This window comes from Macrotis lagotis, chromosome 2, assembly GCF_037893015.1.
Source record: "Macrotis lagotis isolate mMagLag1 chromosome 2, bilby.v1.9.chrom.fasta, whole genome shotgun sequence".
Lineage (NCBI taxonomy): Eukaryota > Metazoa > Chordata > Mammalia > Peramelemorphia > Peramelidae > Macrotis > Macrotis lagotis.
In genome coordinates, this window is record NC_133659.1 from 331000600 (window position 1) to 331141365 (window position 140766).

Sequence of the window (140766 nt, forward strand, 5' to 3'; positions counted from 1 at the left end):
AAATTTAACTGGTTTTCAACATTATTTTATTTGAGAAAAAGTAAATGTGAATTTAGTAAGCTGATGTTCCATAGACACAAGCATGAGGGGTGCTAATAATTCTTGTGTATCTTGATTTCCCCCAACCCCCCAAAATAACAAGTCTCCCACACTTAGCTGCTCTTTGGGTAGTAACTATTCAATTCACAGCCCATAGCCCCGAACCAATATGTCACTCTCTTACTGGACAGACCATGCAAGAGCCAAAGGCATATTTATTTAAGACACAAAACAGTGACAAAGATACAGTCAAACATTCTCAGTACCCCTATACAAAAGGGTCCAAGTGTCCATGTCCTCAAGGTTTTGATAATGTAATAATTGTGTGGCTCGGACTCCCAGATTTTCAGACGTCCAGCTCTCTGGACACCATGGTGGCTTGATTGCTTGGCCTTTTGAAATTCACAATTCCTCCACCTAAAATGAAAACATAACAAGGCAAAGAATTGCAGTCTCTTTTCACAGAGGCAACTGCAGACCTCAGAGGGAGAAGACCCAAGTTCGCTCTGCTTATAATATCATTCCTTACTAGACTCCATCAGTGAAGAGGTCAAGCCAAGGGACGAAAATCTCCTAAAATAGAATGGGCTGCCAGCTAATGCTATTTTGAATGACTATAGTCCACCAAGGAACCTCCTATATACTACATGGTTGGCTGTCCAGGACCACTTCCATGGAACTGGTCTCTTCAGTGTCTCTTCCAAGGTCCTTCCATTCCATGTCATTGTGTTTCTCCCAGAAGCTCTCCATTTTTCTTCATGGAGGGAATTGCACCCATATACCCATGTGCCTTTCCCTATTAAATCTGGGAAAAGTGTAGATTCACCTTTGTGAGTTACTCAGTCTTTACTATGGTCTCTATATAGGTAGACGTTATTTTGAGAAGACAATGGAAATCAGTCGCTAGACAGATTTTTGGGGAGTGCAGCCAAGATGGTGGCATGAGGACAGCATTTCTCAGGAGCTCTCTTCCAAAATATTCCAAGACAGATTTTCATAATATCAACATGTGAATTCTTGTATTCATTTACTTGTGTGAATAAACTGGGGAAGTAGATGTCAATAAGGTGAACAAGCTTAAGGGAAACTACGTAAATGTTGTTTAAACTAGCCTGCTCTGGAATTTCTAACTAAGTAATGTTTTTGAAAGTATACGACCAAGGGCGGCTAGATGGTGCAATGGATAGAGCACCAGCCCTGGAGTCAGGAGTCCCTGAGTTCAAATCTGGCCTCAGACGCTTAATAATGACCTAGCTGTGTGGCCTTGGGCAAGCCACTTAACCCCATTGCCTTGCAAAAGACCTGAAAGAAAAAAGTATCCGACCAGAAAAGGATTGGAGGAAAAGGAGTAGTTTGGTGGTGGTGGTGTGGTTCTACTTGGCGTTATTCTTTACGACACTCATGGAGAGAGGAGGGAGCGAGCCTGGAGGGGAAGTCCTTCCCAACATGTCTTCAGTCTACATATGAAAACTAATTACATGCCACCCCAGGCTCCAGTCAAATTGACCTAATTACTGTCTCTCACCCAGGGTGTTCCATTGTTCATCTTCCATCTCCATTACTTTGCACTAAATGTTCCCTCCTCACATCAACCCCTTATAATCTCTAGCTTTTTTCAAAGTTCTGATTAATCAGGGTACCTACAAGAGGTCTTTCCTAACCAACCCCCTCACGCCCACCCCAGTTGCTAGTACCTTCTCCCCCAAATTCCCTTGTTAAGAATTTTAGCTATTATTTCTCCTGATAGAATGTGAGCTCCTTCTGAGGAGTTGGGGCTGTTTTCATTTTTGCCTTTTTCAATCTCAGGGCCTGATAGAATTTTAGGTGCTCAAAAAATGCTTATTGAGATCTGGAAAGCCTGTATTCTCCAAGTGTCCTTATATAGATTGGCTAGCATTTTCCACCCCAGGAAAGGTAAATCTGAGCAATGGAGAATGTTTGGATTCTTCAGGTCTTTATGTCAACTCCCATAAGCACTAATAAGACTGATTTTATCTCCTTTCAGGATTCTAGATCTTGTTGCTGTCGTTTTTTAAAACTCTAACTTACGAGCCCCCACCAGTGTGTTTCCCTTAAGATTATCAGTTGAGATCAATTAGCAAGCCAGACTTAATTAGTTTTTAGCCACTCCAGTATTTTTGTAGTTGTTTTTTCTTTTTTTTTCAAGGCAATGGGGTTAAGTGGCTTACCCAAGGTCACACGGCTAGGTCATTATGAAGCGTCTGAGGGCAGATTTGAACTGAGGTCCTCCTGACTCCAGGGCTGTACCAGCTAGTGCCCCCTTAATTAGTTTTTAGAAACGGATATTTCTAAAGAATGATAAGAAGGTTAGTTAAAAAAAAAGAAACTTTCCTTGAAATCTATGAGATACTTTTCCATGAGTGGAAGAGCTCAATCCTTTAACCTAAAGAACAGGGAATTGAGGGGCAGCATGATATTATCATGGAAGGAGGTCTGGCCCTGGGGTCAGACACTGACTACTGATATGATCACAGCTAAGTCACTGTACCTGTCTCAGCCCCAGTTTCCTTATTTGTAAAATGGAGATCTTAGCGACATTATGAGGAAAGTATTCGCAAACTTTAAAAAAATCTACAGAAATACAAGTTGTTATTACCCTTAGAGATTATATTATCATTAGAGATGAGGGATGGCCAGAAGCAGGCGCTAGGCCGGGACTAGAGAATCGGTGTGGCCCAGTAGAGCTTTGGGTTTGGACCTTACCTCAAATACTTACTAGCTACCTGGCCAAACTGTTTGCTTTCCTTCACCCTCAGTTTCCTCATTTGCAAAATGGGGTTGATGATGGGACAGAGATTGTGAAGTTCAAATAAGAAAATATCACTAAAGTGCTTTGCAAGCCCTAAAGATAAATGTGTTATTTTTATTACTATTACTATTATTATTATTATTAAACACATGGCTGCTTAAATGAATTCCAAATCACTAATAGAAAATTGCTAAGGTAAAAGTCGTGAGAAGAAAAAAAATTGATTTTAAAATTAGGGAACATTGAGTAGCAAAGCATCAAGAAGAGAAAAGAACATAATGGCTGGCCAGGGTCATGGAATGTTGTATTTAACTGTGGGATTTGGGGGGTTGCAAGAGTAATAACCACTGGTTCAGCTAGGTGACACAATAGGTAAAATGCTGAGCCTGGAGTCAGGAAGACCTAAGTTCAAATCCAGTCTCTGGCACCTGTATTTGCCTCCATTTCTTCATCTGTAAAATGAGGTGGAGAAGGAAATGGCAAACCACTCCAGTATTTCTGCCAAGAAACCTGCAAATGACACCACACCGCATCAAACACATCGGAAATAACTGAATATCAACAAGAAAAATTGTGGAAGGTGCCTGGAATGTCTAGAATAAAAACAAAACAAAACAATCTCTGCTCCCAAGAAGCTTATAGTTTAGATTCTAGAATTCCAAACTTGCTCTCGGGACACAGGATGGCTATTCTGACTTCAGGCCCAATGCTCTAGTCATTGAGCCACCTAGCTCTCTCCATCTTCACCCTACCAGCGTGTGGTATTATGGAACATGGTGGGGAACTAAGTTAAAGAGACCATTTTCAGTCTCATTTTCTTCTGACCACTAAATGGGCAAACTTAGAACTGTTCAAGACCCCAGCCTAAAAAGACCCAGGTCTCCCACTGCATCCAGAGCCAACTCCAGCCCCCCCCCCCAATCCACTTCTGGCCACTGGACCCAGATTACTCCAGAGGACAGAGTAAGGCCCTTGCACTGCACCCCCCCCCATTCAAATTCAATTCATTTGCTCGTCATGTTATCACCTCCCTGGTATCATGGTCCTCTTGGACAATGAAGGCCAAGCATCAGCATGGGGGGGTGAGGGAGACTGACCTATAAGGACCAGTCCTTCACACAGGAGCAGATATCTTCTTTCTGCTTCCCATCTAACAACATAGCAGATGTGGGGAGCAGTTTTCTGGTCACCACTAACTCAGTATTGTTTTGGTAATGTATATTGTCTTGGGCTGAGGTTGGCTCCCATCAGTCCTCTGGAAGTTGAGGTTCAATCCAGTCCTGGAACAGAATATGAAGGCTCATAGGTCATTCAACAGTAAACACAAGAAAAGGCAGTCAATGCAGGTGAAAGAGAGGCTTCCTTTCCCAAACTGCTCATGGGACCAACTAGCCAAGCACCAGAGAAGGCATCTGGAGCTCCTCGGGGCTATTGTGTACTCAGGCAACCAGGAGATGATGTCAACACCCCCCTGAGGTAACCAAGTCTTTTTTTTTTTTTTTAGATTTTGCAAGGCAATAGGGTTAGGTGGCTTGCCCAAGGCCATACGGCTAGATAATTATTAAGTGCCTGAGGCTGGATTTGAATTCAGGTACTCCTGACTCCAAAGTCAGTACTCTATCCACTGCACCACCTAGCCACTCTGGTAACCTAGTCTTAAAGATGCTCTCAGTACTTTAAAAAAATATATTTTTTTTAAGGCAATGGGTTAAATGCCTTGCCCAAGGTCACACAACTAAGTGATTATTAAGTCTCTGAGGCTAGATTTGAACTCAGATCCTCCCAACTCCAGGGCAGTGCTCTATCCACTGAGCCATTATACTATGGCCTCTCAGTACTTTTTTTTTTAGGTTTTTGCAAGGCAATGGGGTTAAGTGGCTTGCCCAAGGCCACACAGCTAGGTCATTATTAAGTGTCTGAGACCGGATTTGAACCCAGGTACTCCTGACTCCAGGGCAGTGCTCTATCCACTGAGCCATCACAGTACTTTTTAAGGGAAAAACCAACTTAACTTGCACAGGGCTAAGGGTTAGAATATTTCCTATTGCAAAGATGGTGAAGAATGAAGTCTTCTGATGGGTTGTAAAGGTAGAAGGCCTGATGACTCAGGAGTAGCTGAGCAAACAAAAGGAGTAAGCCATCCAGCTTTCAGCCTCTTTCCCTTTGGTGCTATAAAAGGTAGGATTGCTATTAACTGAATCATTGAATGGCAGAGGGTCTTCAGGGCGAATTCCCCCACCCATCCAGGGGCAAATGGCCCTTTTGTTTCTTTTGTATTTATTCTTTCTTGATGTTGAGTGAACCAAGTGTTCAGAGATGAGAGTTCCTAGCCAATCTGTGTTCAGAGATGAGAGTTCCTAGCCAATCTGTGTTCAGAGATGAGAATTCCTAGCCAATCTGTGTTCAGAGATGAGAGTTCCTAGCCAATCTGGCGAATGAGGGAGATTATGAGAGTCCTAGGCCTTACTAGGCTAAGGTCAAAACAAGTGCCTTCAGATGAATATGGGACGAGGAGAAAAGAAGGTTCAGGGCCTTGGGAGATACCCCTTTGCCACACGGGTTCTTTACACATGTGTTTCATTATCTCTGTACTTTAAATTTAAGCCATCCTTCCCCCAAATCATGTCTCTACAGTGGGGAGCACTCCCCCTCTTTGGGGGGGGGCTGTTTTGTGCCAGCTGTTCATATAATACCTTCTTGGTAAATTCTTTTTCTAAAACAGCTAAAAAAAAAACAAAAAATAAAACAAAACAGAGCACGCAAGCAGGGGCTTGTTGGGGAGAGTACTAGAAATCTAGCCCCTCGGGGTATCTGAAGGGTAGTCGCAGCTATACATTGGGGACCAGTTCAAGTGGAAATTGGAGGAGTATCCCTTTGGGGATTCTACAAAAATGATAGAGGCAAGAGAGCTCATTTTGGAGTGTTCGGGGCAGGCTTCTTGGAGGAGGAGGGATCGGAGCTATCCTTGACATCTGAAGAGGATTTGGACAGGAAAGGGGGAGGCAAGAAGGACCCTAGTGGAGCTAGATAAGGGAGCAGGGGGAGCAAAATGTCGGAACGTGAGGCCGGCAAGCCAACAAGGGTGCAGCACAACAAGGGCACTTTTGATAAATAGGTATCTTGTTTCATGATAGAAAACTCGGTTTCCCAAGAGGTCAGGGTTTCTTTTGTCATCAATCAAGCATTCCCGAGAAGGTTGGTTTGGAGATCCCTGCCTCCACCATAAGCAGGAAGCAATGAAGGGAAACAGGTTGGATCCAGAATCCTCTTGGCCCACTACAAATGAGGTCATGTTAGCATGCTCTGTTTTGTTGTCATGTTTCCTTTGTGTGGAAAGGGAAAGAAGGACAGAGGTCCACCAAGGACAGCGGGATAATCATTGACTTAGAAGGAAGTGATGTAATCAAGAACTAGTCCTTCCCCAGGCCTCATCACAGTGTCATGGTGACCCTGAGTGCTCCCAGGTGAGGCCCATGAAATCCAAGCTCTAACAGAGAGGGCTCCCCAGGCTGGCTTCGGGATAACAGATCATTTTTCTTTTTTTTTTGGTCAAAGCCCCTCTTGAGAATCCCCTGCCAAGCTGAAGTAGGGTTGAAATCTGTGTTGATGAAGGGAGTAGCCTCATGGCTGAAGGGCTGAACTAATCACTATGGATCACAACAAGCATTTATATGGCTGCTTCAAAGTGGCCAAACACATGATCTCATTCAGGCTTTATAAGAGCCCTGTGAGGTGGGGATGAGAGGTATTATTATCCCATTTTACAGAGGAAGAAATAGAGTCTCAGAGCTAGATGGGGTCAGTGGCAGTAGCAGGATTTGAAACCAAGCCTGACTTCCCTCCAAGAGTAGCCTTCTTTCCATGGCAACACATGTCTTCTCTCATGCTTAAGGTAAGGAAAAAGTAAGGGCTAGAATTAGATTAAGTAAAGTGTTCAGAACAAAAAAAGTGTGGCTCCATCTCTGTCACCAGTACAGCGGTGCCCTGGCCAGGAATTGTGGCCATGAGGACTCCTTGCTCGTTACTTATAAACGGAACTCACTTCCCCCTTTTAAAAATAATAACATGTTTATTGAGATCTTTTGGGGGTTTTTTTAAATCACTTTCATTTCTAAATATCCCCTATCCACTATGGAATAGAGTTCTGGTCCTAAATGCTGAAAGACCTGAATTCAAATCCCAAATATTTACCGGTTGTGTTCCTGGGCAATGGAAGTAAGTGACTTGCCCAAGGTCATATAGTTATTTGAACTCAGGTCCTCCTGACTCCAGCGCCACCTAGCCACTCCTAATGCCTTTTAATTTTATGGCTTCAGTTGCTATCTGTGGATCTTTGAGCCCAAGAGTTTAATATCTGACATAGCTTCCAATTCTCCGTTTATTTGCCAGGAAATGATGGAACCAGTTACCAAGATCTTACTTTTTTTTTTATCTTAAGTTTCATGTCAACTTTTATATTCTTCTCTTCTTAATTCATCTTCGTGTGTGTGTGTGTGTGTGTGTGCTCAGAGGGGGACTAGTTGAGGACCTGAGTTCAAATCTAACCTCAGACACATACTAACTATATGACTCTGAGCAAGTCATTTAACCCACCTCCTCAAGAAAAAAGAAAAAAAAAGGAAAGAAATTCCTCTTCACTCTCTGACAACGGAATGGTATTCTCTGCATGTCTGAGATTGTTGATATTTCTCCTGGCAGCACTTATATCAGCTTTTGTTTTGTCCAACCTGCCATTTCACATAATGCGCTCTGTATATAGGTTAGATTAAGGTGACAGTATACAACCTTGTCATACGCCTTTTTCAATCTTAAACCAATCAGTTGTTCCATTCAGTTCTAACTGTTGCCTCTTGACCCACATACAGGTTCCTTGAGAGACAAGTAATGTGATCTTTCTTTGAAGACTTGCCACATTTTGTTGTGATATTTCACAGTCAAATGCTTTAGTGTCATCAATGAAGCAGAAGTAGGTGGATTTTGTTTTGGGTTTTTGGTTTGGTTTTTTTTTGGAAATCTCTTGCTTTCTCCATAATCCAGTGGATGTTGGCAATTTGTTCTCTAGTTTATCTGCCTCTTTGAAAACCATTCTCAGTGAGCGTATAGCTGAAGCCTAGTTTGCAAAATGTTAATGTATGAAATGAGTACATTTGGTAATTTAAATTTTCTTTGATTTCCTTAGGATTGGAACATAAACTGATCTTTTCCAATTCAGCGATCACTATTATGTTTTCTAATTTGTTGGCATGTTGAGTGCAGCTTTTTAACACCTCATCTTTTAGGATTTTTGTTTTTTAGTTTTTGCAAGGTGATGGGGTTAAGTGGCTTGCCCAAGGCCACACAGCTAGGTCATTATCAAGTGTCTGAGGTCAGATTTGAACCCAGGTGCTCCTGACTCCAGGGCCGGTGCTCTATCCACTGCTCCACCTAGTTGCCCCCAACTTTTAGGATTTTAAATAACTCAAATGCTTCCAAAAGCCCACTTGACTTCATTCTCCAGAAAGCTTGACTAGATCGGTAACCACACCATCATGGTTATTTAGTGATGTTGAGATCTTTCTCATATTTTCTTTTATGTTTTCTTGCCAGCTCTTCTTAATTCATTCTGCTTCTGTTTAATCACCATTATTTTTGTCTTTTATCACACCCATTTTTTTCATAAAACATTCACCATCACAGTAATACAAGTTTTTACTCCAACCACTGATGCTGAAGAGGCCAAAGTTGACCAGTTCTATGAAGACCTGCAACATCTTCTAGAAATAACAGTAAAAAAAAAAAATCATATTCATTATAGGGGACTGGAATGCCAAAAGATAATTAGAATAGGGGCGGCTAGGTGGTGCAGTAGATAGAGCACCGGCCCTGAAGTCAGGAGCACCTGGGTTCAAATCTGGACTCAGACACTTAATAATTGCCTAGCTGTGTGGCCTTGGGCAAGCCACTTAACCCCATTTAGCTTGCAAAAACCAAAAAAAAAAAGATAATTAGAATAGCAAGCAAGTTTGGCCTTGAAATACAAAATGAAGCAGGGTAGAGACTAATAGAATTTTGTCAAGATAACTCATTGATCATAGCAAATGTTCGTTTTTTGGGGTTTTTTTGAAAGCAATGGGAGTAAGTGACTTGCCCAAGGTCATACAGCTATTTGAACTCAGGTCCTCCTGACTCCAGGGCAGGTGCTCTATCCACTGTGCCATCTAGCTGCTCTGTTCTTAAAAAAAAAAAACCCAAATGATTCTACATATGGACATCACCAGACGGTCGATGTGGAAATCAGATTGATTATCTATTTTGCAGTCAAAGGTGGAGAAACTCTATATAGTCTGTCAAAACCAGACCCTGAGCTGAATTACTGCAAAAATGTAAACTTAAATTGAAGAATGTAAGGAAAGCTATCTGATCTTATAGGTGTGACTTAAATGACATCCCTTCTGATTATAAAGTGGAGATGATTGATAGGGTTAGGGTTAAGGAATTAGATTTGGTAGATAGCTTGCCTGAAGAACTGTGGCCAGAGGTATGCAATATTGCACAGATGGCAGCAATAACAACAAAAATCCCAAAGAAAAAAGAGTAAGAAAGCAAAATGATTATCTGATTAGGCTTTACAAATGGCTGAGGAAAGAAGGAAAAAGAAAGGAAGGGAGAAAGAGAAAGCTATATGATACTAAAGGCAGAATTCCAGAGAATAACACGGAGAGATAAGAAGTTTTCTTAAATAAGCAATGCCTATATAGTAAGCACTATAAATATTACCTTCTATTAGCTAGTATTACCCAGAACCACCTGTTGTACCAAAGAATAAAAAAAAAACAGTCCAGCAACATTGAATTGATAATTAATTTATGAAATTATTATGATTTGTAATTTCAAGGCTATAGAGGAAGACCCAGGTGAGGATATTCCCTCCACCAATGCAAGTCTCAGTGACTTTGAGCCTTAGAGAGTTGTCTGGGCCCTGAGAGGCTCATTGATTTGCTCACGTCACACAGCTTGGATGGATCAGAGAATCTGAATCTAGGTTCTCCAGACTTGAGACCTTCTCCCTATCTGTTACATTCTGTGGCTTCTCTCCCTTTTTCAAAATTACAGTGGGATGGGGTGGCTAGGTGGCATAATGGATAAAGCACCAGCCCTGGAATCAGAAGTCCCCGGGGTTCAAATCCGGTCTCGGACACTTAATAATTACCTAGCTGTGTGGCCTTGGGCAAGCCATTTAACCCTGTTTGCCTTGCAAAAACCTAAAAAAAATTACAATGGGGTTCTTTGGGTACTCCTGGGAAAACCCACAATTGCAGTGGTGGAGCTGCAATTATACTTTAATAAGGTTCAGAGGGTACAGAGATAAGCAAAAAGGGGTAAAGATGTAGATGGCATGGAGACATGGAGGCAGGGAGAGAAGAGGAGGATGATCCATGGGTTAGAGTTGAGAGCATAAAGCAGCATGGAGATGGAAGAGGAATGGGGGGCAGAAGTTTCAGGTCTCATTTTTAAAGTTTTTTGGAAGGAAAAGACGAATTCTTATATCTACTACCTTGGGGCAGAAAAAGGATTTTCACATTTTTACATTTTAACACCAAAACAAGCCAACACATCACAGTTGGGGTCGGTTCATTAACACAAGCAAATCATCTTGAAGTTATTGGTAAAACTTTTAAGTTAACATGCTCACTTCATCTCAAAGGTATCAGCACCTTTTGGTGTTCCACTGGTCTGGTATGTGTCTGCGATTTACCTGTCATGGGACAAGAAGGTCCTGATAGCCACAAGGTGGCTTATTGGTTAATAGATGATTGAATTTGCAAGTTTTGCTCCTTTGGTCTTTGGAATGGTTTGTCTGTGATTTCCAGGTTCCCCTTTGCAATCCAGTTTCCTACTATGGTCCCCTTTATCCTGGCTCCTTATATACCTACTATGGAGACCAGAAGAAGAGGGAGAGAGGGTCAGGGGGACAAGAAGAAGGCACAATTTTAACACAAAAACAAACCAACATCAAAATTGAGATGAAATGGTTTTTACATTTTTTTTTTATAATTCTTGACAAACGCCAGCAAATAGACATTTCAAACTACAAAGACAGATAGGAAAAGAGAGTTGTGTAGGAAACTGTGACTCTCTATTGGGGCTAGTTTACTTTTTTTTTTTAGATTTTTGCAAGGCAATGGGGTTAAGTGACTTGCCCAAGGCCACAGGGCCAGGTCATTATTAAGTGTCTGAGACCGGATTTGAACTCAGGGACTCCTGACTCCAGGCCCAGTGCTCTATCCACTATGCCACCTAGCCGCCCCTTGTCTTTTTTTTTTTTAAGGGCCAAGGACTGGACTTGGGATTTCAAGAGTAAAGAGGAAGACCCAGGTGAGGATATTCCCTCCACCAATGCAAGTCTCAGTGACTTTGAGCCTTAGAGAGTTGTCTGGGCCTTGAGAGGCTCATTGATTTGCTCAGGTCACACAGCTTGGATGGATCAGAGAATCTGAATCTAGGTTCTCCAGACTTGAGACTTTCTCCCTATCTGTTACATTCTGTGGCTTCTCTCCCTTTTTCAAATGACAAAAAATGAATTTACCACATTTGTTCCAAAGTTGTTTGTGTCTCCTTCTAAGGCTCTTTCTTTTCATTTCTGTGCATTGTTTTAAATGTTTCATTGACGCTCTCTTGGCTGGGGAGGGAGCCTGAATGGATTGGGGGGGGGGCATCCCTAGCACAGAGCATGCTCAGAACTTCCCTTCCCACTTCGGTGTGGGAGTTCTAGGACTGGCTTCTGGCCACAGATGACTCATTGTCAGAGGGTCAAATTTGAGATGGAGAGTCCCCTAATTGGCTGAGTCAGAGAAACTGGTGATTTGAAGGATGCACAAAAGACATCTACCTGACCTATTTCTTTTCAGTTTTGAATCATGCAGAACTGTTTTCCCAATGCATCCGGAAGGTGGGTTGGAGAAGGAGCTGTTACTTCCTCCCAAAACAGAGGGTGGACATTTCCCTTTGACTTTGAACTGTCCCAATAACTCCTGGTCCTTGTCTGCTGATAAAATGGCTAGGCTTGGGGCAGTCCTCTGCAAGAACACTGGAACAGCTGCCATTAAGCTCCAACCCAAAAGATTCAGGACCATGCTCATTTGGACTCACAAGGTTAAGCTAAAACTTATTCATCTCAATCTAAATAGTGTCTACATACCTGGGCCCTCCGGCAATATAATTGGACCTGCTAAGTACCCGTGGGTCTTGTTATCTGCCCCAGCTGAGTTAACTCTCCCAGTGAGAGTGTGAACCTCTTGTTTTTAATACCTGATCCTTAGTAAGCACATGGCTAACTGTTTAATAATTGCTTTTTTTATTCTCTCAATTATTTCAATCATTCTTTGGAAATCCTGGAAGTTTCCAGGGGAGCTCCCCAAGACTCATTCCCTGGAATGGCCCCAAAAACCAATTCAAATTTTTAATGCTAGAAAATTCCAATAAGCTATGTGACCCCTTCCTCTCTTTGGATTTCAGTTTCATCTATAGAAGGACGGGGCTGGATGAGATGATCTCTGAGGGATCATTCTAGTTCTGAGACTGCTTGTTCTAAAGATCCTCCTGTTCCCACATTCCCGCCTCTGACAGTCTCTATTCCAGAGTCTCGCTCAGCTTTGACATTCCCTGTTCTACATTCTAAGGCTCTTCCTAGCTCCCCAAACCCATGTTTCTAGGACCTCTTCCAAATCTGATATTCTATGAGGCAGTTAGGTGTCACAGTACATAGACTGAGGAAGGAGCAGAGTTCAAATCCAGCCTCTGACACTTACTAGCTGTTTGACCCTGGGCAAGTCACTTGGCCTCTCTCTGTCTCAGTTTTCTCAACTGTAAAATAGGGATAAGTAGCAGCACCTCACTCCCAGGGTTGTTGTGAAAATCAAATGAGATCACATTTGTAAGGCACTTCAGCACAGGACCTTAATAAATGTTATTTCTCCAAGTTACACGTTACAGGGGTGCTCGGATGGACAGCCACACACAGAAAGCACAATTTCTCAACCTTCCAACCTCTCCCTTCTGCCATGATCCTGAAGCTGTGTCTTGAGCACTGTATTTTGGTTGATAGAGAATACAAAGGAGCATGAGGCTTATAATTTCAATGAATCAAACTGGCCCTTCAGGGCTAGCTCTATTTTTGTAGGAAGAAGATTTGGGCTTTGTCCCTCATCTGCCTCTACATGCAAGACAGAGTGAATGAAAAGAGAACCAAGTGTATTTGGTATCTCTACTGCCTTCTGTTTGTGTGGCATTCAACATTCTTAAAGGGTGGTTTCAGAGAAACTTGTATGAACGGATTCGGAAGGAAGTGAATAGGACCTGAGGTTGGTCCTGGACCCTCTTTCCTTTTCCCTCCATGCCATTTTGACTGGTGATCTCAGATGCCTTCATTTCAACAATTGCCTCCATGCAGATGGCTTTCATTCACATGGATTTAGCCTATTTCCCCTAGTGTCCCTTCAGCTCTTGAGTGGAGATCTTGAACTAGGTGTCCCGTAGACATGTCAAATTCTATGTGTCCAAAGCTAAATTTAGCATCTTTTTTTTTGAATTATGAAGATTTTATCTATCTTGAGTTTTACAAGTTTCCCCCTGATCTTACTTCCCCCTGCCCCGCCCCAGAAGGCAATTTGTCAGTCTTTACAGTGTTTCCATGTTGTACATTGAGGCAAATTGAGTGTGAGGAGAGAGAAGTCACGTCCTTAAGAAAGAAACAAAAAGTCTAAGAGATAACAAGATCAGACAATAGGATATCAGGTTCTTTTTCTAAATTAAAGGGAATAGTCCTCGGTCTTTGTTCGAACTCCACAGTTGGTTCCCTGGGCACAGATGGAATTCTCCATGGCAGACAGCCCCAAATTGTCCTTGGTTGTTGGAAGGAGTGAGTCCATCCAAGTTGATCATCACCCCCAGGTTGCTGTGAGGGTGGACAGTGTTCTTCTGCTTCTGCTCATCTCTCTCAGCATCAGTTCATGCAACTCCCTCCAGGCTTCCCTGAATTCCCGTCCCTCCTGGTTTCTAATAGAACAATACTTGAATTTATTATTCTTTCCATCCAAGCCTCTCCTCTTTCCCATGAGAGCGCCACCATCTTCCCTAGCCAGCTCTCTCCCCCAGCCCTCAGGTCCAGTCTAATCCCTAGTCCTGTCACTCTTGCAGTGTTTCCTGTGATGCTGACCCTCCTCGGCTCCTACCTGAATCCCTGCAGTAGCTTTCTGGCTGGTTCCCTTGCTACAAGCCTCTCTTACACTCAGCTGCCAGAGATTTTCTAAAGTCGTGGTTAGATCATGCCATTCCCCTACCCAATAAACCTCAGTGACCCCCACTTACCCCAGGGATCCAATCTAAAAAAACAAATAAATACCAGGCTGTCCATTTCCTGGGCAGAGAGATGGTGAACTCCAAGTGCAGAATGAGACCTATTTTCAGACCCGCGGAGGTTTGTGTTGCCTTTTTTATGTACATCTGAGACGAAGATGATGGGGTTTTATCTCAGTTTGGAGAGGGGGAGTTTGCCTAAGGGAACGTTCTGATCATGGTTTTACATCCAATGAAGAAAAAAGTAAGGAAAGAGGGAAGTCAAACTCTTCCAAAATGTATAGAAGTGGGGAGGCTAGGTGGCGCCCTGGAGTCAGGAGGACCCGGGTTCAAATCCGGTCTCAGACACTTACTAATGACCTAGCTGTGTGGCCTTGGGCAAGCCACTTAGCCCCATTGCCTTGCCAAAAAACCCAAAACAAAACAAAAACAAAAACCCAAAATGGACAGAAGGAAACCGTGCCAGCGGGCAGCCCCGCCGCTGGGGTGCTGGGTTTGTGGGCTCCGGGCGGAGGCGCGGGAGGAAGCGGCCCGGGAAGGGGTCCGGGGGGCGGGGGGCGGCCCCGGGAGGAGCCCCTTGGCGGGCCCCGCCCCCCCGGAGCCGGTGACGTCAGCCGTGACTGGGTTTTTATGAATGAAAGGAATCCTGCGAGTGAGTAATTCCAGGAAACTCCCGTCACGCCTCGGCCGCCGCCGCGCGCCCCCCGCCCGCCGCCCGCGCCCCCCGCCCGGGCCCGGAGGACCCCGAGGAGGCCAGGAGCGCCCGGAGCCCCAGGGTGAGTCCGGGGCGCCGCCCCGCCCCTCTCCCCCGCCGGCCCCGGCTTCCCGGCAGCCGCGGGGCGACCGGAGGGGTCGGGGGGCGACCGGAGGGGTCCCGGGGGCGATCGGAGGGGTCGGAGGGCGACCGGAGGGGTCCCGGGGGCGATCGGAGGGGTCGGGGGGCGACCGGAGGGGTCCCGGGGGCGACCGGAGGGGTCCTGGGGGCGATCGGAGGGGTCCGGCTGTCTGGCCCCGCTCCGCAGAGGCGCTGCCGGGGGGGGGGGGGCGGTCTCCCCAGCCCCCCAGTTGGGGTGCGGAGTTGGGGGAAGGAGCTGTCTCTTCTCCGCCCCCAACCCAAGGGGACTTCTCCCAAGTTGGGAGAACTGAAAGTAGAGGCGGCGGTGTCCCCCCCATCTAGAGGGTCTGCCTGTCCCCCCCATCTAGAGGGTCTGCCTGTGCCCCCCATCTAGAGGGTCTGCCTGTCCCCCCCCATCTAGAGGGTCTGTTTGTCCCCCCCATCTATAGGGTCTGTCTGTCCCCCCCCATCTATAGGGTCTGTCTGTCCCCCCCATCTACAGGGTCTGCCTGTCCCCCCCATCTAGAGGGTCTGTCTGCCTCCCCATCTATAGGGTCTGCCTGTCCCCCCCCATCTAGAGGGTCTGTCTGTCCCCCCCCATCTACAGAGTCTGCCTGTCCCCCCCATCTAGAGGGTCTGTCTGCCCCCCCTATCTAGAGGGTCTGTTTGTCCCCCCCCATCTACAGAGTCTGCCTGTCCCCCCCATCTACAGGGTCTGCCTGTCCCCCCCATCTACAGGGTCTGTCTGCCCCCCCATCTACAGGGTCTGCCTGCCCCCCCATCTACAGGGTCTGTCTGCCCCATCTACAGGGTCTGCCTGCCCCCCCCATCTAGAGGGTCTGTTTGTCCCCCCCCATCTATAGGGTCTGTCTGCCCCCCCATCTACAGGGTCTGCCTGCCCCCCCATCTAGAGGGTCTGTCTGCCCCCCCATCTACAGGGTCTGTCTGCCCCCCCATCTACAGGGTCTGCCTGCCCCCCCATCTAGAGGGTCTGTTTGTCCCCCCCATCTACAGAGTCTGCCTGTCCCCCCCATCTAGAGGGTCTGCCCGCCCCCCCCATCTACAGGGTCTGCTGTCCCTAATCCCCCCTCCAGTGTAAGTGGGGGCCGGTTCAGGGAGGGGAACCAGGAAGGAGAGTCGCCTGGCTTTTGGTCCCGCCCCCCGGGATCTGGGGAAGGGGCGGTGGGGGGTGAGCGGAGGGAGCGCCCCCCCACCAGCCCCCAGGACCCCTCCCGCCGGGCGCCCGTGACTCGGGGTGCACATTCCGCGCGTGTCGGGGTGTCGGGGTGTCCACTTGCGCACGCACACACGGATGAGCTCAGCGGGGCTGGGGGGGAGGAGGAGGAGGAGGAGGAGGAGGAGGAGGAGGCGGCGGCGGCGGAGGGCCGGCCCGGCTGCCCGGAGGGCTGGGCCCGGGGCTCCGGCCCCCTCCCCTTCCCCCAGCCCTGGCCCCGGGGGGCTCAGAGACCAGAGAGGCCGCGGGGCTCCCCGAGCCGGGCCGCGGGGCGGGCAAGAGCCCTCTAGGGGGCCCTCTCTTCTGAGGCCCCCCGACCCCAGGCGGGGGGCTGACTGGGCTGAGCCCCTCCCACTTGGCCTGACGGACCAGGAAATAAGGCACCTTGCCTAAGGTGCAGAGGGGGCACCACAGGCCGCCCCGAGTGATGCTGGCAAGGGCCTCGGGGTCACCCAGCCCAAGCTCCTCGTTTTGGGGGCGCTGCCCAAGGTCACATGTTGCATTGCTATCATTCCAAGGCCAGGTTTCACAGAGACCAAGGCCCCATCCACAAAAGGGGCGGTGGGCCTTCGGGGACCCAGGCTTCCCCCGGGTGGCAGGTGTTTGCTACTTCAGGGTCCTGGCCCAGGGAGACAGAGGGAGAATTGAGAACACAGCGCCTGCCCACTGAGAGCTCTCTGTTCAAAGGGGGAGAGGCCCCATGGCCTGGCAAAGCCCCACCCAGTGACCCAGAGGCCCAGAGTATGCCCCGTGGCGGTGGGTGGGGAACAGCAGGGAAAACAGATGGATGGTAAAGAGGTTAATGTGTATGTGAGGAGGTGTGGGAAAGGGAGGGCCCCCCGAGGGCCCCCCCGGCAAAAAAGAACCAGGATGCACCTGCTTCTGCAGGTGGGGCCGAGAGCCCCACCTCGGGACCATCAGCGCCCTCCAGCCCCAGCAACTGTAGGTTCAAGCCTCTTCCCACTTCCTGTGCATTGTGGAGCATGTGGAACAGCAAGGCCAAACCAAAGGATCACTAAGCTTTGAACTCTTTGGTTTCCTGGAAAAAGCTGGGTACCGTTCCCTAGACCCTGGGGTTTTCGCTAGAGAACCTCAGAGGTTCTCTACTACCTCATCTGGCTGCATAGCCTAATTAAGTGCACGTCCATAGTAAGTGGTAGAACCAGACTTCCAACCAGGGTCTGGTAACTCCAAGATTGACGATCTTTGGGGAACACAATCATGCTCTTTGACTAGCAGAAACATGGTTGTAGAGGACTCGGGGAGGGTTTGGAAGGACAGAGACTCTATTTATTCTGTGTGGTTCTGGAGGCCGCGGTGGGATCCTTGAGTGGGCATGAGCAAGGAGGCTGGCTGGCTTTGGGAACAACATAAAGGAAGATGTTTCTAATGGTTGGAGCTGCCCAACCATGGATCAGCTCACTCCTGGCTTAAGGAATGGCCTAGGAGAAGCTGCAGGACCCTTACCCAGTTTGGTGTTGAGAAGAACCATGAGTTAGGGGCTGGGACTAGATACCCGTTAACATGGTGGCATTGTGTAGTGAACACAACCTCTCAAGGCTCCAAGCATTGCCTTATAAATTGCAGAGAAGCTATCAACCAGCCTTGGGAGAGTTTTTCCACCCAGGATTTCCCTAAACCAGTGAAATCACAGGCCTCTCCCTACCACTTCAGCTAGAGAAACTCATGAGAACATTTTGGAAGAGACCATGTCCTAGTTCCTGGACTTTGGCTCAGACAAATCAGTTCAGTAAACAGTCCTGTACATAGAGTAGGTGCTCAGCAAATAGCTCAGGGAAGCCCAGAATGAGAAGTCTTGGAGGGAGCTTAAAACAAGAAATGTCAGCGCTGGAAGGGGCTTAGAACGGGGGTGTCAGCGTGGGACTTTGGAACAGGGAATGTCTGGGCTAGGAGGGGCCAGAGAATGTCAGAGATGGCAAGGGCCTGACAATATGGAGATTCAGGGCTGGGGGGCTTGGAGATCATGCCTGTCTGACCCTCTCATTTTTTGTCCCCCTCCCCCACATATTAGGAAAGTGAAGGTTGTGGGGGAAGCAGGTGCTTTGCCCCAGGGGGTCAGTGAGATAGCCAGGATTGGTAGCTTGGGTTGTGAATTCAAGCCCTGGGCCTTCTGCATTAAACCCCATTTGATTAATAATGCTCAAAATATCCTAGTGGCTGTGACCTCAATGATGCAGGACGTTCCCGCCCCCCATGACTGCCCACCCTCAGCAGCTCCTGCCCTCCTTGTCCCCTAAGTTTACCACAGAAGGTCCTTAAGAACATCTCTCACCTCCAGCTATTTGCAAAGGGTTTAGGACTTTCCCAAGCCTCTTCTTCTCCCTGTTCTCATTTGGAATGGAGCAAAGAGAACTTTGGGCCAAGCAGTCTGGAGGCCCAGCTCCATCCCTGGCTCTGAAATGAATGTCTGTCAGTCTTTCTCTGGCTTGTTATCTGGCTGGCCAGGAAGGCGTGGGGCTGGCCACAGTCTTCCAGGTTCCTTCTTGCTCCGACATTCGGCGACTGGGGGGTATCCAGGCTGGCCTCATTATAGGATGTGGCCCCTGTGACAGCAGCCTTCAGTTGGATGGGCTGGGGGAGGGAGGTGTGTCTATCCCTCACAGGTCTTTAAACCAGAGACCCAAGCAGGAGCAATTAGGGGAAGTCATGGGGGCAGAGCTGGGCTTCATGGAAGGGAAAACTCCCTCACGACCAGGTACTCCCTCCCCTCCCAGTCCCCCTCTCTCATTCTGCTTTCGAGTAGGAAGGGACTTGTTCCTAATCTCAATAGCTTTAGAGTACCTCCAAGGCCATCTAATACAACTCCATGATTTTACAGATGAGGAAACTGAGCTTGGCTCCAGTCAAGTCCCTCCAGTGCTTTCTATCCCCTCCAAGATCAAATACAAAATCCTTTATGACTTAGTACCCCTCCCCAGCCTTCATTTATTTAGGTTTGTTTGTTTTTTGGCAAGGCAATGGGGTTAAGTGACTTGCCCACAGCCACACAGCTAGGTAAATATTAAGTGTCTGAGGTTGGATTTGAACTCAGGTCCTCCTGACTCCAGGGCCCGTGCTCTATCCACTGTGCCGTGTAGCTGCCTCCCTTTACAGCCTTCTTACACCCCACTTCCCAACATGGTCTCTTCACTCCATGAACAAGACACTTTATGTCTTGACTGGGCCTTTTCTCTGCCCACGGAAACTCTCTGTCCCTAATGCCCTCCCTGGTTTCCTTCAAGTCCCAACTAACACCCACCTTGTCCGGGCAGCCTTCCTCAACTCTTCGTTTCAGTGTCTTCTGTTATTTATTTCCTGTTTCTCTGGTATATTGCTTGTCTGTTGTTCCGTTTGATTTTGAACTCCTTGAGGGCAGGGACTGTTTTGCCTTTTTTGTAGCCCCCCGTGCCTGACTATAGTAGGAGAGTGTCAGGTCACTACGGATGAGTTGGGGTTTGGCTCACTGAAGGAAACCCCTTAACTGATGAGACTAAGGCCTGAGAGCTTCAAATCACAGAGAATTTCTGAGTGGCTACGGGGTGACTACTAGATGACGACTTGTCTGCAGTGGGGAAGCACTACTCGAGTGGGCAGGTCCGTCCAGGTGGCCTGCATTCAGGGCCTCCATGGGTTCAGGAAGCAGGACCACTCACTCTCACGGTCAGACAGGTTACAGCCCTGAGCCCAGATCAGAATGCCAAGATGGAGAGCGAGGGCTCTGTGGTCTCTGGTCGGATGGCCAAGGTTAAAGGGGGGGAAATGGAACCTGCCTAGCCAGCCTTCAGGAAGATGTTTTGATTGCTGCCTAGGATGAGCCCTGGGCCCCATGACAAACCGAGCCTGCCCCACTGCCACACACCCGCCCCTGTTGGGACAGAACCTTCTTGCCACGGCCTCGGGGCTTTGGCGGGCTGAGATCGCATCTGCTTTGGTGACTAGTGCCCTTACTCTCTTCTCCATTTACATGCTGGAGTCTGCCATCCCATGCCTCAGAACCATAGAACCTGCCAAGCTGGGCAGGATCTCAGAGGTCAGGGACAGTCCCCTTGTTTTGTGGAAAGGGACCTAAGTGGCAGAGCTGGGATTGAACCTCTGGCCCCAGACTCCAAATCTGCCGCTCTCTCCGCCCTTCTGCCTGGCTCTGGGAGTCTGGCTAATCGTGTTGGCTCCGGAGGCAGAAGAAAACAAATTTTTTCTCTCTGTGCTCACAGGATGGGTGAAACCGACTGAGAGCCAGAGACAGAGCGGCCTGCCAGCACGGGGTGGGGCAGTCTGCGGCAGGATTCCTACGGGGGACCCAGGAGGGATTTTTATAGTATCAGTGATGGCAGACACACTCAGAGGCCATGTGCCGAATAGGCCCTGACCTTGTGGATTTTCTACCCCTAGAGAGAATGTTAGGCCCTCCCCACAAAAGAAAAAAAAAACACTTTGGGAGCAGGAGGGAAGCCACTGGTAGTGCCCTGACCTGGGAGGCAGGAGGTTGCCCTGGCTCACAGACCCTGAGAGACCTTGCACGAGTCCCTTCCCCCTCCAGACAGCACTGTTCCTCTTTAAAATGAGAGGGTGTACTCAAGGTTCTCCCGGGTCTTTTAGAGTCCTAAGAAGCTGGTGATCCTGAAAACACCTCTCTGTTTACAAAATGTTTGGCAGCAGGGTTTCATTCAAACCTCACTGGGGCCCCAAGAGGTGAGGAAGTATTGAGTTGATTATCCAGATACTATTTACTCATAATATCTTCTGATTCTCTTCCAACTCTGACAAACTAAGGGGCAAGTCTATTCAATTTACTGTACGTTTATTAAACACCTACTGCATACCACACACACTAGGGCTAGATGATCCGGATGAGAAAGAATGAAACTTACAGTCTTTGCCTTCAAGTAATTTTACCTGTTCTAAGAACAGACACCCCCTGTTCTAAAGCTCTGACTTTGCCTGTTCTAAGATCCACCTCTGCCACCCTGAGGCCCCGCCAGCTCAGACATCCCCTGTACCAAGGGCCCCCTAGCCCCGCCAGCTCCTATTTTATGTCCCTTCCCAGCTCTGGCATCCCCTGATCTAATGCCCTTCCAGACCTGATACTCCCATGCTCTAGGACCTAAAGTCTGCAGAACATCAATAGAAAAATAAAATTCACAATAAACTTCCATTTAATTGAATGAGCTGGCTGTCCCGTAGACATTTGAAACTCAATGTGTCCAAAACAGAACTCACTATCTCTCCCAGTCCTCCCCATCTCTAGCTCCCCTACTGCTGTAGAAGGTATCACTGTCCTCCCATCCCCCAGCCTCCCAGCCTCGCTGTCCTGGCCTCCTCACTTTCCCTCCTTCTCCATATCCAAGGTAATGTCAAGGCCTGTGGCTTCCCCCCTGCGACCTGTCATTGTCACCTCTGTAGTCTCTCATGTGGGTTTTACCGGTGCGACCTGTCAGTCACTGCCACCTTTACTTTATCTCTTGCTGATTTGACCTCTGCCACACCTCTTCTCTCTGCTGACTCTCCCCCCACCTTGGCACTTACCTCATACCTGGACTGTCGCAGTATCCGGCCGGTACATCTGCCCGCCTTAAGTCTCCCCCTCCAGTCCATCTTCCATTCAGCTGCCGGTAGGATTTTCCTTCAATACTTATCACACCATTCTGCACCCCTCTGCCCCTCACTGGCTATATGAGTCTGTTATTCCCAGAACCAGTGTAAGTAAAAACCAAACAAATGAAGGTAATTGGGGGGGGGGATGCATTATTAACAACGACGGGGACCAGGAAAGGGCTCTTTGTCACTGGAGGTGAACCTTGCTTTATAAAAAGCAAAGATAAGGAAGGAAAGTATTCCAAGCTAGGAAGGTGCAAGGGGGCAGTCTGTGCAAAAGCCCAGAGCAGAGACCGACATGAATGAAGGTAGACAGGTGGGCCAGTTTGGCTGGAATGGGGAGGCCACGCAGGGGAGTGGTTAGAAAGACAGACTAGAGCCACATTCTGAGTTTTAAATGCTAACTCAAGGAGTTTGTTACTTCTGAAAAGTGTCACGACTTCACTGACTGCAACAGGGGTCAGCAAGGCATTTGTTAAGGCCTACTATGAGGCCTCTCCCAACCCCTCCCTGCTTATGTGCTCTTGATTCTACCCAAACCTGAGACGAATGTGGGGCAGGGGTGGAAGAAGGTGATGTTTCACAACTTTCCCTGCAGGGTTCCATCAAATTGCCCAACTGTAGTAAGTCACCCAATTAACAAATTGTTTATTAAGTGCTTCTCCGTGCCAGGAAGATCTAATTTTGGATCTTGCTTTGTATACTTCCTGGTTGAATGACCCTGGCTAAGTCACTTCAGTGGCGTCTGCCTCATCTGGGAAATGGGATAATAGCAGCTCCCTCGCAGGAGCGCAGCCAGGATCAACCGTGACAAGCTACGTAAAGGGTTCTAGACACGTTAGCTGGAATCCTGCCAAACCTGGAGCTGAAAGGGGTCTTGGAGGTCACTAAGTCTGACCTTAGAGCAGAAAGATGAAGGGATGCGAGCACATTCATTGGACCCTAATATGGCCTCTGTCTCACTAGTCTGACGGTGCTGCTTTCATTCTCAACAATAGTGGGACGCTCCCCGAGTCCTCTCTTTGGGCATTTTCCTGGATTGCTCTGGCCCTGCCCGGCAGACAGAGGTGTGATCTAATCCACTTTTTCATTTCACAAACATTTCTGGATCCCCAAAGATAGGGGGTGGGAGAAAAAGAGAACAGGAGGGAGCCAGAGGAGGCTGGGACTCCCTCATCGCGGAGGCTTTCCTCCAGGACATGTCTGACTTTGCTGAGCCTGAGCATTCCTTGGCAAAGCGCTGAACCCCAGCCAGGACCTGGGATCTGGCTGAGGAAGCCACTGCCCTAGCGGAGGAGAGAGGGGAAAGGAGCCAGGGAAAGGCAGACCTGGGTGGCACTGGGCTGGGCCTCAGCGTTTCAATTGCTTCTTAACACTAGCATGATCCTGGCACACTTCTGTCTTTTGGCCTGGTCTGTAACAAGGAGCCTGGGAAGGCTGGGTTCAGCGACCTCTGTCTCTCTCCCTCACAGCACTAGAGCTCAGATCTAAGCACTCTGTCCATGAGGCCGACTGTCTAGGGCCACCCCCTCCCTCCCTGTACCCACACACCTCTGGAAAAAGACCAATGGGGGCAGCGAGGTGGCACAGTGGATAGAGCATCAGCCCTGGAGTCAGGAGGACCTGAGTTCAAATCTGACCTCAGACAATAATTACCGAGTTGTGTGGCCTTTGGCAAGTCCCTTAACACCATTGCCATGAACCCCCTGCCCCCCAAAAGAAAATGGCCAATGACCAGTCTCCCCCCACCCCAGGAACCCTATCTCCATGGTTCTTGGTCAAATCACTCCTACTACTGGTTTCCAAATGAGTTCTTGGGTCAAGTGCTCTTCCTACCTCAACTTTTTTTAGGTTTTTTGCAAGGCAGTGGGGTTAAGTGACTTGCCCAAGGCCACACGGCTAGGTCATTATGAAGTGTCTGAGGCTGGGTTTGAACTCAGGTCCTCCTGACTCTATCCACTGCACCACCTAGCCTCCCCTCCCTGCTTCAACTTGAATCTCTGCACCTGTAAAGTGAAGCAGGTCACCCAGGACATTTCCAAGGCAATTACTCTAAGGGGAAGGGTCCCCCTGAAAATGGCCCTGTGCTTTCCCTAAAGTTGATGGTGGACCCTGCTGCTTAAAGCCTTCCCTGCCAAGTCTGGCTGCCTCTCAGCTCCACAAATGCTTATTCTTGTTTTGGGGGGCCAGGGCACTGTGCCTAGGCCCAAGAGGCAGACAGTTAAACCAGACTGTTTAAGAGATAGCTACAGTGGAGCAACTAGGATGGCACAGTCAGCTCTGGAGTCAGGAGGACCTGAGTTCAAATCCGGCCTCAGACACTTAAAATAATTATGTAGCTGCATGACCTTGGGCAAGTCATTTAACCCTACTGCCTGGCAAAAAAACAAAAAAAAAAGGGAGGTAAAGAAGGAAAGAATTCCAGCACAGGCTTGAATTGTAGGTCAGGCGACTTGGAGGAAACTTTAGAATGCAGCAAGAAGCTGAGGCCTTCTAGCTGTTCAGCTTACCAAGTTTTTTGGTTTTTGTCTTTTTTGCCCTAGTATACGGTAGGCATCTAATTAATGCTTATTGGAGGCAGCTAGGTGGCAAAGTGGATAGACAGGAGAGTTCTTAGAATCCTGAGTTAAAGGGGCGGCTAGGTGGCATAGTGGATAAAGCACCGGCCCTGGAGTCAGGAGTACCTGGGTTCAAATCCGGTCTCAGACACTTCATAATGACCTAGCTGTGTGGCCTTGGGCAAGTCACTTAACCCCCTTTGCCTTGCAAAAACCTAAAAAAAGAAAAAGAAAAAAAAGAATCCTGAGTTAAGAGGAGTCTGTGTTCTCCTTTGGGCAATGGGAGCCACTGAGAGATCTTGAGCAGAAGAGGCTTGTGGTAAGATGTGGGCTCTCCTACGCCTTTCTGAAGGTCAGACTGGAGGGGGGGAGGTACAAGTTGGGGAGACTGGTCAGCATGTCATTAGGACAGTCCAGACTAGAGGTGATGTGGGCCTACCTGGGGAGGATGGCTGTGAGAGCAAGGGACTGGAAAACTCCGGCCCCCAGCCTTAGCCTCAGCTCATCCTCTAGGGAGGCTGTTCTACTTCCTCCCCACCTTTCCACAGCCTCTTAAGAGCCAAGTTAAGCCCAGGTGGTAGCTGGAAGAGAGCTCGGAAACCATACAGTCCAACTATCTCATTTTACAGATGAGGAAACCGAGGGTCAAGGAACAAAGGCACTTGGCCAAGGTCACAGAGGAAGTAAACAGAAGGGCCAGGATTTGAAGCCTGGTCCCTGGATTCCAAATCCAAAATGGCTTTTCTTAAGTTTCTCCCTATCCCTGTTGATTCCAAACCACTTTCCAGGCCTTTAGCAGAGGATGCCTGGGACTGCCACTTCCCATTTTATGGTTCGGTCACCCTTGGGTGCCAGGATCCTGTGGGTGGGGAGCAGGAGCCATGACCTGGCTGGGAGGTGCTGAATCACTGTGAGGCTGCATCTCGTCTACTCTGGACTTCAGCTCCCAGCTTGCCTCCTCCCCCAGGGCCCTCCCTCTGCCTAACCCCTTCATGGCTCTTGGCCTAGTTGGGCAGGGTGTGGAGGTGGTGGTTTTTCTTACACATTTTCCCCTTACCCTATTTGTCATCATCTCCCACCTTCTTTGCTCTCCTAGGGAACTGAGAAAGGAACCAGCCCAAGTCCCCATAGGTGACTGCGTGTTGTGAGTCACAAGGATGTCCGTGAGGCCCCATGAGCGGGCCCCAGCCTGGAGGTCAGCACCCTGGGGCTGTAGTCATCCTGGCTCTTTCCTCAAACATGTCTCCTTTCTCTTCCTCTCTGGTCAGGGCTGCCCCACGACTTCCTCTCAACCAGGAACCCCAAGGGCAGTGGAAGGAGGTGCCTCTGAGGGCTGCTATCAAGGGCCACTCCTGACTCCACTCCTAGGTCAGGGCAGAGATAGGAGGAGAAGCTGTGCTTTCCCAGGGGACTTCCTAGATCACCAACTTCCCCTTCGGGCTTGCTCTGAGCCTCGATCACCTCCCACTGGGAATGGCCTTGGTTCCCTCTGGGCTCCATCTCCTCCCACCCCTCACGCCACCCCTAGAGGAGCTTTTCAGAACCCAGGGGGAATACCCCCACTTCTGCCCATCAACCTGCTGGGGAAGATGGGGAGTAGGCCGAGGGGCATGAGATGATGAGACGAGAAAGGACATCCTTGGGTGAGGGGGAAGAAACCTGCACTTGGCAGAGGTAGAGTGAAGGGAGGGGAGGGCTGAGACCAACAGGGCCCTAGGCGCCGGCTTGCCACCTTATGCTAGACAGCTGGGGCTCTCCTCCAGCCTCTCCTGAGGGAAGAAGCAACAAGGCTCAGAATTCCTGGACAGGGGACCAAGTCTGAGGTCAGGTCTGTTGCCCGGCTGTCTCCCGGTTGTCTCGAGAAGGGCTGGTCCTGGTTAGGGCAAAGCTGAGGCATTTCTTAATCCCTCCCCAATTCTGTGACTAATCTAGCTCCAATGTGGACACTGTTCGTTTGCTGTGTGCCTGGGGGCTTTGGGGTCCCTTCCAGCTGCAAATCCATGATCTCATCATGCTTGTCGTCCCTGTTTAGATGAAAGGGGGGGATTGTTTGTTCTGTTTTAGTATCTCCAGGGGGCCAGCACTGGTATAAAGTGAGGGCATAATAAATGCTTTTTTCATTGATTGGCACATAAGCGTTTGCTGGAGTGGATGGAGGGCAATGGTGGAGGACTAGGTGAAGAATGTGGAGTCGTCAGAGCTGGGTTCAAGACCCACCTCAGACATTTTACTATCTCTGTAACCCTGGGGGAAGTCACTTCCCCATTTGAGATCGCAATTTCCCCACTGCAAAAATCAGTGATGTAGACCAGCTGGCTTCTGAGGTACCCTCCAGCTCCAAATCTGTCAGCCTGTGAGTTCCATAGGAGAAGCCAAGCTCATAGAACCAATGAGATCTACTCTGTGTACTCACTTAACTTCCTTGGGCCTCAGTTTTTTCATCTATAAAATGGGGAGAAAGAATCAGATGAGTATGACCCCTGAGGACCCTGCTCATCCAGATCGAATAATCATCGAACAGCCAGGGCCTGTCCCACGGATGGTCCGACCTGAAGGAAAGGGACCCATGATACATAAAAGGGCTTCCCAATACAGGTGGAAGAGAATGAAGGGAAGAGAATGGATCTGAGAGCCAGACATCTTGGGTTTATTATCATGTGGCCTGGAATGAGCCGATTCTCCCTCTCTGGGCTTCACCTAGTAAATTAAGAAGAGCGCCAACATTTTCCTTAGTAACCATGAGAAAAACCCAGTGGGGATATCTACCCAGGGGGTGCCTGTTCTCCCTGCACTCCTCAGGCAGAAGTGCCAGACAGGGGCAGCTAGGTGGTGCAGTGGATAGAGGACCAGCCCTGAAGTCAGGAGGACCTGAGTTCAAAACCAGCCTCAGACACTTAATAATAACCTAGCTTGTGGCCTTGGGCAAGTCACTGAACCCCGTTGCCCTGCAAAAACAAAACGACAATAAAAAAGAAGTGCCAGTGAGAGGGCTGTTTCTGATCTGGCCACTTTCCTTACAGGTCTCCAGAAAAGTCACTCTCCCTTCCATTTCCCCAGCTGTGCTTGGGGGAGACACCTCTCCTCCTACAATGTGGAATCTGGGAGAACAAACAGCCAGATATCAAGGAGGCTCCGGACCTTGGTAGCCCTAAGGGAAGAAAGGGAGCCCCTTGACATTCTCTTTTCACTAGACAGGGGAAGAAAAACTAAGCTGTTGGGAAGGATGGGAGAAGCCCATGGGGAGGGCACAGGCTGATCAGAGGATGCTAATAATAATGCCCAGGTTATTAATAACTACATGTAAAGATTGCCTGATATACAACAAGGCCTTTGTTGGCTGACATAACAATAACACTAATAATAAGCTGGCACTGGATTGGCAAAACACTTTATAGATTGTCTCATCTGAACCTTACAGCAACCGACTGAGGTCATTGCTGTAACTCTTGTATTTTATAATCCAGGAAACCGAGGGTCCTTCTATCTCACCACACTGATTGGCTGCTGGGTGATCAGCTTCGGGCCATGAGTCAGATCCTGGGAAGTCAGGGATCTTCCAACTTTGCTTCTCACTTGATGGCGTAGCTTTCCATTCAAAGGAGAGAGGTGTATGAAGCTCCTCTCATACCCTCCCCCCCAGAGGCAGAGGTTAGGGCCAGAAACAGTCCTTTATTGCTCTTATGGCATCTTTGCTGGGCAGGAGCAGCCACTGTCTCTCAAGGGACCCGTTTTGGAGTCTTTCTCTTTGTCCTGTGCCCCATTACTGAGTCTGTTCTAGTCATGTCCATTTATTAGGTCTTGAAATTAGGTTTCTGCATAGCTATCTGTCTTGGTGTCATTGCTTTTATAGACTGACCTTTCTGAGGGAAGGAATCCAACTGTCTTTTTTTTTTTGAGATTGGGTCTGCCTCCATTCTGGGGTTCATCCTGCTGGCAATTTAGGGCAGATACCCGAGTAGCCCAGAATTCCCAAATTCATGAGATCACCTGGTTTTGGCCTCCTGTTAATAAGGGATCTGGGAATGTGCAGCCACTCACAGCCTTTGTTGCTTAGAATGGTCCTTTGCCCAGACAGTAGGCACTTTACATATGAGGAGGAATTTCAGAGGAGGCTTGAAAGAAGTCTGGGGTAGTGTGGTTACCTACTTTGTCCATGATACGACTAGCTCCTGTCGTGGATGAAGTCAGCCCTACAACGAAAAGCAAAAGTTGAGACTCTGAGCAATAATGCTTCATCTCCTTTTTTCCTCCAGCTCTTCAGCCCTGAGGTTACCTGATCCAAAAATGTCTTCAGATACCTTATCCAGCAAAGCATTAAAGGTGAGAGCCCAGCCTCCCCTTCTCCCAACCCTTTTCCTCCATTCCTTTGCTCCTAACCTGTCCGGTCCTCTGCTTATTCCCTGGCTCCCCACTCCAAGCTACACAAAGCCCCAAGTTCTAGAATTCTCCTAGTTCCCTGAATCTAGGATTCTAAGTGCTAATGTTTTCCTGGATGCAAGGGCCCAAGTTCTAGAATTCTCCTAGTTCTCAAGTTCTAGGATTCACCTAGTTCTTTGGACACAAGATTCCAAGTGTAAATGTTCTCTTGGCTCCCTGGATATAAGGCCCCAGGTTCGAGAGTCCCTCCTGACTCCCAAGCAAGTGCTCAGCAGCTTCAGGATCAAAGACTTTAGAGTTAAAAAGGAACCTGGGGCTTCTCTAATTCCAGGGTTGTTAATCAGGGAAGAAATCCTATTTATCCATGTGTAAAATGAGGGGAAATGGACCAGATGACTTGCAAGGTCTCTTCCGCTACAGCTATGGTCTTTCTGCTTTTTATTTTTCCCCAGGAGCAGTCCCCTTAGGTAAAGGGAATGGGAAAAGTTTAGGACCTTCCTAGGTAAAGGGAGGGAGGGAGTAACATTGCTGAGAGGTTGGGGTGAAGATACACTCTACTGAAGCCAACAAACATATTATGTGTGAAGCACCGTACCTTAGGAGAAGAAAAGCAAAGCTGATTCTTCTTCCTCGTCTTCCTTCTTCTACGGCCCACCTTTCCTCTTCCTTGATTCAGTTAAGAGAAGATGGGGATTGGAAGAGGAGGAGGCAGGAAGGAAGGAGAAGAAAAAAGGAAGCCGAGGAACACAAGAAGGAAGAAAAACTATAGAGAAGTGTAATTGAGATTGGTCTAAGGAGCAGGACGATTAGGAAAAGAGTGAGGAATGGGAAGAAGGTAAAGTAAAAGTCGGCTTGGATTGGTAGCTGAAAAGAACCTTTGAACATCTTCTAATTCTAGCCCCCCTCCCCTTTCATTTTACAGAAGAGGAAACAGGTCCCACACGAAGGAAAATCAGAGGGAGAAGGGAGGGAGGAAGGAACTAATAGGATGGGGGAAAAAACTGAATATTAGGAGGAAAGGAAAGAAAAAAACAAAAGGGGATCAAGGAGGAAGAGAGGAAGGAGAGAAAAGCAGAGAGAAGATCAAAGAGAAAGGAAAGACATCAGGGAAAGAAGAAAGAAGAGGGAGAAGAGTGAAAATGGGAGGGGAAGGACACGAGAGAAGAATGTAGTAGTAAGAAAGAAAAAGAGAAGTTGAAAAGAACAAAAGAGAAAGGAGGGAGAAGTTTGAGGAGGACAGAAAAGCAGAAGGGAGGAGGGGACAATAAGGGAAGAGGAGGAGGGAGAGGAAAGGACAAGTGGACAAAGGGGAGGAGGGGAGAAGAAGGAAGATGATCACAGAGAATAAAGTGGAAGTGAGTGAGAGGAGGGGAAAGGGGAAGAATGGGGAAGGAGAAAGTGGGGAACAAGGAAAAGAAGCAGAAGGAAGAGATGGAAAGAGGAAGAGGAAACTGAGAAGGGGAAAAGAAAGGGAGGACAAATGAGAAGAGGAGAGCAAGGGAGAGTGGGAAAAAGAAAAGGGAGCGAGGCAAGAAGAGAAGGGAAAGGATGAAGGGGAGAACAAAGAAAGAAAAAGAGGACAATGAGAAGAGGAGAGAACAAGAGAGGAAATAAGCTAGTCAGACGAGAAAGGGAGAATTAAAGAGAAGTGAGCAGTGGTGCAGCGGCATTGATGTCAGCAACAGTGTCCATGTAGACGATGCAGACTGGCGTCAATGTCGATGTCAGGTGTCTGTATCCGATATCTGTGTCTGCGTCCACGATGTAGATGCCGGCATCGATGTCCATGTTGGTGTTGGGGTGTCTGATGTCAGTGTTAATATTGGTGTCAGCATCAAGGTCAATGTCTACGTCCATGATGTAGGCGCTGGCATCAACGTCCACGTCCGTGTCTGTGTTTATGTCAGTGCCTGGGGATCCAGTGTGTGTTGATATAGACACTAGCAATGATGTCACTGGTATCTGTGTCGATATAGACGCTAGTGTTGAGGTCAGGGTCTGGGTATCCGGTATCTGTGTCAATATAGACACTTGTCATTGTCTATGTTGATGACATAGATGTTGGCATCGATGTCCATATCAGTGTCTATGTCCACGTCAGAGTCTAGGTATCCAGTATCTATGTCAATATAGACACTAACACTGATGTCATTGTCTATGCTGATGACATAGATGTTGGCATCGATATCCATATCAGTGTCTATGTCCACGTCAGAGTCTGGGTATCCTGTATCTGTGTCGATGTAGACACTAACACTGATGTCATTGTCTATGTTGATGACATAGATGTTGGCATCGATGATCATATCAGTGTCTATGTCCACGTCAGAGTCTGGGTATCCGGTATCTGTGTCGATGTAGACACTAACACTGATGTCATTGTCTATGCTGATGACATAGATGTTGGCGTCGATGTCCATATCAGTGTCTATGTCCACGTCAGAGTCTGGGTATCCTGTATCTGTGTCGATGTAGACACTAACACTGATGTCATTGTCTATGTTGATGACATAGATGCTGGCATCGATGTCCATATCAGTGTCTATGTCCACGTCAGAGTCTGGGTATCCGGTATCTGTGTCGATGTAGACACTAGCACTGATGTCATTGTCTATGCTGATGACATAGATGTTGGCATCGATGTCCATATCAGTGTCTATGTCTATGTCAGAGTCTGGGTATCCTGTATCTGTGTCGATGTAGACACTAACACTGATGTCATTGTCTATGTTGATGACATAGATGCTGGCATCGATGTCCATATCAGTGTCTACGTCTATGTCCATGTCAGAGTCTGGGTATCTGGTATCTGTATCAATGTAGACACTAGCACTGATGTCATTGTCTATGTTGATGGCATAGATGTTGGCATCGATGTCCATATCAGTGTCTATGTCCACGTCAGAGTCTGAGTATCCGGTATCTGTGTCAATATAGACACTAATACTGATGCCATTGTCTATGTTGATGACATAGATGTTGGCATCGATGTCCATATCAGCGTCTATGTCTATGTCAGAGTCTGAGTATCCGGTATCTGTGTCAATATAGACACTAATACTGATGCCATTGTCTATGTTGATGACATAGATGTTGGCATCGATGTCCATATCAGTGTCTATGTCCATGTCAGAATCTGGGGATCCGGTATGTGTCGACGTAGACACTAGCACTGATGTCAGAGTCTGGGTACTCGGTATCTGTGTCAATATAGACACTAGCACTGATGTCAGAGTCTGGGTACTCGGTATCTGTGTCAATATAGACACTAGCACTGGTGTCAGAGTCTGGGTATTCGGTATCTGTGTCAATATAGACACTAGCACTGGTGTCAGAGTCTGGGTATTCGGTATCTGTGTCAATACAGACACTACCACTGGTGTCACTGTCTGGGTATCCAGTACCTGTGTCAATACAGACACTAGCACTGATGTCACTGTCTGGGTATCCAGTATCTGTGTCGATATAGACACTAGCACTGATGTCAGTGCCTGGGTATCCGGTATCTGTGTCGATATAGACACTAGCACTGATGCCGGTGCCCGGGATTCCAGTATCTGTGTCGATGTAGACACTAGCACTGATCTCAGTGCCTGAGCATCCGGTATCTGTGTCAATATAGACACTAGCACTGATCTCAGTGCCCGGGTATCCGGTATCTGTGTCGATATAGAGACACTAGCACTGATCTCAGTGCCCGGGTATCCGGTATCTGTGTCGATATAGACACTGGCATTGATCTCAGCATCCGGGCATCCGGTATCTGTGTCGATATAGACACTGGCATTGATCTCAGCATCCGGGCATCCGGTATCTGTGTCAATATAGACACTAGCATTGAACTCAGCATCTGGGCATCCAGTATCTGTGTTGATATAGACACTAGCACTGCCGTCACCATCTATGTTGATGACGTAGATGTCGGCATCAACGTCCATGTCACTGTCTACATCTATGTCGATGTCAGTGTCCGAGCATCCAGTATCTGCATCGATATAGACACTAGCACTGCCGTCACTGTCTATGTTGACGACGTAGATGTCAGCATCAATGTCCATGTCAGTGTCTATGTCTATGTCTATGTCTATGTCTACGTCTATGTCTACATCAGTGTCCGGACATCCGGCATCGGTGTCGATATAGACACTAGCATTGACGTCACTGTCTATGTTGATGACGTAGACGCTGGCGTCGACGTCCATGCCTGCTTCCGGGTTGGCGTCTAGGCCCACGTCTGTACCACGGGGCCCACTTCCGTACCACGGGGCCTACGTCTGTACCACGGGGCCTACGTCCGTACCACGGGGCCTACGTCCGTACCACGGGGCCTCCGCCCACGTCCCACGCCTCCGCCCACGTGCTGGGGGGAGGGGTCCGGTGCCGCGTTGGGCCCCCCCAGGCCCCGCCCGCCCCGACGCCTCGGCTCACCCCTCCGCAGATCAAACGCGAGCTGGGGGAGAACACGGGCCCGCACCTGTCCGACGAGGAGCTGATGGCGCTGTCGGTGCGGGAGCTGAACCACCACCTGCGGGGCCTGTCCAAGGAGGAGGTGGCGCGGCTGAAGCAGCGGCGCCGCACCCTGAAGAACCGCGGCTACGCGGCCAGCTGCCGGGTCAAGCGCGTGTGCCAGAAGGAGGAGCTGCAGAAGCAGAAGGGCGAGCTGGAGCGCGAGGTGGACAAGCTGGCCCGCGAGAATGCTGCCATGCGCCTGGAGCTCGAGGCGCTGCGCTCCAAGTACGAGGCCCTGCAGGGCTTCGCGCGCTCGGTGGCTGCGCACGGCGGACCTGCGGCGAAGGTAGCGCCGGCCAGCGTCATCACCATCGTCAAGTCGACGTCGGCTTCCTCCGCGGCGGCTTCGTCCGCGGCCTGCTCCTCGTGACCGCGGCCCCGCCCCCGGCCCCCTCCCCTTCCAATGCCATAGGGCGGGCGCCCTCTAGGCCCCGCCCCCGGCCCCTCTCCTTCCAATGCCATAAGGCGGGCGCACTCTAGGCCCCGGCCCGACCCCGCCCCTTCCCCCGCAACAGGGCGGGCTCACTCTAGGCCCTGCCCTTCCTCCGCAATGGGGCGGCCCCATTCTAGGCCCCGCCCCTCCTCGTGCACCTAGGGCGGGCCTGCTCTAGGCCCCTCCCCTTCTCGTGCACCTAGGGCGGGCCCGCCCTAGGCCACACCCCTTCTCGTGCACATAGGCAGGGCCTGCCCTAGGCCCCGCCCCTCCTCGTGCGCATAGGGTGGGCCTGCCCTAGGCCCCACCCCTTCTCGTGCCCATAGGGCGGGCCCGCTCTAGGCCCCACCCCTTCTCGTGCACATAGGGCGGGTCCTCCCTCGGCCCCTCCCCTTCTCGTGCCCATAGGGCGGGCCTGCTCTAGGCCCCGCCCCTTCTCGTGCCCATAGGGCGGGCCCGCTCTAGGCCCCACCTCCTCGATGAGCCTCAACGCCTCCGGGCCCTCCCCTCCCCCTCCAATTCTGTAGCATTGATTGGGCCCCTCCCCCACCATCCCGCTCCCCAGAAAACTGAGCCCGCCTTGTCTCCCAGGCCACGGATGTCTGGGGGTGCAGGGGGACCAGGCCAGGCCCCGCTTCCAGTGAGGAAGAAGAGCTGGGGCTCCCACCCCCGGAGGGACCTGACTGGGGCTTCTTGTCTTCCAAGGGAAGAAGGGACCTTTTGGGGTCCCCCCAGCTGCTCCCCTCCCCCAGCCACACACACCTCGCCCCTCCCACCCCAACCCCTTCTTTATTTATTGCACAGACCTAAGTTATTCTCTGCCACAGCGACCAGCCCACCTCCCCGGAGCCCAGCCTGGGGGGGAGGCGGATGAGCTGGACCTTGTATTTTATATCTGCAAATAAATCACATTTTATCGTATAAGTAACAGAAGGCCCCCAGAGTGCCCCCAGGGGGCCCAGAATTTATTTATTTTCTGACTTACAGTAAGCGCTGCTCGCCTCCTGTATTTTGTAGACTTTCTGAATAAAGCAGATTCTTTTTCACTGCGAGGAGGATGCGGCCTGGACTCTGTCCTGGGGGGCTCCGGGGGGCTCCGGGGGCCCAGGGGGACGTCTCGCCGGTCCATAGCTGACTTGGTGGCTTCCAGATGACGGAGCGGCCTCCATCCGCAGCGTGGTGCCCGGGGCTGCCCTCTAACCTGGGTCTCCCCAGACTGGGGGCCTCAGGTATCTCCTCCAAAAGGGGACCCCTCCTGGCAGGAGGAGCCTCCAGGAGAAAGGAATGGGGATCCGTCTGGTTAGCCCCAGCGCCCTGCTCCCGCCACCCCGGGCCTGTCGCCCATAGTAGAGGCGCTGCCCGGGGCAGGGCAGGTGGGACCGCAGGGAGAGCCTCACTTTCTGGGTCGGGATGCCCGGGGAAGGCCCGGCGTGAGGCTGAGGCAGTCCAAAGTCACAGCTAGTACGCGTCGGAGGCTGGGTTGGACCTTCGGCCTACCGACTCCAAGGCCAGGGCTCGTCCGGTGTCACCAGCTGCCCACCCGAGGCAGAAAACCTGGGTCTGCCTCTGTGGCTGCGGTCACTCGCTAGCCGAGTGGCCCAAGAGCGGCCATCTCACCGGCACCCCTTGCCCATCTCTGAAGAGCCACCAGCGAGGGCACGGCCACGGGCACGCGAGAACACCGGGAACTAAACTGATCCTAGCTTAGAGGGAGGCTGTGGAGTCGGCGGGTCTGGGCTCAAATGAGCTCAGGCATTTGTGGCTTTTGGACGAGGCCCTTCTGTGAAGAGACACCTGGGTGGGAGGGTCCTTGGAGACCTGAGATCCTGCACAATGACCAGAGGCCTTAGGGATCGTGATGGGCAGGTGGGTAGAGTTGGATAAGGGGAAGCCGGACGTGAGGACCCCCCAGAGTGAACGTTGTGGGACGCCACGTCTGACCCAGATGGGAACCCGACCTGAATGTTCACCCACTGCGCCCCTGGCACGTGCACCTCGGAAGACCCCCGCCAGGAGATGAAGGAAGCTTCTGGAGGGCAGGGGCCCATGGTAAGGCTGACTGCATCCCCAGGCCAGCTTCAGCTTCCTGTCCAAATTGGGGGGGGAGATGGCCCCCCGCCTCTTCTGGCTTGTAAGTAGAGTCCTAGCGCAGTCCTAGACCCCGACTGGTCCACGACCCCATTCAGAAAGCCCCCAGTCGTTGCCTGCTCTGTATGATGTGGGGGGGCTGGGCTCCCACTGCTACGGCCCTGATCATTGTGTGGGGCTGGGGGACCCCCTCCAGGGGGCCCTTTGTCCCAAAGAGCCCAACTCAGCCGGGCGGCTGCTGGCAGGAAGCTCCAGGAGGGATGACGAGGCAGCTGTTTCCAGAGAGGTCAAAGGCTGCTGGGGAATTTCCCCCACCCCCGCGACATTCCAGGGGGCTCACGTCAGGGGCCCGGCCAGGCCCTCCAGAGGCACGCGGCTTCCGGCCCCCTGGCCTCCTGCACACCTGGCTCGATCTGTGGGCCCTATGCCAACCCGTGAGCAGCTCGCACCTCCGGGAGGATGCCAGGCCCAGGGGCACGTGGGGCCTCTCGAGGGTCCAAGTCGCTCAGGCAGCGAATGATGGAGCTGGGAGCACTTAGGCCTCACAGTGTGGAGTCCCAGGGCCTGGGCGCTATCTTGCTTGGATAGTGAGATCAAGAACCACCTCTTGGAGGACCAGCTGAGTAAGGCCTATTCCTGCTTCAGTCCCAGGCCCAGGGGGCTTGGTCAAAGCCAGGGGCCACAGTCACGCCTCTCGCACCCCATCTCCCAACACCCGCCACAAGGCCGAACAGAGAGGAGAGGGCACAAATCACCGGAGACCAAAGTGATTTCAGTACAATCTATATTATCTCATATATATATTTATATATATATATATATATAGGTCGATAGATATATATCATCTCTCAGCTTAGCTGCTTGCTCCCGTCCCAGAGCCTTTACGATATCCCAGAGACCTGCGTCCTGGGGGAGCCGCGGCAATCCTACCCGCCGTACAAAACTAGGGGACTCTGACTCTGCTAGATCATACAGGGGGCTTCGAGTCTGCTTTAGTACAAAGAGCTAGTCTACCTGAAAAGGAGAATCATACAAAAGGGGCCTGGGGGGAGTTACACATAAAAAGAATAGGAGGGAGGAGGCCCCTGACCTGCTGCCCCAGGAGGCTTGGGGTCCGGCCCCCAGAGGACTCTGGCAAAGGCCTTTGTGGGCAGGGGCAGCGACTGCTACTTTGGCCCAAAAGGCATGAAGAATGGTGGAAGAGGGAGGGGAGCAGTGGGCAAATGCCCAACCGGTGGCCGAGAGCCGGGCCTGGCCTTTGGAGGGGACGACAACTGAAGTCCACCCCAATACCAGGGACAGGGAGCCCAGCTCCACCAGGGGAGGCTGGGGGGCTTATTCCTGAATCACCACCAGGATCATGAGGGGAGATGTCCCGCCTCTCCTGCCCCTCACTCAAGGAAGACCTTGGGGGGGGAAGATGTCAATCAAGAAGCCTCTCTCCCCTCATTTGTCCCCGGGAGAGGCCCCAAACCTGGAAGTGGAAGGAAGGTGCTTCTGACTGGGGACCCCCCTCCCCACAAGGCCAGGGGATGATGGGGGTGAGAAAGGGGTGATGTTCATGCAGTTCGGAATCCTGACTGACCAGTGAGGAGACCTGCTCATTCAGCCTTTGCTGCCCAGTCCTGCCTCCTTATCTAAGAAGCGGCCTGGGGGGGAGCGAGGCTGGGGAGGACACCTGCTGAGAACCCCCCCCCCCAGCCTGCCGTCCAGGTAGCAGCTGGCTCCCGGCCAGAGGGCTGGGCTGAGGTGGACATGCCTGGCAGGGAGGGCAGGGAGGAGACTGCAGTGGAAGTTAAGGCACACAAGAGACGGGGCTTCTGGGGGAAGCAGCCCCCCCAGAGCAGGGCCGGGAGCTGGGAGGGGCAGCCAAGGAAAGCCCCCTGTCCATTCTCTTCGTTTCTCCCCTCTCACCCTCCCCCTTCCCCAAGCACTTCAGAGGGTGGCTAGAGGCTGCTGGGAATCCATAGGTCCTAGAGAAATAGGTCTGGGAGCCTGAGGCCTCCCCACCTGCCCCAAGGAGGAGGCGGGTGCCTCCGGGGTCCACAAGAGCTCCCCCCGGGGTCACGAGAGCCTGGCAGTTGGAGTAGCCCAATGGCCCCTCAGAGGGGCACTGGGGCCAGGGGCAGCAACTCTGCCCGGCATGTCCATGTGGTGAGGGTCTTCTTCCAAAGGGAGGGAGGGTCAGCTTCTTTCCAATTTCTGAGATACCCCCCAGAAACAGAGGGAGGAGGGAGGGAAAGCAAGGGAGGAAAATATTGCACAACTGGGTGGAGAGTAGGGGCTGCACCCTGTCCCCGCCCTGGGCCTGGGGGCCTGGCTTGGTGCCAGCTCCAAGGAGGGGTGACGGAGAAGGTGGGAGGGGCTGGCGGCAATCACTCCCACCCATCCAGCTCAGACATGCACCCTGAAACGGCTGGGGGCTTGGGGGCCTCCCAGGCCATGTGCTCAGGCCATTCGCTCCCAGGGGGCCACCCGGTGTGTCCTCGGGGTGGCCCCCTCTGCTAGGACACTCCTCCTACTGTCGGGGAAGTGATATGACTTGAATGTTTCTGGTTTAATAAATTAAAGGAAGATTCCAAGGCAGTTTCCAACGTGCCCCTCGCCTTGGAGAGGGTGGGGGCACCAGCTCCTCCAGTGGCCTAGTCCTCCAGCCCCACGCGCTTCTAGAACTCATCGTCGGAGCTCAGCAGGAGGGTCTTCTCATTGTCTCGACCACCACCGCCACCAAGGCTGTGGGAGCGGGCCAGCACGTGGGCACCATTCCTCCAGGAGGGTCCATGCTCCAGCGTCGACTGCTGCGTGTACTGCTGGTAGGCCGGGGAGAAGTTATGGATGGCGTCCTGGACAATGTCGTGGGGGTTCATGGTCTCCTTGAGGCTACTGGAGATGCTCTTCATGGGGGCACAGCGGCCTGCGGGGAGAAGGTGGGAGAAGGCCTTGAGGGGGAGCCCATCTCCTCCTCTGCACCCCGCCCCCGTGATCCTCCATCTATCCCCCTGGAGGCAGGGCTGAAGTCAGACACCGATGCCCACGCAGCCACCATGCGTGGCCAATGTTGTGATGATGGGTTTGGTGTGGAGGAAATGGAGGGAAGGTGAGGGCCACACAGGGGAGGGGAGCAAGGCAGGGTCTGGCCAGCCAGGCCATGGGGGCAGGAGGGGCACCCCCTCTTTGGCAAGGGCAGGGCACCACAGCCCATGACCAGCTGCCCATGGGGAGGGTCTGCTCCAGGGGGGCCTTAGAGTGCAAGGAGCCCAAGGAGGAAGCAACCGGAGGGTGGGAAGAAAGGGAATAGAAATGGGCAAGGGGGGATTAGGAAGGACAGTGTGAGGGGGGCCGCAACACAGGGTCAAACCCATCTCCTGCCTTGGTGACCACACCAGGAGAGGCCTCATCCTTCAGTGACTTGGTCTGGACCCTTCGGGGGGGGGCACCAGGCTCAGCTAAGCACAAGAACCCCCTGGTCATGGCAGGGTCAGTCACTAGGCCTCTAGGAGGAGGGGTTTGGGGGGAGAGAGTCTCCAAAAGTAACAACATCACAGTTTCTGGTCCTCTCAAAGTCCCAGCATCCCTGGGATGGCAGACTGGGCTCGGGAACCAGCATCTGCTGAAGGACCCTGCTGACCCTTCCCCTCCCAGGGGTCTGTCTGGCTGGAAGGGCAGGGGAACAAGGAATGAATGGAGGCATGCTGGCAAGGCAAGGAATGGCAAGGATGGAGGCCACGATGGCCAGAGGACCTACCGTAAGGGCCATACACCGGCACTGCGCAGCATCAGAAACCAGTCAGGGGTGGGGGGCAGGAAGAGACAGAGACAGAGGGACAAGGAACCAGAGACAGAAAGACGGGAGAGAACTGAATGAACAAAACACTCCCAACAACCGCTGCACACCCCTCGCCTCATTGGAGTTGGGGGCCCACTGACTTGGCGGCCTAGACCCCAAGGTGGATCAACACTGGGACTGGCTCCCCTTTCTGTTTCCCTTGGGTCCCTTCCTGCACCTCCAGGGTGCAGCCCCTTTGGGGGGGACAAGACCCCAACGCTCACCCCAGTGTCCCTCTCTCTCCAATCCAGGACCTGGCTGGGGAGGCCCAGGCTCCTCTTCCCAAGGGTAAACTCCCCAAGGGCAGGAGCTGCTTCTGCAGCCTCTGTATCTTCAGACTTAGCTCGGTGCCTGCAAACTATAAGGGCCTAATAAACGCTTACTGGCCGACCGCTAACGGTCACTACTGAGTACTGGGGCCGCTTCAGACTGGTGACAGCAGAGCTAAGACCAGCTCTGGCCCAGTGGGTGGGCACCAGGGCCACTCCTAGCTGGGTCAGAGGCTGGAGCTCTCCACAGGGCAGGGGGCATTCGCCTCTAGCCCAGGTCCCTTCCCTGCTGACAGTCAGGGTTCAGGGCTTGGCCCACTACTGGGGGTGGGGGAAGGGAGAGGCTGGTCTCCTCTGGCTCTGACCCTCACTGGTTTTCCTTTGACCCAGGCCAAGGTGGTCCCACTTCCATGAGCTACCTTCTGGGGCCCCTCGGAGGAAACGGTGAGGGATCAGGGAGCCCCTGGTCTCATCTTGCCCAGCCCAGCCTGGACCTTCCTCCCAGCCATAACAGATAAACAAATCTCTGCCCAATCAATCCTTCCCCCCAGCAGCCTGCCCTGGGGTGGGTGGGCAAGAGGCTGGCAATCTCTTTAAGCCTGGGCACCCTAGTAAACACTGGCAACTTCCTTCTACGGGCCCAACAGGAAGGGGGCCTCCCCTAGGTGCAGCCAGCCTGACCACAACCTCATGTGTGTGTTGGGGGGGGGGGTCGGCAGGGGAAGGCAGAGCTTTCTGGAGGGTCTTTCCAACCTGGGAGGCTCAGGGACAGGACAGGGAAGCATCTGACCAGTCCCAGAAACCTGTGCTCCAGCCCCATTGCCCAGGCGGGCAGGGGTACCACCCAGCCGAACACAATTCTGACCAGCCCCCCTGTTCCTGGGTTATCCATGATTGCTCCGCCTGCCTCTGTCTCCCCAGGATGCAGAGCTTCATGGTGACAGAGCATGCCCAGAAGCTTTCTCCAGGATGTCCCTCAAAGCCCAACAGGGAGAAGTTTGGGAGACTGGGGGGCAGCTGGGGAGGCCTTCCCATCTCTCTAGGATGGAGCCCTGGCCCTGGCTCCCCACCACCTCCTCCTGGATCTCCCACACAGGTCACTGAGTCTCCCTCCCCCTCACTTGAACCAGGGAGCTCCTCTGCTGCCCTCCCCACCACTTAATCCCGAGGATCCTGGAAGGATGAATGAGGTCGGACAGAAAGAGCAGAAACCCCACTGGTGGTCAAGGGCATCCCCAGTCTCGCCAGGCCAGCAGCCTCCTCCAGGTGTGCCACCCCATTCTTACCTTGGGCATCTAGCCGCTTGTCGGCATAGACCTTGTAGGTGAAGGCATGGCGCAGGGCCAGGGAGGCGAAGAACATTTCCACACAGATGATGAAGTCCTGGTAGCCGGCGGCCACGGTGCCCTCTCCCACCGACACCTCGGCCGAGTGGATCTTGGGGATGGCCCCACACTTCTCCAGGATGGCCAGAAGCATCCCTGGGGGTGGGGAATGAGAAGGCAATGACTGGAGGCCCTAAGCCATTGGCACCAATGGTACAAGAGAGGGGAGGAAGGGCACGTGAAGAAAAGCCAGGGGTCTGAAGGACCCAGGAGCTCAGTGGGGTCAGATGGAAATCTCATGATGGGATCTTAGCTGCCTTGAGAAGTCCCCCACTTGAGCCAAATGGGTGACGGCCCCAAGGAGAGGAGGGAGCCAATGCAGGGTGGGGAGGACACCAGGCTGGGGAAGGGAACGGACATTTCAAGAAGGATCTGGAAGACTGGAGTGAGGGGGGAGGCCCCTTTTCTTCAAAGGAGGCCCAGTCAACTCTGAGAAGTGATTGTGCCGGGGCAGCCAGAAGAGCAGCCCTGAGCCACCCAGCCTCCGCTGCCCAGGGCAGGGTCTCCCTCTTCCCCCTAGGACTGAAGACTCACATTTCCCAATCAGCCCGGATAGAGTTGTCCCCAACCCCAGCAGCGCCTGAGCCCCAGGACAGTCCCACTGCTGCCAGAAGTCAGAGGAGTGACAGCAGCAAGAGAACATCTGGGTCTTCCCTCACAAGGGAAGCCCCGAGGTCCCCACACATGCATTTTTACCTGGTGGGCTTCCCTGGCTCAACTATCAAGACAACAAAACCTGCATCAGAATCCTGGCTGCTCCAGTCAGCCGAGCCCCTCCACAGGCTTGGCCGATCTCAGCCAGCATGGATCACGAAGCCGCCTGGGAGGGCAAAGGACACTCTGGGGACTTGGAGGACGGGGCATGGACAGGAGGCAAAAGAGCCCAGTGGGAAGCTGGGAAAGGCCCAGAGGGCCCTGGCTACGCAGCTGAAGCCTGGTTCTGCCCAGTGGTCCAGACGGAGCCTCACCTTGCCAAAAGGAAAGGAAGATGACCGACTTGACCATGAAGAATTTGAGGACGGGGCTATAGGGGCTGAGCAGCTCCCGGGTGGCAAAGTAGAAGAGAAAGAGAGCATAGAGGGCCAGGCTGACCGAGATGTTGTAGATGATCGTCACGTAGAGGTAGCCGCTGGTGACGCTACAAGAGGAAGGAGACACAAGCATCAGTGGCCTTGGTGGGCACCTTCCCTGCCAGGTCCAGGGCCCCAGGCACCATGTGACCCAGAACAGTCCTTTAGACAGAGGGAAACCTGGACACTGAGCCCGATGGAGGGCGCTATATGGAGGACAATGGGGACTCCCCCCATTAGGTTTTTCTTAAATTAAAAATAAAATCCATCTGAATTTGCTAAACACGTAAACACAGACACAGACACAGACATACAACACACGCCTCAGGGTCATGCTCTCCCTCCTCTCCCCACCATTTCTCAATTCCGGCCCAACGTGGAAGGGGTGAGGGGTAACGTTCTCCAAAGCTTCTGCTTACTCGAAGTCGCCATCCCGGTACTTTCCAAAGGCCTGGAGGATCACTGTGCTAATGGCCATGAGGGGCTTCACCACACAGAACTGCAGGGTGGCCTGGAAGGAAACAAGAGAAGGTGAGAGGAAGTCACAAGGCATGAAGGGCCCTTGGGAGACCTGAGAAGCCCCAAGGCCAGGGGCAGGGGGACGGGAGCAGGGCCTGACTCAGCCTTCACTTCTCTCGGGGCCTCAGGTTCCCTTAAATGACTTCTAAGGCTCTCCCAGTTCTCGACTCCATGGAGACACACCCCCATCTGGAAGGCTGTGGGGCATCCCATCGGGCACCCACCAGACCCAGGCTGGGCAGCCCACTTCCTCTAGGTGACATCAATGACCCTGGGCCCCTCCAGGCTGCCCATCTCCACATCCTACAGCTGGCTCTCTGAGGGGCAGCTTCCAGGCCTGTCCTGCCCCCGATCAGCCTGGCCATTCTGGACTCTAATCGGACCTGGCTTTTGGCATTTTCTAGACGCAGTCAGATAGTCAGATGAACCTTCTGGTCACTTCCACAGCCTCAATAAATGCAAACAATAGCTCACTTAGCTGCAAGGACAATTCTCTCTGCCCTGATTTTGCACTTCTGATGGCGGCTCCAGCTAATTAAATGGAACACTATTGCAAAACTCTCATTAAGGGCCCAAACAAAACTACCATTCATGTGATACCTAATAATCCAGTGGGAGTGGGGCGCAAAGAACCACAGTGAAATGTTTTGTGAAATATAAAACCATATAAGGCTTAGGCTCACAGGAGCACAGCAGGCGGCATCTGTTTAGAACTATAGGGTCCCTTTGTAGATGCAAACTTCTGCCAACCCTGGGAGAGGAGTGCTATTTGGGTTCCCAATTCACAGAGGAGGAAACTGAGGCTAGGGTCATCCACTAAGTTCTGAGGTCAGGACTTGAATTCTGGTCTCCCTGCCTACATGTCTGACACTTGACTGTCTGCCCATTACTGAGCCGCCTCTCACAGGTGTGATAGTTGAGAGGGACACGGAAAGTCTGATTCAAGATCACCCAGGTGAGTGACAGAGTCATCTACCTGAAGTTTCCAGAGGTTTGAGAGGGCAGGCCTCTAACCCTGGCCCACCCCAGGACCACTGGCCCTGGGCAATGGAAATCATTATGCCTCTTATCTGCATTGATAAAATTGGGGAGGTGGGGCAGAGGGAGAGGTCAGGAACAAAGCCAGACAGGAAACAATGTCCTCTACCCAAATGGGACCAGCGGAAGCTGTAAGGGCCAGTGGAAAAGCTGGGCCAGCTGGGTCACCTCAGGGTCATCTCTTCCTTCCCTGAGCCTGGTTCCTGGACTCTGCAAAGTGAAGCCCTTCCCTTCCAGGCCCTGATGTGACTATATTCGGCCCTTCTAAGTAAAGCCAACCCTCCAAGAGTGCGTGAGCTCATCGCCAGGGCAGGGATCTCAGCCGATCCTTTTCTGCAAGGACCCCATTCCTCTTTGATCACCTCATCTGAAAGAGAGGCTTAACAAACACTTGTAGAAGGGAAAGGACCACCATTTTTCATGGCTTATGTTCCCCCTGCGTGTCTCTCCCTTCACGTGGGAATGTCCCACAACTTTTAATTCTTCAGACACTGGAATTTCACGACTCACATCCCTGGAATTTCATGACTCACTGTCACTGGAATTCACACCATATCACATCACTAGAAAAAAAAGAATGGTATTAAAAACAGGCTTGGTTTCCTTAGAAAGGAAAATGTCTCTGAAAATCCATTCTGAGATGCTTGGGTCAGCCAAGGGCATGGAGCCATTTCCGCATCGCTCTTCCTATTCACTTTGGGCCTGGTTTGGGGCTGGCTGCAGTGTCTATCCCACAGATCTGGCCGCTCGACCATTCCTCTGCTCTGTCCTTTCAACGGCCCTGTGGCATGTGGATTAAAGGTCCTCTTCATCCACTTGGTTTTTCTGCTGTGGATTATGATGAATCCTGGCTTGATGATGGACTGCACAGAGGGGACTTGGGAGGCCTTTTGCAATCCACACCACATCCTCTTCGAGGTGGAATTCACACAGGAGTAGGGCAAATACCTTTGGGGAGCATATGTGACCATTTTAGGTTTTTGGTCATCAAATAGGAAACTGAAAAAAAGTTTTGACTTTTTAAAAAACTCCTAATTTTCCATATATGTATGAAGATAAAAGGTTGGAAGAAAGCCCTCCAGGCCTCGGTACCAGTGTGCACCAATTTATCTCTGGGGAAAGCTCCTGGTCTAGGGGGGGTGGAAACTCCAGGAAGGCAGGCACTGTCAGTTTTGGGGTTTTTTTTTTGCCTTTTTGTGCAGTTTAGTGCAGGGCCTTAACCAGAGATGGTGCTTAATCAATGTTGACTGACTGGCCATTTTGTTCCATAGAATCAAATGATCTTCTCCAAGCTAAACATAGAGTTGTATCTTGGTCTCTCTTCAACAATGAGGCAACAGAGTAATGTAGAGTTGAGAAACCCTTCACAGAATCACTGACCAGAGTTGCCTGCTTCCTTTTCATGCACGCCATCCTGGGGAAGTTCACAAAGGGTGTAAATGACCTTAGTAAATAAAATCCAGGAGACAGGAGGCAGTTTATGATTGCCTTAAAAAAAGTGTAACAAGATCCATACATTTTCCCAAATAGTCATTTTTTTCCATTTTTTCCCCAATGTTTTCCTTCTTTCAGAATCTTAAGACTATCCCTCTGGCATGGCTCACCTTTGTCTTCTCCTCTTTGCTTCTTTAGAGCCAAGTCTTATTTCAAATTACCCACTGGGGCCTGTGACAGCCTGAACATGTTGGTCCCAGAGTTATTCATGGAGAGAAAATCTGTTGTAGAAATCTTGGTAGATCGCCGCCATTTTTATTCTGTTGGTCATCCTTCAGGTTCATCAATACTTACTGCTGAGACAGTCTAGTTACACTGGGTTTCCCGCTAAGCTTTCAGTCAATGGGATCTCATTCCAGAGCATCTTGACATTTCATTAAAGGAAACTACTCAAACTTCTCCCATCCTTCTCTGTAAGATCTCACTGATTTAAACTGGAGTCAAGTACCTCTGCTTTGTAAGAGAGTTTGATGGTTGAGGCTGTTTGGTCAGTTTATACTGACTAAGCTTCCTTAGCAACTAGTGATGATCTGCATCCATGTATATTCTTCTGTCCATTTAATATTCCGAGGCACCAATAGTTTAGATTAGAATTGTCTCAATTACCTGCAAGAGTGACTCATTTTTATTCTATATTGATTTCAAACTCTGTTGTAATAAATTTCCTTATCAACATCCAGAAGTTTCCTGTTAGCATACAATGTCAATTTTATGATGTTGTTTGGAACTAATAATATCCAATGCCTCCCAGATCTTTTTCTTGAAGAAAGTATTCTTAATAGATAGAAAGGAGGATCTGGGTTGTCTACAAATCTGTGGCCTCATTTGTGACTAATTTTCTAACATCATTTTTTTTCCCTTTAGCCATCTTCCCCTTGCTATTGCACTGAAGTTACTATTTAAAATATACACCAATGTAATTTGGGTGGGTTATAAATTGGATTGTAAATGTAGACTTTTCTTCCTCTCTGCTCTGTGAGAGATCTAAGAAGCTGTAATTATATTTATCCTGGTCTTTTGCAAATTATCTTTATGAGCCCTGCAAGAGAAGCTGAAGAAACATCTTAAGAAATAATGTTTTTTATTGTTGTTGGATGAAGGATAAAATCAATTCCCTCATTATCTCTCTCTGAAGAATCTGTGAGTCCCCCCTGCACTCAGTGAAAATTCTTAAAGGGAGCTAAGTGGTACAATGAATAGAACATGGGGCCTAGAATCAGGAAGATCTGAGCTCAAATACAGTTTGGGGAGCAAGTCACTTCACCTGTTTGCCTCAGTTTTCTCAACTTTCAAATGAGAATAAAGACAGAACCATCCTCTGATCACATGACATATCTGTAACTAGGTCCTTAATAAATGTTTCTTTCCTTCCTTTTTGTCTTCTGGTCTAGGTCCCCTTGTACAGAGATTTAACCTACAGACGGTGAACTTAAAAAAAATTTAAACAATGATTTTCATAGGAATGGCTTCTGTTGTAATCCCATGTATTTTATGCATGCATTTGAAGCCAAGGCAACCTGAGAAGTCCATCAGATTCCCCAGAATGCCAAAGTGGAGTGGGGGTAGAGGGAAACGGAGATCCAAGACACGAAAGGATTTCCCGTTCAGTGTTGGGTGTGGAGGTGGCTCACTGGCATTAGACAAGGACCTCCCGTGGAAAGCACCAACAACTCCACATCACGGTACAGGAGCAAAGGGAACACATCATTTGCCTTGGTTTCACAGGTTGCCACGGTCAAAGAATTCAGCATCTCCTCCTTGGCCTACTAGTAAAAGATGACTCTGAACTGAGTGTGTCCCTGCGGGATGGCATTCCAGCATAGCAGGCTGCTAGATCCACTGGCATGACCTTTGAGGACCTATTGGCATCTCTTCACCACTAGCATGCCCTTCCAGGACTCATTGGCATCTCGCCACAGGCTTAATCTTTCAAGACCCATTGGCATCTCCTCATCAATTAAGCTCCAGATTAGGGCTTTTGTGTGGGCTCATTTCTAATTATTCTCATTAAAGCCACCACAACCAGACTCAAACAGATACATCTAGTCTTCCAAGTTCAAACAAATACTTAAAAATACAACCTTGATCAGAAGAAAACACCATGAAACAAAACAGTTTTCTAAGTATTCTGAAATAGCAATTTGCAAACACCATGACTCTGGGGCTGGCCCAGGGCCCAGAGACCAGCCCCAGACTGTGCCAGGAGGCAAGAAGCGATGTCCTCTGGGACATGGGGGTCTTTCTCAAAAGACCCATTCTGCTTTCCTTAGATTTGAACTGGCTGAATTCCAACCATTCCCTTGATGCTCACCAAGACCCCAGTTAGTAAAATAAGAAAAAAAAATCTCAGTGTAAGCGACAGTTGTGGGAGAAAGGGGGTGGGAACACCAGGGAGATCAGTGTAAGATGACTGACCATGGGAAGCAAGGGGCAATATCAGAGAGAACTGGGCCTGGGAATTGGGCAGACTAGATTCTGGCCATGCCCTTTAAGGAGCTATTAGACTCAGGGCCAATATCAGAGAGAACCTCTGAAAGGCTCACAATTAGAAGAGGATGGTGGAGGAGAGATGGGGATAGAACAGGATTATTTCACCAAATAGGCCCAAGACTACAATAATTTCCTTTGCCCATCTCAGCATCCCATGCTCCTAGTAGGTGAGCCTGGCTGGTGAACACAAGACAAAAATAAAAACACAAAAACAAAAACAAAACACTTGAGTCAAGGAGAGCCATGAACCCAGGGATGGAACATCTAGTTTTGGTCTGTGGATTGTTTACGAGTTCCCTGAGATTTCAGTGGCAAAATTTTGACAGATCCAGGACATGAAGTGGGAAGTTGTGGCATGAAACAGGGGCAGAGGTCTCCCCTGGGCTCAGAGCCGCCCCCTCCCCAGGGTCCTCCATGGTTGGGGGAGAAAGGGGGTCGGAGAACATCAGGGAGACCAATCCCCAGTCACCATTCCAACCCCATCCCCTCAAGCGGCCACTCGACCAGAATGCAAGCTGAGCTGCCACTGGCTTCTGAGTTCTGTACAATGAAGGGGGCAAGGAGAGTGATCTGGGGGGGGGGGGGCCTGGGGGAGCAGGGTGCTGAGAGACCATGCATCATTGGAGGGGCTGGGGCAGCTTGGTGAGGCAGGCCCTGCCACCCAGGAAGCCTTGGGGCTGATTCTTGGGGATCCTCTATGAGATAAGGGAGAACAGTCAATGGGGGGGGGGTCTGCTGGGAATATGAGATTCGAATGATATGAACCTTACACTGGCCACAAACCAAAGGCCTCCTGACCTCCACCTCCAGCTCTCACATGTCTAACAATTCTCCCACATACCCACCCTAGTCACAATGACTAAGCTTCTAGGGCCGGCTTCTCCTCCCAAAGTGCTCCCTCATGGGTTCTTGGGGGCTGGTTCCTGTATCAAGATCCAAGCCTCCCCAGCTGGGACTCACACTTCCTTAACAAGATGGGCCTGTGGTGACAAGGATTCAGAAAGAAAAGACAGGTCTCCTGGCTGATCTTAAACTAGGGCCAAGCCTTGGGGCTCCCTTGGGGGGGTGTCTTCTGCTTCTGAAACAGACTCAACCACCTCTCCATCCAAGGAAATACTCCTGCCTGGGAATCAGAGGACCAGTCCCCTTGCTGCCAGGAGCCTGTCTCTGTTTCCTCATCTGACCTTGATCACATTCAAACCCATGCTTCCAGTCTTTCAGCTCCCGAATCATCTGATTCAGTGTCAACAGTAATGAGACATCTCCCTGGTCTGCAAGCCTAGTACCCACTGCCCAGGGAGGTGCCCTTGCCCATACCTGTTTGCAGAACCTGAGAAAGCCAATAGAGTATGTCTTTCCCCAGAGGCAGCAGGTACCATACATACAGCTAGACCTAAAAGAGAGATGGTGAATGATCAGAAAAGCAGGAACCCCCCAATAGTGGGAGATAAAGTGATGGTTGGGGGAAGAAAGGTGGTTGAAGAACACCAGGGAGACCAGTCAAAATAAAGGCCATGAGATAAAAATGCTTAGCTGTGGGGTGGTAACCTTAACCCCTCTGTAGGACTGGTCAACCTGAAGAGAGGGACAGTGGGGAGTAATGAGCTTCAGGGAAAAAGAGGAACAGGGATGTTGCAGGAATGACCCTAGGGAACATGGGCCCAAAGGGAAAAAGATGAGGGGTCAGAGCACAGAGAATAATCGTCCATTAACTGGTGCAGACTGGGCATTTCTGCAGCTGGATTGTGAGGATTCTCACAAACTCCCTGCCTGCAGGAAGGGTCCATCTTTTCCAATTTGACTTGGCCCTGGTCTCATCACACACATGGGGTTCAATCCCCTTTTGCTGGATTCCACAAGAGATGCACAAGGGCTGGGTGCCATGAGAGGTGGAGAGACAGGCCAGAAGAACCAGCCCCCTCCCATGGAGCTTTGGCTAGGGTAGACACAATGTGACTGATCAGGAGAGAGACTGGGGTCTGGGGAGTCAAGGCTCCTTGGAGGAGGCTCTTCTCTCGCTCCTGAGATGGGGCACCCTCAAAGGAATCGGACCCAGGGAACAAAGAGGCAGAGTTTTGGGGAGAGGGAAGGAGCTGCTAGGGCCCAATACTCACTCGATGGACTTCCCTCGGATCTCGGACATGATGGCACTCTCGCCTCCAAGATACTCATAGCAGAGACTCAGAAAGTTGTAGATGACAAAAGCTGTGGAGAAAGGACCCGAAGGCCACAAATCAACATCTGGGAGACAAACAAGGTGGCGGTGGCTTCAATCCGCCTGGGCACAATGCTACATGGGGCATGTCAAAACAGAAGATGAAGCCAGGCCTGACAACACCAGGGGGAGCGACACCAGTTCATGAAAAACAGGTATCCCTATCCCAGTCGGAGAACAGAAGGGGGATAAACTGGGGAGGGGTTGAGAGATTGGCTGAAAGCCCTACATGGATGGGAACGGAGTCTGGGTCAGTCCTAAGAACAAGGACCCCCATCATCAGTCCCAACCATTGCCACATCAAGGCCAAAGCTGGAGTCTACTCAGAGTAAGACGGCAGAATGGGGGGATGGGAGACAGGGGAGATGAGGCAAGGAAGAGTCAGAGGGAAACAGTCCCAGTGGGCTTCCCATCCCAGCCCCACAATCTCCTATGTATCCACTAGAGGCAACAAGCCCCCCCGCCAAGTTCAAAATTACCCACAAGCCTGGCCCCTCCCTGGGGTCACTGGGAAGAGGGTTCAGGGCAATAGAGCTATCAGTTGTTTTGTTTGATCATCCTATTTTTAATGGGGGATAGGTGGGGGAAGGTCGGAGGGAGAAAATGTGGACCTGGAAACAAAATTTAGTTGAATCTGAAAAAACACATGGATAACAGTCCTTAGGTGCCAGAAGGGATCAGAATCCCTGAGCAAAAGAAGCAGGGGAGAACCAGAGGAAAAGCCTGCCTGCCAATCCCAGGTCGGCCAGAGGGGCAAGGCCATGTGGAGCAAGAATGACATCCCCTGGGAAGCTGGGCACCAGAGGGAAACCAGGAGTGTCCATTCCAGCGAGGGCGAAGAGCCTGGCTAAACCACAGACATCCTCCATACAAAGATGCCAGGTGATTTGGGAGGGAGGGCACTGGCTACTGGGGAATCAGAAAAGCCTTTGTGCAAAGGGGAAGGGCAGAGGTTCTGGGTGGCACAAAGATGGCGGCTGGAATGTCACACGCGTGTGGACCAGTTTGGTGAGAAAGCTGGGTAGGGGCACGGTGGTGAAGCACTGACAAGCTAAATTCAAGAGTTTATCCTAGGAACTGATCCTAGACACTTTTTAAAGAATTGGCCGCCTGGTGGCAGACCCCGGGGAGAGCTGGGAAAAGTCTCTGTCCACACCTTGCCCAGGTGGCTGGAGCACCTACCTCAGCCAACACACCACAAAGTTGGTCCAGGAAGGATGTGAGGGCATGGTCAAATGGGCAAACAAGAACTCTGCCCTCAGCAGAAGTTTGACTGAAAACAGCCAAGGGGTCATTTCCCCGTCTGCCCATGCCCTTGAGGACAGTCTCAGAGGTGAGCATCAGGACAGAACAGCCCAGTGAGACCCTTCTGAATCTGTTGCTTCTCCTTACCCCCATCACCTGCCTTTTATTCGGGCTCCTCCCCTGACTCTCTAATCCCCCTTTTCCTGCCCCCACTGCCCTACCTCTGGATCTTCTGTCACCCCCTTCCCCTTATTCTCCCCACCCTGACCTCTACTCCCCCACTGCCCGCCCCTCATTATGCCCCCCAACCATGTGCTGATCAAGGGTTGGCTCCATCACCCCTCCAGTGCTCTAACCCCTAAGAGGAATTCCACCCCTCTCCAGAAGCCAACACCACAAAGGGTGGAGAGACACCTCTTAATGGACTCTGGCATCTTATATAACTTGCTCCTGAATATTCACAGCAAGGAAGAGCCTCAGGGATTCTCATTTTGGCCAGGCCTGAGATGCCCCTAGGTTCCCAGACTGGGGGGAGGTGGCCCCCACCTAAATCAGGGTGGGGGGTTCCTTCCCTCTAGGGGCTGCCTGCATCCTCAGCCCTGGTTCCCTGGCCTCCCCACAGGCTCTCTCGTCCTCTCAAGCTCCACTCGATGCTTAGAATTCTGAGTTCGCTTGTTCAGTTTTGTCTTCCTCCTTGCGGACTATGATGGGCACAGACTCCTCAGTGCTAAAGAAATCCTGTCCCACTTAGTAGCTGAAGGACCTTGAGAGAGTCACTGTACTTTGTGGGAAGTCCTCCCTAGATCCAGGCTCCTAGGATCTTTGACAATGGGGGGGGGGTTCTGGCTGGCCTCCGAGGCTCCAATTAACACCCAGTTCCTCTTTCTGTGCCTCAGTTCCTGAAATCCCTCCACAGCCAAGACCAGCAACACCAGGAAGTTTCGTCAGGGTATGGCTGTCCTGGGCAGCCAGAGGCGACGACCACCACACTATCCCATGATGGCCTACATCTGGCCTCTCCCAAGAGACTGTTGGCATCTCTTGAGGGCAAGGGCCTTTCTGCCATTCCCTGGACCCCTCAACAACCCTCCCAAAGGAGGTGCTCCCCCAGGACAAAGTACTGCAGGGGAACCAGCATTCTGGATTGGGAACCCGAGGTCTGGTGTCAAATCCTGGTTCCCCTTCCTTCTGGCTTGGCCCTGGATGAGGGCCCCCATTGTCCTGAGTCACCATTTCCTCGACTATACAATGAAGGGGATCCCCAATGTTCCTCAGAGGGAAGAAGAGACAAGTTCCTCTTGGGGGGGGGACTGAACCCGAATTCATACCCAGGCCAGGGGGATGGATGACGACCTCCTCTGCTCAGCCCCTCGAGGGGATCACAAACCCAGCCCACCATGGCCTGGGACCTCCTAGCTTATGTTGGATAGGAAGCCCAGAGGGAAGGAAAATGGAAACAGGCCTGGAGAAGCCCCGAAATCCATGACAGCGCAAAGGTCTTCCCTGTCCTTAAGGTACAGGAACCGCCCCCCTTGCCCCGACAACCCCCTTCCCAGAAGTCAGAGAGCAAAAGGAAAGAAGGAAAGGGACATGAGAGACATCTCACACACGCATGCTCCCCCATGCAGAGATGCACACACTCTGAAGGGGCAGCTGCCACCACACACCAGAAGAAGGAGGCCGCAGGGAAGTGATCCCAGGTGCCAGAAGGAGAAGGCTGGGAGGCTGGCCCCCTGACCAGAGATGCCCAAAGCTGGGGCCTTCCAGGAAGCCTGGACCCCTCCCCCAGCAGGTGTTTTGCTGTTTACAAACACCCTCAGAGGAAGGGCGTGAGGCTGCGTTGCTGGGAGATGAGCTCCACAGGAACAGACTTCCTGCTGGCTCTTACCTGGGCTCTATGGGGGGAGGGGCAGGAGGGGAACAAGGTGGCCCATCCATCACCATCACTGCATCACTGCCACCTCTCAGGTGCCCAGGACCTTCGGTCCTCCTCTGCTCTCCAGGGGAGCCCCCAGAAGCCTGCTGCTCCTTCCGTGCCCTCCCACCCAGGAGGCCTTGGGGCTTCCCCTGGGGGGCTCAACCTCATGATAGTGCTGAGGGGAGAGGGAGAATTCTGGAGGGGCTCCCCTGGGCCTTCTGCCTGGGGCAGGTGTGGACTCTGTGCCTTATTTCCTCTTCAAATGGGGGGCTTCTCTGTTTTAATCTCCAGGATGCCTCCAGAGGCAGCAAGAAGTACATGGAAAGAGGCTGGCCCTTCTAGGAAAAGGCACCACTCCCCTGTCGGTCTCTAGGGGCTTTGAGGAGGAAGAAGGAAGAGGTTCTGGTGGTTCAGGCAGAGAAGAGTGGAAGAGGAAGAGGGGCTCCCCTGTTCCATCTGGTCCCCTCACTGACCTGTCACATAATCACAGACAATTCCCCAACCACATTGAGCACCTCCATCTCTGGGGGCATGGCTGGCACTGCCCGCCTCCTAGGGCCGCTGCAGGGAAATGAGTCATCAATGGGGGGGGGGCTGGCCTCTTCTGTGGGGGGGCTCACACCTCAGCTGAGAGAAAGGGTAAAGAAGGGGCCTGCCCACTGGCCCTTTGTGCAGGTGAGTGCGGCCGAGAGCAGTGCTGGGCCACAAATCCAAAGACCACCAGGATGGGCTCCACACTGAGGGATCTCTCCCGGATACTCCCCACCACCATTAGGATGGACCAGAAGAAAAAGTCTGTTGGCAATGGCCTCCCACGGTGGGAAGGGGGGCTGGGAGCCTTGGCACCAAAGGACCTTCAATCACCTCGGGAAGGCTCAGCCAACGAAGTTCTGAGAAAACTGCCTCCAGTCAACTGAGACCCGGAGACACTGAGGCTGGGGTGTGCCCACCCAATGCTGAGCAGGCTGGGCAGTGAAGCCTGAGGACTGCCAGGAAGAAGCGGGCATTGGGGCAACGTTCCCTCCCACGGCATCTGGGCTGGCCCCCGTGCCCCTGCCAGGGCCTTACCCTCATAGCAGTCCCTCACGGTGCCAAAGTAAACATAGTACTGGTCATTGGTGAAGAAGAGCAGGCTGAGCCAGGAGTCAAAGGCATAGATAGGCACGATGAAGAGGATGCGCACGATGTAGCGCTGCTCATTGGGGCAGCTGTAGCAGCGCAGGTGTCTGTAGATCTGTGGGCAGAGCCAGGAAGGGCAGCGTGAGCCTGGGGGGGGGGGGGGCTCAGGGACTGCCCAGCCCAACAGTGAACTTGAACAGGTGGGTTCAAGACTGGCTCAGAAGGTACTGGAACCTCTTGGAGATGGCTGCTCCAACTATAAAGTGGGAACCCCTTGCCCCCTTCCCCAGCCCGTGAAGGGCCTTGGGAGCTCCACAAGTGGGACGCTGGCAGAGGAAATTCAGCCTGGCTCCAGGAAGCATCCTGGGATACTGACTGACAGGAAGTGGCCGGGAAAAAGAGTCAGCTCCTCCAGGCCCCCCTCAAACAGGTAGGCCCAGGGGGGGCAGCCCTTCGCTGGGAGTGCAGTGCCACAACCAGGCTGCCCAGAGGCCCAACAATCCAGCCCAAATGGGACACAGTCCTTGCACCTGCTTGCCCCTCCTCCATCAAGGTCCGAGTTTAGGGGCCCAGGGGAGAGAGGTGGTGGCCTTGATGCTCACCTGATGACCAGTGATGAGCAGTGCCGTCCACACAAAGAAGCCGGAGATGGCCTGGGCTGCGGTGGTCATCAGGAAGATGGGCTGCTCCATGGCAGTCGGGCTGCCTTCAGGGACCCAGGAGAAGCTGACAGGGGCTGCAGTGGTCGGGGGGGAGGCTGGCTCTGGGGCCAGCACAGCCTGGGTCACCATCATGGTGCTTTCTGGTGTGGCTTCCCTCAGGGAAGCCCTAGAGGGGGACCTGAGCCTGGAGAGGAAAGAAAAGAGTCAAGTCTCGGTCAGGGGGCTTCTCAGAGTACAAGTGAGACAATGGATTGGTGGACAATCGATACTAAACCCGTCTGACCTGGGCTTACTGTGGGGCAGGTGCAGGCCTAAAGGTGGGCTACCAAAAAGCCCTAAAAGTCAGCCCCTGCCCTCAGGAGCTTACACTCTAATGGGGAGATGGTAGACAACACATGTAGTACGGGAAATGATTCCCAGAGGGAATGCAGAGGAATGAAGAGGGTCTGGAAAGACTTCCTGAAGGAAGGAGGATGGCAGGTAGGTAAGTAGGACCCAAAGGAAGTCAGAGTGGAAGAGGAAGGGTGTTCTAGGCCAGGGGACGGCCAGAGGGGAATGTCCGGAGCAGAGATGAAGGCCAGACTGAAGAGTATGCACCAGGGAGTAAGGTGCAAGAAGGCTGTCGGGCAGAGGGACATCAACGCCCTGCCCAGTCCCTCAGCTCCTCCATCCACCTGGACTATGGGGGCCCATCATGGTCTTGCCAAGCAAAATGTCAAAGATCCCCTTGCCTTCTGTTTTCTACCCTTTCTACCAACTTCCAGAGAAACTTTTTTTCTTTTTGTTTTTTCAAGGCAATGGGGTTAAGTGGCTTGCCCAAGGTCACATAGCCAGGTCATTATTAAGTGTCTGGGACTGGATCTGAACTCAGGTTCTCCCGACTCCAGGGCTGGTGCTCTATACACTGTGCCACCTAACTGCCTCCCTCTTAACATTACATCACCACACATGTGTGGACACACACACACACACACACACACACCATGGAGGTGCCTATCTCACAGATGGGGAGACTGAGAAACCATGCCCACAGCTGGCATCGCTGAATCTCTGAGTCCTGGGATCTCATATGGGAAGGTCCCTCTAATGGGACCTAAAGGCCTTACGCCCACTCTCAGGCCTGGGTCAGCATGGGCCCCTTCCCATCGCCTGTGGACACCAGACTTGGTGGGGGGCCTCAGCCCAGGGGCTCACTGCTGCCACCCATTGGTGGCCTGCAGCTGTTGTCTTCCCAAGCTGGAGCAATTCCTCCACCTGCTGTCTGTAAATGTCAAAGACCACTGCTCTGGGAGTACAGAAACAATCTCATTTTGCCCTAAATTGTGAAGTCTCCCAAAGACCAACAATGCAAAATAAACAAAAATAAAGAAGAATTTACTAATAAGCTACTGTCATTGAGACAGGATGTATCCGAGAAGCCATGAGGTTGGAACAGAAGACTGACACCCCAGGGGAGTAGCAGGCTGGTATCACCAGGCCTGCCCTCCACCCGTTGCGCCGTGGCCAAAGCATTTAGGTCCTGGGAGCTTCATCTGCAAAAAAGGCAGGTTGGTGAAGAGGGTAGAGTGCTGCTCCCAGGGAAGAAAATCCTGCCTAGGTCACTCCCGAACTGGGGACCCGAGGCAGGCAATGACTGTGCTCAGTCTTAGTTCCCTTGTCTGTAAAATAAAGGGCTGCCCTTTGAGCCCTCCAGGTCCTTCCAGCTCTCACTTTAGGATCATTAGACCTTCTGCTTCTAGAGCCAGGGACTGCATCAGATAAGCCATAACCAGGGAGATTTGGGCCAAAATGGCGGTGAGCAAATAAACCCAGACCAGTTTATCAACCAACACCCAAAACTAAGGATGCCTGGCTCCCGAGACAATCCCATGAACCCATCAGCACTTGTTTGTCTTCTCCAGGTTCTGCCCTCAGGGTCAGGAAGGAAGGGAAGGGCACTGGGGCAGTGGCCATGAACAGCCAGGGATGCCAGGTCATTTCTGCCATCACCTCTCAAGAGGCCAGAGCCAGAACCCCAGGGAAGAGTTAGAGGGAGGACTTTTACTTGAACATAAAGCTTTTCTAACTAAGAACCTGAACTGCCAGAAATGGTGGGAAGTGCAATCTCCATCATCCAGACTGAAGGCCAGGAGTAGTTCAGGGCTTTAAAAAAAAAAAGTAGAGTAAGAGAAGAAAAAGAAATTGAAGGAATTAGAATAGAAAAGGAGACAAAACACTTACTCTTTGCAGATGACATGATGGTATACCTAGAGAATCCCAAAAAGTCAACTAAAAAACTACTAGAAATAATTAGCAACTTTAGCAAAGTTGCAGGATATAAAATAAATCATCATAAATCTTCAACATTTCTTTTTTTTTAGGGTTTTTTTTTTTGCAAGGCAAATGGGGTTAAGTGGCTTGCCCAAGGCCACACAGCTAGGTAATTATTAAGTGCCTGAGGCCGGATTTGAACCCAGGTACTCCTGACTCCAGGGACGGTGCTTTATCCACTGCCTCACCTAGCTGCCCCAATCTTCAACATTTCTATATATGACCACCAAGATACAGCAGAAAGAGCTAGAAAGAGAAATCCCATTCAAAGTAACCTCAGACAATATAAAATACTTGTCAGACTCAAAAACTTTTTGAAAACAATTACAAAACTCTTCTCATGCAAATAAAATCAGATTTAAATACCTGGGCAAAGATCAACTGCTCATGGATAGGTTGAGCTAATATAATAAAAATGACAATTCTACCAAAACTAAACTACCTGTTCAGCACCCTACCAATCAAAATTCCAAAAAATTACTTTAATGAGTTAGAAAAAGTTGTAAGTAAATTTATATGAAGAAATAAAAAGTCAAGAATTTCCAGGGATTCAATGAAAAAAAGTACAAAAGAAGGTGGCTTAGCCCTACCAGATCTAAAATTACATTATAAAGCACCAGTCATCAAAACTGTCTGGTATTGGCTAAGAAACAGAGTGGTGGATCAGTGGAATAGACTAGGTGCAATAGCAGGAAACGATTATAGTAATCTGCTGTTTGATAAACCCAAAGAGTCCAGCTATTGGAATACAAACTCTCTCTTCAATAAAAACTGTTAGGAAAATTGGAAGTTAGTATGGCAGAAACTTAGATTAGACCAACACCTCACACCCTATACCAAGATAAGATCCAAATGGATACAAGATTTAGACATAAAAAACAATATTATAAGCAAACTAGAAAATCAAGGACTAGTTTACCTGTCAGATCCATGGAAAAGGAAGCAGTTTATGACTAAGGAAGATATGGAGAACATCATTCAAAACAAACTAGATAATTTTGACTACATTAAATTAAAAAACTTTTGCACAGACAAAACCACTGTAACCAAGATCAAAAGAAATGTAGTAAATTGGGAAACAATTTTTGCAACTAGTATTTCTGACAAAGGACCCATTTATTTTTTTTTCTTTTATTAAAGATTTTATTTGAGTTTTACAATTTCCCCCATCTTACTTCCCTCCCCCCACTCCCCCACAGAAAGCAATCTGTCAGTCTTTACATTGTTTCCATGTTGCACACTGATCCAAATTGACTGTGATGAGAGAGAAATCAGATCCTTAAGGAAGAAACAAAAAGTCTAAGAGATAACAAGATCAGACAATAACATATCTGTTTTTTTTTCTAAATTAAAGGGAATAGTCCTTGAACTTTGTTCAGACTCCACGGCTCTTGCTCTGGATACAGATGGTATTTTCCATTGCAGACAGCCCCAAATTGTCCCTGATTGTTGCACTGATGGAACGATCATCACCCCCATGTTGCTGTTAGGGTATACAGTGTTTTTCTGGTTCTGCTCATCTCACTCAGCATCAGTTCATGCAAATCCCTCCGGGCTTCTCTGAATTCCCGTCCCTCCTGGTTTCTAATAGAACAATAGTATTCCATGACATACATAGACCACAGTTTGCTAAGCCATATGGAAGGACATTCACTTGATTTCCAATTCTTTGCCATCACAAACAGGGCTGCTATAAATATTTTTGGACAAGTGATGTTTTTACCCCTTTTCATCATCTTTTCAGGGTATAGACCCAGTAGTGGTATTGCTGGATCAAAGGGTATGCACATTTTTGTTGCCCTTTGGGCGTTAGTTCCAAATTGCTCTCCAGAAAGGTTGGATGAGTTCACAGCTCCACCAACAGTGTAATAGTGTCCCAGATTTCCCACAACGCTTCCAACAATGATCATTATCCTTTCTGGTCATATTGGTCAGTCTGACAGGTGTGAGGTGGTACCTCAGAGAAGCTTTAATTTGCATTTCTCTAATAATTAATGATTTAGAGCAATTTTTCATATGACTGTGGATTGCTTTGATCTCCTCATCTGTAAATTGCCTTTGCATATCCTTTGACCATTTGTCAATTGGGGAATGGCTTTTTTTTTAAAAAAAATATGACTCAGGGGGTGGCTAGGTGGCACAGTGGATAAAGCACTGGCCCTGGAGTCAGGAGGACCTGGGTTCAAATCCAGTCTCAGACACTTAATAATTACCTAGCTGTGTGGTCTTGGGCAAGCCACTTAACCCCATTTGCCTTGCAAAAACCTAAAAAAAAATGTGATTTAGTTTTTTTCTAAAATATACAGAGAACTGAATTGCTCCAAATCATTACTTATTATAGAGATGCAAATTAAAGTACTCACATCTCTCAGACAGGCCAATATGACCAGAAAGGATAATGATCAGTGCTGGAGAGGATGTGGGAAATCTGGGACACTACTACACTGTTGGTGGAGCTGTGAATTCATCCAACCTTTCTGGAGAGAAATTTGGGATTATTGACTCAGCAATACCACTATTGGGTCTATACCCTCAAGAGATGAAGAAAAAGGGTAAAAACATCACTTGTACAAAAATATTTATAGCAGCCTTGTTTGTGGTGGAAAAGTATTGGAAATCAAGTAAATGTCCTTCAATTGGGGAATGGCTTAGCAATTGTGGTATATGTATGTCATGGAACACTATTGTTCTATTAGAAACCAGGAGGGATGGGAATTCAGGGAAGCCTGGAGGGATTTGCATGAACTGATGCTGAGTGAGATGAGCAGAACCAGAAGAACACTGTCCACCCTCACAGCAACACAGGGGTGATGATCAACCTTGATGGACTTGCTCATCCCTTTAGTGCAACAAACAGGGACAATTTTGAGTTATCTGTATCCAGAGAAAGAATTAGGGACTTTGAACAAATACCAAAGAGTATTACTGTCAAATTAGGAAAAAAAAGCATTACATTACTATATAATTTTACTATCTCATACTTTAGTTTTCTTCCTTTAGGATATGATTTTTTGGGCAGGTGGTGGCGCAGGGGATAGAGCACCAGCCCTGGAGTCAGGAGGACCTGAGTTCAAATCTGGCCTCAGACACTTCATAATGGCCTAGCTCTGTGATCTTGGGCAAGTCACTTAACCCCATTGCCTTGCAAAAACCTAAAAAAAAGAAAAAAAAATCAGGATCTGATTTCTCTGTCATCATATTCAACTGAGATCAGTGTATACCATGGAACCAATGTAAAGACTAACATAATGCCTTCCGTGGGGGGTGGGGGGAAGGAAGCAAGAATGGGGGAAAAATTGTAAAACTCAAAATAAATAAACTCCTACTTTAAAAAAAAAAGTTGCAAACCCTGGACTCCATGATGAGATGCCACAGTTCCAGATAGGCCTTGTCTGGGCCTGGTTCCCTCTGCCCCTCCTCCTTTTGTGCTGGGGCAACATCTGATCCAAGTGCTTTTCCCAGCTGTTCTCTACTGTTCCAAACAGAGCCACAGAGACCCTTTTGTTTCCTGCCCAGGAGCCCAGGCAGCCCTTTGTCATCCCCTTTACCCAGAGGCCAGTGGAAACCGGAAGGGGAAACCACACCTGATGAGATGTCCAGCACCAGGCAGCTCAGGCCCACTAGAAAACCTCCTAAATCCTGGAGTCTGACTGGCCAGCACCCCCAAAGCCAAAGTCGGGTTATCCTGGGACTTTCTGGGAAGAACATCCAACTTCCATGCAGGTTGTAAAAGTGCATGCCAAAGACCCCGACATCAAAGAGGACCGTGGCATCAACCAAGAGCCCTGAGGGAAGGGGAGGAGAGAGCTGTAGGGTGGAAAAGGAGGTGAGAAAGATGGCTCACCAAGGCTACCACACACACATAGTTCCTCAGAAACTCTAGACCACCAATGCCCAACCCTGATAACACAGTGGCCACCCCAAGTATCTCCTGAGGGTGGCATGAAAAAAGAAGAAAGGAAGGATGAGAGAGAGAAAAAAGACAGAGATTCCAAACTACCCATCTGAAAAATATTCCCAGGTACTTCCAGAAGGGGGAGGAGGTGTCACGAGATCCCCAGAGGGGGTGGTTCGACTCCAACATGCATAAGCACATGAGTCACTGTCCTAAGCCTATCAACACCCCAAACAACCAATCAGCTCCTGGAGACACGCTAGTGGCCCCGGCAGGTGGGGCCAGATGGGCCCAGGAAGGCAGAAGAGCCCAGATGACAGTGGAGGTTGTTGCCTTGGCCCCCCATGCTTTAGCAGATGGGTCTGAATCTAGAGGGGAGGAGATCAACAGCAACAAGGGGCTTCTTTGACCCACTCTGCCACTGCCAGGCCCAACAGGGGCTGCTGGGCTCAATCTTTCCTCTGCCTGGCACCACAACCTCGAGTCAGGCGTGTGGGAAGAAATGCTGGCTGGGGTTCAGGACCCCAAAGGCTTTGGCAGGAGACTGAGGGGATGACCCTCCTCTCACCCACCCCTCCAATGACCCAGGACGTCTAGGGGTTTGCAAGGGGCTCCCGGAGATGGGGGCCCTGCACCTATTTTATAGAAGAGGAGCCTGAACAGCCTCCATTGAGAGATGGGGATGTGTGGTGGGAAACGGAGGCTTGTGGACCTGAACTTGGGTCTTTCCAAGGCTTTCTACATAAGGCCTGCGCTGTCTCCTGTAGATCTGGTTCTCACCATCCCTCACTCCAGATACCCTCTCAATGGCATTCCCATTTCTGGGTCCCATGTCCATGAGATGCCTCTTCCCTGAGTCTAGGCCCCCCTTTCTGGCCTCTAATTCCCAAGTCTTCAATCCTCCAAGATGCAGTTTTGTACATGACCCTGGTCTGGGCACCAGAGGTGAGGTCTCTGGCCTCCAGCAAATGGGCAGAATTCCTAAGTGATCATCAGTTCCATCTAGAAGGAGGATGATAAGGAGGAAGGGGACCTGCAGGGTCAAAGCCAAAGTTTAAGTCTTCCACCCCTGGCAGAAGTGGGAAATTGAGGGTGGTTGGGGGAGATGGAAAAGGTCTCAAATGCTAACTAAGGAGTTGGAATTTGTGTGGGAAATTCTGAGGGGTGGGCTTTAGGAAGCCCACCTCCATGCCCACTGGATAGATTAAAGAGGAGAATGCTGAGGAACAGGTCTGGTCATCCCAAGGAGGGAGAGACAATCAGAAGGCAGGCGTCCACCTCCAGAGAGCCTGGTGCGTACTACATGTGCAAGGGCTGAAGGGGAGCTGGGAGGGGCTGCCCATCTGGGGAAGAGGTGCAGCTGACGGTGTAAGGATATTCAAACAGGCAGGAGCAGGAGGCGCTCCTCCAGAGAGGTCCTCAGTACCTTTGTTAACATCTTAAGAGATTCCCTAAAAGATGCGCTGACCATGGCGATATCACCTGATTCTAAACACTCAGAGTCAGTAAACAAGGGGCGCTGTGCAGAAGAGGAGAGTGAAGTGGACAGAGGTGAGCAGGGTGTCCAGCCAGGTGGGGTCTCAACTCAGGGTTCCCCGACTCCAGGCTGGGCCTCTCTCCACCACAACACCTAGCTGTTTCTAAAATACAAAACTTAAAAGCAACATGGTCCCAAGTCTCAGGGGACCTGGAGAGGGAAAGGCAGGGCTGAGCTATAAATCACAAATCATCATCCATGGGATCCAGACCAAGCATTCCATCAATGAGCATTGACTAAGCACCTACCATTTAGGCCAGCTTTGTGCTAAGCCTGAGACTACAAAGAAAGACCAGAGCCAGGGCCTGCCCCCAAGGAGCGTCCAGGCACAAGGCAGAGGCACCACAGATAAATGGGAGATGGTTGGCCAGGGAACGCCTCACACCTAGAAGGGCTGGGGGAAATGGAGGTGAGGTTTAGGGGGCACCTGGAAGCCAGGAGGAGCCAGGGATGATACTCGGGACTGGCTTCACTGAGTCGCTGAGTCCCTGCGTGGGAGAGAGGTGTAAGAAGACTGGAATGGGGGGGGCAGGCAAGGCAGAGCTGGGAACATCATCGGAGGATGAGATCCTGAAACATGGAGGAAGCTGAATGCAGGAGGGGAAGCCAAAGTGGGCCAGGAAGGAAGGAAAAGAAGGGACTGTGGCAGGTGGAGGTGTGAGGGAAGACAGAACACTGCAGGCAGGGGCTCTTAATTTGGGGATGTTCTAACTGGTTTCAATTAACCAATAAACATGTATTCAGCACCTACTGTATGCTCAGCACTGGAGACACCCAAAAAAAGGCAAAAGCCAATGACTGCCCTCAGGAAGCCTAGGATCTGGCAAACAAACTTCTCTAGGACAAGGGTGGGAAAGTCCAGGAACGCAGGAAAGGGGGAGGCTTCCTGTGGTCTCATTTGGGGTTTCCTTGGCAAATAGCCTGGAGGGCTTGGCCATTCCTTTGGGATTTTGGTTGGGACTTGAGAAGGCAGGGGAACATTCCCAACAAGGGATTTCAATCTCACTGGTCTCTGTAATACTGGGTATTTTACTTGACGCATTTAAAAACATGGTTCTGAGAAGGGGCCCCAAGGGGTCTGTGACACAAGCCAGATCATGATGCCTGGGCCAGGGGAAAGGGTCCAGACCGTTCATAGGAGAGGGAAGGAGGCTGGAAAGGCCCAGCAGGGGTGGTCTGCCTTTTATCTCCTGGGCCCCAGGGAATCAGCCAGCAAAGGCTTCTGAATAAGCCATGACTAGCTCAGCCCAGCAGAACAGAACTAAGAGGGGAGAAAACAAAGACAGGAGACCTCCAAGTCCAGCAGGAGGTGAGAAGGCCTGGCCAGAAGCTGGGGACTGCCCAGACAGGAGGGTGAGACAGAGAGGCTCCACAACCCAGAGACCAGAACCAATCTTGAACAGGACAAAGTGGGAGGTCAGATGTGTGGGACTAAAGCACAGGTGAAAGACAATATGTTTAGTGAGTTCAGAGGTCACGGAATTTACAGATGGGGAAACCGAGGCCTAGAGAAAGTAAGGGACTGGCCCTATGTGACCCAAAGCTGCAGATGCAGATCTGAATCCACGATCCTTGAATTCTGGAGCAAAGCTCCTTCCCTGGACTATGTGGCCTCCTAGTCATGCCTGCACAAGTGGAGTAGGGAGTCATTTTCATCAATAGGATCTTTGGGGGGGGCCAGGAACAATGCCTTGGGGGCCCTTGTGTTAAAGAAGCCAAGACAGCAAAGTGACTGAAAAGGAGAGGTCCGAAGGTAGACAACCAGGGAGGTACCTGGAGCTTCTAAGGCCCATGCTGTGAGAAAGACAAGGAAGGCACAGAGAGAAAAGACCACTGGCTCCAGAAACGCAGAGGAGCCTGAGGGCAGAGGCAGAGAGGGGATACTCTTGGTAAGGAGGGTCAACTAAATTCCTGAGACAGGAAGAAGAAAAAGCTCATGAGAGATGGTCACAGAGAAGAGGGTGCTCCCAGGAATGGCCCCCATTTGGGTTCTTCAGACGCTCTTCCCTTCTTCCTGCCCCCCACCCCATTACTGTCCATATTTTCTATTTACTTCCTTGAGGAACAGGGGCGATTTTTGTCTCCCCAAGCCCAGAATGTGTCAAATATCTTTTGAGTGTATGTGTATATGGGTACAAATGTGCCTCTGGCAGATAGATAACATGGAGAGTACATTACAACACATGATTATATCTAATGTTAAATGCTACTGAATGTGGAGGTTGTCAGCTGGGAGGGAAGGCCGGATGCTGACCCTTTCCTCCAACTCTGCCCTCTAGGTCTACTCTGAACCTGACTCCTTCTCCCAGGAGTCGGACTCTTGGACAATGCCCACGTTCCCAGTCGCAGCCCTGGCAGCACACCCCAACTTGCCAGCTGAGAATGAGCCCCATCCGATGCATCAGGCCTGTTCTAAATGGGCCCCTGACACCCACCCACTCCTCATCAGACTGCCAAGTCTACAGATTGCTGATGGCGACAAGCTAGTTCATCTTTCTCCTCGGCTGGGTCTTCTCCATGACCTTATTTGCCTCCATTTTTCCTTAACTCCCGACTGCCATCAATGTCTGAATGTGCTTTGAGAGAGGGAGAAAGGGGAAGGCCATTTCTATTTTAATCTTTAAAAACTAAAAATTCCTATAAATTCTATTTTTACTCATTAATCTCAAAGGATCAGAGCATCTTGAGACCTAACCATGATGAGCTCTCACACAGCTGTAACACCCACAGCATCCATGCTAAACTTATAACAAATTAACATGCACGTCTACAGAATATTTATGAAGTTATGATTTTTTTGAAAAGAAATCCTTATCTTTATATGGTCCAACTTATGATAACTGACTTTGACCTAAACTCTGCTCAAGTTTCTCATGATTCCTAATTGACTCAGAAGGGCAAGCTGGGTGACTCAGTGGATGGAGCACTGGTCTTGGAATCAAGGACCAGAGTTCGAATCTGACCGTAGACAACTGACACTAGCTGTGTGACCCTGGGCATGTCGCTTCACCCTGACTGCCTCACTTCTAGGGCCATCTCCAGTCGTCCTGATCCATACCTGGCCACTGGACCAGACGGCTCTGGAGAAAGTGAGGTTGATGACTTAGAACAGCCCCCCTCACTCAAATCCAGTTCATGTACTCGTCACAGCATAGCCTCCCTGACATGGTGATCTTCCAGAAAGAAGGACAAACATTATTATGATGATTAATTGACTCAGACCTCTGTGAAGAGGATCCCCTTCTCTTACCTCCAGTCTCAGATTCAGGAAGGACAAGAAAACCCTTCTTGCCCAGGCTATTCTTCAAACTCCTCAACAACTCTATCTGCTGTTAACTTCTGGTTTGAGCATGCCTGCCTTTTGTGGAGAGGCTGACCACATTACCATAGGTCAGCAATCTCCAAAGAAAGAGCTGGGACTCCTAAACAGGATCCCCGCCCAAGCCTGGAGCAGAGCTGGGCAGACTACGCTCTCCGCCTCTCCAGAGTCCTCAAAGACCTCTGGCCAAGGCCCAGGGCTCTCAGACCAGCAGGCACCTGAACCTGTCTCTTGGGACTGCCAATTCCCTGTTAGCCTAGGAAGACTGCATGGAGATCCAAGGGTCTACCTTGATCCAGGGAGCTCACTAGAGTTTCTGTGATATTGCTGTTGTCTTTCAAAGACCTACCGAGCCTCAAGATGAAGAGAACCAGGGGATTCAGCCTAAAAGGGAACCTGGAAATTCTCTAATCCAGGGCAGAGGTAGAAAATGGGAATCATTTTCATCTGACTGGAGTCACAGAGCTGGGTGACAGGAGTAGGGTGGGTCCTCCAACCCAAAGAACAGAGAACCAGAAGAAAGAAGCAGAGCCTTTCTTGAGGCTGTCCTCAAGGAGCTTGTTTTCTTAAAGGAGACAGTAGGAATAGGAGCAGATCTAGACATAACCTATTCAGAGTACATCTCAAAGGAATCCAGGAGAGGGTGGCCCTGGCAGACAAGAAAAAGGGCTGCCCCCGGGGAGGGGGAGCTGGGGGAAGCCAGGAAGAAAGGAATTTGGAGAGGCAGAAGGGAAAGTGTTCCAGGAGGGAGGACATCACCATGTAAATCTTGGTGATGGGGTCAAGTGAAACAATGCCTAAAAGGGAGGAATGGAGGGTGGAGCCAAGACAACAGATCAAAGACTCCCACCTGCCCCTCCAAACAATCTGAAAGAGTGCCTCAAATCAAATTCTGGAACAAAAGTCAACAAATGGTCAGTGTGAGAAATGTACCCAGGCTGAGACAGCTTAGGAAGCCTGGAGGAGAGGTCTGTGACCCAGGGTTGGGGGATGGCCCCAAGTGACACTAGTAATGGGGGTGGCAGCCTCAGGAGCCATCTGCCCAGAGACAGGAAGGGGGTGGACAACTGGTCAGAATGAGATTTCAGGGATCCTTTGCTGGTATTGGGGGCATTTGCACTGGTTGGCAATGCTGTTACTCAGATTCAGTTTCTGGGTTAGTTTCTAGGGTGGAGAGGAGCATTGGTGGGGGGGGTGTTGGTCACAAGGGAACAGGGGCCTTTCCTTTGGTAAAGATAGTGTGCAGAACAGGAGAGCTCAGGCCTCTCTCCAGATCACACCACCTTGATAGTACTCAAAATGTGTAGACTAGCTCTGAACTACCTCTGAAAACAGCAGCCCAACTGAGGGGAGCAGAGCTCAAATTTAACAAAAAAAGTTCAAAGTTAAGAAACAGGCTGAGAAAATAGCAAATAACAACGAAAGCTAACCATGAAAGCCAGCGCTGAGCCAGAGAAGACTAAACCACAAATGCAGAAGATGATGTCGGTATGAGAACACCCATAAGCAAAGCCCCAAAGAAAAATGTCCATTAAGTCAAGTCCAACAAGAATTCCGATTCGTATCAAAGGGCTAAGTGCAGCAGAGGAAAAATTAGGAAAAGAAATGAGAGTGATGCAAGAAAACATGAAAGAGAATTAACATCTTAGAGAAAGATACACAAAAATTCACAGAAGAAATCTTTAAAAAGCAGAATTAGCCAAATGAAAAAGATGTTAAAAGTTCACTGATGAAAATAATTTCCTAAAAATTAAAACTGGCCAAGTGGAAGCTACTGATTCCATGAGATATCAATAAAGGTGATACTACTACTAGGACTGTAACCCAAAGAGGTCAGGTAAAAAAGAAAAATGACTTTTTACAGACATCTTGCTAACAGCTCTTCATGTGGTGACAAATAATTAGAATCAAGGAGCTGTTCATCGATTGAGGAATGGTTGGACGAGTTGGGCCATGTTTTTGTGACAGAATACTACTGTGATATAAGAAATGACAAGGAGGCAGTTTCAGAAAAACATGGGGGAACTTACAGTATCACTTACAGAGGTGAGGCAGTGAAGGGGAAGAACCCGTGAATGGTGCTACCAACATTGTAGTGATGATCATCGTGAAAAACTCAACTACTTTGACCAACACAGCCAAGACAAGTCTGAAGGGCTCAATGACGAAAAAATGCTCCCTACTCCAGAGAAAACTTTTGAGTGCAAATTGAAATATAATTTTCTAGCTCATTAATTTTTCTGCTTTTTTCTCCAATATAACTAATGTGGAAATGTTTGCATGATTTCACACATATTAATGATACCATGCAGCTTCAGTGGGTGGGGGAGGGAGTGGGAGAGAATTCAGAACTCAAAATTTGAAAAGAAAACCATACCAAAAATAAATGATAAAAGTTTTAGGAAATAAAAATGAAAAAACTAGAAAAGACCAACCATGACGCCAAAGGGACTGATGAAGCACACTACCCTACCCACCTCTTGTTAGAGAAGCAATGGACTTAAGAGGCAGAAAGAGGCATCTATTTTTTTCGACAATGTGGGAATTTGTTTTGCTTGACTAGGTATATTTGTTAATTTTTTTTCTCCCAAAGTGATGCAGGGGTGAGATAAGATAGAGAGAAAATAAATTTTTAGCAAAAAAAAAACCCCCAACAAATTATTAAAAATCACACTAGAAAGGTAGAAAGGGGTCATTTTGTGAAGTGAAATGCCAACCCAAGGGTCATTCTTGAATAAAAGGAAGCTCTTGGAGTTCAGAGCATGGTCAGACCCCCATGCTAGGAAGACTGTTGACAGCCACGTGGGTGATAGACTGGAGCCTGGAGAGATGAGGCCAAGGACCAGTTCAGAGCCTCCAGCTACAGATCAAAGGCTGCAGTGGAGGAGGGAGGTAAAGGGAAGGTGTCAAGGAAGATCGCAGGTAGGAGAAACAGCAAGCTTGGACAAGTGACTAGCCATGTGGGGGGAGCAAAGGGGAGGATGCCAGGGCTGCTAATCCAGAGCACTCCACACCTATGAAATCACCAAGACAAGAAGAGATCGTATGGAGGTCAGTGGTGCTAACATTTCTAAAGCAATACTGGGTGCTGATCTCTTTGGACACTCTGCTTCTTCATTTTCCAGATGAGTTGGCCACCCTGGACTGAAGCCAGAAGGGAAGGTTTTCTGTGGGTGAAGGGCATCATCCCACTCATGCCAGGTGACCCCCTGGGTCCTTCTGTTGCTTCCTAGCCAAGCAGACATACTCCATGAACACCAGCTTAACTCCCCATCTTCCCAGTCAGCCTCCGACCTGAGACCCCCTCCAGGCTTCCCCAGGGAACTCCCATCTAGCTTCATCTGACCCCCAGAACCTGCACTCTTCTGGTCCGGCCTTCCAGAACTGGGGACACCTTATGCTGGGCCAAGTCCCTGGACTCAGGGAAAAGTCCATCCCACACTCTCACCTTAATTCCCAGGTTCTCACTAGCTCCTGGAACAGCCAGCAAATGGGGGCATTTGTCCCAGCTGGAGGCAGAGGCAGCACCAGAGGCCAAGGCCATACCAGGAGAAAGGACCTTGGGCTTTGGGGCCTCTGAACCATATTATGCTCACAGAGGCCCAAGTTCAAAACTGTGAGAACAGCTGGCTAGCTATTAGTGGCTACGCCTGGGGCGGGGAGAGTCTGGGGAGGGGGCGATCAGAGTGGGCGAGCAGGTGCTGGGGATTTCCTCCTGGTCCTAATGCTCAGCACACCTAACTGGCTCTGCCCACCCTCCCATCCTCCCATGTGAGCCATAGAGGGCAAAGGTGCGAGGCAAGCAAGTGGTCCGGGCAGTAGCTTGCAGGGGCAAAGGGGAAGGAAGCAGCCAAAGAGCAGCCTCACAACCCTTGTCCATATGTCAACCTTGATGAACACGTTCTCTCGGTTTTAGCAAATACTGGCCCCCAAACAAGCTCTTCTGGCAAAGCCAAGTCCCCAGTGCCACCAATCATTCCCCCAAACAAGATTTACCTAAAACGGAGGTCCCTTCCCTCTTGGGAAATGGACTCCAGGACCTGTTCCAGGACCATTCTCTATTCTGAGCCAGTTACTATCGCCACTGAAAAGACAAACAAAGTACCGGTGGCTGCAATCAGCAGCTGCACCACCCTGGCCCAGGCTGCAGCCCTGGGACTTGTTAGCTAGCTCTCCCTTGGTTTTCCTGTAAATGATGACCCTGAGGGCTCCCTGTACTTGCAGCAGTGGCGGCAGCAGCCAGGTACCAGAGCCCCAGAAGGCCAGTTCTTCCTTCAGAGCTCCCCCCTCTCATCTCTATCACCTACTCATCCTGGAGCTCCCCCATTAGATGGGGAACTCTTGGAGGGCAGGGATTGTCTTTTGCCTCTTTCTGTAAAACTCAAACTTGCTTAGCAGTGGGCTGGACCACAGAAGATCCAGCCTGCGATCTCTCAGGCCTTGGAGTCTGGACCTTAGGCCTGGAGGTCAGAGCTTCCTGGGTAATCCTGAAGCCACCTGCTGGCACCAAGCCCCAGCTAGCCTCTCAGTTAGAAGGGGAGCCTTACCTTCAGTGATCCTCCCCCCCCCCCCCCCCCCCCCCCCCCCCCCGCCACTCCAGGATATGATTCCACTCTCCCCCAACCCAACCCTCCCTTCCAGGCTTCAGGGAAATGAAAAACATCCAGGCTGGTTACCATCCTTAATAGTTCTGGGAAGACAGAACGGTGAGTAAACAGTGCTAGATGTAGGGGAGGCCCCTGGCCAGGGAGGGTTGGGCATGAAGCATGGAGGATGCTATCGCAAGGGAGGAAGTGGGTCCTCACAAACACTGCCGGTGCCCCAGCCCACCCTCTTCCTCTCAGCTCTATTTCTGTCCAGGGCCCCAATAGTCCTTCAGCAGCCCATGTGAGCAACCTCCCTCTGCCCACTCTGCCCACCCCCACATCCCCCAGCTGTCAAGTCTTGTCAGGCCTCGGCCATACCATCGCTGGCATCTGCCCTGTCTCTTCACTTGCAGGGCCACCACCCCAGTTCAGGGCTGCTTGTCTGCACTGCTAGCAGAACCTCGAATCAGTCTTCCTCTTCCAGTCAGCCTCCAAGATCATCTTCCTGCGCCACTCCCTACTCGGAAAACTCTGATGGCCCTCTGCTGCCTCTAGGACAAACACTGCCCTCCAGAGCCTGGCACAAGGGGCTCCCCACATCCTAGAGGCAGCATAGCCCAATACGGCCTGGCACAGAGGCCTCCACAGCCTGGTACAGGGAGATTCCCCATATCCTACAGACAAACTACCCTTCAGAGCCTGGCATGGGGTGCCCACGGTCTGATGACATCCACAGTCTAGAGGGTCTCTGGCCTATCCATCCCTAATTTATGCCACTGTCCCTCCCCAGGCAAGGAGGGTCCTGGATGCCCCCTCACCCAATCTTCCATTCCCCACTTGGGAATGATGTCAACTTCTCTTTAAAACCATTATTCCATTATCACGGCACTACAAAGTCCCAGGACCCTGATTCAGGCTAAGTTTCCATTCCTGGCATGTGTTGGTAGCAGTAGATACAGTCTCGAGGGGACAAGTGTGTGCTCCACATAGTAGAGATGAAGGTCAGAGGCACCACCACGAGCAGGGGTAGCATGAGATCTCATCCATGTACAACCCGCTCCTTCAACCTCAGCCTGGACACCTGAGCCGCCCTCTGTTTTTTTTTTTCAAAGCCTCACTTGGCCAGGCTGGGCCAGGGAAGGTCTTCTCCTTCCACCGCACAGAGCTTTTCTCTTCTTATTCTCCTCTTCCTTTTCATCCAAGTGCTGTAAATTCTCAACTGGAGAACGCCAGCTGGGCTCTGCGGCCTCTTCCAGCTTCCTGTCTATCATCCTATGAAATCACCTAATTCTTCTGAGCCTCAGCGCCCTCATCTATAAAATGGGGAGCCAGACTAGCTGCCCCCCAGGTCCCTTCCTGCTTTGGATCAATGGCCCTCTGATGCCAGGACCCACTATAACACGATACTTAGATTCCCCCCTTCTCCCCAAGGCAGTGAGAGAGGGGAAAAGATTCAGGTGTGCAAAAATCTTCAAGCTGAGAAGAGCTGATGGGCTCTGACCGGGGAGAGGCTACACCCCACGTAAGAGATGCCACAAGAATGGGAAGAAGCACAGGGACCCCCGAGGAAGCCAGACAGAGGGAATAATAACAAGACCCAGAGCATCCCTGTGACCAGTGACCAAAGACAATGGGAGAATAGGGGTCCTCAAGTCTCAAAAATGGAACCCAGGCTAAATTAGGCAAGGGTGGCTGCAGTTTGGCTGCAGGGTTCTTGGGAAGGAAGCTTAGGCATCCAGGCTGATGAAGTTCACAATTAAAAACCTGAATGAACATTGTGGAACTCGGACAGACAGTGAGTTTTTCTCTGCCTGCACTTCTCCCTCCCGAAAAGGCTGCAGGATGGTTTTGCGATGTTGCTATATACTCCCGTCTTTGCCGGCTGGTAGTTTCAGTGGAGTGAGAAGTGATGCTGGTCCAGAGGGAGCTGGGCCTTCCCGTTTCCACCACAGTCATGAAGGACCAGGAAGCGTCTGTCTAGAAAACTTCCCAGGCCCAGTGGTCAGGCCTGGACTGTCCCACACCAATAAAGCCACATTTCCGAGTCAGGCCCTGGAGAGTCCCTTGGGGAGAGGGGAGGGGGACTGTCTGAGAACTTGTTCCACAGGCTTGGCCTCATTAAACAGACCGTAGTCTGACCTTAACAGTACCTGGTTCACTCAACAATTAGTTGCTGCCACTGTGTACAAGACTTGGGACCACCTCAGTCTGGTTGGGGGGAGGGAAGCAGATAACCAAACAGCCCCATCTTTTCCCTTCACAGGTCACTGAAGAACTGAGGCTGAGCAAGAAATCTAATCTCCCCATGTCCTTGGGGAGAGAAGAGGGCTCCTATCAGAATTGGGCATCCCTGGCCTCTGCAATAACCAGAGGTTAGAGAGCTAGAGAGCTACCACCACCAACATGAGTTTTCTTTCTCGCTGACCTTCCCTCCCCTGCCCTCCCCCAGAGAGAGACGATGCTTTCTGGAATGGATCCAAGCTGTGGCCATGGTGGACCATGGAGTAGCCTGAAGACTTGGGCTCAGTGGAAGGAAAAACTTTATGAGAACCCCCATGAAAAGAGCAGAGAGAGGAGAAAGCCATCTGGTGAATGAGCCCATAAAGGGACTTCTTGTCCAGGCCAGAGTGGCCGGTCACTGAGGCTCCCTGGGCTCTAGCCCCTTAGAAGAAAAGTCTAGAAGAATTCCCCAAACCTCAGTCAGCACCTGAAGCAAAGAGGCTGGGGAAGAAGTGGTTCCCGAATGGGTCCTCTGAGGTTATTTCACTCAACCAGGGCTGTTCAAGGACCAAAAAAAAAAAAAAAAAAAAAAAAAAAATTGGAAGGAGCAAAAATATCCATAGCAGGGGAAAGACTTGAAGAGTTTTTGAAAGGCCCAAGCAGGAGAGAAAAGCAGAACAGGGTCCTGGAGGGAGAGGGAAAACAAGCCAAGTGGCCCAAGAAGAAGCCATTTCTTTGTTCTCTTTTCTCTTCCTGCCCTCCTTTATAAGTCCAAGCTAGTGGACTAACAGGTCAGGGAAGGGATGGTTGGAACCCATCCTTTACTAACCAATGGATCCAGAGCATCTGGGTCGGGAAATTCAAGGCAGGGAGGTCACCCTGCCCCCCCATATCATCTGGGGAATATTTGGAAATCTGTAACATTTTTCTAAGCAAAATTAATTTTCTTTTCCTCCAATCCCTAAAAGCAAGTACGTGTAGTAGAGCATTCTTTGGGAAGGGCAATAGAGGAAAGAGAGTAAAACGAACAAATAGTAAGATGCCAACACTCCCAAAGCCCAATGTCTGCCCAGCCCCCAGAGTGCCCTCCAGGCCCATCTCCGAGCTCCTCAACCACCTCTTATTTACAGAAGAGAAAGACAAGAAGAGCAGCATGGGAAGGAAAGGGAAGACTGCTTACTAGGTTCCTGAAGGAAAGACCATGAAAGTTCATATTAGGCGCTGTTGATGTAACCAGGACCAGAAAGGTGAAAGGTGAAGAACCTGGTTGGGGCCTTCCAAGATCCCACAACCCATAAGGGGGTGCTCGGGAGCCCCATTCAAAAGATGACTGCCAGAGCAGCAGCTCTCTAGGGGGGCAGCATGAGTGTGAGGAACCAAATGGCCCGAGGGGACTATGCTGAAGGGGGAGTTCTGCAGGGACTGCAGGGTCAGGGCAGACATAAGGACAAGAGCCACTGCCTGGCAGATAAGGACTCAAAGGTCGGGAACCACATACAACCACCACCACCTAACAGATTAGTAAAGATGATAAAAATGAAATAGCTAGAGGAGCTGTGGGAGGCCAGGCTGTGAACTGGGCCTTCCTTCCTGGAAAACCATTTAGTAGCCACTAGAAGTCAGAAAGCTGTAGGTCCCTTTTGACTTGGGAACCATTACTATTAAGCATTGAGAAGAGGGAGGAGGAGGAGAAGGAAACAAAGAGGAGGAAAAGGAGGAAGAAAGAGGAGTGGGAAGAAAGAGGAGGAAGAGGAGGAAGGAAGAAAGAGAAGGAAGAGGGAAGAAAGAAGAGGAGGAGGAGAAGAGGAGAAGAGGGAGAAGAAAGAAGAGGAGGGTGAGGGAGTCAGAGACATGTTCATAAAACCACTTCTACTAACCATTGTGAGATGGGTGCTCATTAATTGAGGCAGAAGGACATGCTTATTGTCTCCTCCTTAATCTGTAAGCCCCAGGGGAGGTCCTTTTCCTAGCGTGGCTTTGTATTCCCAGGCTTATCAAGTACCTGGGACAAAGTCGATGGACCCTGGTTGGCTGAGGTTCAGAACAGGGGAGGTACCATTAGAGATGATAAAACATGAAGAATTTGGGGAAATTTAGAAAGACCCTTCTGAATGGATACAGAATACTCCCCCCCCCCCCATGACTGCAAGTCCCCAGACCTTGGCCTCCTTCCTCTCAGCAAGGTGAGGGACTACAGTGTGCAATGACTTGGCCAAGAAGGGGTCCTAGAAAGGGCAGAATCACTGGGAACTAACATCAATGTAAGGGAAAAGCTGCAATAAGAGATTTTTAAGGAGCCTGGCTTGCCACAATCACTGTCCGGTGAGCCCATGGGACATGGGAGGTGGGCGCAGGAGGTCAAGAGACCAGGCCTTACCTTCTGAGAACTCACCCCAATACCTACCAACTACAGGGTTTGTGGCAGAATAAGGGCCCTGGCTGCTATTTAAGTTTCAAAACAATAATTGCCCTGCCTTCTTGGCTACCATTTCTACCCCCAGAGAATTATAGCTTGGAGGGCAAAGGGCTACTGGCCCTCCTGATCAGGAGCATGAGAAACCAATCTGAGGAAGAGGACAAGCTGCCTCTTCCGGATTCTTTCCAGAGGTGGGGGTCGGGGGGGGGGGGGATCACTGCTCAACTGTACAGGGAGAAATCGAGGTGATATTAAAAACAAAACAACCCTATTATCTTTGAAAAGGGATCTAAGGCAAAAACCCAAGAGAAACCTCTCCAGACAGTAAGAGGCACCTCCACGGGCTACACATCAGCCACCACCAGGAAGCCTCAGTCTGCCGTGGGTCCCTCAGATCCACAGAAAAGCCTCCTGGACAAAAGGAGCGCCTCTGGCCCAGCCAGGGCTTCTCCAGGAAGCTGCGAGGGGATGGCAAGAGGTGCCTGACCATTCATCAGAACTCAGATTTCCACCCCACTGAGGCAGGTAGCACCAGTCGTATTACCTTCACTGCCATTTTAGTTCTAAGAAAACAGAAGCTCAAGAACTGGACTCCAAGGGGCAGTCAGGGCTTCCCAGTTGCCCGTGGTGTAAGGCACACAGACAGACACACAGACACAGACACACACACACACACACACACACACACACACACACGCACACACAGACACCTGCTATTCACCTCCTGGGCCCCGAGCCCCCACCCCATCCCACCCACCTCAGCAGACTTGTCCAACATTGCCCATATTGTGAATTTACTGGAGATACACTGTGTCTCCCATACAGCCAAGTCTGGGCCGAGAGCCGGGGGTCCCGGCTTCTGGTCTCACCTGCCTTCCCCGCTAGTGCGTGCGCCCCGAGGCAGCCCCTTCGCACGGGTGGCCCACCACCTCTCCGGATCTCAGCTTCTTCATCTGCAAAGCAAGGGTTGGGCTAGACGGCCATTCTGGGAGAAGGCGGGCGGCTTTGAGGGCGCCATAAACAGCAGGTAGCAGAGCCCTCCCCCGAGACCCAGCCACCCACTCGGCAGGTGCGTGCGCTTATTTGTCTGGCTACCTGGATCCCGGGTCCCTGGGGGCGCCCAGGCTCTCTCTTCTTCGATGGCACAGAGTGCAAGGCTGGGTCCCTCCATCAATAATGAATTCTCTCACCTGGCCCAGGGACCACCCACGGGCGTGCCCCGAGGGGAGGCATCCTCCGTGCCTTCCGCCCCTCCAGAGTGTGCGCAAACAGGGCGGGGAGGGGCCACGCACACCCGGCTTCCCCAAAGCCCCAGGGCTGGGGGCGGGCTCCGGGCTGCACCTGGGCCCCCACCTGGAAGCTGCTGGGAGGGGCGAGCCCAGGCAGCGTGACCACCCACTCGGGAGCCTCCCACGGACCCCCCAGGCCACGGACCCCCCAGGCCAGACCGCCACGGAGAGCAGAAGCTCGAGCTTTGTCCCGGGGCCGGACTCTGGGCCGGCCAGGCTGGAGCTTCCCCGAGCTGCCGGCTTTCGGGGGCTCGGCCTGGGCCCGGGGCGCTCCCGGGGGGGAAACCGAGGCCCCTGCCCCGGCTGCACGGGGGGCCGCCCCGCAGGTGGGAGCCCCCGCGTGGGAGGGCGGCGCCGGCCGTCCCCGCGGGCACACGGCGGGCGCCTGGGCACGGAGGCCGCGGCGGGCCCAGCCCCGGTCCCCACCTGTGGGGCAGCCGCGCTGGGGGGTCGGGAAGCCGCGCGGGGGCCCGCGCTCGCGGCGCCGTGCCTCAGTTTCCCGCGCTGCGGAAGGGCGCCCACGCGGGCCGCTCCCCTCCCCCGCGCCCAGCCCCACCGGGAGGCCCAATGGCACGCGGGGACGACCGTCACGCCACGCCACGTCGCGCCCTGGGGGCGGGGCGGGGGCGGGCCCGGGGGGCGGGCCCGGAGGCGCGGCCCCGCCCCGCCCCCTCGGCCCCCGCCTCCACCGCGGGGCGCCCCCTCCGGCCCGGGGGCCGCCCTCCGTCGGCCCGGGCCCTGCGCCCGAGGCGGGCCGCCGCTTACCTCAGGAGCCCGCGGCGGGCCGGGCCGGGCCGGGCCGGGGCCGCGTCTCGGGAGCCGGGGGCCGCGGGGCCCGCAGCGCAGGATGGGCTCCGGGGGCCGCCAGCCGCCGCGCAGGCGCACTGCGCCGCCGCCGGGAGGGGGCGGAGCCTCCGGGGGGCGGGGCCGGCCGCGCTGAGCTCACCCGGGCCTCTTAAAGGGCCCGCGGCCCGCCCGGCTGCCCCTCCCGCGCCCCCCCTCCCTCCCTCCCCTTTCCCCTCCTTCCCTCCTCTTCCCCCCTCCCTCCCTCCTCTTCCTCCCTCCCTCCTCTTCCTCCCTCCCTCCCTCCTCTTTACCCCTCCCTCCCTCCCCTTCCTCCCTCCTTCCTCTTTCCCCCTCCCTCCCTCCCCTTCCCCCTCTCCTTTCCCCCTCCCTCCCCTTCCCCCTCCCTCCCTCCCTCCCCTTCCTCCCTCCCTCCTCTTTCCCCCTCCCTCCCTTCTCTTCCCCCCTCCCTCCCTCTCTTCTCCCCCCTCCCTCCTTCCTCTCTCCCCCCTCCCTCCCTCCTCTCTCCCCCTCCCTCCCTCCTCTCTCCCCTCCTTCCCTCCTCTCTCCCCCTCCCTCCCTCCTCCTTCCCCCTCCCTCCTTCCTCTTTCCCCCTCCCTCCCTCCTCTTTCTCCCTCCCTCCCTCCTCTTCCCCCTCCCTCCCTCCCCTTCCCCCCTCTCCTTTCCCCCTCCCTCCCCTTCCCCCTCCCTCCCTCCCTCCTCTTTCCTCCCTCCCTCCCTCCTCTTCCCCCCTCCCTCCCTCTCTTCTCCCCCCTCCCTCCTTCCTCTCTCCCCCTCCCTCCCTCCTCTCTCCCCCTCCCTCCCTCCTCTCTCCCCCTCCCTCCCTCCTCTCTCCCCTCCTTCCCTCCTCTCTCCCCCTCCCTCCCTCCTCTTCCCCCTCCCTCCCTCCCCTTCCCCCTCTCCTTTCCCCCCTCCCTCCCCTTCCCCCTCCCTCCCTCCCTCCTCTTTCTCCCTCCCTCCTCTTCCCCCCTCCCTCCCTCTCTTCTCCCCCCTCCCTCCTTCCTCTCTCCCCCTCCCTCCCTCCTCTCTCTCCCTCCCTCCCTCCTCTCTCCCCCTCCCTCCCTCTCTCTCCCCTCCTTCCCTCCTCTCTCCCCCTCCCTCCCTCCTCCTTCCCCCTCCCTCCTTCCTCTTTCCCCCTCCCTCCCTCCTCTTCCCCCCTCCCTCCCTCCTCTTTCTCCCTCCCTCCCTCCTCTTTCCCCCTCCCTCCCTCCCCTTCCCCCTCTCCTTTCCCCCTCCCTCCCCTTCCCCCTCCCTCCCTCCCTCCTCTTTCTCCCTCCCTCCCTCCTCTTTACCCCCTCCCTCCCTCCCCTTCCTCCCTCCCCTCCTCTTTCCCCCTCCCTCCCTCCTCTTCCCCCCTCCCTCCCTCTCTTCTCCCCCCTCCCTCCTTCCTCTCTCCCCCTCCCTCCCTCCTCTCTCTCCCCTCCCTCCCTCCTCTCTCCCCCTCCCTCCTTCCTCTTTCCCCCTCCCTCCCTCCTCTCTCCCCCTCCCTCCCTCCTCCTTCCCCTCCCTCCCTCCTCTCTCCCCTCCCTCCCTCCTCTTCCCCCTCCCTCCCTCCTCTCTCCCCCTCCTCCCTCCTCTCTCCCCTCCTTCCCTCCTCCTTCCCCCTCCCTCCTTCCTCTTTCCCCCTCCCTCCCTCCCTCCTCTTCCCCCCTCCCTCCCTCCTCTTTCTCCCTCCCTCCCTCCTCTTTCCCCCTCCCTCCCTCCCCTTCCCCCTCTCCTTTCCCCCTCCCTCCCCTTCCCCCTCCCTCCCTCCCTCCTCTTTCTCCCTCCCTCCCTCCTCTTTACCCCTCCCTCCCTCCCCTTCCTCCCTCCCTCCTCTTTCCCCCTCCCTCCCTCCTCTTCCCCCCTCCCTCCCTCTCTTCTCCCCCCTCCCTCCTTCCTCTCTCCCCCTCCCTCCCTCCTCTCTCCCCCTCCCTCCTTCCTCTTTCCCCCTCCCTCCCTCCTCTCTCCCCCTCCCTCCCTCCTCCTTCCCCTCCCTCCCTCCTCTCTCCCCTCCCTCCCTCCTCTTCCCCCTCCCTCCCTCCTCTCTCCCCCTCCTCCCTCCTCTCTCCCCTCCTTCCCTCCTCCTTCCCCCTCCCTCCTTCCTCTTTCCCCCCTCCCTCCCTCCCTCCTCTTCCCCCCTCTCCCTCCTCTTTCTCCCTCCCTCCCTCCTCTTTCCCCCCCTCCCTCCCCTTCCCCCTCTCCTTTCCCCCCTCCCTCCCCTTCCCCCTCCCTCCCTCCTCTCTCCCCCCTCCCTCCCTCCTCCTTCCCCCTCCCTCCTTCCTCTTTCCCCCTCCCTCCCTCCCTCCTCTTCCTCCCTCCCTCCCTCCTTTCTCCCTCCCTCCCTCCTTTTTCCCCCTCCCTCCCTCCCCTTCCCCCTCTCCTTTCCCCCCCTCCCTCCCCTTCCCCCCTCCCTCCTCCCTCTCTCCCCCCTCCCTCTCTTCTCCCCCCTCCCTCCCTCCTCTCCCCCCTCCCTCCCCCCTCCTCTCCCCCCTCCCCCCCTTCCCCCCGCCCCCCCCTCCCCTTTCCCGGGAGGAGGGCCCCCGGGCCCGGCCCCGGCACGGCGCCTCCTCCACACCGGGCCGGGCCGCCCTGGGGCGCTTGCCTCAGTTTCCTCGGCCGCCAAGCCGCGAGCACAAGAGTCGCGGCCGCCGGCCCCCTCGGGCTCTGGGCTCTGCCTCCCCCGGGCCCAAGGGAACATAAGCGGCCCTCGGAGGAGCCAAAGCCGTAGGGACGGCCGGGACCGCGGCTCGGTCCGGCCAAGCCTGTGGCCAGCACTGACGGGGTTCGCTGCAGGGGCTCCCCCTCTTTTTCTCCTGGCTTTTCTTTTCGTCATTTCTCACGGGGGGCAGAAAGCGAGGGGGGAATCCCCAATACTCAACATCCCATTTACAAATGCTCTGGGGGGGGCAGAGAGCCCGGGCCGAAGCTCCCCTCCAGCTTCTGCTCCCCATTCACCCCCTGACCTGCCTCCTAGGGGAGCGGGACGGAGCAAGCCAGATGGGGGGAGGGGTGAAGGAACTTGTTTCATGAAATTGGGTCCGAGAGCCGGTGGGCCCCCCGGGTCCCCGAAGACACAGATTAAGCCTGGGCCTCCCAGGCCTTGCTCCCCTATCATTCCTGGGCATGAGTGACTTTCCACTCAGAATAGAAGCCATTGACCCTTATGACCCAACCCGTGTCTGCACAGAGACTTGAGTTCAAATCCTGCTTCAGATCTTTACCTGCTTTCTATTTGCCTCAGTTTTCATATCTGTAAAATGGGGAAAACACTCCTGGCGCTGCCTGCCCCAGGGGCTAGTGGGAAGAAAATGTTTCGGAAAAGAAGAGAAAAACTAAGAAAAAGGATTCAGATGTAGGGTTGTTCCCAGGCTCTCAGAGCCGCTGAAGTTGGACAAGGCAGAGGTTCGGCCTCAATGGAGGTTACAGACCAAATACCATCCCAGCCCCCCCCCCCCACTCCTCTTGAAAGAAGCTCCTTCTCTGGAGGCTTCCAAAGGTAAGAGGCGGTTTCAGAATTCTGCCCTGAATCTAGAACCAGTGACCTGGAGCGGACAGAATGCCAGCCTTGGAACCAAGGTCAAATCCTGCCTCAGACACCAAGTACGTGACCTTGGGTAAATCCCAAGCCTCTCCAGGCCTCCATTTCCTCCTCGTAAAATTAGGGTTGGATTCCTAGCTTTGAACTCCAAAACTCATGATCCTGACCCCTGTGTAAATGAGGTCAAGCAATGAGAGTCTACAACCATCATTTATGGGTCTATTCATAGCACCTGTGAATCCTAGAAATTTTGTAACCTCTCTGTTTCTTCATCTGTACAATGGGGCAATAGCCACCAGCCTTCAGGCATCGAACGGAAGCTTCTTTAATCTCTGTATAAACTGTAAAGTGCCATGCGCAGCTGAGGGCATTATCGTGATGAATTATTAGAGGAACAGAATAGCTTTTCCCTTTCTGAGAACCTGTAGCTAGGAGCAGCTACTGGCTCCTCCCCACCTTTGTGTCTGACTCCAGACCCTGTTTGGAATTCTTTTGGCAGGGATGCTGACGTGCTTTGCCATTTCCTTCTCCAGATCATTTTACAGATGAGGAAACTGAGGCAAAATCAAGTGACTTGCCCAGGGTCACACAGTTGTCACATGCCTGAGCCTGGGTTTCCTTGACCCCAGCGTTAGCCCTGGCCCGGGAAAATGTATCTGTGGGCCCACAGGGAACAGTCAACAGTCCACCTCATGCATGACATCCCTATCACATCACCAGCCCAACCAGTCCAGAAGGTTGTATTGAAGCCCTACTGTGACCAGGTCCCTTCAGTAGGGCCCTTCCAGTTCTGGGTTTGTGATCCTAAGTCATTTAGCCTCTCTGGGTCATCTGTCAAATGAAGGGGATAGTGGAGAAGGTCTCTGGGGACCCTCCCAGTTCTGGTATTTGGTGATTTATTCCTAAGTCATTCAGTTGTGGATCAGAGCACAACCAGAGGAAAGAATGTTCTGTCCTCAGCACTCTTCTTAAAGAAGGATGTTGACTAGTATTGCAATAGGCAGCCCCACCTAAAGATGAGCAAGCTGACCTCTCAGGCAGGACCTGGATTCAAGTCCTCCCAGACGCACAGAGGCTTCCTCTGAGTTCTCACTGTATGGAGGAGGAGATTCCTGGCTCTTGAAGTCTGTGCCAGGAGAAAACCATGAGCCTCTTGGGAAAGGGCTCTTTGGAAAAGGAATGCTGCCACCCCTGAACTGCGTTTCTCGGGATCTCTTAGGAGGGACTCGAGAGGAGGAATTCCGCTGACTCTAGAAGGTAAAGGAATTTTCCCTAACCACGTCCTTCTTGAAGGGTTTGTTGTCCCCCGAAGAACTCAAGCCAAAGCTAATAGTCCTAATCGTTGTTAATGGCCTTAAATGAGGGCTGCCAGGGGTGGGTATTTTCCAAGCTGGAGATGAAGAAAGCATCATCTCACTGGATGGCAGGGGGACCGGGAAGCTGTCCACAGCATCCGCTAAAGAGGTGTTGGAGGAAGTTTGGGGGGGGGGGTCAGAAGGCTGGCTTTCTAGAGTGCATTCATAAACCTTCCTGGGCCCCTTCTTAGAAGCCAGTTTGTTTTCTTCCAGTACATGGGGAAATTGAGGCTAACAGAGGCACACAGGCCTCACAGGAGCTGCGATTCAAACCCAGGTCTTCTTTCAGAGTTGAAAATGATCTCAGTGACTGCACAGGCTGACTCCTACCTGAACATGAATTCCCTCAGGAAGCAAATGCAACCAAAGATCACCCATCCACTTTGTGATGCTCTCCAAGGACAGAAAGCCACCTTCCTTTCCATTAGGAAGCGGTCCTGGTCTTAACCCGAAATGTGCCTCTTTGCCCCCTCTGATCCTGGTTCTGCTCTCTGGAGCTAGTCTCTCTTCACACACTTGAAATCATCTCTCAGACCTCAGGCAATCTTTTTTTCTTCCAGACTAAGTGCCACATCCAGGATTCTTTCTACATATATTCTGTGTCCCATAGGTTCCCAGCAACCTCCCAGCTGCGGAGGACCCCCCCCCCCCCAATGCATAACAGAGCCAGTGGAGGGGGCAGTGAGGAGAATTATGCGCCAGATACGTGCTAAGCCCATTGTAAATATTATCTCATTTGAGCCTCACAAGCCTGCAAGTAGGTGCTGGCATGATTCCCATTTTACAATTGAGGAAACTGAGGCTGACACATTAAGTGATTCGTCCAGTGTCTGAGGCAGGATTTAAACTCAAATTTTCTTGACTCCAGGGCCATGTGCCCCCTAGGGGAAATTGGAAAAAATTATCCAAATCTAGGCCATCCTTGTGTATGGAGGATGCTTAATAAGACCTTATTCTCAATGAGTTTCTTACACTTTGTAATTTAAATTTTATTGCTGCCTCCCATTCTTTTACATTTTAGTGATTCCTGGCTGTATTCCTCCCCTTCTACCCCATGAACCTTCCCCGGCAGCAAAGGAAAACAGCTCAGTTAAATCACCAAGGCATCTGCAGACGATATTCAGTGTTCAGGATATCAGAGTTCTTCGAGGAGAGAACATCGATGCATTTCCTCCTAGTTTCTCCCATGCCAAGACTGTACTGACCAATCCCTTGTCTTCCTTATGGCGGGGGAGGACTTCTTTTTTCTTAGTAGTCTTCTTAATGGACTTCTTTTCTTGCTGTAGTCCTGAAGACTTAGATCCCAGAAACCCCCGAATAGAAATTAAGCCTCTGATCCTTCCCTGGGCAAATGGCCTTACCTTTGCCTGCCTCAGTTTCCTCATATGAGAAAATGCTCGATTTTCATATGAACTGAGCTTCTTTGAGGACCCAATGACATAATCTCTGTAAAGCAGGCTGTAAACCTTATAGCCTGATACAGAGATTAGCCATTATGATGATTTCATTCTGCATCCATTTGGATGTCTCTTCTCATGTTTCGTCAGCCTTCCATTAGAATGGAAGCACCTTGAGGACAGGAGCTGTTTCATTTTTGTCTTGGAACTCTCAGCACCTCTGACAGTGCCTATCACTTAATTGAATATGTGTGACCTGACAACCAAATCCCTCATATTCATTGTTTTCTCTTGGTACACGGATGCCTTCCATCCCATCCGGGCTCTTCTCTAAGGACTCTACTTGGAATGGAAGAGTAAGTTGGGGCAAGTGGGACATTCCCTTTTGTTTTTGAGCTTCCCAGGGTACATGTCCAGCAGTGCGATCTCTAGGTCAAATGTCAGCTCCTTGAAGGAAAGATGCCATGTCTTTGCCTTTCTTGGTACTCCTGCCAGTTGGCATAGTCATTGACTTCTTTTATGTGCAATTCCAAGCTGGGGTCCATCTTTTGTAGACAGGCTTAGGTCTTTGAAGGTAGGCTGAGATAGAGGCAAATGGCCCTATAGGCCTTTAATTTTTTTATTTCTTGCAAGGCAATGGGGTTAAGTGGCTTGCCCAAGGCCACACAGCTAGGTCATTATTAAGTGTCTGAGGCCAAATTTGAACTCAGGTACTCCTGACTCCAGGGCTGGTGCTCTATCCATTGCACCACCTAGCTGCCCCAGGCCTTTAATTTTCTAAGAGAAATACCAGGCCTAGCTGTCATTAACTGTAGGACCACGGGCAAGTTGCCTTCCCTCTCTGGTCCTCTCTGAAAAAACAAGGGCGACAGCTAGTGATTCAAAGAAAAGACCCAAAGAGATAGGTGGTCATCTGCTAGGCAAGACCCGGAAATAATCGGGGAAGGCTTCAGGGAGGAGGTGGTACTTAAATCAACCTTTACAAGAGAGGAAGGATTTCAGCAGGAAGACAGAGGAGGCCCATTCCACACAAGGGAATAGGAAGGCACTAAGTGGGAGAGGATGGGGGATATGGGATTGGTCAATGAGTTGATGACCCAAAGAGGAATGAGAGTTGAGATCAGAAAAGCTAATTGGTACCAGACTCTGGAGAACCTTGAATATTGGGGTAAGGGGTCTATACCTTATTTGGTATATTGTAGTCACCAAATGACATAGAATCACACACTTTGAGCTAAAAGAGATAATAAAGTCATTATTTTAAAGACGCAGAAACTGAGGCTAGATGGTTAAATGAGGTTAATGAAGAAATACTTGGTATAGGGGAGGAAGACGGGTTCAAATCCTACATCATTTGCTAGCTGTGGGACCTTGGGATAAACATCTAACCTCTGTGTGACCCAGTTCCCTCATCTGTAAGTAGTTCTGGATTTCCCATTCTTAACCTATGGTACCATATGTAGTTAAGTGATTTGATCACCAAGGAGCCAGAACCAAGGCTCCCAAGCCAATGGCCATGCCAACTCTCAAGCTTTCTGTGAGTTTCATAAGTCAGAGCTGGACCTTTGAAAGGCATAATCTAGTGGTAGTTGAGGAACAGCTTGGAGAGGCCTTTCTTGCCAGGTCTGTGATCATGTGCAATCATCTCCCTTCAGGCTCCCATTTCCACTGCCCATCTCGGTGGAAAGCTCAGAAGTGTTGGGGACATGGGGATGGAATGCATCTGGGTGAAGGTGATCACTGGAGACATGAGAGAAGAGGAAGTCACAAAGGGAGAGAGGTCTGGAAGGAGACAAGGAGAGCTGAGGAGCTCCAAGCACAGGGTCTGATGTGTAGTTGACCTTTAATAAATACTTGGTGAATGAACGAATGGTTGAATGGCTGGATGAATGAATAGTAGCTCCTTGGGCAAGGGCGATGGAGCTCATATTTCAGATGTGTGTCAGGAGGTAGATCTAGCGAGGAAGCAGTTATAGCCCCAAAGATTCCAGGTCTTAGAGCCTAGAGGAGGCAGCTCCCTGGTGGGACCTAAGTGGGCCTAAGAGCTCACCCAGGAACATTGACCAATTCCAGTCTCCCTCCTGCCAGGGCAGCAGCCCGTGCCTTTGTGTCTGAAGGGTGGCTTCTTCCTGGACTTCAAGTCACTCATTTTATTAAAGTTTCACTGACTCATTCTCCTCTTAGACTCCAGTCATCCTGCTGATCGTCCCCCAACACAGAGCTCTCCTTTGTAACAAGGAAAAAGGACGAAGCAAAACAGATACAACGCAACTAAGAAGTAATAATAACAAGCGTTTATAGAGCCCTTTAAGGCTTAGAAAGCATTTTATATGTTAACTTATTTGATCCTTACAGAGACCCTGGGATTTAGCTATTATTATATAGACGAGGAAACCGAGGCTCTGAAAGGATAAGTGACTAGAGCAGGGGCACACAGCCAATAAGTGTATTTCTGCCCTGGTGAGAGAGTAAAGTACATTGGAAAACAGGAAGGAAGGAAGGAGGGAAGAAGGAAGGGAAGGAGAGTAGGAAGGAAGGGAAGAAGGGAAGGAAGAAAAAGAGAAAAGAAGACAAGATCCAATTGATGACTCTGGGACAGATTCTTCCTTCACTGAAAGGCTATTCCAGAAGTTCCCTCTGACTGGCAGGCTCCTAAGAACAGGTGACTTTTCAGGAAAGTGCCTACTCTCCATCTCCAGGCCCAGGTTAGAAGCAGCTGCCCCCCCTCCACTGGTCCCCAGATGACCTCATGACCAGGCTGACCACACCCTGGAAGGACGTGAGTCACAGGAGCTGAGCTGGAAGCTCAGAGGGCATCTTGCATGACTGGCACCTGGGCAGTGTTCCCTTCTCCAGTATGAATCAAGGCAGGCAAGGGAAGACGTGGCGGGGGGCGGGTAGGTGTACAGTCACCTGGGATCAGACTAGGCAGGATGAGCTAGGTGCTCTTGAGTCAGTCACTTCCCGTACTCTGAGGCTTGGTCTTTACAAAGGGGAGGGAAGAATGCCAGGGTAGATGGGGGCAGCGCCTTGGCATTTCACCATGACCCTCTTATACCTCAGATTGGGGTTCAGTGAATCATATGAAGTTGGAGCTATAGCACTACAGAGAAGGGAGACTACCATGGGCCGACCTAGTCGGGGATGCCTTTTGGAGATGGCAGGGAGTCAACTGGGCCTTAAAGGAAAAGCACTGGGACCCACATAAGGAAAGGAGGCTAGAAGGCAGATGACCTAAATGTGAGTGTCAGCTCTGCCCCTTCTGGAGTGAGTGTGGCCCTGGATCCCCTTGAAGCCGTGTCCAGACTGCTAATCAGGGCTTACTGTCTTTTCCTCTTAAGAACTAACTGGGATCAGCCCTGGGGTCAGGAGGACCTGGGTTCAAATGTGATCTCAGATACTTAATAATTACCTGTGTGCTTTTGGGCAAATCACTTAACCCTATTGCCTTGCCAAAACAAAACAAAACAAAATAAAGAAAAGAATCAACTGTAGCTGGTTTATAAATAAGCTATAACCAACCTTGCTGCCCCTGGGCCCAGCTGTCCTAGAATGAACTCTCGGAGACTTTATCATTTAATCCTACCATCTCAGCCGCAAGCCCTTGAGTTCTTTGTGCTTATGAAATTCTGCCCCTTGTGACCCACCTCTGCATTTGGTTGGGCTGAGCCTCAGGGCACCTCCCCTTCACCTCCCCCCACACATCCATGCTATTTTCCAATCCATCCTGGAAACTTCCCTGTGCTGGTAGAGTCCACCATAGCTTGTACTCAGCCCCATTGGAGGGTAGAAATGATAATAATGACAACAATTAATGATAACAATAATAATGAAGTCACTTCCTCACAAGAACCCTGTGTTACAGGGAGCATCAGCCTTCTTTTACAGATAAAAAAAATTCAGATCTAAGGAGTTTAAGAGACTTGCCCAGGGGCATGCTGTTATGAAGTCATTTTTCAGTCCTGTCTCACACTTCTTACTGGGGCTTTCTTGGCAGAGATATTGAAGCCATTTCCTTCTCCAGCTGACTTAACAGATGAGGGAACTGAGGCAGCAGGGTTAAATGACTTGCCCAGGGTCACATAGTTAGGACGTACCTGAGGCCAGATTTGAACTCAGATTTTCTTGACTTCAGGTCCAACGCTCTCTCCACTGGGTCACCTCACTGTTACTTCTTTGTAAAGTGGAGATAAATAATAGGGACCTATCTCACAGGTTATTGTGGGAATCAAATGAGATAATACCTTAAGAACTATCATCATCATCTTCATCATCATCTTCATCATCATCATGTGTCTGAAGCTGGATTTAAACTGGTCGGAGCCAGACTATTATGCCAAACAAAGGGAGCCTCTATAGCTGCTTGAGCAGGGGAATAGATGGTCAGTGGGGTGTGCAAAATGAGCCTCAGTTTCCTCATCTATAAAATGGGCAGATCCAAGCAACCAGTCTGGAAACATCCTTTCCAACTGATGCTTCCTTCCTTGCACTCACTCTCACCTCTGTTTCTTCCTAGAACCCTCTTTCTAACCCTGAGAATAAGGGGATGGGAGGAAAAATTGGGGCCGTAAGCCAAGTCACTTGATTATTTTCTACTTTATTACTCCAAATTAACGACCACAATAAAGCTCCAAAAAGTCCAATATTTACACAGGAAAAAAGTACAAAATGCCCCCCCAAGTTCTTCAGTATTTTTTTTTCCATTTTTTTAAATTACAAAGTAATAAAAAGATTTACTCTTTCGTTAAAAAAAAGAAAAAAAAGACAGAGAAAGAGGGGTAAATAAATTAGGAAAAAATAGCCCAAAACAAAAGCAAAAACCAAACCAAAACAAAAACTTGTGTTAAATAGAAAGCATTAAAAAAAAAAATTGAAATTCTCCTGGGCATCTCATCCTCTCGTGGATCCCCTAAGGGCACCTGCAGCCCCACATCTGGGGTCACAGGGTGGCAGAAGTTCACCGAGGGAGGGTGGGGCCCCCAATGCTTCACTGGAAACCCAAGAACCAATTTCTTCCAATTTGTCTCTGATCATTCCCAAAGATATCTCTTCTCCACCAAGGATAGTGAGGAGTGGAGAATGTTCCTCCCCCTGCAGGATCGGATCCAAGGAGGCCTTGGGGATAACCCCTGGTCAGCCCAGGAGAAAGGCCTTCTGAGCATCAAAACTGGGCTAGCCCAACTGAAGTGGGAAGGATTGGGGGTGGGGGGAGAAGGGCCCTGTTGCCCCCCAGCATCCTGCAGGGACCCTGCCAGGCCCTTAAGGCTCCCCCTGGAGAATACACAAACCCACTAGACACACACAGGCACACTCGCGGACATACCCACAGCCACACCATCCATCACTGCCCCCCACCCCCCTCCCCCAGCTTCCTAGAAATCCTTTTGAGGCTCTGGGCTCCCAGCTGCCTTCCCTTCCCTGCCAGGCTCCAGGGGCTAGGGAGAGAGGGAGGGACCCAGGCCCCCCGCTTGGCCTGGGATGACCCCTGTATCAGTGCTAAGGAGAGACTAGGGCGGGGAAATCTAGGCAGCATCCAACGGCTTGAGGCCAGTGACCCCATGAGTGAGCCTTGAAAGCTAGCTTCTTCTGAGGCTTCGAGGCCTGTCTACCCAAGCCCCCCAAGCCCCCACGGACAAAGGCAGGGCCTCGGGGAGTCACAAGTTTACTTTCACAAAACAAAATGAAATCCAGACAGCTTCTGTCTTGTCCAAGCCTTCCCCTTCCTCTTCATCCAGAGCTTGGCTCCTCAGACATAGAAGATGTTCAGATCAACATTGACACAGAAAACAGGAGTGTGGAGGGGATGGGGGAAGGACACAAGGGCCCTGACACCTGGAGACCCCCCCCCAGCCTGGGCTAGGAGGAAGAGAGCCCCCCACACACATATTGTGCAGAGGGCCACAGGCATGGGGAAGGGCTTGGCGTGGCTCCAGGAGGGGTGAGTGGTGGCATTCCCATAAGGGTCCCTTGGTGGGGTCTAGAGGGAGAAGGCAGACTGGGGAGGAAGGCGGACACCAGAGCCGGAGGTCAGTGCAGTGGGAGCTTCGTGTCTCATCTCCATTGGCAAAAAAGAAAAAAAAAAAGAAAAAAAAGGAAAAGAAAGAAAGACAAACCCCAGACAGCAACAAAAATCTGTTGTCTGTTTTGTGGGATCTTTTTATCTTCTTTTTGTTCTTTTTTTAAGTCTTTTAAAAAAATTTTTTCAAAAGAAAAATACAGTGAAGACACTAGAAAGAGACAAAGAAAGAGAAAAAAATTAGGATTGCCCTCTCTCCTGAATCCCAGTGACTCCCTGCTTCTCTTTGTCCATGCCCTCGCCACTCTGATACTATTAAAAAAAAAAAGCAGGAAGGCGTACCTAAGAAAGGGTTCAAATTTGACTTCTAATACTGCCAAACTGGGTGACCCTCGGCAAGCCAATTTATCTCGACAGTATGCAAGGTGACGGGATGTAATTAATACATCTTTATGAAATCCCATCAAGCTGCAGGCCCAGATGTCCTGTCCTTCCAGGCCAAGGTCCCAAGGGAAGAGGGGGTGGTGGTTAATCTCTTCCCCAGCCTTCTCTATATAACCCGGGTGACCAGCACAGTGAAATTAGCTGCTTAATCATTGTAGATGACTCTCCCGAGAGTTCATCCGCCTGCCTCCGGTCCCCCACTCCACACAGCCCCAGGACCACCTGGAGGAGAGAGCTGGGGTGATGGGCAAGGGTGGGGGCCAGGGGATGTGGTCACCCCAGGAAGAGGGTGACTTACCTAAGCAAACACTGGTCCGGTGGCATCTTCCCCTCACTTCCCAAGGTGGTCAAATGGCACGCTTGTCTGGAGAACAACGGATATCCAGATTAGTCGGGATTATAGACAGAGCTAGGAGGTATGTTGGAGACCACTGAGTCCAAACTTCATTTTTACAAATGAGGAAATCAAGGCTCAGAGAAGAGTTGGAGTCAATTTATAAAATGAGAAAACTAAGGCCCACTTCAAATCCCACCTGCCAAATGTCTCACAGGTTGGAAGTCTCTGGAGCAGGATTTCAAACCAGGGCTCCCCTGACTTCCTCCCCAGAGCTCTATCTATTGTGGTATACTGCTTCTCTGGGCAGCTGTGGGACCCAATGGTTGATGATGTTTGTTCTACATTCTCAAGGAAGACCCTGAGGTGACTCCACAACAAGTATATGAATTGGATTTGACTGGGGGGGGCGCTGTGCCAAGTCACCAGCCTCTGTTTCTCCTTGGAGCCATCTGGGTCCAGGGGCCAGATATGAATCAGGATGACTGAGAAGGCCCTGGATGGGAGGTAGACTTCGAATCAGGAAGACTCATTTTCTTGAGTCCAAATCGGGTCTCAGACTCATAATTGTGAGACCCTGGGCAAGCCACTTCACTGTCTGCCTCAGTTTCCTCATCTGTAAAATGAGCTGGAGAAGAAAATGGCCAAGCACTCCTTTATCTCTGCCAAGAAAACCCCAAAGCTGGGGTCATGAAGAGTCGGGCACGACCGAGAGGACCGAACAAGGAGAATACTGCTTCTCTAGACCATACGCTTCAGGAGGGCAGGCACCAGATTCACTGCTACTCCTAGGTCTCCCCTCAGGATCCCCTGGGGCTGGGGGGCACAGTAGCCTGGTCTTTAGAGTTAGGAGTGACCTCAATTTGAGTCCCGCCTTTGGCATTTCTTTGCTTTGTGACCATAGCGAGTCAATGACCCCGTCTAAGGCTCAGTTTCCTTATCTGAAAAATGAGGATAAGCACAGCACCTTTCTTGAAGGGTTGACATGAAGACTGAATGAATCAACGTGCTTTATGAATGCTATCTATTATTATTTCCATCCACATAGTGGGAGGATTAAAGGAATACATCAAAAGGGCAGCTAGGGAGTGCAGTGGATAGAGCATCAGCCCTGGAGTCAGGAGGACCTGAGTTCAAATCAGGTCTCAGACACTGAATAATTACCTAGCTGTGTGGCCTTGGGCAAGCCACTTAACCCCACATTGTCTTGCAAAACAAACAAGCAAACAAAAAAGGAATACATCAATTTTTAATCAAGATCCCAAAGTGGGCTAAGGGCAAAGGAGAGGGCCCAAGTGCCTGGACACCCAGCCAATGGTCTGTCTAGACTGCCCAGCAACTGCTAACCTCATTAAAAATGGCCTTAGGGGCAACTGGGCAGCACAGTGGATAGAACCTTGACCCTGGAGCCAAGAGGATCTGAATTCAAATCCAGCTCCAGACATTTGAAACACACTAGCTGTATGACCCTGGTCAAGTCACTTATCTTCAATTGCCTCACCCCCCCACCCCCCGCAAATGGTCTCGGTTTGGAGGAGAAGTGGATGAGGGATGTCTCTTTTCTCCCCACCTTACATGTGAGGTGAGGAAGGACCCTGGAATGAATGAATACAACTCCTCCCAAGTAACTGATGGCTTTAATCACCAAGTCTCATGGCCATCCATCTGGACCATCCCACAGCACCTGATAGCGACAACTAGGCCAGAGTCCTGGACCCTTTTTTCTCTTTAAGTTCCCATGCCTTCTCTAGGCTGTTCTGCCATCTGTCTGACAGCTCCTTCTCTGTCCCCTTTGGTGGACTCCCACCCAGCTCCTGCTTCCTTAGCATTACTCTTCTCCAGAGCTCTCTGCCATTCTCTCTTTCTTGGTGATCTCATCAGCCCCCATGGGTTTAATGATCATCTCTAAACAGTTGACTCTCAGATGTGTGTATCCAGCCTGACCTCTCTCTCTCTAGAATTTCTGGTTGGACATTTCAAATCCGATGTCTCCATGACCAATTTGGGAATTTTTTTTTTTACTATGAATATTTGTTATAAGAGATCTTGGATCTTTTTTTAAATTAAATTCCCCTGTATTGGAACTGGGGCCAGGGAGGTGGAAGGGAGAGAAAATAGACTTTTGTCCATTGAGAAAATATAAAATTAAATTAAAACAAACAAATATATGTCCCAAACTCAACATGTCCCAAACTGAACTATCTTGACCCTCAAATTCACCCTTCTTCCATACCTTCCTATTTCCATTGAAGACATCATTATTCTTCCAGTCACCTTGGCCATAACCTTAGAGTCATCTTTGACCCCTAACTCTTCCTCATCACTCCTATCCAATCAGTTGTGAAGTCTTATCACCAGACCCTTCTCTACCCTCACACAGCTGCCCCGAGTTCAGGTCCTCCTCACTGGGGGCCAGGAGGACCGCTTCCTCCCTGGTTTCACTATCTCAATCTCCCTCCAGTCCATTTTTTGTATGTTTGCCATATTTGTTTTTCCAAGCCCAGGCTTGAGCACATGACTCCCCTTTCTCTAGAAGCTCCAGGGGCTCCCTCTTTCCTGGAGGATAAAATACAGACTCCTTTGACTGGCTTAACCATATGTCCCCAAATTATCTATCGAGACTTATTATACATTCCACAAGGTTCAGTTTACATCAAAACCTTTCCTGGTCCCCCCAGTTGCTAATGTCCTCCATGATGGGAATTACTTGGTATGTGGCTTTCATTTGCATTCGACCCAAGCAGATGCATCATCTACTTTTATTTTCCTGTGTTTTTGCATTCTACCCAAGTAAGATGTAAATTCCTCCCAGGCCAGGAGGACTTCCTTCCTGTCTTTCCTCACCAGTCCCTCATTCAGTCCTCATTAAGCCCTTCCATAAATTCTTACTGGACCTATGAATGAATGAATGAGGCAGGTATCCTCTCACCTGTGATGCTGAAATCCGAGACACCTCTTGGCGTCCTGTGAGGTCGGAGGAGGAGACGTTGGCCGGGGCCCCTCGGTGTAACCTCATGCTCACCTTCCTCTCCCTGTCTACCCGTGAGATCGCTCTGGGAGAAGTATTGCCTAGAAAATAGAAGAGAAAGGACAACCTTGACCACAGCCCAGAAATGGAGGGATGGAACCCAGTAGACTTGAAGTTAAGGGACAGCTAGGTGGTACAGTGGATAGAGCACTGGCCTTGGAGTCAGGAGGATCTGAGTTCAAATCCAGCCTCAGTCACTTTAGTACTTAGTTGCATGACCTTGGGCAGTCACAACCCTAAGCCTTGCAAAAATTCAAAAAAATAAATTAAAAAAAAAGAAAGAAAAAAGTCAGACCTGGGTTCAAATCCTGTCTTGGACACTTACCAGTTGGGTGACTCAAGGCAAGGATGAATTATGTTTTTGCCTTACTTTGTTTAGAACAGTATCTTGTAGATGGTAAATATTAATCAATAGAGAAATCATCTCTCCTCTCTGGCATTTGAGGACCTCAAAGGTCCTAAAACTTTGAATCCAGAAGTTCAACCTCCCCCCATTCCCCAACCCCAGACCCACCAGCTTGCTGGATGCGGGAGGCTGGGTTGGAAGCCACGGGCTCGGCCACGTTGCGTAGACGGTTGGCACTGACACCAGCAGGGGGTCCTGGGGGGAGCGCCCGTGTAGCAGATCCTCGCAACTGGCCCATCCTCTCCTCTCTCTCGTGCTCCCGCCGCTCTCGGTCCATATCCTCGGGGTTCCGGGCTGCACCCTGTGGGGATGGGGGGAAGGGGATGGCAGAACAGAGATGGGCAGAGTTTGGCATGGTTCCAAGCAAATAGTAACATTAGCCCCCTGAAAGGAATGGAGAAGGGAGTGATGGAGAAGGGAAGACCACCAGTTTGAGCTCTGGAAGGCACCTCAGAAATCATCTTGTCTAATCCCCTCCTTTTAGAGAAGAAAACAGAGGCCCAGAAAAGGGGCAGTGACTTGCCCAAGATCACGCAGTCAGAAGAGATAGAACCAAGATTGCAGCCCAAGTCTTTTCAGAGCAAAGCCAAAAGAGAGAAGGATCATGAGGAGATGAAGAAGGAAGTTGAGTCCAAAGTAAAAAGTGGAAGGGGGGGATTTCTGTCATGCCCCACCCAAGTCATCCTCTCTGTAGGGGCTAGGGGCTACAGGGGGTACCACCCACACTAGCTCTTGTCCAAGCCATGATTCCTATAACCTAGTCACAGAAATGGTGACCTTGAGCTGAAGGTAGATCCAGGTGAACCCCCCCCCCCAGGAGCTCCCAGGAAGCAGAGGGACTGGCTCAGGGGATCAAGAGGGTAGGGGAAGACTGAAGTGACCGTGAAGTCCACTGGGGTGCTGCTCTTCAGCAGCTCACTCCCCAGGTTTTAAGATAAGATTCAGGGGAGAAAGAGAGCAAGAAGCCAGAGAGCAGAGTGCAGAGCCAGTGTCGGCAAGTTACCTAATTGGTCCCGGGGAGCAGCGCAGGGAAGGGCAGGGGGCTGACTGGAAGGGGGCCGCATCTGTAGAGGAGAGAGCTCAAGGCTGAGTTGGGGGGACACACACATACACACCTTCAATCCCAGAGTCACAGTGGAGGTTTGGGGGGATTCAGAGGAACCTTCTCTCAGCTCCTAGGGAAGAGGCAGGGGATACTGCCCCTTCCCAGAAACAGGGATAGGGTCTCCTAACCACTAGACTATATTGTCTTCAGTGGGGGAGGTATTTACCATTTTAAAAGTACATAAGATGATCTACCCAAATATTAGTTATTTGACACAAATAGCAATGAGAGGAAAAAAAAACCCACACCCTTCCTGTTTTTCCTTTATTAATTCATGAGAAACTCCACTTTAGAATAACCAAAAAAAGCAGCTTCCATTTTATCTGTTGAATATTTCCACTTAGACCAAAGAGATCCAAGTGGGATTTTTCTAAGGCTGGCAAAACTCTCCAAGGTCCAAGGAGCCTGGGCCTTCCTCAGGTGACCAGGGAAAGGATGCCCTCAGGTTCAAGGGTGACCCAGTCTCTCAGAGTTGGAAGAGAACCCACAAGAGGCAACCAAGTCAACCTGTGGCTGAACTGGAACATCCTGTGGGACCTTCCCATTGAGTCACCATCTTTGGAGGAAGAATCAGCTCCCTGGGGAGCCTGGAATTGCACATGGCACTCCAGAAAGACCAGAGCATCGCTGATTTGGAGGAAACCTGCATGTGTCCCTCCTCCCCTCATGAAAAGCCCCAAGCTTTGAAGTTATCAGGCAAAGATGTGTGAGTTGAAGGGGTGGGTGGGAATGCCTTCCCTGCCAGCCCCACCCTTCTCCAGGCTGGGAATCCCAGCAAACCTCAACAAAAGGAAGCATCTTAGAGATCCATCAGGCTTGGTGATCCAGACTGGCCTTTCTGCTCCTCCCACTCAACACCCCATCTTCATCTCCCTAATCATCCTCCTAGTCTGGATGGCACTCCCTGTTTTCCTTCCTTCAAGGCTGAGCTCCAGTACCATCACCTCCTTAGGAGATTTTTCCTGAACCTTCCTACTTGCAACTAGTCCCCCTCTCTCTCAATCGAACTTATTTTAATTATATTTATATATGTAATTGAGAAAATGTGAACTCTTTGAAGAGAATGTTTTTTCTTTGTATTCCCAGGGCTTAGCATAGCATAGAGCATACAGTAGGTGCTCAATAAATGCTTATTGCTCAAAACAATGAGGTCCTGATTTACTGGGGGAGAGAAAGAGAGAACTCCAAGAATCCCTGCTGAGGGAAAGGCTGGGTGCTACCTGGCTTCCTCCCTCACCAATGGGACCAGAAAAGCGAACACGGCGGCCCTCTTCTGTCATGCCCCAACTCCCTTTCTTCTTCCTGTCTTATTCCCAATAAAACACCCTTTTCCCATCTGCTCTTCCAGGCTTCCAAAGGGACTCAAATAAGTAGATAAAAGTTCTTGTCTCTCCTAGCAGCGACTTAGACCCCCCCCCTTTTAGTGGGGTGGGGTGTTACTGATTTAGAGCAGTTTCAGCTAAATGTGGAGACAGAGGTGACCAGAAATGAGTGTGGGTAGCCTAGGATAAATGGAGAAGCAATTTAAACAAACATTCTCCCCTCAAGGAGAAAGATGCAGACAATACTTACCGCCTTCCTGCCCCACTCAGCCCTCATACTTCTCAACAATCCCATCCAGAGTCAACAATTTGGGAAGGCCATGAGGATGGAGATGTCCCAGACTAGGATGGGGCATAGCATAGAACAGGAAGAGACCTAGAGAGACTGCAATATATTTGGTAGAGTGGGGAAAATGGGCCCCTGAAAGGCAAAGAGCCTTGTTCAAGGGGAGCCAGGTAAGAAATGGTTTCTGATAGCCACATAGCTAATGGGGAAGAAGGATGAGTGGGAGGGCAGGAAAAGTGATGCAGCCAAAAAGTTTAGGGACCTCACAAGAGAGGTCCATCACTCTCCCTCATCTCTCTTCCAAGTGCTTGGTCTTTTCCCTGAATGATCTCAGTGTAGACAGAGTTTGCATAGCAACAGGACATTCAGTCAAAGGTTCCTGGGGTTAACAGACTTGAGTGGCTGGTGTCGTCATTTCTGAATTTTGGTTTCTGGTCTATTGTCCAGTTTGAACTAAGGCTGGCCTCTTCGTCCAAGTTCAGAACAGAAAAGAGAGAGGGCAAGAAGGAAGAAGAAAGGAAAGGGAAGCAAAGTCAAGAAACTGAAAATTGAATTTAAAGAGACAAAGACCCTTAGGCTCCAAGTGATGGCATGATTGCATCCGTCTCTAACCTTCTGCACTTTTCAAAGTGGTGGGCCAGGACAGTGACATGGCAATGATAATAATGATAAATACAGTAACAACTAGCATCATATACTACTTTAAGGTTTGCAAAGTGCTTTACAAATATTTTCTCATTTTGATCCTCACAACCTTGTCAAGTAGTGTCATCAATATCCCCATTTTTCAGATGAGGAAACTAAGGCAGAAGGTTAAATGATTTGCCCAGAGTCACCCAGCCAGTAAATATCGCAGGCAGGATATGACTTCTGGTCTTCCTGATTCCAGAAACATATTCTATGTACCCTGGGGTCAGCTGCTTATAAGATCTTGACCTCTATCCTACCGGCAGACTGAGGTGAAGTAAGGCGCAGCCTAAGATATTTAGAACCAGGAAGGTGAGTCTTGCTAAACTCTACCAGGATCAGACCATATTGGCCATCCTGGGCCTCATTTTAGGAAGGACAGTTAGAAGTTGGACCATGTCCAGAGAAGGATAAAAGGAATGGCGGGAGGAATGGAGATCACACCATCCACAGATGTCTCCATTCTCTATCATCTCTCACGGATGAGTAGAGATGGGTTGGTTCTGAAGAACTGAGTATAATCAGTCTGGAGAAGTCAGACTTTAGGTAAGTCTCACAAAAAAAAAAAAGGATCATTAGCATTGTTCTATTTTGCCCCAGATGGCTTCACCCAGTTGACCTTCAGCTCGTTGAAAAATATCTTTACACCCAGAATACCCCAAAGCTTCTCTGAGAGGTAGTGAGCTCTCCGTTACTGGTCATCTTCAGGCAAAGGCTGGATAACTACTTGTCAGGAATGTTGCAGTGGAGTTCTCTATAGGTCCCTGGGATGACTTATTATCAACTCGCTTTCGGAAGATTTTCTTCTTTCTCTCACAGGGAATCCTCCAAATACTAAGGCCAACAGTGATGGGTGATCAGGAACCTGTCCATTCATGGCAGCCAAATCCAAAAATAAAGTGGACACTTGTAGAAGGTTCCGTCAAGGGGCCATAGCAAGAAAGTAGCCACGGAAAAGTGTATAGTTGGTCCCACCAACCTTCCCAAGAGATGCCACCAACCTGAAGATCTGGGGTCAAGGGGAAATCTTTCCCTCGTCAGGTCTGATATCCCACTATAGATGAGAAAAAGAGTCTTAGCACCAATACCTTTCAGGACTCTTCAGTCTTTTCCAAGGTCAGTTTATCAGGGATACCTTCTTTCCTTTTTCTTTGAATGGATAGTTTCAAAAGGTAGTAGATAGAATGTTCCTCTTCCTTGGAGGTCTTCAATCCATCAAATATGTTAGAGATGGGGTTCCTTGCTGATATGCATGAGACTAAATGGATACTTTCAAATTCTGTGATAAATTAAGGGTCTTGTCCCAGAAGTCATGGCTCTTGCCAGGTCAAGCAGAGAATCACAGAAGTTTGAACCCTCTTCAAATGGCTAGTGTTGGTTTGGGGTAAGTTCTAGGTTGAATTTCTCATGGTCCCTGAAAGATGTTGATGTCTTGGGAATTTGTGACCAATTTATAAATGACAAGGAAGAAAAGACAGACCACAACTACAGCACAGACACACAGACACACAGACACACAGACACACAGACACAACTTTCCAGAAGACCTTCACATGCTTTCTATGCCCATGTCCCCTGGGTTGAATCAATGGGAAATCGCCACCCTCTCCTGAATCGCCAGTTTCTGGCTCTGGAAAAACAAATGAGATGAGCGCTGTTGTAGCTACTGAGAAGGCCTGGAAAGTTTTATGTGGGAGGTGGCAATCAGCAGTTTAGAGACCCCATGGCAATACCCCCCAAGCCCTGATTTCATCATCTTCTCTAGCTCATCATGTGGTATTCCTTTTCTACCATGAATGACTCCCATTGTTCCTCATTTGAAAAAAAAATCTGATGGGTAAGAGAAATGCCAGGCTACTTGGTAGGCCTTGAGGGCAAGGTGAAGAATAATCAGAATGAGACCACTGACTTGGCGAGGGAGCATCCATCACTTCAGTTTGTATACAGCAGATGCTGACTAAGTGTTTGTTTAAATAACTGAGAAGAAAAGAGGAGCTTGAGAAGTGGACATCCCTGGAGGGAGAGGTCAGGATGTGATGAGCCAGGAGGAGACAGGAGACTTGCCCTTCAGGGAGAGTAGACCCATGACAGTTGGCATTGACGACATTAAGAGACAGTCACGGCCAGATGAGTAAGGAAGAGGCCTTTTTAATGAGCTCAGATTTGGTACAGAGATCACCGGCAGGCCATCAAGATGGCGGTTAGCCCCATCTGGCATCCGACTTAGGTACATGGAGACATCGGTCATCTCCACCTTCAGCCCAATTCCTGGGCAGTCTGGAGTACCAGCCCAGGATGCCCTCCTAGAGACTATCCAAGACAACTCGCTCACACCACCTCTGCTCTGTCACTATGTCTTGGGGCAGGGCATGCCCCAGGGTCTGGAGGGCCCCGTTCCTGGCTTGCTCTCTTGGTCCTATCTTGGGCCCAGTCTGGGCATTATCCACGGATCCTGGTTTAGTAGACATTCTCAGCCTTGCACTCACGGTGCCTCCGTGAGGTCAGAACTGGGGCCCTTGGGTCCAGATCACAGGCCAGTGGCTAAGATGGCCCATCTCCTCCATCTCCTCAACCTCCTTCACCTGCTCTTCTGCATGGCACAGGGTGCCCAGGGGCGTTGGGCACCTGGAAGGGGACACAGAGCAAAAGTGGGGGAGCTCAGCTGCCTGGTACCTGGGATAAGACCACTGAGAAATAATGAATAGAAGCCAAGGGCAGACCAAGCCAACAGGTCCTTACCAGCACATAGGTTGGCCTGAGTGGCCTGGCTGTGGGTTGACTTCTTTCTCGAAAGAACGAGACTGTCCCGGGGTAGCTCCCTTTCCCAGAAGAGATTTAGAAGAAACAAGACATAGGGATTTTGGAAGTCCTAAAGTGCTCCCCACCCTAGCTAAGAACCACTAGAGGCCCCTTCTAGCAAAGGCAAGATGGTGGCCATGCCAGAATAGCTATCCCAAGGAATGGCACTTGGCCTTCCCCCCCACAGTTGGGGGAAAGAAAGGAGGGATGCTCTTAACATCCTAGCTGTCAGCGAGGGAGGCTGGGGGGAAGAGGGCCACACGCAATGCAGCATGGATAGCAGCCACGGGGAAGAGGAAGGAGAACAGCAGGGCCGTGGTGAGGAAGATGGTCAGGCAGCTACCAAGGTACCCCCAACCCCCCCAACGAGAGGCACGGAGGGGGTCGAGGGAGAGAAGCCAACTCTTCGGTCCTTGGCCTGTAGGATGAGCAGGAGACGGGACCTCAGCTCCGTCTCCAGCCTGGCCCTGCTGACAGAGACAGCAGTTACCCCAGTGGGGGCCACCTACCCTCTAGGCCCCCACTGATGTTGCCTCTTGCTGGGACAAGGGGGAGTGGAGAAGGGATAGGCACAAGCCAAACCCAGAAGCACACTACCACTTCTGCTCTCGCCTCCAAAGACCGCAGACCTCCAGACCACAAGACCACCTCCCATCTCTCTCCACTAGCTCCTCCGGCAGGTAGCCGCTGCTGCTTAGGAAGGGGGGAAGGGTGGGGGGTGACTCACGAATTTGAGCATGTTCCAGTCAAAGACATAGTCATAGGAGAAGCCCTGGCGGTGAAAGAGGTTACGGAAGAGCTGTCTCAGGTAGGAGTAATCTGGCTTGTCATCGAACCGGAGAGAGCGGCAGAAGTTGAGGTATGTGGAGAACTCAGCTAGGAGATGGTCAGGGAAAGGAGAGAAGAGAGAAGACAGTGAGACTCTTCCACCTACCAAGGATCTCTTGTTCTGAGGCAGAGAAAGGCTTCTAAGGCATTATATCACATAACTGGCCAAACCATCTTTCCTAAAAATATTTTAATCTCTAAAATGGCACAGGGCAGAAGTCAGAATTACCAGTGGGGCAAAGCTGTCTCTCCATCAACTAGTCCTTTCATCTATTCTATATGTACAGTTTGTATAAATTTGTGTATATTGTCTCTGCTCTCATTAGACTGCAAGCTCCTTTAGGGCAGGAACTTTCTTTTATGCTTTTCTTTGGATCCTCAGAGCTAACACATAGTTTTGTCTTTATTTGGTTATTTTCAGTCATATCTGATATTTCATAACCCCATTTGAGATTTTCTTGGCAAAGATACTGGAATGGTTTGCCACTTTCTTCTCCAGCTCAGGAAACTAAGGCAAACAGGGTCTTGCCCAAGGTCATCCAGTTCAGAAGTGTCTGAGGATGGATTGGAACTCAGGCCCCTCTAAGTAGGCATTTAATAAAGGCTTCTTCCTCTTCTTCTTCTTTTTTTGGGGGGGGATTTTTGCAATGCAACGGGGTTAAGTGATTTGCCCAGGGTCACAGAGGTAAGTCATTATTAAGTGTCTGAGGCTGGATTTGAACTCAGGTCCTCTTGACTCCAGGGGCTGGTGCTCTTTCCATTACACTATCTAATGGCCCTGTTAATATAGTTTTAAAACCAAGTGTTGATTTCACTGGCATAGAGAAGTCCTGGGCAGGGAACTGTCCACTGCCTTTGAATTTAGCCCCTGGCTTTGCCTATTCCATTCTTAAGAAGGTACCTGTCTTAATGGGCTCAGAAGATCACAGATTTAGGACATTGAACATCCTCCTTTACTTTAGTGTTATAGATATTTTCATATGCACTTGTTCCCACCATTTAAAAGACAAAAGATGCAGAATGAGAACAACTGTTGGACACAGTCAATGAAAAGATTAATTTTTTTGACTTGACTAAATATATTTGCTGCAAGAGATTTGATTTTCTTTTTCTTTTTTGAATGGGGAAGAGGGTGGGAGGGAGAGAAAATAGATTTTTGTTTATTAAAAAATAAAAATTTTTAAAAATTATATATGATTCTCGTAAATAGGAATTATCTCATTCTTTGTACTCATAGGCTCTAGTACCGTGCCTGCTATTTTATCGATTCTCCTTCAGGAACAATCTTCAAAGTCACTAGGGCTGTCATGCTTGCGTTGAGGAACCTGAGCTCTTCTATTTCCCTGAAAGAGTCAGGGACTTCTGGCCCCTTCTTAGTCACTCTGCCCACAGCCCAACCATGCCAACCACAAATCTTTCACTGGCCTCAATCTGGTGGCCTTGAGCCAAGCAAGGAGCTAGGAGACTGTCAGCACCTTGGACAGCACCAGAGATGCCCTTTTATCTCTATATCTACCTGTATGTCCAACCTCTTTAGAATGGAATCTGGATGCAGGGGGGGGACCCACTTTTATCTTGTACCCCCAGCACAAAACACAACGATGGGCATTTGTAGTGATTTAATGAATGCTTATCAATAGACAGATGATCCGATTTCAGTACTTGGGCTACTTACAGGGGTATCCTTTGCAAAGGACCTCAATGGGTGTAGACATCTTCTTCTCACTAATACGTTCATACTTCTGCCTCTTGGTGGCCGCTTTAAGACCCTGCCAGGGCAGGGAGCCCAGGTTGAAATACATGAGCACGTAACCCAAACTCTCCAGGTCATCTCGACGGCTTTGCTCTGTAGGGGGAGAGGGTAGGAGACAGTCAGGCACCAACTCAAAGCCAGGGAACAAAGAGGCAAGATGCCAGATGCCACAGGGAGCAGAAGCCAACTGGGCTTCCATTTAAAATCTGCCATCCCAGAGAGGCAGCCTGGCTAGACTTGGGTTTGAATTCTACCTCAAACATTTCTGACTAACTCAGTTGAGTACCTGTGGGCAAGGTCCTGCTTAATCTGGACACTTTTTGCTCCTCTTTATCATGCCTCCTGGAATCTTACAGTCTCAGGAGGAGGGACCTTAGAGGTCCAGGTCCTCTGCACCCTCTCTAACTGGGGCAGGAATAAGGAAGAATGGCACAGGTCATTCTGACTCTACTTCCTAACTGGGGGCACTACCTTATGGCTACTACTAATATCATCACTAAGCAATTTTTGCTCAATGAATAAAGGAAGATCCACTTATGGAGCTCTGTGTAGGTTTCAATACAGTTAGGGAAAAGAGGATAACATTCATTTCCATACCTATTATCTCTCATCAAGTCCTCATTTCATCTTGCTTGGACTATATTGCAATATTTAAGTGATTGCCTTATTCTCATATTCATTCTCTCTCTCTCTCTCTCTCTCTCTCTCTCTCTCTCTCTCTCTCTCTCTCTCTCTCTCTGTCTCTCTCCCCTTTCTCTCTGTCCCATCTTATACACAGACCCTTCTTCTCATTCCCTTGCTCCAGAATTCTCAACCATTCTCACTGTTTAATCTCACTACTTAGGATAAAATCCAAACTCTTCAATCTGACATTCAAGGCTCCTTCCCTAGTCCAATCAAATTGGACCACATTTCCTGAACAATCTCTGTCCTTTCCAACCTCCACATCTTGGTTCACATCATTCCCATGCTTGCCTCTACCCCTGATCTAAGTATATTAAAATTCTCTATCTACTTCAAGGCTAAATTCAGGGGCAAGCTCCTCCATAAAGCCTTTCTTTTTTTAATTACTATTTCTTTAAGGCAATGGCGTTAAGAGTGACTTGCCCAAGGTCACATAGCTAGGCAATTATTAAGTGTCTGAGGCCGGATTTGAACCCAGCTTCTCCCGATTCCAGGGCTGGTGCTCTATCCACTGTGCCACCTAGCTGCCTCCATAAAGCCTTTCTTAATCCCCATCTCTGTGGCTATAAGTGACTTCTTCCTTCTTTGGATTTCCTCTCTTAGGGCAAGCATCATGTTCTGACTCATTGCAATTATCTGTGTCTTGCACCTAGATTGCAAGTCTAAAGGGTAGGGCTGCCTTTGTGGCTTCCCCAGATTCAAGTATAGGGCTTTGGACGTAGTAGGCACTTACAAAATGTGAGAGAATTTGTTTGGCTTGCCTCTGCATATCTATTATGAAAGTTTGGGTTTTGTTTTTCTTTTTTTCCTAGTTGGGGGACTGTGGGGAGAGAAAATAAAATTTTTTTAAATCAAAAAAAATTTAAAAATTAGAATAAATGAATAAATAATTAGCTTAGCCTTCTAGAAGTCCTGGACCTCATCTGCCTAGGCCTGGAACCAAAAAATGGCAAGCCAGTAAGACCCAATGTATCTTGGGTTGGTTGAGATATATGAAGGAAAGTTGACAGGTTTATTTTCTATTAATTACCATTGACTAATTATTAAGTTAGAGTCCTCTTATGTCTCAGCTTGAAGAGACCTTGTCCACAAAAAGAGAGACAAACAGAAAGAACATTGTGAAGGCACAGAAAAGCTCTCTGAGTTTTTTTGGTTTGGTTGTTTTTTTTGTTTTGTTTTTTTTTTACTAGACTGAATGTTCACTAGCCCTAAACTTTTTATTTCCCCTAGAATTTAGTACAGTGCCCTGTACCCAGTAGGTATGGATGTTTATTTAATTAATCTAGTCCAATCATTTTACATCATCATCATCATCAGTCTCATATATAGCACATAAAAATTTGAAAAGGCTTTACATCTATTACTTCATTTTATCTTCATAGTAACCCAGTGAGATAGGTGCTATTATCATCTTTTCATAGATGAACAGACCAAGAAGTAAAAGGACTAACCCAAAGTCCCACACCTGAGTTAGCCCCAGGACTGGCTCTAGGGTCCAGATTTCCCAATCCCTCTTCAGGTCCTCTTTCTTTCTTTCTTCTTCTTTTTTTTTGGTTGGGTTTTTTTTTTTTGCAAGGCAAATGGGGTTGAGTGGCTTGCCCAAGGCCACACAGCTAGGTAATTATGAAGTGTCTGAGACCTGATTTGAACCCAGGTACTCCTGACTCCAAGGCCGGTGCTTTATCCACTACGCCACCTAGCTGCCCCCAGGTCCTCTTTCCATCCTTTTTACTGCTTCATCTGGTTGGGAGACTGTTGGCCCACCAGGGGTAGAATGTAAAATATACCCCTAAACCCAAAGTGCATCGGTAAAATAGGGGTAGGGATGACTTAAATGTCCCATCCATCTTGAGATAACTATGAACCTAAGAGTCTGTATGTCCATGGTTTATTACTTGACATATCCACCTGTAAGTCCTGAGTGGCATCTCAAATAACATTTTCAAACATAATTCTATTATCATGTAGGCTGGAAAGGTCAGGAATTAGATTGTTGAGTCTCTCAAATGCCAGTCAAAGCAATCCAAACTTTAGTCATAGAAGACTTTTGAGACGATGAGTGACCTAACCATTAGGTTAGACTGGAAAGGTCAGGAGTTAGATTGTTGGGTCTCTCAAATGCCAGTCAAAGCAATCTGAACTTTAGTCACAGAAGACTGTTGAGCAGAGGAGTGACTTAACTATTACTTTGCAAAAGGCAAACCCATAGAGCAATAATATAAAGAATGAGTTGGAGAAGAGGGAACAGGGGAGATGGGAAGATCTGTTGGAAGAAGGCCATTGCAACTGTCTGGACAGATGATCATGAAGGTTTCTGTTACATGAGGGCAAGACCAAAATATCCTCTCTGGCCTTCAGTCCCCCCTCAAGCTTTCACCTCCTCCAGAAGGTCTTCCTGGCTCATCCCAGGTCTTAGTGAGGTCTCCCCTTGCCAGAATTCCTCCATTCATTAATTGCTGGATCCTAGCCATTTTGGGTGCCAAACTCTGCTGCCTTTATTCTATTCTTTCATAGTGCATTAATAATAATAGTGTCATGTAAGATTGTTAATTGTTCACTTGATTACCTGAGGACGGAGCACACGGTAGGTGTTCAGTCATCAACAGGCTATCAACAGAACCTTCATTGGTCTCCATCCATCCTACCAGACCAATCTCTCATGACCATAACATTTCCTTACTCAAAAATCCTCAATGGCTCTTTGGAAACTACAAAATCAAGTCTACATTCTATCTGATTTCCTCACTGACCTATCAATAAAGGACTTTCAGAAATAGGGCTCCAAACTGAGATGTGACAGGTCTGGAGTCAGGAAGACTCATCGTTCAATTCTGGTCTTAGACACACACCAGCTGTGTGATCCTCGGCAAGTCACTTAACCTACTTTGCCTCAGTTTCCTCATCTATAAAATGAGCTGGAAAAGGAAATGACAAACCATTCTAGTATCTTTGCCAAAAAAACCCCAAATAGGGTCACAAAGAGTTGGCTATGACTGAAATTACTGAACATCAACAATTTGTAATGTAAGAGACTTCCACTCAAATGTAAAACTCCCCTGAAAATGTCATGCTGAGCATGGGCATAAGGCGTGGACAGGCACTGTTTCATCGGCTAGAAGATGAGGGAGTAGAACTGGAGGACTTTTGAAACCCCTCCCTTCCCTAACTCCAGGACCTTTATGACTCCTGTGGTCTTAAGATAGGTCACTGGACCTGTCTGAGTCTCAGTTTCTTCCTTTGTGAAATGGCCAGATAGCCCCTGAGGATCATTCCTAGGACCCTACCATGTGTGATACTGGTCAAATGACTGAAGTCTTCTCTGTAAAACAAAGACCTTGGACTCTGAGATCCTTGTCAGGGTTTCTGGGAAGAGGCAGTCACAGGCACAGACACAGAGGAGTCTTTCTTTCTTTTTTTTTTAAGGTTTTTGCAAGGCAGCGGGGTTAAGTGGCTTGCCCAAGGCCACACAGCTAGGTCATTATTAAATGTCTGAGGCCGGATTTGAACTCAGGTCCTCCTGACTCCAGGGCCAGTGCTCTATCCACTGTGCCACCTAGCCGCCCCCTACAGAGGAGTCTTGAGTCACATCAGAGAGGGAAGTCCACCCTATCAAAGGGACACATGCTGATGGACTTGCATGAAGCAAGCAGGGAGGGAGTCTTTCATTTCAACAGTCTCCTCCTGCTCCATGACTCAGAGTAACTTGGGTAGGTTATACTTAGATTTTTCCCACAATAGAAAAATAGGTCCCTTCCTGCTCTGGGTCAAGCCTCATCCCCAACACCCAGAGTTGTGGTCTATTTAGGTTTACCCTGGTTTCTACTCTGAGTGATTCAGGAGTTCATCTTATCCTTCCCAGTCCTGCCAATGACTTTCTGTGACTTTAGACAAGTCATTTCCCCTCTCAGGGGTTAAGTTTCCTCATCGCTCAAACTGATCTCATTACCTCAAGGGACTTGAAGGAAGGTTCTTTAGGGCAAGGAAGAACCTGCTCTTTGTTTTCTCTTAATTCGTTTGTGTAAGCCAGCAGAGGTCCCTGTTCTCTTGGGAGGTCATCACACTAGATCATAGAAGTCAGTCAGTCAATCCTAAAAGTCCAGAATCAAGGGCTGGAAGGGTTCTTGGGGACCATCTAGTCCTATCCTCTCTGTAACAATACTTATCATGTAATTTTTCATTTTACAGATGAGGAAACTGAGGCCCAGTAGCACTCAAATACTTGACCGGAATATAAAGAATACAATAAATTTAGATAAACAGAAGCTATTTAAAACGTTCCCCAGAAAGTTATGTATTTCAATCAACCCTACTGTGGGTCTTTTGGCAAAAGGAAGAATCCTTCCTTGATGACTTCCCTTTCTCCATTTCTCAAATCTTGCTAAAGAGACATTTAGTTATTGAGACACTGAAAACACAGGAAGGAGACAGTGTATTGGAGTGTGCTGGACTTGAAATCAGGAGGGATCCAGGTTCAAATCTGGCCTCTGATACTCACTAGCTGTGTGATCGTGGATCAGTCATTTAACCTCTGATTTTCTTTTTCTATAAACTGGTGAAATGAGGCTAGTGTTTCATTCTAAGTTCAAATAAAATAACATTTAAACCATCTTGTCAATTTAAAAAACACAATATTTCAGTTGTGCTTTCATTTTCAGCTTTTTTCAATGGGTTTCAGATGGAAGCTTGGAACAAGCTATTAAACCAGCTGTTATTCTTTTAAATTGGATGTTCTAGGGACTGTTGTAAAAGTAGATAAAATGACTCATTTTGTGACTCACTAAGTAAACTGTGACATAAGTTGTTTCTCATTTAAAGCAGCCTCAGGATAAGTCCAGACTCAGATAAGATGATAGATATACTTCAGACTAAGTAGTGTTGCTGTCCTTAGCACTATAAATGGTGCTGCTTTGATGGGGGCCCAAGTCCAAAGTCCCAGCTTAGAGTCCACATGGACCCAAGAGGACAATCATGCCATGTCAGCCCAGTTCTTCCCCTAGTCCAAGTCACTCACCAATGCCCAAGTGGGTGTTGATGGAAGCATAACGGGCAGTGCCAGTCAGATTTTTGTTTTCCCGATAGGGTATATGCTGGTGGGTGCGAGCATCCCGGTATTTCTTGGCCAGGCCAAAATCAATGATGTACACCAGGTTTCCCTTCTTGCCCAGGCCCATGAGGAAGTTATCCGGTTTCACGTCCCGGTGGATGAAGTTCTTAGAGTGGATGTACTCAATGCGGCTGATCTGGGAAGAGAGATGTGGTCACAGTGAGAGCCCTGATGCCAAAGAGTAGGGGGAGAAAAAGAAAACTGGACATCAATTGGTATAAGACAAGTCAGGGAACAATCTGTCCCCAATATAGCTCTCCCCTCTTCTCATATTGGTTGTCATAGAAAGCCTCCAGGAACGCTACTTTGTCCCCTGAAGAAGCCGTGCCCTCTCTCGCCTCTAGGGCCTTGCTTGGGTTGTATCTTAGACCTGGAATGCCCTCTTTCCCTTTCTTTGTCAGTTGAATTCCAATCTGTTCAACTCAAATATTAATTGCTCAGGAAGCTCTTTCTCCATTCCCCTCTGCTGCTAACAACCTTCTCAGACCTCACAGAATGAAAAAAAAAAGGTAAAAAAATGAAATAAACCCCTCCCTCAAGGAGCTTACCCCCGATTGGAAGAGACAACATACACATACATAAAGAAACACTATCTATCTCTCTATATAATATATTGATATTTAATATATATGGACATATATGTAAAGTCAGTGCAGTGAAGTTATTAAAACTTCAAGTTGAACTAAGATTTTTAGGACATCTTGTATAAAGGAAAAACTCCCGGTCCAGCACTTGAAGCTCCATGGTGCCCCCAGCTGTCTCTCTAAGATCTGCAAAGTGATTTATACACACTGCTCCTCCCAACAACCTTTTGGAGGAGGGAGAACTGGGGTGCTGTTGAGTCATTTTAGTATCTCCGACTCGTTGTAACTCCATTTGGGGTTTTCCTAGTAAAGATACCAGAATGGTTTTTTAACAGATGAGGAAACTGAGGCAAACAGAGCGAAGTGACTTGCCAGAGTCACACAGTAAGTATGTGAGTTGAACTTAGATCCTCCTGACTCTGAGTGGTATTACTATCTCCATTCTGAAGATAAGGAAACTGAAAGCCAGAGAGTGGAAGTCATCTGCCCAAACTGGCATTGTTGGGAAGGAGAAGCCTAAGGACTTCCTCCCAGGTCCTCTGTTTTGTCCTGTCTTACCTCCCTCTCTATAGGACAAAGAGCCCTAGACTGGGAGTCGGGGAACCTTGCTTCTAGGGTCTCAGCTCTGCCAACTACTGGCTTGATGGCTTTAGTCATGTCCCCCCTCTGGAGGCTTCGGTCCACCCTTCTGCAGGCTCCTTACACAACCTCACTTCCCCTGAAGTCAACACATCCTAGTAACCCCCACCCCTGAAGGCCACTCATTCTCCCTCAGGGGTCTCCCCACAAATACTCTGGAACATTTGTCTTCCATAATTGCCCAACAAATGTCCTCTTTCAAAAATGTGAGATCATAGAACCAGAAATCCAAGGACATCAGAGTCCAAGTTTTCACTTTAGAGAGGAGGAAACTGTAGACATTTTAAACTCTACGTGTCCAAAAGAGAACTCATTATCCTTCCCTCCTTCCCCTTTGATACTCTCTCCAGAGATGTGATTGGTTTAATTAAGGACATACAGACAGAAGACAGTAAGCATCAAGGTGGGATTTGGACCAGGGTCCTTTTTTTTTTTTTTTAGGTTTTTGCAAGGCAAATAGAGTTAAGTGGCTTGCCCAAGGCCACACAACAGCTAAGTAATTATTAAGTGTCTGAGACTGGATTTGAACCCAGGTACTCCTGACTCCAAGGCCGGTGCTTTATCCACTACACCACCTAGCCACCCCCCCGGACTAGGGTCTTTAGGAATAGCTTGGATCATCTTCTCTCCCTTCTAGCTTTTAGCTTGTACTGACCTTCAGGTCATTCTCTCAACTAATTCCAATGACTTTGTTATCTAGTTCACGGTCTTCTCCTCCAACTAATCTCCTGCCACTAGATGTGGAGATGTGGACATTTGTGTTGAGAAGCCCTCTGACATGCTGCCTTCCACATTTTAAGTCCCAACAACTTGTTGCATCACTCCATCTACGTCTGCTTAGTATACTTGGGGAAGACTACAAAATAGGACTAACTTTATGGACATCCTCATCTGGCTTCTCAGTTTTCATTTATTATTATTGTCTAAATCAATGATGTTCCTCTTTTGTTCCCTCCTCCCCCTACTTTTTTTTAGATTGACCCTGTGATTTCATTGATACAGGAATTTCAAATAAGGAAATTCTCTCTCCCAATACAGGTTAAGACTTGTTTGTCAGGTGGAACAGTGGATAGAGCACCGGCCCTGGAGTCAGGAGGACCAGAGTTCAAATCTGGCCTCAGACACTTAATAATTGCCTATGTGACCTTGGGCAAGTCACAACCCCATTGCCTTAAATAAAATAAAAAAATTTTTTTAAAAGACTCGTCAACTCAATAATCTTGAAGAGCTTCCTGCAGAACTAAGAGATTGAGTAATTTGTCTGAGGTCACATAGTCAGGAAGTTTCAGGGGCAAGACTAGAACCCAGATCTTCCTGATTCTGAGGGCACACTCTACCTTCTAGGTCAAGTGACCTCTCCTTCTTCCTTTATCCTCTGTATCTCATTCCCTTCAGTAGCTGCTCCAAACCCAGGCTGCCAACACCACCCACACAATAGTTAATGGGAATTTCTTCTTCTGCCCTCAGATGGCACCAGTGTCCTCTTTCCTCCTAGATGCCAATCCCTAGAGATGGGTTCTTGCTATTACCCACTAGATCTCATCCCTTTCTTTCCCATCTTGACCTCAGTTTTCTCCTGCCCCTCCAGGAGCAGTCACCTCTGCCTTTCTCTCTTGCTTCTTCAGTCTCTCTTGACACTGGCTTCTTCCTATCTACATTCTTACTATTTTTTTTTAAAAAAGGCTTCCTTTGGCCTTTCTATTGTCACTCAACCACCATTTTGTTCTCTTTCCTCTCCTTCCCTGCTTAGCTTCTCAAAAATCTGCAGTCTGCTCCATCACAATGTGTCAGTCACTCACCATCTGACTTCTATCCTCCATTCACTAGTGAAACTCATGTGAAGTCATGAATGGATTCATGAATGGCAATGTGTCACACTGGAAAATACACCAGATTTGGAGGATTCAATACCAATGCGAACACTTGCCAGCTGTGTGGCCTTTGCTAAGTCACAACTCTTCTAGGTCCTATTTTCTGGATGACAAAGGTGAGAGGTATGGACTAGCTGACCTCTGAGCTCACCCTAACTCATATGACGAGGTGACTTACCTCCTTACCAGGGCTAACCCTTCTACCTGCTCAAGAACCCCATTCTAGTCCTTCTCCCTTAACAGACTGTCCCCACCCTGACATCCCCCTCCCTTCCACCCCTGTGTTCACTTTCCTCCTCAACCTGTCTACTGGGCACAAATATGCCCATGTCTCCCCCAGCCTGAACATTACTGTTCCTTCCATCCCCACTATTATCTTAGAACTCTTCTGACCTTCACCTACACTGGAACTCTCCACTAACCTTCTAAGGCCTTCCAACCTTATCTTTCCACCTAAATTACTCTCTCCAAGTTAACAATGATCAAATCCAACAGTTTTTTCCTAATCCTCATTCTCCTTAAGCTCTTTTGCAGCCTTTATCACTGCTGATCACATTCTTAATCTCTTTAGGTTCTCTCTCTCTCTCTCTCTCTCTCTCTCTGTCTCTCTCTCTCTCTCTCTCTCAGTTTTTTCCCTTCCACCTCTCTGACCACTCCTCCTCCATCTCCTTTGCTGGATCTTCATCCAGAACCTCTAACCAAAGGTGTCCCACAAGGATCTCCCCTGACCTCTCTTCTCCCTCTACACTACTTCATTTGGTGATTCCATCAAGTCCTGTGAATTTAACTACTTTCTCTTTACTGAAAATTCTCAAATCTCTCGATCTTGCCACAATCTCTCTCCATTCTTGCATCTCCAACTACCTATCAGACATCTCAAAGTGAATGTCCAGGTAGATATCTGCTTTTTTTAATTAAAAATGTTTTATTGATATCTTTTGATTTTATATCAGTCATTTCAATCCTTTCTTTTTCTTTTAAAAATTTTTAATTTAATTTTTAATATATATGTATATAGAATAAAACAAGCATTTCTAAAACAGTTTAATAAAAAGTTGCACATGAAACTGCAAATCTATTAGGCACAAATTGCTATTTCTTTGAAACAGAGAATAATTATGTAAATTTTTAAAAACTCATTATCTTTCTCCCTAAACTCTCCCCCACCTCCTACTTTCCCTAATATGGGAGAGTCTCTCTTTCTCCCTAATACTCTCCCCGTCTCTCAGGCTCACGCCCATATCCAATCTGTTGCCACATTCTTTGACTCTGGCCCCTTCTCTCCTGACCCTGTCCACCTGCTGGACCATTCTCTTCTAGCTGGACTGTGGCAATAGCTCCAAGCAGGTCTGGCTGCCTCAGGTATCTACCCATTCTAGTCCATCACCTATTCAACCAATGAACTGATTTTCCTCAAATCCAGGTCTAATCATAATACTGCCCCTACTCAACAAACTTCACTGGCTCCCTACCACCCCAGGTTCAAATACAAAATCCTCCACTCAGCTGTCAAAGTCCTTCATAACCTAGGCCCCCCCCCCTCACTTTTCAAGTCTCTTTACACATTACTCCCCTATATGTATTTGTGGGTCCAGTGACATCAACCTCCTGGCTATGCCAGGAACACGATCCTCTTCTCAGCATTTTCTCTGACTGTCCTGGAGTGCCTGGAATACTCTTCCTCCTCTGCTCTTACTACTGGCCTCCCTGGCTCCCTCTAAGTTCCAGCTAAAATCCCACCTTCTACAGGAAGTCTTCCCCAATTTTCTTCATTCTAGTGCATTCCCTCTGGTACATATTTTCTATTTATCCTGTGTGGAACTTGTTTAAATATTTATGTGTGTGCATATGTATGTTTATGCCCCTGCTCATACATCCATGCATATGTTTTGCATGTGTGTTTGTATGTAGCATCTCTCTATATAACACATATAATAATACATATTTATATGGAGCAGTAAATCTCAGAGCACTGTGAGATCAAATGTGACTTAGACACTGAGTGACCCTGGGCAAGTCACTTAACCCGATTTGTCTCAGTTTCTTTTTTTCTTTTTTTTTGCCTCAGTTTCTTCATCTATAAAATGAACTGGAAAAAGAAATGGCAAACCACTCCAGTATCTCTGCCAAGAGAACCCCAGCTGGAGGGCACACACAACTGAACCAACTGAACAGCGGCATAGATTTCTACAGACATATAAGTCCTCTACAGGATAACTAAGCCATAATTAACAGAGAAGTAAAGCACTGGCATTAAGAGGCTGGGGAAGGTTTCCTGGAGAAGGTGGGATTTTGGTTAGGATTTAGAGGAGGACATGGAAGGCAATAGTCCAAGTATTGTTTGTTGGGGGAGCAGCCAGGAGGCCGGGGTCACTGGATCAGAAAATGTGTGCTGGGGAGCGAGGTGTAGGAAGCCTGGCAAGGGAGGAGAGGGCAGGAGATGACTGCTCTGCCCCATTATGCCAACCTCAAATGTGAGAAAGAAGGGGTGTGTGGGCTTCAGCGGAGAGAACCGAACTCACCATCTGGTCGGCCAAGAGAAGGACGGTCTTGAGGCTGAACTTGCGGGAGCAGAAATTGAAAAGGTCTTCTAGGCTGGGGCCCAGTAGCTCCATCACCATGACGTTGTAGTCCCCTTCAGCGCCACACCACTTGATGGAAGGGATCCCCACTGTGAGGGGCAGAGGAGAAAGGGTTACTTCAAGATCATTGACCACAGGAATCCCCACTCACCCCCACTGATCCCAGGCCCCACCCCCAAACACAGGAGATCCTCTTTATCAAGGACCCCTCAGCTTGCAAAACCCTCTCTTCCCCTGAGAGGAAGGAGGTTTTTTGAGGGGCCAGTAACTTGCCCAAGGGAAGGACAAGAGCCAGGGCCATCTCCCCAACACTGTGGCGCCTCCAACCAAGACCTCCACCACCCAGCAGTAGAGATCATGGGTCCTCCCAAGGGGCACCCCCTCACCTCCTCCCTGCATCATCTTGTAGAACTTGCTCTCGATGTGCAGCTGGGGGTGCTTCGTCTTCACACATTCCAGCTTAATGGCCACCTCCTCCCCAGAAGCAATGTTGGCACCTGAAGAGGAGAGTGAGGCAAGATAAGGTCAGAAAGAGATCATGGACCACAGCTTTGGACACAATTGGGAGGGATCCTAGAACAGAGGATGACAGAGTTGGGAGGGGGCTTAGAACAGGGGATGTCAGAGCTGAAGAAGGTCCCTTAGAACAGGGGATGTCAGAACTGGGACTTTAGAACATGAAATGTTAAGAGCTAGGAGGGACCTTAGAACATGGATTTTGGAGTGGGAGAGGTCTGAGAACAGGAAATGGCAGTGCACAGAAAGTTTAAGTTGGAATGGGATCCAAAGCATTCAATTGTAGGGGGGGAGGGACTATTTCAAACTATTGCAGAGTTTGTTAAGATTCTGCCAATGGATGTTGATAATCAACCTGGGTGGGGAGCAGTATCTTGTCCTGGGTCCTCCAGCTCGCCAGTGCCTGAGGCTGGATTTGAACTCAGGTCTCCCCAGCTCTAGGCCTCATCTCCTCTAAGTTGACCAAGGTTATACAGTTGGTGTGTGGCAAAGTCAGGAGTGAATCCCAGTCTCCTGGCTTCAAAGATCTCTGCACTCCCTACATGACCCTGTCATTTCACCAACCCCCTCCTCTACACCCTTTGCCAACTGGTGGTGCCAGAGTACACAGAGTGCTGGATCTGGAGTCAGGAAGACCTGAGTTCAAATCTAGCCTCAGGCCCTTAACTTAACGAGCTGTATGACCCCAGGCAAGTCACTTCACCCTGCTTCCCTCACATCCAGGGCCATCTCCAGTCATCCTAATTCCTACCTGGTCACTGGACCCAGATGACTCTAGAGGAGAAAGGGAGGACGGTGACTGAGCACAGCCCCCCTCCCCCCTCATTCAAATCCAGTTATCTTATTTGTCATAATATCACCTCCCTGATGTCATGGTCTTCTTCCAGAATGAAGGACAAATAACATCACATGGATGAAATCCTAGACCCACTGGAACATCTGAGTATCTCCAGATCCCTAAGCCAGTGTTTAAAGGTTTCCAAGATGAATGGATAGGAAAGGCTAAACTGGATCTCACTTCCCAGCTTTGTCCTCATTTGCTCCCCACACATGCTCACTATCATGTAATTGTTCACTAGCCACCATCTGAACACCAACCCCCCCCCATACTATCACAATACCATGAGGGGGTGTCATCCTGGACACGAGAACCAAAGGAACCACTCCCTCCCATTCAGCCTTCTGACATCTCTCTAGGTATCTATCCAGTCACCCTTGCCTTCCGCCAGACCTACTCTCTATTGTCAAAGGCTGCTTGAACCATTCAGTTCCCTTTGTTCCTTCATTCATTTATTCATCAAACTTTCTGAACACTCTCCTAAAGGTTCTAGAGTGTTACCACTACATGTAGCTGATCCCCTTGTGAGGGAGAGGGGCAGGCAGTCTTTCCAGAGGGCCAGAACATTGGACATGGGGTCTGAGGGCAGGAGTTCGAATTCTAGCTCTGCTACTTCTTCTCTGTATGGCCTTGGGCTAGTCACTTCCCCTTGGCTCTCCCTCCTCAGCAAATGAGGGGTTTGGACTCCTGATCTGTAAGCTCTAGATGAATGATGACCAGGACTTAGCTTCTATCTGCTGGCTGGGAAGTAACCTCAGCTCTGGCAGACAAGCTCAAACAAGGATCTTCCCCATAAGGAAGACATCCCTGGGGTGGGTAGTGAGACCCATGACTCCCCTTCTCCCAGTCCAGCCTCCTCTCCCACCTGAATCCCACTCCCAAAATCTCATTTGAAGCCATGGTGGCTACCACAAAGGCCCCAGCCCTGGGCCAGGGCTTGGGGAGAACCAAGCTTGCCGGGGACTTCCAGCTAGATTTTGCATCACAGAAGTCCAACATCTGGAAATTTCCTAAGGGTGACAGTTATCCTGACATCTTGATGCCTCCCCATCCCCACCCCAGGTCATCAAACAGAGCCTTGTCTGGGCTGTGGTGGAGGACGGGACCTTTGTTCAGGCAGGTGCTGAACTCAATAGCCTGAGAGGTACCCGCATATTCTGCAATTCTCTGACTCCTTGGAACCGATCCATGGGGCCTCACCTTTGAGCCCCAGGCTTTCTCCTACGCACATTTCTCAGCCTTATAGCTGTCTAGTTCCTGGCTTCCCACCTTGGCCTCTGAACCTGCTGGCTTCCCTGGGGATAGAGGCTGTCTACACCTGATTCCCCATCTGCCTTTGGCCCTCCTCACTACCATTGACACTTGGTTCTTAGCTTGGGCACCCATTCGTTCTTCCCCTGTCTGCCCCCATATACTCCAAGGCATGAGAGTGTGCCCTCCCTAGGGATTGGGACCACACACAGTTAAAACATAGAGGCCGTGGGGAGGCAAGACTAGCTCCAGAGGAGAGCTATGTGGGACCGTGCCTTCTCTCTTATTCAGAGATGGGAGGCAACGGAGCAGAATGTCACAGACACTGTCAGATATGGTTGACATGTGTGTTGTTGTTGCTCAAATCCTCCTCCAGCCTACTTTTTAAACTTCCATCTATCTATTTATCTGTCTAATTTCCTCTTTCCTGACTTCTTGCCTCGCTCCCTCCTTCCTTCCTCCTTCTTTCTCTTTTCTTCCTTCCTTTTTTCTTTCTTTCTCTTCTTTCTCTCTTCCTTCTTTCTTTCTCTCCTTTCTCTCTCTCTCTCTCTCTCTCTCTCTCTCTCTCTCTCTCTCTCTCTCTCTCTCTCCTCTCTCTCTCTCCCCCCTTCCTTCTTTCTCTGTTTATTTCTTGAGACTGGTTTCCTTATTTAGTCCAGGCTAAAAGGACAATGCTTACTCTTGGGTTGATCCCATTACTCATCAGCACAAGGAAGGGAAAGGAGGGGGAGGGAATAGGATTTATATAGTGCATTTATATAAGCATTTATATAGTGCCTGCTGTGTGCGTTTTAAAAGCAAAGATCTCATTTGATTCTCACATCAATGCTGAAAGGTGGGTGCTATTACTAGGCCCATTGTACAGTAGAGAAAACTGAGGCACACAGGAGTTAAGCAACTAGCCAAGGGTGCCATGACCTTCCTGACTCCAAGCCCAGAGCCTGCTTCCTTGCCAATCTGGCCCTATTTCCCTCGCCCTAGGAAGCTGGAGTCCCCCATTTTGGTTGTGATTCATTTGCCTGACAACAAGCTCAAGAGATTTTCCAATCTCCTTTTCAACACTCAGTCTGGCTTGTTTAGTCTTTGTTACAGGGGAGCCCTCTAAGGAGAGGAAAAGGAAGGAGGGAAAAAGGAAGGAGGGAGAGGGGAGAGGAAAGAGGGGACAGTAATGTTTAGAAATGAAAGTAATGAAGCAAACAAAATACATTCACAAATGTAAGTGAATATTTATTAAAGACACTTCCCTAGTCCAGACTGAGTGGCTGGTCCTTGCATGCCAGCTATTTTCTAGCTTAAGTTCTCCCAGATGACTTGGGCTCTCCACAGAGTCGCCACCCAAAGGAGTCTCATCTTCTGTGGTCCCAAGCTACCCCAGCCAATTGGAAATGATCATTAGAGTGGAACTCATTGGGTGCTCATGATTCCAATCCCATTCCTAGCCAATCAGGGAATCTCCACAGGATTTCTATATGCTACCTAGATAACAACTCCTTCCCCCTTCTAAAGGTGGAGAGGAGAAAGATTCTTCCATGGAGGATATTAATAATACGAGTGTATTCTTTAACCAGAGAAAAAGAGACTCATTTAATCCCTCAAAGTCATTAAGGTAAGTCTTCTCAGATCTGCTCAGATCTGCTGCCCAGCAGGATCCCAGAAGGGTGGGGGACAGCAACTTTCTCATGTCCCAGCATCTCCTCTACTTCATGAACCTAGAAAGTGGTTCAGACAGACCTAAGATTCTATCTTGGGTCAACATTATGAGTGGATCAACCACAGTTCCAACAAGCAATCAAAGATTAAACAAGCACCTTCTTCTTGGTCTCAGTTTCCTTAGCCTAAATGATCCAGGGAGGGGATGGAACCTGCTCTCCAAATATCTCTGAAACCAAGACAAACTCACAGTCATTGGAGGATGCCTTTGTATGGCCCTGTCTGGAGGGAAGACACCCTTGACTATTACAACATCCAATTATCCCAGTCAGAAAGGGCCAAAACAAACTGGAGAATCTCCAAGTTAGAGGGGACATCCAGAGATCCACCAGTCCAAGACTAAAAAGACAGACTGGTCAATGGATAGTATGATAGACTTAGAGCCCAGGATAAAAGATAAGGGTTCAAATTCTGCCTCCTCAAACACATAGCAGCTGTGTGACCCTGGGAAAGTCACATAGTTGCTCTAAACCTCAGTTTCTTATTCTGTAAAATAAGGGGTTTGAGCTAAATGGCCTTCTAGATCCTTTCCAATCCTAATAACATGTGATAGCATGATGTAATGACCCTTTGACTTCTCTGAATCTCAGTTTCCTCCTGTGTAAAACATGGGGCTTGGCCCTAGAAACTAGGTCTCTGAGGCATTTTTCAACTGTAAAGTTTTGCTCCTACAACCTGAACAGGTTTTATAGCCACCCTGACTAGGATTTTGAAGGACCTGGAAGATAGGTACCCTCAGCATATTTCTTCTCCTGTCTGCTTCATGGCCCTACCATCACAAAACAACAGAGTTGAAAGGGGTCTTAGATATCATCTGGTTCAACATCATTATCATCATCATCATGAGTAAGAATAGTAAGCGACATTTATGTAAACCTTCAAAGTTTGCAAAGCTCTTTTACATAATTATCTCAATGGATCCTCAAAACAAGTCTGAGAGATAGGTAAACCAGGTGTTAATTATCCCCATTTTACAGACGGGAAACTGAGGCTGGTAGAGATCAAGGGACCTCATCAAGCAAACAAAGGTAAGATTTGAAGCCAGGTCTGCTTACTGGGCTGCTGGGCTTCATCTGACAGATAGGGAGACTGAGGCCCAGGTTCTCACAGTGAGTTGGTGGCAGTGCTAAAAAGAACACCCAAGCCTCATGATTCTCAGTACAGGGCTCTTTTCCATAATAATTATAATTATACATAGCATTTATAGGGCACTTGAAAGTTTGCAAACACTTTCCATATATTATCTCATTGGAGTCTTACTAACAAGCCTGTGAGACAGTTGATGCTGGCCATTTTACAAATTCCTCTGTAATTATGGCCATTATGGGCATTTTACAGACGAGGAAACAGAGTCAGAGTTGGTAAAGTGACTGTCCAAAGGCCTCACATCTGGGAGGCGTCCGGGGCAGGATGCAAACTTTCTGACCCCGAGTCTAACATGTGATCAACCTCATTTTCAAGATGAATCACAATTTATGGCAGGATAAGGGAAGAGGGTCTTGGATACCATCTTGTTTCCTCTTTAAGTAGTTCTCTCAGATGACTGGGGGGTAGGTTTGAGGGAGGAAAAAAAAAGACTTTTGTTTTAACCATTAATGTCACTATCAGAAACTCTTTTGTACCCAAGTAGGTCAGGCCATATAAAGTAAACTGGGAGAAGTTAAATGAAGTTAAATGCAGTGGTTAGAGCACTGGCCCTGGAGTCAGGAGGACCTGAGTTCAAATCCAGCCTCAGACACTTAATAATTGCCTAAATAAATAAATACATAAATAGGAAGTTAAATGACTTGACCTGCATCAACTAGTAAAAGTCTGAGGTAGAATTCAAAGATTTGGAGACTCTTCACTGAGGGATATTTATCCTCACAGCAAGTTGTCAGCAGCCATTGGGTGGTTAAGTGACTTGCCTGAGGTCACACAGCTGGTGCGTTCTGGAGCTAGTACCAGAGCCCATATCTTTCTATGCCCAAGGCCATTGCTTCTCCAAAACCCCCAACTGGCACTAGTAAACTCCCCCACTTTGGAAGACGAGATACAAAGTGACTCCAACATCGCAAATGGAAAGACCAAAAGAATTAGAGCTATATTTTGAAATGACATCTTTATAGAGGTGGCGGTTAATGGACGTAGAGCACTACATATCCTTCATGTCAGACTCTGGTTAGTTTTTATTCTTTAGTTTAATAAAGCACTCTCTAGGAGGGGGAAAGAATAAATTAAGAAATGAAGGTGATATAACAAACAATTTTTAGGGGGCGGCTAGGCGGCGCAGTGGATAAAGTGCCGGTCCTGGAGTCAGGAGGACCTGAGTTCAAATCCAGCCTTAGACAATAATTACCTAGCTGTGTGGCCTTGGGCAAGCCACTCTAACCCCACTGTCTTGCAAAAAAAAACAAAACCAATTTTTAAATATTGTAATCTTCCTTGGAATCTGCAAGGCTAAAATGAGGGGTCCTCTTTCTAAGCCCCATTCACAGACTCAATCAATGAACCAAAGAACATGTGTGGGGCACGTGGATATCATTATTATCCACATACCCTCTTCTTTTTTTTTCTTGCCCAACATTGGCAACTACAAAGATAACAATGCCATGACTTGACCAAGGGCCATTGGTAACACATGATGGGAACCACGATTCCAACCCAGGGACTAAGGCTCTGAAGCAGAGCTGTCTCCAGTACCCCCAAGAATGCCCACATTTCTAAATGGAGTGGGCCTTCCCAGATGGGTAAAGGTCTGAGAACCAGTCCTAGGAGGAATAGCACACCTAGGAGGTAATGAGTTCCCCAACACTGGAGGTCATGAATCAGAGGTCCCCTCATTACTTTTCATAGAATTGATCATATATCCACAGCTACATAAGACCTCAGAGTTCATTTTACAGGGGGAAACTGAGGCCCAGAGAGGTGAGGGGCTTACCTGATGACTCTCAGACAATAAGTAACAGATGTGGAATTTGAAGCCAGAGATTCCAGAGACAGTGTCTCCTTGATCTATACTCTTATTAGAAGGTGGCAGAAAGGAAACCATGCTCAGATTTGGGATGGATTGAGGTCTTTGGGCTTTCCTCCAACTCTGAGATTCTAGAAATCCCAACAGGGTCTCCTTGCTTCTGTCACTTCCCCTCTCCCTGGGTCCAGTTTCTCAACCCTGAAGTCTATGGAGCAGTGGAAGGGGCATAAGAGAGGTGGGTATCTGCAGGACCGATGTCAGAAAGATTGGCCCTTGGTAGAGGGGCTAAAGGGCAGAGTCTTCCTTAGCACTGCACCTGGGGGATGAGTAGGCTAAGTGAGTGTGTGTGTATATGTGTGTGTGTATGTGTGGGTTGGTATGTGGCTGTATGACTGTGCATTTGTGTGAATATGTGTGCTGTGTGTATTGCATTTCTGTGTGTCTCAAGTGCATGTGTGTCTGTGTGGTATGTGTGTCTGTTGTATGGGTGTGTGTGGATAAGTGTATGATATATATGGGGTGTATTGGGGATAGTCTGTGTTTGGGCATGTGGCATGTGTGGGTATATATGAGTAATGTGTGTGGCATGTTTATATGTGTGGTATGTATGGTATATGTGTATGTGTGCATGTGTCTGTGTGGGTCAGTGTGTGACTATATGAATGTGCATTGCATGTGCTTGGTGTCTCTCAACTGTGTGAATGTGAATGTGCACATGTATGTATATGTGTCTGTGTGCTATGTATGTCAATTGCACATGTGTCTGTGTGTGGTATGTGTATGTGTGTGCATATGTGTGGGGCGTGTGTGTGTGGTCCGTGTATGGGTCTGTGTGTATATGGGTATGAATATGAGTCGTGTGTGGCGTGTGTGTGTGTGTGTGTGTGTGTGTGTGTGTGTGTGTAATGGATCACTAGATTGATGAATCCCTCCTCTGTTCCCCTGCCTCCTTGGCCCAGGGGCCAGAGTCCAAGAGAAGGGTCTGGACACACCAATCTGCCCACTCCTGGGTAGGACAAGCTGTCCCAGACATCCATTCAAGAGCCTTCCAGTCCGGTATCGGGGGCAGGGAGGAGGGGCCCGGAAGGGTCCCTCCCAGAGTTCCCCAGGCACCCAGCTAGGACTGAACATTCCCTTCTGGGCCAGTGGCCCAGGGTAAGGAAACCACCCCAGCCTTCTGTTTCAGGACATTGATCTCACAGATGTGCCTGCTCCCCAGGAGACCTAGGAGGAGGGCCAAGATTTTCACAGATGTGAGACTCCAGCTATCTGCTGGTCACTCAGGCTTCCCAGTTTCCCACCCTGCCTTCCCCCAGGACAAGACCAGCTCTTCCTGCCATCGGGGTCTCAGAGAGGAACTAGAAGGGAGGTCCATGGGATTATGTGATCACAAGCTCAACGAATTAGAATGGGAAGGGACCGCAAAGGGATCCCATGATGAGAACCACAAGGACCAGGACGGGGGCTGCCGGGGTGGCTGCTAGAGCCCAAGGGCAGGCAGTGCTTGGCCCCACTGACCTGAACTTGGAGCCGTGGAGGCTTGTTACAATTAGAGCTGCCCATGGGGCATAAGTAGCCTCCCTCTCAGAAGGCTGACATCAGATGATGGTCGGGAATGTTCTAGTGAAGATGCTCTGGGAGTTTGGGCCGGATGAAGGAGCTGCTAAGCCCCCTCTCAACTAGAAAGCTCTGAGATCTGAGATTAGAGCAGAATCCTACTCAGCTGAAGGTTGGAGTAGATGGTCTCTGAACTCTGACAGATAGGGGACTAGAGCAGGGGAGGGGAACATCTGGCCCACGGACCGTACAGGCCCTCCAAATCATTTGGTCTGGTACTGCCAAGGCAACCAGGGACAGGACTCAAAATTCAATAAATCTCAGAGCTTTTTAGAGGTGAATTAATTAAATGTTTGACCAAATCTAGCAGTCTAATTTTTAAGTTGATCATTTTCTATGGCTCTCAAATGATGTTATAAATATCCAACTGGCCCTTGGCAGAAAAAAGGGCTAGAGGAGCAGAGATCTAGAGTTGAAAAGGCCCCCAGAGGGCATACAGTCCAGTCTCTTCCTTCTACAGTTAAAGAAACTGAGGCCAAGGGAAGTAAGCTGACTAGGCAGTTGGGGAGCTAGGCTACATTTTACATATCATACTTTTATTATGCTTTTTCCTCATAAATACTTCTTCCTGGGAAATGATTGCTTTTTCCTTCAGCCTCAAATAACTTTTTATCTTTTGGAACTGGTATCAGGAAGACGAGTTTACAGCCTGACTCAGCCACTTAGTTTCTGTGTGACCCTGAGCGGGTCATTCAACCTCTGTCTGCTCAGTTTACTTATCTGTAAAATGAGTATCGTAATAATTATAGCCCCTACTTCCCAGGGAGCTTGTGAGAATCAAATTTTATATATATCCCAACCCTTAGAGTGCAATCTGCTTGCTATTATTAATACTTAGTATTATTATTATCTTCATCATTATCCAACATTCCTAGCTCTAAGGCTGAAAGACACCTCTGAGGTCATCCAGGACAACCTTTTTATTTTATGATGGAGGAAAAAGAGACCTAGAAAGTGGAAGTGATATGTCTAAGGTCAGACAACTGGTAAATGCCATAAATAGGATCTGAACCCCAACTCTGGAGCCAAAGCTCTGTGCCTCACTGCCTACTGTGGCTTAAGGGAGTGGTCACTGACTTGAAACACTGCACTGAGGACTCCCCCCATTGCATTTCCAAACATTCCCGCTTCCTACCAATGCTCAAATCCCCAGCCTTTCTTTCTTCAATAATTCCAATGATCCAGCCTAAGTTGGGGAAAATAGCATAGGCTTTGGGGTCAAAAGACCATGAGGCTATGATCCTACAGCTCCATGATCTTTAAAGTTCCTAGGCCTCTGCTCTTTTCAAGTCCCTGGCCTGGGCCCTGATTGAAAGCGAGCAAAAGCCTCTTCATGGGAGACTCTCCATGTCCTTGGTGGAACTGGTCTGAGGAGGAAGTGAGCAGAAGGCTCAGTTTTGCAATTTTGCTCTTCTGGCTGCTAAGAATGGCAGGGAACAAAGAGGGGGAGGGGAGAAAGCAGGGCTAGACTCCCACTCTCCAATTCTGGTTTACTATCCCCAGCCCTGCCAAACTGGTTTCAAAATCAGGAGTGGGGGGTGGGGATTGCAGGCTTTGTTAGGGGCCTGCAAGTCTTTCTCCAGAATTAAACTTGGTTCTTGGCCTAGCCAAGGAATATATCTCTCAGAAGATGAGAGTAAAAATCCCGAGCAGCCTGAATAAGGGTGAAAAATAAGGAAGTCCTGGTCTAAGACGACATGCAACCTGATTAGAAGGCAATCCAGTCTCAACCATTTACTACCCATGTGATCCTGGACAAGTTTCTAAGCCTGTCTGGCCTCCCTTCCTCACCTATAAAGTAAGGGTCTTGTTACACGTTAGATAGTAATATCTCCCAGGACTACTGTGGAGATTCAAATGAGAGAACTAATGTCAAATTATTTTATGAAACGCCACATATGGAGGCTGTTGGGCTGAATGGAAAGAGATCTGCCTCTGGAGTTAGAGAACCTGGGTTCAAATCTTGTTTCTGATGCTCACTCCCTGGGTAAGTTGGGTAAGTCACTCGATTTCTGCAATAGGACAGGTTGGGGTCCATGATCTCCAAAGACCTTCCAACTCTCGATCTAGAACCCTCTGGTCATGTAGGGCAAGGGGAGGATTTAGCTCTGGAACAAATCTTAGAGTTTACCTGAGGTTAAAAAAGGCATAATTGTATTTCACTCTAATTAGTCTCCTTTGTATTCATATGTGTGGGCTTTTATGCACTTAAAAATCATGATTCTGGGGAGTTCCTGGGCTTCCCTAGACTGTCAGTGGAGTCCACAACACACACACACACACACACACACACACACACACACACACACACACACACACACCACATACATACATACATAGCTAAGAACCCTACTCTATTCCAATATCCCCATTTTGTTTATTTTAATAAATATTTCATTTTTTTGTTCTGACATTGACAAGCAGGAACATTTCCACCAACATTTCCACCTCCTCTGCATTTTACAGATGAGGAAACTGAGACCTTAAAAAAATAGAAGTGACTTGCACAAGTTCACATAGACAAGTCCGAGGTGCTCTAGTCAGTCAACTAGGCTAGGCCTCTTTTTCTATTAGGAGCCACATCGACTCTCAGAATGCGCGCTCGCTGGTTAGGACAGACCAGAGGAGCCCCGGGGGAAGCATTCCGCAAGCTGTTTTCTCCCCTACAAGCTTTCTCCCCATATCTCAGACAATAAAGCAGAGCTGGAATTGCCCTATGGCTCTAAAAACAATAGGAGAGCCAAAAGCTGAGAACCCAAGGCTAGCAACCACGGAAATGATACAAGATGGAATTGTCTGAGAAGAATAAAAAAGTAAGGAAAGTCACAGATCAAGAGGATGAAAAAGTAATAACCATATGAAAAGGGGAAACTTTCTTTTACTAGTTCATGTTTCAGGCAGGTTGTTTAGGCAAGAATGTTTACAAAGGAGAAAATTAAGGCTCAGAGAGTCCTCTTGACTTGCCCCGTGGCTGTCCAGAGTATTTCCAACCAGCCCCAGGGCTCGACCATCCACGTGTCCATTCTTTCCCCCACATCACCAGGTCTTAGGACATTAGAATGGTGGACACAATGTTGTCCTCATTAAGAAAAACAGAATCTGAAGGATTCCCTGGCCTGGATTCAGAGTCAGAGTTGGAAGGGCCCTTGTTGGAAGATGGGGAAACTAAGACCCAGGTCACACAGCCAACAAAGGACAGGAGCAGTATTTAAACCCAGGTGCTCCTGACTCAGAATTCATTGCAAAAGCTCTGCTGCCCTCCCCCAGCCTTCTCTCAACCCCAGAAGCAGCTGCTCTGGGTGACAAGGGTCCTTGTGGTTAGAGGGTTAGTTTAGGCCAAGAAAAGCACAGACATGGCCAAGGGCTTCACCAACTGTCTACCCCACCTCGAACCCAAACCACACTCCACACAAACAAGAGGCCTCTTAAGAGGAGACACCCATGAGGCTACGCCTGGTTAGCAATGGGTAAGGTTTTAAGGTAAGGTAAGGTGATGGGTGTAATCACACGGGCTCCTTTTCCTTTATTTAGCCTTTTTCTTATACCAGCCCTGGGAGGCAGGCACTGCAAAAATCACACCCATTCTACATATATAGAAAATGAGGCCCAGAAAGGCAACTTGCCCCCAAATCCTCATTGCTTGGAAATGTCACAGCTTGGATTTGAACCCAAGATTCCCAATTTCTATACTAATGCTTGCCAGCTCTCTGAAGAATAACTTTGCTAGCCAGACAATATAAAATACCATCTTCTAGATCCTCCTAAAGTGGTGTAAAAATCAAATCCTTTCTCTACCTCAGTCCTGGATCCAGGAAAAAGAGCCCCACTCTGAAAACTCCACTTAAGGATCACAGAGGGCAACCAGGTGGTGCAGAGGGTAAAACACCAGATCTGGAGTTAGCATGACCTGAGTTCAAATCCAGCCTCAGACATGAACTATGGGACTCCGGGAGAATCACTTAGTCCCATTTGCCTCAGTTTCCTCATCTGTAAAATGAGCTAGAGAACAAAATGGCAACCAACTCCAGTATCTTTGCCAGGGAAACCCCAAATAGGGTCATGAAGAGTTGGACACGACTGAACAACAACAAAAGGATCTAGGGCTAGCCCTCAAAGGTCATCTAGTCCAACTTCTTCATTTTACAGAGAAAGAAACTTGAAGCCCAGGGGAAGGGATGGGACCTAATCAGTGTCACATAGACCAAAAGCAGTTCCAGGTCCTCTGGCTCCAAATCCAGTTGGGTCTCTAATCTCTGTACCCCAAGGACTGAGTATACAATGGACTCTTCATGTTTGCTGAATTGTTCTTGTATTACCCAGAATTCTTTCATTCTCTTCTACCTTTCAGGGATCCCCATTCCATCTCCAGCCTCTTCCACTAGAATAGGGCATCAATTTTCAAACTTTTTGATCTCTGTACCCCTTTACATTCTTAAAAATTATTAGACTCCCCCAAAAGCTTTTGTTTATATGGGTTGTATCTATTATTATTATTATTATTATTAACCATTAGAAATGAAAACTTCAAATAAAATACCAATCAAAAAAACCCCATTTGTCCTAAGAGTGGTAGAAAGACAGACACCAACCTCTATTTTATGTTTAATGCTCTGCTAACAGAGGGTTTCTGAGGAAAGCAGGATTAAAATATCATCAATAAAGTCATCTAATGTGAAATTTTTTTAAAAAGAAAATAAAACCTATCTTACTATTATTATAAAAATGTTTTTCAACTTGCAGATCCCCTGAAAAGTGGGGACCCACAAGGTCCCCAGACCACATTTTGAGAGAGAATGTAAGAAAAGATGATTTCCTAGAATCACAGACTTACAACTGGGAAGAAGCTTCAAGATCTTCTAGCTCAACGCCTTCATTTTACAATTGGGGAAACCAAGACCCAAAGAGGAAAGTAACCTGGCAAGGCCACCCAGGAAATGAGTGATAGAATGATGATTTAAAGCTGGGTCCTCTGATTCCCAAATAAATACTCTTTCTCCTTGGGGCCTTGGAGTCAAAGATTCTTGGTCTGCAGAGGAGGCAGGCCAGGCCCAGGATGGGAAATGGCTTGCTGGGGTGGGGTGGGAGTGGGGGCGTCACACAATTGGTAAGCATCAGTGTTAGAATTTAAACTTTTGACTCCAAGTCCAGTTTTCTTTCTAGTAAATCACAAAATCCCCTGTTTTTGTCCCTGCCGGTCTCCCCACCCCCAAAGGAGAACCGAGAACATCAATGAATGTCTATGCCATCCGATGACCAAATGGGGGTTTCTGACACCCCTTACTACCAAACCCAGAAGGCTGTTTCTCATCCAGGCAGCCCTGAGCTGGGGCGGGCAGGCCCAGGCAAGGTTGCCTTCCCAGGCTCCCCGCTCCCCCCTTTCCCTCCGCCCTTCCCACGAGGGCTGGAGCAGATGGCAGAAGTTGGAAGGGGTGAGAGAGTTAACAGGCCCAGAAGACAAAGGGAGCACGAAGCTCTCCCTCCCTCCCTCCCACCCACTGAGGGAGGGGCCCAGCCACCGGGAACGGAGCCCCTGACAACTCATCGCGGCGGCAGCCCCACAATGCTTTGCCTGACAGACAATTCCCAGCACACAAATGAACCATGGCCTTTCCTCCGGCAATCCCAGCCCCATCAGGGCCTGGGCTGCCATCCCATCCCCTTCCCTGCTGGCCCAGAAGCAGCCTGATCTGCCTCAGGTACCCTCAGACACCCCCGCCCCGACCTGGGGGAGCCACAGAGGACCAGAATTCACCAAGGCATTCCAGGCCCAATATATCCTGCTGCTGCACCTCTCCTCTTCCCCCCCATTCCAATCAAAACAAGCCCATCATCATTCCCCTAAACACGTCTCCCGGTAGCATCCACATCCACCCTCCCCCCCATCTCCATCTATGGGAATCATGTTTTCATTTCTTTGAGAAGCCAAGTCATAGACTGGAAAGGCCATTGAGTTCAGAGTCTATCATCATCACCGTCACCTTCATCAACATCAACATCATCATCACCACCACCATGTTGTTGAGATTATTATTACTTGAACTTAGGGAGTGCTTAGAAGGTTTACAAAGCACTGATTCTTGAGTCAACCCTGTTGGATAACTGCTGTTATTAACTCCATTTTGCAGGTGAGGAAACTGAGGCAGAAAGGGGTCACATGGCTAATCGGTCATGATTCCAACTCGGGTCATCCTGCCTCTAGACCATGACTCTATTCCTCTATACCTCTCAACAAGGCACGTCCTCACTTTCCTTCTCTGTAAAATGGGTCCCTCCTGGTTCCATGTCCTAATGTCCCAGATCTCTGAGAGGCCTTGAATAGACCACGAGTTTGCCTGGTCCCCACCCCGTGTCTGATCCTTCTTGGCTGCGTGGCCCTGAGTGCCAACTTTCAATCTGTAAAATGAAGGCGTCAGTCTGGATGGTTTCTAAGGGATCCTTGGCTCCCCTTCTCACTCTCCCACAGCCAGGAATGTGTTTCCACTGTGCTCCCTACCCTTTGTACCCTTCCCAAATTCTTATTACACTTGAGGGACCAAAAGTCTGGGAACGGGTGTCTTGATTGTAGCTCCCAAGCTCCTTGAGGTGGGGAAACTGAGTCTTCCTCATCTCTCTAATGCTACCTTTGCTCATGTCCTACATATTATACAGTGGGGTTTAATAAATACTCATTAGATAATTGAAAGAATGAATGAGGGGCCGCTAGGTGGCTCAGTGGACAGAGCACTGGCCTTGGAGTCGGGAGTCCCTGAGTTGAAATCCGGCCTCAGACACTTAATAATTACCTAGCTGTGTGGCCTCACGCAAGCCACTTAACCCCATTGCCTTGCAAAAGCTAAAAGAAAAAAAAAATAATGACACACACACACACACACACACACACACACACACATACACTCACACGCTTCAGTCTCAACTTATCCTTTCTGTCTTCTGCAGCCTGGAACACCTGGGCTTACAGTTCTGATGAAGATGTTTGTCCTTCCTTCTCAACAAAGACCATGCCATCAGGGAGGTGAATTGGATGGGGGGGGGGGCCTTGCTAAGTCACCAGCCTCACTTTCTCCTCCAGAGCATCTGGGTCCAGTGACCAGATATGACTCAGGATGACTGGAGGGCCCTGGATATGCTTACAGCTCTAGAGCTGGAAGGGAACCCTCCTTTTACAGATGAGGAAACTGAGGCCAAGAAAATGAAGTGACTTTCCCAGAACTCCCAGATGATAGTTCAGTTCTATTTCAATTCAACAAATGTTCAGTTAGCCCTCGTTGTATAGGATCTCAAGACTGAGACCTGGGCATAGAAAATGGAAAACAACCAATCCCTCTCTCTTAAGGAGGTTAGAAATAATAGGATAAACTAACAGCTAATTATAATGCAAGAGAGGCAAAGACTAGGGGTGAGCTAGAACTGAGAGGCAGTGGACTCCAACCACTTCTCTTTATATTTAAGGAAACTGAGGCTTGGGGAGCTTAAATGATTTCCTCAAAGACACCCAAACATGAGGATATAGGAAAGGTGGGAGACCCAAAGTAAAGGGGAGCAGGAGTGCTTCCTGGAGGAGGTGACTTATGACATCTGCCTGGCACCAAGATAGATCAGACCACTTTTGTGATTTTCCACCTCTTCATCTGCTCTTGCCTCTGTCCAAGGGCCTTTCCATTTCAGATGGGCCACATGCCTCAAACTCAGCACCGAAGACTGTAAAAATTCACCTCATGGAGAAATGGGAAGACATCTGGAAGGACTTTCCAACAGTCAGAGGATGAGAAGGTGAAGCAACTGGATTTGGAAGTCAAAGAGCCTGAGTTTGAATCTTGACTCTTATGTTTATGACTGGGCAAGTTCCTTCTCTCCAAATTCCCCCATTTATAAGAAGAGAGAACTGGACTAAATGCCCTCTTAAGGTCCCTTCCAACTTTAAATCTGGCATTCTCTATTATTGAGGAAAGGCAACATCCTCTATTTCTGAGGAAATTGTCATTTTACTTTTATTTTGGGTTGACCAACAATCATCAATGGATACAGACACTTTCAAACACCAAATTTGCATTATGCCGTTTTATAGGATAATACATTTAACAACTGAGTAACAAAATTTCCCTGTGTGTGACTGGAATTTTATAAAATCAATTTTGATTGATATATTTTCTTTCCCATTTCCTAGATCTCCCATACAAGCTTGCCCTATCCTTTCCAAAGAGCAATCATGCACATAACAAAGATTTAAGATATAAGAATAGATAATATGTATAAATTGCTATTCTAGTATATTCTATTCTATTATGTTATATCATGTTACATTATATTATATTATTATACAGAAAAGAAAGAAAAAAGTAGAAAGGGGGAAGATTGAAAAATTGATGAACACCCATGAAAAAACTGATTTGACTCTATAATCAGGGCTCCACACTCACAGACTCCAGCACTACAAAGGAACAGGGGGGGGTGTCTTCTCATCTGGTTTTTTTGGAGTCAAGCTTGTTCATCCTTGCTTCTCAGCATTCCTTTTTTGATTATTTTGTAGTTATTATTCTTTCTATTCAAATGGTTGTAGTCATGATGTCTAGTGTTTTTCTGGCTTTACTGATCTCACTTTGCATCAGTTCAAGGAAATCTTCCCAGGCTTCTCTATATTCATCACACTCCTCAATCTCTACAATATAATAATATTCTGTTACAATCATGAACCACAACTTTATCCTTTCCTCTGTCTATGAGCACCTAATTTGTTTGTCTGGGAGGTTTTTAGTAATAGAAGAGAGATGGATATCTACTTGGAGCTTTGAGTACCTAAATAAAGGAATGAATAGAACATTTATTGATTACTTATTAAGGACCAACCATTGTGCTAAAACTCTGGGGAATTCATTCATCCTAGTCAGAAGATAAGGGGATGGACCATGTAATCTTTTAAAAACTTTTCGCTAGAGAGGCAGCTGGGTTTTACCACAAGAACCCTGGATTAGGAATCAGAGGTTCTCCAACTCTGCTCTTCACCATGACCTGGATGACCTTGAGCAATCAGAGGGGACTTGTAGTGAGATGAAGTGCTGGGCTCAGAGAGAGGAAGACCTGAGTTCATATCCTTCCTCAGACACTTATTCAATGTGATACATTGAATGTGAACTTTAAAGTGCTGCATAAATTTCAATTGCTAGTATCTTACTGGACCTCAGTTTTCTCTTCTGTATTATGAAGGAAAGGAGATGCTTTCTAATGTCTCTTTAGCCACCTTGGGGGCCCCCAGAACTGGTTTGCATGCCCCCATTTGACTCTGGGGTATGTGACTGATGCCTTCCTAGGGGAAAGTGATATGCTCCCCAGAACTCAAAGAATGTTAGTAGAATTCCTGGGCAAATGGCAAATTTTCGGACCCTCCGATGAGCTGCTCTGTCCATCTAGTCAGTGTCAAGGTTAGACTCCTTCACCCCTGAATATATAACTCTGGATGGAGGGTGGAAAGGATTGTTGAATTTGGATCTAGAAAAAGCTTAGAAATGATATACTCCAAAAGCCTCTTTGTGAAGGCTAGAACAAGACTTAGCCAAGGTCTCACAGTTTTGTAATCCCAGAATCAAGAATTGAACCTAGGTCTTTGACCTCCAAATTCAGGTGTGTGTGTTTGTGTGTGTGTGTGTGTGTGTGTGTGTGTGTGTGTGTGTGTGTGTGTGTGTGTGTGTTTCTGTGTCTATCTGTCTCTGAGTTCCTCTCCCTATCCCTCAGAAATCTCTTTTCAGTCCAGACTGCCATCTACTCTGCCATTATTGGATAACCTTGAGTAAGTGACTTGCTTTCTCATCTGTGTAAATTTAGGGTGATAACCCCTGATCTGCTTAACTGAAAGGGCTGAATAAGGATTAAAAGCAGAAAGACCCATGAAAGAACTGGGAAGAAGCTGGTACTTGGAGGAATTCATCACTCTAGTGCTAACCTTGGGCCTGGGGCAGGGGCAGGGGCAGGGGAAGGGCAGGTGCCAACCATCAACACAATTGTTCTCTGGGTATATACCACCATGAACCTCTGCTGTCCCTTAGTGCTACTTGAAGAGATTAAGATTTTTTCAAGTGAAAGGGTTAGGCACAAAGGTAGACTATTTCAGGATAAATAACTGAAAGGCCAGCTATGGGTCTGAATCGATATAAAGAATATTTCCTGAGAATAAAATCAGAGAAAATAGAAGCTAGAAAGTTGGTGGTCCTTAGACCTTAGAACTGGGAATGTCAGAGCTGGGAGGAACCTTAGAATAGAGAATGTCAGAGTTGGGAGGGAAGTAAAGCAGGGAATGTCAAAGATGGGAAAGGTCTTAGAATAAGGAATGCCACAGCTGGGAGTAACCTTAGAACAAAGAATGTCACAGCTGGGAGGGAACTCAGAATAGAGATAATAATGTTATTCTTCATTTTCGAAGAAGACCATGACATCAGGGAGGTGATGCCATGACAAGCACATGAATTGGATTGGGGGGGGGGGGGGGCAGGGCTAGGTCACCAGCCTCACTCTCTCCTCCAGAGCCATCTGGGTCCAATGGCCAGATATGAATCAAGAGGACTGGAGATGGCCCTGGATGGGAGGCGATCAGGGTGAAGTGCCTTGCCCAAAGTCTGAGGTCTAATTTGTACTCAGGTCCTCCTAACTTGAGAGGGGGTTGTCTACCCACTGCAACACCTTGCTGCCCTTAGAACAGAAAATGTTAAATTTGGATGGGGGGGGGCAGCTAGGTGGTGCAGTGGATAAAGCACCAGCCCTGAAGTCAGGAGGACCTGAGTTCAAATTCAACCTCAGACAATAATTACCTAGCTGTGTGGCCTTGGGCAAGTCACTTAACCCCATTGCCTGGCAAAACCAAAAATAAAAATAAAAAAATAAAGTTGGACAAAGATGTCAGACTAGAGAATGTCAGAAATGAAGGGGACCGGGCGGCTAGGTGGCACAGTGGATAAAGCACCAGCCTTGGAATCAGGAGTACCTGGGTTCAAATCCGGTCTCAGACACTTAATAATTACTTAGCTGTGTGGCCTTGGGCAAGCCACTTAACCCCGTTTGCCTTACAAAAAACCTAAAAAAAAGAAAAAAAAATGAAGGGGACTTTAAAACATGTAATATCAGAGCTTAGAGATACAACTAAGAAAAAACTTGGAAATTATCTAGTGTAACCCTTACATTTTGCAGAAAAAAGAAACTGAGGCCCAGAAACTTAAGCCTCTTGCCAAAAGACAGAGTAAATTAGTTGGAAGGATGTAGCCCAGGGCTGCCAAGTTCCAGACCAGGCCTCTCTGCTCCCAGATCCCCCCTACTCTTCATGTCTGTAACAATTATGAGAAAATCTGAGTGGGCTGCATGGGTCCGAATCCCTTCATTGTTTTCCAATGTCTTTCCTATTTAGTATCACATCTAATTCTCACTCTGACCCCAGGCTGCTGGTTGCTACCCAAGATCCCAGGGCAAGGGAAGTGTCAGAACCAAATTTGAAAGGGTTCTGAATTTGAATCCTGACCCTCCACTTTGCTACCTGTGTGTTTGAGGACGTCCCCTAAAGGTCTCTAGGCTTCGAGGTTCTCGCCTGGAAGGGTGTCAGAGCTTAGCCACCACTGAACGTCCCTTTCCAGGTCTTCCTTACATGCGAGGCTGCCTTCCTGGACTTTTTGGGTGGGAACGTTGGCCCCCGAACCCCTTCCCCACAGCTGTCCGATCTATCTTGGGGTTCCGGCCCCACCACCGGCCACTGGGCCAGGTTTCCTTGGCTGGGGGTGTCGGGGGGCATCTCATCCCCTTTCTCACCTCCCCCATTCCCCTCTCTCCCAGACCCAGGCCCCCAGCTCTCTGTAGTCACCAGGGTGGAATATTTTAGCACCTATAGAAAAGCCACCACAGACGGCGGTGGCAGCTGTTGCTAAGGAGACGCGCCCAAAAATAGCCCCCCTCCGCCAACCTTTCCTGCTGCTGCTCCTGCTGTGGGAGGGAGTGGTGAGGGGGAGTGGAGGGAGGACAGTGGGGAGGGGAGCGGAGGGGGAGTTGGGGGAACACGGAGTCCCCGAAGCTCGCCTGGCCGCCCGCAGCCCTCCACCCCCGGAGCCAAGCTTGGGGGGGTGGGGGCTGGCCAGACCCGTCTGGAAGGGAGGGAAGCCAGGCTGGGGCCAAGCCTGATGCTGTCTCCTCCTTCAGCTCAGGGCCGGACCCTGAACCGTCAGCTCTCCTGAGCCCAAGTGGTCCCCAGGCCAAGGGGCCGGGAGGCTGGGTCTCAAGTTAAAGGGTATCTTATCATGGGCCGGAGGAGAGCTTAGACATCATTCAGACCCGCCTGGCCATTTTTCAGAAAGGGAAAATGAGACCCGGGGAGGGGAAGGAGCTCCCTCAAACTCACCCACCAGGTAAATGACCGTGCTAGGACCTAAACTCAGAAGGGGAAGGGGGTGCATGGAAGGCCCAGTGGCAAGAAGTCTGACTTTAGAATCAGAGAACCTTGATTTATGTCCCTTCCAACTCAGATGCCAATCACCTGTGTGACCTTGGGCAAGTCATTTTTCCTCCTCTACACTCAAGATTCATCTGCAAAAAGAGGGAGGGGATTGGGTCAGAGGGTCTCCAAGTCCCCTTCCAGCTCCAGCTCTCAACTCCACCAGGCCTGGGACCTAGGGCTGCTCAGCCAGGGTTCCCACTGGGTCTCTCCCTCTCTGGGATCGTAGCCTCGGTGCTCCTGCTGGACTTGCACAGACAGGCAGCCGGCTGGGAGGTCAGGAAAGACCCTGTCCCCATCCCTTCCAGGGAATAAGAACATCATCTCCACGCCCCGTGGCCGGTCCTTGGGCCACAGAGGGTACCAGGGCAAGCCTCCTCTCCTTCAACAAGCCGGGGTGGGAGTGGGGGGTAAGTTCAGGCCCTGGACAGGTTTGGGGTTCCAGTTGTGGAGGAGAGTCCCAAGCCTGCTGCTCCACAACCCCACCCCTCATATGCTCCGGGGAAGAAGGGACAGGAAAAACTGGCCTGGGTGGGGAGAGAGTGTGACATAAAATAGGAAAAGCTTTCACCTTTCCACGGTTGGGTGTGGGGAGCCAGTGGGACCTGTGGCCCTGGACTCGGACGCACGCTGGCCCACTTAGCATCTGAGTGATCTTGGCCCGCTCAATTGACCTCAGTTTCCTCCTCTGTAAAATGAAGGGTTTGACCTAGCCAAGCCTCTTCCCACTCTGGGTCCCTAATCCCTCCAAACCCACCCCTTTGGGTGCCCCTTCTGGAAAGCTTGGTCTTGCTGATGTCAGCTTGGACCCACAATCAGACAAAGGAAGCTCCGTTCCCCCTCCCCCATCTGTTCTTAGTCCTCCAGGGGTCCTCCAGCTCGCCCAGCCCTCGATGCGTCACCTGGGAGACGAGGCTTGTGGCTTCTGGTTGCCGTGGAAACCTGGAGGGATGGGGGGGAGCCTGTGGCTCTGGGCGGTGATGCATCTGTACCCTCTGACAGTGTAAGGCAGGTGGCTCTGCGAGCATCTGGGCCCGGAGGCTGGAAAGTGTGCTCGGACAGTGATGAAATGTAGAAAAGGAAATTGCAAGGTTCCGGAGCTCTGTGGGTCCAGTGGCTGGTTGTGCCTTCAGAGGTCACCCCAGAAGCTGATAGGAGGGTCTCGGGGAGCTAGGCCCATTGGCTGGTGACTGGATTTTTTCCAGGAAACCTAGGAAGGCTTTCCTCCATGGGAGGGCTCGTTCTCCTCCAATCACTATGAAGGCTGGTGCCCAAGTCAAACACAGATTCCTAATCCACCCAGCGCCTCATGGGGTAGAGGATTAAAGACTGTCATTCTCCTTTCCCAGAGGAGGAAACTGAGGCACGGGGAGATGCAGTGGCATTTCACAAAGTTTCAGAGTTGGAAAGAGCATCCAACCTATACCTGAACACAAGGATCTTCATCTCTGACTACTTTCAATGACAGGAACTCACTCCCTGTGGAGGCAGGTGATAACGGGGAGGACGTGTGATGGTGAAATCAGTCAAGCATTTATTACACTCTGCCTGTATACTAGACCCTAGCCCTGTGGGAAGACAAAGAAAGGCAAACACAAGGCCTCTTCCCTTAGGGAGCTCACAGACAACATGCAATGACCGTGGACGTGCCGGATCTCCACCATGTAAGTGGGAAGTGACCTCTGAAGGAGGCAGCTGCAGTGGTTGAGAGGGGGGGGAATGGGGATGGGGAACCTGGGAGCGTCCGATGCAGAAGGTAGTTTCCGGCTTCATCTCGAAGGAAGCCAGGTGCATGGGGTAAAGGGATCCAGGATTCCGGATGTGGGGAGAGCTAGGGCAAAGGTGAGGAGGTGGGAGATGGAGTGTGCTGAGCTCCAGAGGAGGTTGGTGTCACTGCGCAGGATGCAGGGAGCCTCAACTTCCTCCTCTAGGAAATGGGATGATAATCCCTGCACTAGCTCGCCTCCGGGGCTTTGGAAGGAAGGCGCTTCCTTAACCTGAATAGTTTAAAATTTCAGAGAAATGAAGGTTCTTCCTCCCTGGCTGAGATTCTTTTTAAGGGATCCTCCTAGGTCACTAAGCCTACTCAGCCATCCCTTCATACACACCCTCACATCTGAGTGTGGGGAGGGGGTCACACCACCCTTCTGCTCCAAACATCTCTGGGCCTTAGTTGCTTCCTCTGAAAAATCAGGAAAATCAGTTAGGTGATATTTGTGAGATCTGCCAGCTGTTATTCCCTCTCACTCCCAACTCTGCCATCCCCGGTTCTAAGCTCCCTCCACTTCTGCCATCCCCGGTTCTAAGCTCCCTCCACTTCTGCCATCCCCGGTTCTAAGCTCCCTCCACTTCTGCCATCCCCGGTTCTAAGCTTCCTCCATTTCTGCCATCCCCGGTTCTAAGCTCCCTCTCTCTTCTGCCATCCCCAGTTCTAAGCTCCCTCCACTTCTGCCATCCCTGAAGCTCCCTCCCTCTTCTGCCATCCCCGGTTCTAAGCTCCCTCCACTTCTGCCATCTCCGGTTCTAAGCTCCCTCCCTCTTCTGCCATCCCCGGTTCTAAGCTCCCTCCACTTCTGCCATCTCCGGTTCTAAGCTCCCTCCCTCTTCTGCCATCCCCGGTTCTAAGCTCCCTCCACTTCTGCCATCCCCGGTTCTAAGCTTCCTCCACTTCTGCCATCCCCGGTTCTAAGCTCCCTCCCTCTTCTGCCATCCCTGGTTCTAAGCTTCCTCCACTTCTGCCATCCCCGGTTCTAAGCTCCCTCCCTCTTCTGCCATCCCTGGTTCTAAGCTTCCTCCACTTCTGCCATCCCCAGTTCTAAGCTCCCTCTCTCTTCTGCCATCCCCGGTTCTAAGCTCCCTCCTCCCAGCTGGGACATCCCCTGTTCTAATATGCCAGTCTCCAACTCCTTAGCAAGACCCTGTTCTTTGAGCTAGAGAAGCAGCTCAGGGCAGGTGTCAGGACACGCAGGCAGATGACCCACATTAACATCCCGCCACTTGCCAGGTGTGGAGTTGTGGGATTCTCCCTCTCTGAATCTCAGTTTCCCCTTCTGTAAAACAGGGATGATAATTGCTGCAGTCCTTTCAGAATTTTTAGAAGGTTCACATCAGATCCTGACGTCAAATATGTGTTCTGGACCTATGGTATCATTGAAACTCCCACTGAGGCAACTAGGTGGGACTAGAGGCAGATTGGCCTGGGTTCAAATCCAGCCTCAGACATTTCCGAGCTGCCTGACTTCACAGCTCCCTGCCTCGGTTTCCTCATCGGTAAAAAGGGCTCAGTAACACCACCTACCTCCAGGATGGCTGCGGGGATCATTGTAAAGTGCTGGGTAAATAAGGGGTGATTACTGAATGTTGGTTCCCTTGCCCTTTACGCACCCAGATCAGTACTGAACCCGGAGTACCAGGATGTGACAGTGTCTCTCCCTCAGCACCACGGCACTGCCCTCGCTGTCCCCAGTTACTAATACTCACAGTTATTATGGCTGTTGTTCAATTGATGAAGTGAGTTAGAGAGAGAGAAATGGGGATAATGAAAGAGACAGAGAGAGACAGAGACAGAGACAGAGACACAGAGAGATACTACCCAGGGAGAGACACACAGAGAATGGAAGAAGGGCCCATTTTATTCCCCACACTGTGGTTTTCTCTGAGGACAGAAAGAGGAAAAGAAGGCGTCCCTGCCTTCAAGGACCTTCCCTTCGATGGAGCTGTCCATCATCCCCCTAACCCTTTGCCTGTGGGCACCCCAGAAGTCTACAGGGATTGAATTTGAGCTCAGGGGGCTGGGAGTCCAGTGAGGGGTGCTGTCAGGAGCCAGAGCCCCGGAGTCCCAAGATCCCTCCGGTTCCCATCCGTGACTTGTGACCCTCACTTTCAGGACCTCAGAATTTTTAGGGTCCCTTCCAGTCCTCAAAATCAGATCCAAGGATTCTCAGTTTATATTAGAAGAGTTAGCACAGCCAAGATGTGGCTGTAAAGATGGGGGAAATCTCAGGTCATTCAGATCAACCCCCTCATTTTAAAGAAGGGGAAACTAAGGCATACAGAGTCAAAGGGGCTTACTGAAAGTTGCAGAGGGAATACGTGACCATTGCAGGACTTGAACCCAGCTCTTCTGGCTCCTGGGTTCTTTCCATTGTGTCACACTGCCTTCTTGCCTTAGTCCTGGTCAGAGTGCAGCTGATTTGACTGGACGACCGGCTCCAAGGTTCTAGTTCTGAGAAACAGGCTGAAGCTGAGCCCCAGAGGGGCCCCAGAATTGGCCCGGAGTCCTGAGGATCTCCCAGAGGGCCTTCCCGCTCCAGGCTGGGGAGCTCTGTGGCTATGCTCCCCTCACCTCCTCTCCACCATGGTTCAGCTCTACCAGCCTACCCCCCCACGGATGGCAGCCACTCTGGCAGGGTCCCCCAGGAGGAGGCGGGGAGAGTCACCAAGCCTTAGCTGGGCTCCGGAGGGAGCCGGTGAAGAAGCTTCCAAAGCCGACAGATGTTTCCTCAAATGGCCAAATACATGAGCCGTGGGGAGAGTTTGACTGTGGGGAGGTGTCAGGGCTGGCAGCTGGGGGAGAAGGCGAGGCGGAGAAGGCTCCAGATTGAACCAGGAGTGATGCAGCCACACCTGATGGGCCTTTAAATAGCAGACCCTTAAATAGCATCACCTGAGGCTGGGGAGGAGGGGCTGCAGAGGCCACCTGTTGGGAAGGGAGCCTTGCAGCTGGTGGAACTAAGGGTCAGAGGAGGGGTGCGCCCTAAAATAAGGTACATGCTCCTCTGAGCCGTTGCGGCTGAAAGAGTGCCGAAGCTGCAGTCACAGATCCTGGGTTCAGACCCTTACTCTGCCAAATGAACACTTACTGCAAAACTTCATTCATTTCTCTGGGATTAAGGCTCCTTTGCTATAGAATGAGGGGTTTGGACCAGACCTTGCAAAGACCATGACATCAGGGAGGTGATGGATGTTTGTCCTTCCTTCTCAAAGATGACCATGACATCAGGGAGGTGATGTCATGACAGGCACCTGAATGATTTGAGGAGGGGCCGCTGTGCTAAGTCCCCAGCCTCACCTGCTCCTCCAGAATCATCTGGGTCGGGGCAGCTAAGGTGGCACAGTGGATAGAGCGCCAGCCCTGGAGTCAGGAGGACCTGAGATCACATCCAGTCTCAGACACTTCATAATTCCCTAGCTGTGTGGCCTTGGGCAAGCCACTTAACCCTGTTGCCTTACAAAAAAAAAAAAAAAAACCCTAAAAAAAAGAATCACCTGGGTCCAGTGGCCAA

The 140766-nt window shown here is 49.7% G+C and overlaps 4 protein-coding genes across 12 annotated transcripts; 1 reads left to right on the plus strand and 3 right to left on the minus strand.

Annotated features, from left to right (window-relative positions):
* Positions 1 to 14851: 14851 nt before the first annotated feature.
* On the plus strand, positions 14852 to 33618 carry MAFF (MAF bZIP transcription factor F). 2 transcript variants are annotated; one of them, XM_074226922.1, is made up of 3 exons: positions 14852 to 14919; positions 28616 to 28682; positions 33178 to 33618. In XM_074226922.1, the coding sequence occupies exons 2-3, from the start codon at positions 28647 to 28649 to the stop codon at positions 33616 to 33618; spliced, it is 477 nt and encodes a 158-aa protein (XP_074083023.1). In that variant the 5' UTR covers positions 14852 to 14919; positions 28616 to 28646. The 2 variants fall into 2 exon arrangements, with proteins under 2 accessions (XP_074083023.1, XP_074083022.1); XM_074226921.1 differs by lacking the exon at positions 14852 to 14919 and having other exon boundaries at positions 16527 to 28682.
* Positions 27735 to 33589, minus strand: LOC141515397 (uncharacterized). The gene is made up of 2 exons (XM_074226920.1): positions 29335 to 33589; positions 27735 to 28552 (listed from the first exon to the last, which is right to left on the minus strand). Exon 1 carries the CDS (start codon positions 32939 to 32941, stop codon positions 30758 to 30760), a length of 2184 nt encoding a protein of 727 aa, XP_074083021.1. The 5' UTR covers positions 32942 to 33589; the 3' UTR covers positions 27735 to 28552; positions 29335 to 30757.
* Positions 33619 to 38307: 4689 nt separating the features above from the next.
* Positions 38308 to 77448, minus strand: TMEM184B (transmembrane protein 184B). Of its 5 annotated transcripts, none has more exons than XM_074226923.1 (11): positions 77357 to 77448; positions 76172 to 76255; positions 54960 to 55203; positions 54307 to 54472; positions 49975 to 50065; positions 49178 to 49253; positions 42739 to 42830; positions 42218 to 42387; positions 41151 to 41345; positions 39515 to 39535; positions 38308 to 38683 (listed from the first exon to the last, which is right to left on the minus strand). In XM_074226923.1, exons 3-11 carry the CDS (start codon positions 55149 to 55151, stop codon positions 38436 to 38438), a joined length of 1251 nt encoding a protein of 416 aa, XP_074083024.1. In that variant the 5' UTR covers positions 55152 to 55203; positions 76172 to 76255; positions 77357 to 77448; the 3' UTR covers positions 38308 to 38435. The 5 variants fall into 5 exon arrangements, with proteins under 5 accessions (XP_074083024.1, XP_074083027.1, XP_074083026.1 ...); XM_074226926.1 differs by lacking the exon at positions 77357 to 77448 and adding an exon at positions 77018 to 77121; XM_074226925.1 differs by lacking the exon at positions 77357 to 77448 and adding an exon at positions 76398 to 76598.
* Positions 77449 to 86129: 8681 nt separating this feature from the next.
* On the minus strand, positions 86130 to 120814 carry CSNK1E (casein kinase 1 epsilon). Of its 4 annotated transcripts, XM_074226928.1 has the most exons (10): positions 114526 to 120814; positions 114080 to 114228; positions 108371 to 108599; positions 102598 to 102768; positions 100822 to 100970; positions 94899 to 94959; positions 94004 to 94196; positions 93391 to 93530; positions 90426 to 90491; positions 86130 to 89894 (listed from the first exon to the last, which is right to left on the minus strand). In XM_074226928.1, the coding sequence occupies exons 1-9, from the start codon at positions 114539 to 114541 to the stop codon at positions 90475 to 90477; spliced, it is 1125 nt and encodes a 374-aa protein (XP_074083029.1). In that variant the 5' UTR covers positions 114542 to 120814; the 3' UTR covers positions 86130 to 89894; positions 90426 to 90474. The 4 variants fall into 4 exon arrangements, 3 of the variants coding, with proteins under 3 accessions (XP_074083029.1, XP_074083030.1, XP_074083031.1); XM_074226929.1 differs by lacking the exon at positions 94899 to 94959 and having other exon boundaries at positions 86132 to 89894; positions 114526 to 120809; XR_012476321.1 differs by lacking the exons at positions 86130 to 89894; positions 90426 to 90491; positions 93391 to 93530 and adding an exon at positions 100035 to 100114 and having other exon boundaries at positions 94166 to 94196; positions 94899 to 99920; positions 114526 to 120812.
* Positions 120815 to 140766: the final 19952 nt, after the last annotated feature.

Coding starts and splice junctions, on each gene's coding strand:
- TMEM184B (XM_074226923.1), bottom strand. CDS start 55,151: ATGATGGTGACCCAGGCTGTGCTGGCCCCAGAGCCAGCCTCCCCCCCG. Junction 41,346..42,217: donor CTTCCTTTCCTTTTGGCAAG/GTGAGGCTCCGT, acceptor CCCCACCCCCAG/GGATGCTTCTGGCCATCCTG. Junction 39,536..41,150: donor CAAGCGGCTAGATGCCCAAG/GTAAGAATGGGG, acceptor GATGCTGCGCAG/TGCCGGTGTATGGCCCTTAC.
- MAFF (XM_074226921.1), top strand. CDS start 28,590: ATGCTTCATCTCCTTTTTTCCTCCAGCTCTTCAGCCCTGAGGTTACCT. Junction 28,683..33,177: donor TATCCAGCAAAGCATTAAAG/GTGAGAGCCCAG, acceptor ACCCCTCCGCAG/ATCAAACGCGAGCTGGGGGA.
- CSNK1E (XM_074226928.1), bottom strand. Junction 100,971..102,597: donor CCTTTGCAAAGGATACCCCT/GTAAGTAGCCCA, acceptor ACCATCTCCTAG/CTGAGTTCTCCACATACCTC. Junction 94,197..94,898: donor TGCTCCCCGGGACCAATTAG/GTAACTTGCCGA, acceptor CCATCCCCACAG/GGTGCAGCCCGGAACCCCGA.
- LOC141515397 (XM_074226920.1), bottom strand. CDS start 32,941: ATGGACGTCGACGCCAGCGTCTACGTCATCAACATAGACAGTGACGTC.